The 144,179-nt window shown below is 39.0% G+C and overlaps 1 protein-coding gene and 1 pseudogene across 6 annotated transcripts; both read right to left on the bottom strand.

The window, feature by feature from the left end:
- Positions 1 to 35,043: 35,043 nt before the first annotated feature.
- On the bottom strand, positions 35,044 to 36,084 carry LOC119034553 (annexin A2-like; annotated as a pseudogene).
- Positions 36,085 to 43,404: 7,320 nt separating this feature from the next.
- Positions 43,405 to 142,612, bottom strand: SAP130 (Sin3A associated protein 130). Of its 6 annotated transcripts, none has more exons than XM_037125628.2 (21): positions 142,447 to 142,612; positions 140,738 to 140,855; positions 134,640 to 134,875; positions 133,782 to 133,940; positions 131,720 to 131,831; positions 130,415 to 130,539; positions 128,705 to 128,829; positions 113,910 to 114,057; positions 113,651 to 113,741; positions 113,336 to 113,440; positions 109,375 to 109,516; positions 106,365 to 106,486; positions 93,913 to 94,215; positions 93,077 to 93,254; positions 90,897 to 91,001; positions 71,653 to 72,011; positions 65,289 to 65,537; positions 64,981 to 65,106; positions 45,788 to 45,891; positions 44,582 to 44,695; positions 43,405 to 44,326 (listed from the first exon to the last, which is right to left on the bottom strand). In XM_037125628.2, exons 2-21 carry the CDS (start codon positions 140,847 to 140,849, stop codon positions 44,168 to 44,170), a joined length of 3,174 nt encoding a protein of 1,057 aa, XP_036981523.2. In that variant the 5' UTR covers positions 140,850 to 140,855; positions 142,447 to 142,612; the 3' UTR covers positions 43,405 to 44,167. The 6 variants fall into 6 exon arrangements, with proteins under 6 accessions (XP_036981523.2, XP_053523446.1, XP_053523448.1 ...); XM_053667471.1 differs by lacking the exon at positions 142,447 to 142,612 and adding an exon at positions 141,675 to 141,876 and having other exon boundaries at positions 93,913 to 94,209; XM_053667473.1 differs by lacking the exon at positions 142,447 to 142,612 and adding an exon at positions 141,675 to 141,876 and having other exon boundaries at positions 133,782 to 133,865.
- Positions 142,613 to 144,179: the final 1,567 nt, after the last annotated feature.

The raw sequence follows: 144,179 nt of genomic DNA, 5'->3' as shown, positions 1-144,179 counted from the left end.
AAAATGGACAAAAGACTTGAATAGATACTTGTCCTAAAAGGACATACAGATGGCCAATAGACAATGAAAATATGCTCAACATCACTAATAATCAGAAATGCAAATTAAAACCACAATGAAGTATTACCCCTCATCTGTCAGTATGACTAGCATTAATAAATCAACAAGCATTAGTTTTGGTGAGGATGTGGAGGAAAGGTAACCCTTGTACACTGTTGGTGGGAATGAAGATTAGTGCATTTACTGTGGAAAACAGTATGGAAGATCCTCAAAAATAAAAAAAATGGGACTGCCATATTACCTAGAGATTTCACTATTGACAATTTATCTGGAGAAAGCTGAAACAGTAATTTTAAAGAATCTATGCACTGCTGTGTTCATAGTAGTGTTATTTGCAATAGCCAAGATTTGGTAGTGGCCCAAGGCACATCAGTACATGAGTGGATAAAAGAGCTCTGGTACATTTACACAATGGAATAGTACTCAGATGTAAAAAGGAAGGAAGTTTCCAGCCAAGATGGAGGCATAGGTGGAAAACTGTGCCTCCTCGCACAACCAAAATTAAGAACAACAAAGATTTAGAAACAAAAACAGAACCAGAACAGACAGAAAATAGAACTGTACAGAAGTTTGACAACCATTCAACCAGACTGGTAAGAGGGGCAGAGTCGGTGGCCGGTGGAGAGGGGTTTCGGCAAGAAAAGGTGGAGGCTGCCAGACCCAGAAGTATAGGCGGCAGGAGGCTGACCATGTTCACACATTCTCGTGCAGATAAACCAGGCAAAAATGGTCAGTGAGACAGACCGTGTAATCCAGGGCCCCAGCAATGGGAAATAAAGCCTAAAAGCACCGGTTGAAAAGGTGACAGGAGAGACTCCCAGCCTCATAGGAGAGTTAGTTGGAGAGACCCACAGGGTCCTAGAACATACACAAGCCCACCCACCTGGGAACCAGCACCAGAAGGGCCCAATTTGTTTGTGGGAAGAGGCAGAGGGAACTGAAATCCGAGAGAGAGCAGAACAAGTGCCATTGTTCCCTCTCTGACCCTGCTCCCACATACAGCATCACCCCCAGTGACTGGGTCGCCCGGCCCTGGTGAACACCTAAGGCTCCTCCCCTCATACCTAACAGGTGCAACCTTACCAAAAAATTATGGCTCAAACAGAAGAACAAATCAAAGCCCCAGAGCCAATACTTTTAAGCGACCAAGAGAAAGCCAACCTATCAGATGCACAGTTCAAAACACTGGCGATCAGGATGCTCACAGAACTGGTTGATTTTGGTTGCAAATTAGATGAAAAAATGAAGGCTACACTAAGTGAAATGAAGGAAAGTGCACAGGGAACCAATAGTGATGGAAAGAAAACTGGGACTCAAATCAATGGAGTGGACCAGAAGGAAGGAAGAAACAACCAAACAGAAAAGAGTGAAGAAACAAGAATTCAAAAAAATGAGGAGAGGCTTAGGAACCTCCAGGACATCTTTAAACGTTCCAACATCTGAATTGTAGGGGTACCAGAAGGGGAAGAGGAACAGCCACAAGTGGAAAACTTATTTGAACAAATAATAAAGGAGAACTTCCCCAATCTGGCAAAGGAAATAGACTTCCAGGAAATCCAGGAAGCTCAGAGAGTCCCAAAGAAGTTGGACCAAGAAGGAACACACTAAGGCACATCATAATTATATTAGCCAAGATTAAAATGAAGGACAGAATTCTAGAAGCAGCAAGAGATAAGGGGATAAGGGGACAGTCACCTACAAAGGAGTTCCCATCAGATGGTCAGCTGCTTTCTCAAAAGAGACCTTTCAGGCAAGAAGGGGCTGGAAAGAAGTATTCCAAGTCATGAAATCCAAAGACCTACAACCAAGATTGATCTATCCAGCAAAGCTTTCATTTAGAATGGAAGGGCAGGTAAAGTGTTTCTCAGATAAGGTCAAGTTCAAGGAGTTCATCACCACCAAGCCCTTATTATATGAAATGTTATAGGGACTTATCTAAGAAAAAGAAGATAAAAAATATGAACAGTAAAAAGACAGAAATTCACAGTTATTAACAACCACACCTAAAACAAAAGCAAACTCAGCGGATAGCTAAAACAGGAGTGCAGCCACAAAAATGGAGATCACATGGAGGGTTAGCAACAGAGGAGTTGGAGGAGGAGGGGAGGGAGAAGATACAGAGAATAAGTAGCATAGACAGTGGGGAGATAATAGACAGGGGGTGGGCAAGAGTAGTGTGGGGAATGTAGAAGCTAAAGAACTTATGACACATGGACATGAACTAAAGGGGGGGGAATATGGGTGGGAGAGCATGTGCAGGGTGGAGGGGAGTGAAGGGGTGAGGGGACAACTGTAATGGCATAATCAATAAAATACATTATAAAGAAAAAGGAGGAAGTCTTACATTTTGTAACAGCATGGATAGACCCAGAGAATATTATGCGAAGTGAAATAAGCCAGTCAGAGAAAGACAAATACCATATGATTTGACTTATGTATGGAATTTAATGAACAATATAAACTAACAAAATGGAAACAGGCTCATAAATACAGAGAATAGACTGAAAGTTGTTATTTGGGAGGCAGGTTGCAGAGGGCTAGGTCAAAAGGTGAAGGGTTTAAGCAAAAAAAAAATAAAAACAATAATGAAAAACAGCCCTGGCTGGTGTGGCTCAGTGGATTGAATGCTGGCCTGAAAACGGAAGAATTACTGGTTCAATTCCCTATCAGGGAAAATGCCTGCATTGTAGGCCAGAGCCCCATTTTTGGAGATGCTAGAGGCAACTGATTGATGTTTCTCTTGCACATCAATGTCTCTCTCCCCCTTTTTCTCCCTTTGGTCCCCTCTTTAAAAAATCTTTAAAAAAACAATCTTTAAAAAAACAAAACCTTATAGACAGAGACAACAGTATGGTAATTACTAGAGGGAAAGTAAGGTGAAAAAGAGAGTTAGAGGAAGGTAATGGGGGATAAATAGTGATGCAAGAAGACTTGACTTTGTATGGTAAACACACAAAACAATATACATATGATATATTGTAGAAGTGCACACTTGACATAGCCATGGGGATGTAAAGTATAGGAAATGAAGTAGCCAACGAACCTACATGCATGACCCAAGGACATGAACAATGGTGGAGGGATTGCTTGAGGGAGTGGAGGGTGCTGGGTGGAGGAGGGAAAAGGGACAAAATTCGAGACAACTGTAATAGCATACTCAATAAAATATAATTTAAGATGTGATATTAAAAAAAGGAGTGTACACTTGAAATCTATAATTTTATTAATATCACACCAATAAATTAAATGAAAAATGTTAAGTTCTCTTATAAATATACATAAATAAATGAATAAGACGGCTACATTTACATTGTTGCTTACAAGATTCATCCATGTTTTTTCAATTTAAGGGCGAATAATATTCTATTGTATGTATAGGAATAATTATTAATGAATTATGAATGTAGTCAAGTCTGGCTTTAAAATGCTTATTTTCCAGTGAACACACATTGTTAGGATGGTCAGTGATGTGGGCTATGAAAGAATTCGCAAAGAGAAGAAAGTGTAGACAGTAAAGGTGGTTATTCCCTCTTCACAAAAGTGGAGGGGCATGATGTTTAGAGATACACCAGCATTGGATGGTGGGAGCTTTGAGCTTTTATTGGATTATAATTGTATTAAAAAAGTGTTGGGGGATTGCTGTTGTGTGGCTCCTGGGCTGTTGTGGGTGTTGTAACATAGGAGGTTTTGCATCAACTGCAGTTTCTTCCAATGTTATCTTTTGCCTGTGGCTTTGGGGACAGTTAGTCATGTTCTGCTGTTGCTTTCCAGTAATTTCCAGTCCTGAGGACATAAACTCATAAGAGTAAAATGGCAGTTATGTTTAATAAGGTCATAGGCCTCCTAGGCAAATGGTGCCACAATCACAAATGGGGCTGGCATTGTCTTTTCACACATAGTGAAGCCCCTCTGAGACCTCTTATTTTACTATTTGACTGAGGAGATGAAAAGATGGACACTGACCTAACTCTTGGTCTGAGGAGGTAAGAGGGGAAAATTCAATTAAAATACAATACCTACACTGTGGAAAATCAAAATTAAAAGTAAACTATCATGCCCTGGCTGTTGTGGCTCAGTGAATTGAATGCTGGCCTGTGAACCAAAGGGTCGCTGGTTCAATTCCCAGTCAGAGCACATGACTGGGTTGTAGGCCAGGTCCCCAGTTGGTGGCATAGGAGAGGCAACCACACACTGATGTTTCTCTCTCTTTTGCTCCCTCCCTTTCCCTCTGTCTTAAAAACAAATAAAATATTTTAAAAAGTAAACTATCAACTCAATTACCATTATGGTAAAATAAGAAATGTATATTTGATCTTTGTCCCTAGTTTCTGGTACAGATGTCCTAAAACCTTTGGGATCTCCCAAGTAATAAGATTTATAGGAACATCTTCATTATTTATAATAAGTTATTTTGTAACTGAGCAAACTGGGGCCCATGCACATAGTTCCTTGATGCATGATCCAACAATTAGTGTTGGAGCAAATAGGTTTTAATTTACAGGATTCGAATTTTGGGGGTGCTGGGAGCACTTCTGCTCAGAGGCCTGTTTTGCCACGAGACACAGCACTTTCTTGGCTCCTCACCAGGCTATAAGCCAAAACAATGCACAATAGATCCCTATATCTTTATCCTTTTTTAAGCCACCCATGCAAATTGTTCTCCATCTTCTCTGGAAGGTACATTCATGGGTTTCAAAGCTGTCATTCTCTCAAAGGCAACTGTACTATTATTCCTATACATACAATATAATATTATTCAACATTAAATTAAAAAAAATGGATAATCTTTTAAGCAATAATGTGAATGTAGCCACCTTATTTATTTATTTATTTATTTAATAAGAGAACTTAAAAATTTTTATTGAATTTATTGGAATGATATTGGCTAATAAAATTATATAGATTTCAAGTGTACATTTCTTTTCTTAATATCACATTTTTTAATGATATTTTATTGAGTTGTAAAATTGAGCCATTACAGTTGTCTCAAAGCGGCAGCTCTCTCCTTTAGGATCTGGGGTACATTGTCCTCAGCCTCCATGTAGTAGTCCAGGAAAACATGTGCTATGTTGTACTGGCTCATGGTGAGTTCTGGGAAGGCACATGTCCCAAGAAAGTAGCCTCTCCATATGTCCTTTAGAGAAGCAAAAGTCTACAGTCTCAGTATTCCCCATTCACAGTTCAGCATTCTGGGTATCTCCTATTAAACCATGCAGGTTCTCACAATTTCCATCAAATTTGCTGCCATGTTCTTCAGGCAGGTTTCCCAGTGGGTCTCCTCTTTCCTCCTCCAGCTCTTAATCCAATACTCTGTGGCACCTCCTTATACACTTCATGGAAGATGGTTGGGGGACCCTTCTATATCTTTTCAAACTGCATGGCTTCTACCCTTGTGGCTGGCACAGGCCACATGACAGAATTTTTAGAGGAGAATGTGTAGCCCCTTCCTCACTATAGGCAGCATGGCAGAATCTATTCTGGCTCACAGCTCCTTCCTCATGGCCACCTCTTCCTTCTCTCTCCTCATGGCTGACCTTTATGGCTCTTCCTGCTACAGCTCACATGGGACCTATCTCACTACAGATCTTATGGCAGACCAAATCCCCTTCTCTTTCCAACTGCCCTTATTTTAAATGCTGACCAGGAACTTCCTACATGACCTCATATCTTGCCCCTCCTAAAATAGGCACTTTTGCCAGTTGTCCCAAATTATTACCTTCATTTGGCTGCCATCTTTACTCAGGGCAAAAGTGATTCAGTGATTTAGGGGCCTCAGTTTTCCTTGGCTATGCGATGAATCTGGATACATTCTGAAAATCAGGTACACCTTTTGCCTGGCATGGTAGCATAGCTATTATCTTTCCTTTTGTTATGAAACATCTGTATGACCTCCTTCCCCCATCACCCAACCACGGGTTATGGTGACCTTGGGGATCCCTCGTCCTGTACCCCATTAAACTTTCAACCATACTTGAGTTTATGCTAATAACATGACTCATGGGGGGCCTTTAGATAACTTCAGCAAGGGGGCCTGTTGCCAGAGGAACTGACCATTTAATTAAAGTGTTGGAACTTTTAGCTCTCTTGATCTCTGGCAAGGGTAGAGGGCTAGGAATTGAATTTGATAATCAAAGGCCAATGATTTCATCAATTTTGCATATATGATGAAATCTCTATTAAAACAAAACAAAATAACTCTACCTTGGCTGGTGTGGCTCAGTGGATTGAGCACCGGCCTACAAAACAAAGAGTTACTGGTTCAATTACTACTTGGGGTACATGCTTGGGTTGTGGGCCATGTCCCTGGTTGTGGGTATTTGAGAGGCAACCAATCAACGTATCTCTTGCACAGTGATGTTTCTCTTCCTCTCTTCCCTCTGTGTAAAACTAAATAAATAAATAAAATCTTTAAAAAAAATCTCTAAACAGCAGAGCTCAGAGAGATTCCTGGTTGGTAAATACATTAAAAGACTGGAAGAATAGTTCACCTTGAGAGAGCATGAAAGCTCCTACCTTTCTCCTATACCTTGTCTTATCATCTCTTCTATTTGGCTATTTTTGAGTTGTATCCTTTATAAACATAAACATAACTAAAGTTATAAACATAACTAAAGAATTTTCCTGAGTTCTATAAGTCATTCTGACAAATTACTGAAAATGATAAAGGGGTGTGGGAACATCCAATTATAGATGGTTCATCAGAAGTATGGGTGATGCCTTGAGGACTTGCAGTTGGTGCCTGAAGTGGAGGTAGTCTTGTAAAACTGAAGCCTTATACCTGTGTGGTCTGATACTAATTTGGGTCACTTAGTAACAGAATTGAATTGAATTGAATTATTGGACAATTAGTTGGTGTCAGAGAGAATCTGAGAGTTGGTGCTCGAATGTACAATTACAGGCAGACTTCTTCTTCGGCTGCAGAAGGAGACATGTTTGGGAAAGAGGCCTGGGCAGGTCAGTCTGTTCAGTGTATTTGGTGTATATTTGGTGCTCAATACCTGAAACAGACATGAAGATTTAAAAGAAATATTTCTGAAATGCCTTCTAACATGGGGAAATCTAGGGTATTCTAGTAAATGTTATGGAACATTTACCAGAAATTTTTATTGAAAATCATTACCTATGCCCTTCTCATTCAAGTTAGTCCCACTTGACAGTTAAGGCCTGGCTTATTAATCTCATTTTGAGTTTGTACAATATAAAATCTTTGTTTTAAAAAATGCTGTTTCCTCAATTATTTGCAACCTTTTCAAAATCAGATGCAAAAGTCCTCATGTAAGCTGTAAAGAGATAAATGTGTTAGTTAGAGAGAAGGTGGATAAGTTAGGGGGGTGGCCAGGAAGAAAAACTGTTGAAAAAGAGGCAGTTTCAGCTTGATCCTGAGGGTGAAGAATGAGGGCCCTCTAAAATTTCCCACAGCCCATGGTTGGAGGCTAGGAAGTGGGGGAAGCTGATGATATGGCTTAAGATACTTGGCATAACAAAAGACAGGCTAATATTTATGCTACTGCCCCAGACACAGGGTGTCTGTGTGACTCTGAGAGCATTCAGGGACTTGTGACATAGCCAAGGAAGGTGAATGCCTTCCCTGCAATCACCTGTATCATGGGAACTCTTGCTCTGACTAAAGATGGCAGCTGAGAGAATGTAGAAGATACAGGAAGCTGGAAAATGTAGCTCATTGTTGGGGGTGTGGAGATGTGGTCACAGAGGAAGAATTGGGTCAGGATTTAAACTTCTAAGGGTGGGGAGAGAGAGAGAGGCAGGTCTTCCATGAGGGCAGAGAGTGTAGGTAATAGCTGTGCTGGTCAATAATGAAGAGAGAAGCCACATGAGAGAGTTCCAGCCATGCTACCCATAGGGAGGGCAGAGCTATGTCTGCTTCTCTGAACAGGCAGACATGAGAAAGGAGCCATGAAGGATTCACCATGAGGTATGAGAGAAAAAGCAGCAAGCAGCCATGCAGTTTGTAGTCAGGTTTTGCCATGTGGCTGGGTGTAGTAAGGAAGAGGCAGCTATGGGATCATGTGGTCTGTAGTGTAGGAAGCAGGCATGCCAATCTGTAGAAAGTAGGAACTGGAGTATGAAAGAGGAGTCCTGCTGGGAAGTCTGCCTGAAGAAGACGCCAGCAAAGCTAATGGAGTTGGGAATTGCAGGAACCTACCGAACCAAGCATGGATTAGGGGAAAATGTCTGGAATGCTGAACTCTGACCAGGGAATGCTGACTTCAGCTTCTCTGGAGGATGTGCAGAGAACCCGCTCTCTTGGGACATGTGTTTTCCTGGACTTCACTATAGGGAACCTATCCACCTGGAATGGCAAATGCAGCCCAGCCCTATCGGAAAACTGATAGGCATGAGTCAGTGGTACACAGGAAGCCAAACCCGTGGATCAGCTTTCCTGTGGGAAACCAGCCCTGCATTACACTAAGGCTGCTTTGAGGCTTGCTTGTGCTAAAACTCCCTCACCCTGAATGAAATCAGAAAATGTTTACTGCATCTCTTTAAAGTAACTTCCTAAAGTCTGTGCTAATTCTCCCAAGGATGGAGTGTAACTGGACCAATCATTCTTATCATTCCCTTGCATTTGCAACATTTTTTCCTTGTTAATTTGTAAGAAGTAATCAGTAACATCCTTTCCTTCATTATCTGTAAAAAGTAATCGCCTAAAACCTGAGCATAATGAATGAAAACATTCTTTGATGTATGCTATTAGAAAGCAATAAAAGCCTATCCAGGCAAGGGTCAAGGTGCTCTCTCTTAGAGAGTGGTCGTGCCATCCCTTTTTCTCTACAGTACTTCTGTAGTCCATGTGAATTTGTTCATCCCATCCACAACATATGGACTCCACAGGATAGAGTCTGCATCACTTCACAATGATCCAGTGTAACATGGCACATGTTTTCCTGGACTATTACTTGGAGGCTGAGAACAACATAACCAGATCCTGAAGCAGAGAGCTGCTGTGAGAAGCAGCTGGATTTCCTGGATTTCCTGGAAGTCTATTGCCTTTGCCAGAATGGGAAAGTTCTCCTTTATTGTTTGTTCAGATAAGTTTTCCACTTGTTGCTCCTCCTCTTCCCCTTCTGGTACCCCTATAATTGGGATGTTGGAATGTTTAAAGATGTCCTGGAGGTTCCTAAGCCTCTCCTCATTTTTTTGAATTCTTGTTTCTTCATTCTTTTCTATTTGGTTGTTCCTTTCTTCCTTCTGGTCCACTCCCTTGATTTGAGTCCCAGTTTCCTTTCCATTACTATTGGTTTCCTGTGCATTTCCCTTAACTTCACTTAGTTTAGCCTTCATTTGTTCCTCTAATTTGTGACTAAAATCAACCAGTTCTGTGAGCATCCTGATCACCAGTGTTTTGAACTGTGTATCTGAAAGGTTAGCTATCTCTTGGTCACTTAGAATTATTGGCTGTGGGGCTTTGAGCTGTTCTTGAGCCATAATGTTTTGGTCTGTTTGTGCCTGTTATGAATGAGGGGCGGAGCCTTAGGTATTCACCATGGTGGGGCATGGGCGGGATCAGAGAGGTGCAATGGCATTTGTTCTGCTCTCTCTTAGATTTTGGTTCCCTCTGCTGCTTCCCACAAGCTAACTGGGCCCCCCTGGTGCCAGCTCTCGGGTGTGTGGGCTTGTACACCCTCCAGGACCCTGTGGGTCTCTCCAACAAACTCTCTGTGAGCCTGGGAGCTTCTCCTGGCACCTCGACCCCAAAAGTCTTTCCAATTGATGCTTTCAGGCTCTAATTCCCATTGCTGGGACCCTATCCTGAGCTGTCTGTCTCACTGCTCGCTCCTTCACTTGGTTTATCTACACGCTATTGTGTGACTGCTGTCAGCCAGCCACTTTGTGCTCTCACTGGGTCTTCCTGTTGCCACCCCGCACCTGGGATCTGCCAACTGCCACCTGTGCTCCTGGGTTGGCCCAGCAGATTTCTTCTGCCCAACCCCGCTCCGCCACTGACTCTGCCCCTCTTACTGGTCTGGCTGAATGGTTCGTTGTTGTTGGACTTCTGTACAGTTCAATTTTCTGTGTTTTGGCTGCGTTTTTGTTACTAAAACTTTGTTGTCTTTAAACTTGGTTGTGTGAGGAGGCACAATGTTTCCACCTATGCCTCCATCTTGGCTGGAAGTTCAGATACAATTTGTATATCATAAAATTCTCCTGCATAAAATATACATATTAATGGTTTTAGCATATTTACAAAGTTTTACATTCATCAACATAATCTAATTTTAAACTGTCAAAGGTAAAAAACAAAGAATGTTTTTTTAAAAAAATATATTTTAAAGATTTTATTTATTATCTTTAGAGGGGGGAGGGAAGGAGAGGGGGGAGAGAAATATCAATGTATGGTTGCCTGTCGTGCATCCCCTGCTAGGAACTAGCCTGCAACCCAGGCATGGGCCCTGACTGGGAATTGAACTGCGATCCTGTGGTTCGCAGGCCCGAGCTCAATTCACTGAGCTACACCAGCCAAGGCAAAAAAAACAAAAAACAAAAAAACCCCACAGAGAATCTTAAAAGCAGTGAGAGAATACTAGTTACCTACAATGGTGCTCCCAAAAGATTGTCAGCTAATTTCTCAGCAGGAAGTTTTCAGGCCAAAAGTTATTGGCATACAATATTCAAAATTATGAAAAGCCCTACAGTCAAAATTATTCTACCCAGCAAAGATATCACTTAGAATAAAAGGGCAGATTAAGAGCTTCCCAGAGAAGAAAAAGCAAGAGAAACTAGCCACCAAGCCAGCATTATAAGGAATGTTAAAGGATCTTTCTAAAGAAGAAAAACAATAAAAATATGAAAAATAAAATGGTAATGAATATATACCTATCAATAATTACTATAAATGTAATGGAATTAAATGCTGCAATCAAAAGACATATGATGGAAGATGGCATCCTAGGTAAATAGAGCTTGCCCCCTCACACAGCCACATCAAAATTGCAACTAAAGTACACAACAACCATTATACAGAACCATTAGAAATTGAGCTGAATGAAAGTCCTACAACTATGGAATTAAAGAAGAAATCATATCGAAATTGGCAGGAGGGACAGAGATGCAAAATAGGCTGGTTCCACACCAAATAAAAATCAGGAGGATATCTTGGGAGGGAGGGGTTTCAACTCCACACCAGGCCCCCACTACAGGGCTCCATCGCCAGGAAGATAAGTCCTCATAACCCCAGCTCTAAAAACCAGTGGGGATTGAGGCTGTGGAAGACGGAAACTGCTAGATTCTGAGCAGTCCCCTTGAAGGGCCCACATATGTACTTAACTCAGATTCATTCCCTCTGAGCTCCAGAGTGAAGCAGCTTGAGAACCATCAGAGACATATGGGTAGGAATTGAAGTTTCTGGCATCAAGGTGAGAGTTAGGGGACTTCTTTCTCCCAGAGAGAAGTGCTGGCAGAGGCCACGGTTCCTTTTTTGAGACTTCCCCCTACAGAGCGGGCAGGAGGGCACCATACCTGAGACTCCATCGATATGGATCACAGTGTTTGCCCCAATGTGGTGATTCCCTGAGGCTCTGTCCCACCCAATCTTCAGGCTCACACACGCTTCTTCCAGTGGTTTTTTCCATACAAATGTCTTGTCTTGGCTCATTCTTCAGATTTTCTTAAATCCTCTCTAACAAGTAGCATCTGGCTTCAACAAACCACGTACTACTTTCTAAGTGGTGCCAGATCCAGCACAAGTAGCAGCTGGCTTCCATTCACAACTTGGCCATGCTTGGGCACCACCAAGGCCAGCATGAGTAGCAACCATCTGCAGATCACTGTAGCTTATGCTGGGTGGCCCCAGACAGACCACAGGTGGTCACTGATCTTAGAATGCACCTCCTGGGATCCCAGAGCCAATGAACCCAGTGGCTACCTATAAATAATGTTGCAGCACCACCACCCAACCACTTCCACAAGTGACAGACTGAAAGAGTATACTCAGCATGCACCAGAGCCTTGCTGAAGTAAGTCCTGCTCTGTGGAATGGGCTAGTGCAGAGCTGACCATCCACAGTGGTCAGAGGTTGGTGGTTAGTGGTCACAGACAGTTCTTGCAGTGTTCAGTGTGGTAAATCCCTCCCATTGACCTCCCAACAGCAATCAAGTCTCAACAACAAGAGGAGGGTGTTCACAGCCCACATGGGTGTACCTCAAGCACCCCAATTGGGTGATAGGGGAGGCTGTGCAACTGGACTTTACAGGACACCTACTACATTAGGTTGCTCTACCAAGGCAGAGAGTCATAGCAACTCCACCTAATATGTAGAAACAAACACAGGGAGGCTGCCAAAATGAGGAGACAAAAAAACAAGGCCCAAATGAACTAACAGAACAAAATTCCAGAAAAAGAACTAAACAAAATGGAGACAAGCAATCTACTAGATGCAGAATTTAAATCACTGGTTACAGGGATGCTCAATGAACTTAGGGGAAGAACAGATAAACTTAGAAAGAACTCCAACAGCATAAAAAAGAACATGGAAACTATATAAGAGAACCGGTTTGAAATAAATTAACCTAATTGAAATGAAGAACAATTTAGAAGGGAAGATAAAACACACAATCAAAACAACAAGAAGAAAAAAGAATCCCAGAAAATGAGGATGCATGTATGGAGCCTTTGGAACAACTTCAAGCATACCAACATTTACATCATGGGGGTGCCAGAAGGAGAAGAGAGCAAGAAATTAAAAATTATAAGGAACTGATGTAGCAGAAATAATTTATAAAAATATAGTAGAAGCCCTGGCTGGTGTAGCTCAGTGGATTGAGCATGGGCTGAGAACCAAAGGGTCACCAGTTTGACTACCAGTAGGGCACATGCCTGGATTGCAGGCCAGGTCCCCAGTAGCGGGCATGTGAGAGGCTACCACACACTGATATTTCTCTTCCTCTCTTTCTCCTTTTCTTCCCCTCTGTCTAAAAGTAAAGTAAATAAAGAAAAAAAAATGTCCTGGCTGGTGTAGCTCAGTGGATTTAGTGCGGGCTTGTGAACCAAAGTGTCACTGGTTTGATTCCCAGTCAGGGCACGTTCCTGGGCTGAAGACCAGGCCCTCAGTAGAGGGTATGCAAGAGGCAACCACACATTTCATTTCCCCTCTATCTCCCTCCCTTCCCCCCTCTCTAAAAATAAATGAATAAAATCTTTAAGAAATAATATAGTAGAAACAATTGTATGCTAAAGAATAAGATAACAGATGAAATGGACAAGTTCTTAGAAAGACACAAATACCAACACTTAAGAAGAAACAGAAAATCAAAAGACAAAAAATCTCCACAAAGAAAACCCCTGGCTGGTGTGGTGCAGTTGATTGCAGTGTTGTCCCATAACCAAAAGGTTGCAGGTTTGATTTCTGGTCAGAGAATATACCTAGGTTACAAGTTTGATCCCTGGTTTGGGCACAGGTGAGTGTGACCCCTCGTGCAGGTGTATATGAGAAGCAACCAATTGATGCTTCTTTCTCTCACATTGATATTTTTCTCTCATCAATGTTTCTCTCTCTCATTTCCTCTCTCTCTAAAAGTGAGGAAAAATGTCTTCGTGTGAGGATTAAAAAAGAAAAAGAAAAGGAAAAGGAAATACCAGGACCACATGGTTTCATTGGTGAATTTTAAGAAACGTTAAGAAGTTTTGAAAAACTATATGACAATAAATTGGAAAATCTGGAGGAAATTCCTAGAAATGTACAATTTTCCAAAACTGAATCAAGAAGAAACGGAAAATCTCAACAAAACAATTACAGTTAATGAAATCAAAGCAATAATAAATAAGTAAAATTTAAATTCCCACCAAACAAAAGTCCTGGACCAGGTGGCTTCACAGGTGAATTTTATCAAACATTCAAAGAAAAATGAACAACTATTCTTCTCAAGCTATTACAAATAACTTAAGAGGAGAGAAGACTCCCATGCCCATTGGATGAGGACAATATTATTCTTATGCACAAAACAGATAAAGACACTACAAAGAAAGAAAATTATAGGTCAAAATCCTTGTGAACATAGATGCAAAATTCCTTGAAATATTAGGAAACCGAATTTAGCAACACATTAAAAAATCATACACCCTGATCAAGAGGGATTTATTCTTGGAATCCAAGGTTGGGACAATATGTACAAATCAATGAAGTGATACATCACATAAACATAATAAATAAAAATGATATCAAATTGAGTTGCAGAAAAAACATTTGAAATGATAAAATCCATTTATAATAAAACTTTCAGTACAAGGGAAATAGAGGCATCATACCTTAACACAATAAAAGCCATATATGAGAAACTCAAAGCTAACATCATCCTAGATGGGGAAAAAATAAAATTGTTTCCCTCATCAGAAATGACAGAAATGCTCACTTTCACTACTGTAAGTCAACATAGTAGTAGAAGTCCTAGCAACTGCAAACCAGAAGACATAAAAGGAGTCCAAATTGGAATGGAAGAAGTAAAACTGTCATTATATGTGGGTGATGTAATATTGAATATAGGGAACCCTAATGATTCTACTAGAAAATTACTGGAACTGATAAATGAATTCAGTAAAGTAGCAGGATACAAAATACATATCCAGAAATCTGTTGCATTTATACACCAAAAATAAATTGTCAGAAAGGAAAAGCAAAAAAGAAATCTCATTTATAATTGTACCAAAACATAAAATACTTAGGAATAAATTTAACTGAAGAGGTGAAAGACCTGCAATCAGAAGATGATAAGGCACTGAAGGAAGAAATTGAGGAAGATACAAATAAATGAAAGAATATACTTGTGTTTATGGATAGGAAAAAAATAACATCATTAAAATGTCCATGATACCCAAAGCAATATAAAAATTCAATGTGATTTTCATGAAAATACCAATGGCATATTTCACAGGACTAGAACAAGGAACCCACAATTTTATTTATGTTTTAAAGTATACTTTATTGATTATGCTATTACTGTTGTCCCATTTTTTTCTCCCCTTTATTCACCTCTACCTGCACCCCCAGACACTATTATGGTCCCCCTTAGTTCATGTCCAAGGGTTGTATATATAAGTTCTTTGGCTTCTCCATTTCCTATACTATTCTTAACCTCCCCCTGTATATTTTGCACCTATGACTTATGCTTCTCATTCCTTGTACCTTTTCCCCCAGTCTCCCCTGACCATGTCCCCACCAATAATCCTCCAGGTGGTCTCCATTTCTGTGATGCTATTCCTGTTCTACTTGTTTGATTAGTTTGTTTTTATTTTTGTTTAGCTTCAGATGTTGATAGTTGTGTTTGTTGTCATTTTACTGTTCATATTTTTATCATTTTTTAAACTTTTAAATATATTTTATTGATTCTTCTATTATTTTATTGATTCTTCTATTACGATTGTCCCATTTTTCTTCTCTTTATTTCCCTCCACCCTGCAACACCCTGCCACTTGCATTCCCTCCACTTAGTTAATGTCCATGGGTCATACGTATTAGTTCTTTGACTTCTACATTTCCTATACTATTCTTAACCTCCCCCTGTCTATTTTGTACCTACCATTTATGCTTCTTATTTCCTGTACCTTTCCCCCCAAGCCTCCCCCTTTACCTCCCTGTGAATAACCCTTCATTATATCTTCATTTCTATGATTCTGTTCCTGTTCTAGTTGTTTGCTTAGTTTGTTTTTGTTTTTAGGTTCAGTTATTGGTAGTTGTGAGTTTGTTTTCATTTTACTGTTCATTTGATTGTCTTCTTTTCCTTAGATTTCATATACTATTTCCTTTATATAGATTCTTTTAACACTTCCTATAATAAGGACTTCATGATGATGAACTCCTTTAACTTATCTGGGAAGCACTTTATCTGCCTTTCCATTCTAAATAATAGCTTTGCTGGATAGAGTAATCTCAGATGTAGGTCCTTGCCTTTCATGAGTTTGAATACTTCTTTCCAGCACCATCTTGCCTGTAAGATTTCTTCTGAGAAATCAGCTGATAGTCTCATGGGAACTCCTTTGTAAGTAACTATCTCCTTTTCTCTTGCTATGTTGAAGAGTCTCTCCTTCTCTTTAATTTTGGGTAATATAATTATGGTGTGACTTGGTGTGTTTCTTCTTGGGTCCAACTTCCTCGGAACTCTCTGAGCTTCCTGGACTTCCTGGAAGTCTATTTACTTTAGGGAAGGAATTTCCCAGATTAGGAAAGTTCTCCTTCATTGTGTTTTCAAATAAGTTTTCAATTTCTTGCTGTTGTTCTTCTCTTTCTGGCACCCCTATTGGATGCCAGATTTGGATATTAGAATGTTTAAACTTGTCCTGGAGGTTCCTAAGCCCCTCATTTTTTTTTGAATTCTTGTTTCTTCATTCTGTTCTAGTTGAATGTTTATTTCTTCCTTCTGCTCCAAATCATTAATTTGAGTCCCAGTTTCCTTCCCGTCCCTATAGGTTCCCTGTGCAATTTCCTTCATTTCACTTTTCATAACCTTCACTTTTTCCTCTATTTTTTGACCATACTCAACCAATTGTGTGAGCATCCTGATTACCAGTGTTTTGAATTGTGAATCTGATAGTTTGGCTATGTTTTCATTGCTTAGTTGTATTTTTTTTCTGGAGTTTTGATCTGTTATTTCATTTAGGCCATTTTTTTCATCTTGGCTCATCTATTAAGTAGGAATGGGCAGTCTTAGGTGTTTAGTAAGGGGTTGAGCCTTAGGTATTTGCCAGGGCAGGGCAACCCACATCACTGTTGAGGCACTGCATGTGGGGAAGCTGTCAGATAGGGAATACTGTCACTTGTTCAGCTCTTGGTCTGCTTTCAGTCAGTTCCTACACTAGCCATTAGCAAATTAGGACCTTCTGGTGCTGACTTCTAGGTGGGTAGGCTTGTGTAAATTCTAGGACCTTGTGTGTCTCTCAAGGAACTCTCCTGTGATGCTGGGAGTATTTCCTGCTGCTGCAACACCCACAGAAATTTTCAGTCAAAGGTTTTTAGACTTTATTTCCCTGTGCTGGAACCCTGGATTGCTTTGTCTGTCCTGCTCTCCAGTTTTCCTTTGTTTATCTGCACGTAAATGTCCAACCACCCACTCCACCAGCTGCTGACTTGCCATGAGTACTCTCTGCCCTGGCTTCTCTTCTGTACCCCTCCTACCAGTCTGGATGAATGTTTCTTCCTTAACTTCTTGGTTGGCAGATTTCCATACAGTTAAATTTTATGGCAGTTCTGGATATTTTATTTTTTAAATGTATTATTGTCTTTCTTTTGTCTGTGCAAGAAGGCACAGTCTGTATGCCTATACCACCAGCTTAGCTGGAAGTCTAGAACCTTTCTGAAAAAAAATTATTTTTAGAAGGATGAGAGGGGAGTGTGAAAGGAAGGGAGAGAAACATTGATGTGAGAAAGAGAAATCAATCAGCTGTCTCTCAAACATGTTCCTACCAGACACCAAAACTCAACCCAGCCATCTCAACACTTGGTTGTGTGTGTGAGGTGACACGCAACCAACAGAGCCATATGCGTTAGTGCTCAAACCTTCCTTATTTTATTTGTTTTTTTTTTTTACATTTTTCTATTGCTATTCAAGTTCAGTTGTCTCCACTTAACCCCCACTACTCACTACTCCCCCCTACCCCAGCCATCTCCACCACCCACCTTGATCCTACCCCCATTTGGTTTTGTCCATGGGTCCTTTATAAATGCTCCTGAAAACCCCTCACCTTAATTCTCCCCTTTATCTCCCACATCTCCCCTCTGCTTACTGTAGGTTGTTTTTAATTTCACTGTCTCTGGTTATGTTTTGCTTGCTTGTTTGTTTTGTTGATTTGGTTCCACTTAAAGATGAGGTCATATGGTATTTGTCTTTCACCACCTGGCTTATTTCACTTACCATAATGCTCTCCAGTTCCAGCCATTCTGTCACAAAGGATAGGGGCTTGTTCTTTCTTTCTGCTGCATAGTATTCCATTGTGCAAATGTACAATAGTTTTTGATCCATATATTTACTGATGGGCAATTAGGTTGCTTCTGGCACTTGTCTACTGTAAATTGTGCTGCTATGAACATTGGGGTGCATAGTATCTTGTGGGTTGGTGTTTCAGGGCTTTTAGGATATAATCGCAGCAGTGGAATTGCTGAGTCATAAGGCCATTCTATTTTTAGTTTTCTGAGGAATTTCCATACTATTTCCTGCAGTGGTTGTAGCTGTCTGCATTCCCACCAACAGTGCACTAGGGTTCCCTTTTCTCCACATCCTTTCCCACACCTGTTGTTTGTTGGTTTGTTTTTTATGGCCATTTGACTGGTGTGAAGTGGTATATCACTGTGGGGTTAATTTGCATATCTCTGATGGCAACAGATGCTGAGCATCCTTTCTTTTTTAAAAATATATTTTATTGATTATGCTATTACAGCTATCGCATTCCATCCTTTCATTCCCCTCCACCCTGCACACCCTCTCCCACCCACATCCCCCCCTTTAGTTCATGTGCATGTCATAAGTTATTTAGCTTCTACATTTCCCATACTATTCTTGCCCTCCCCCTATTTTCTACCTACCGTCTATGCTACTTATTCTCTGTACCTTTCCCCCCTCTCCTCTGCCCACTTCCCTGTTGCTATCCCTCCACATGATCTCCATTTATGTGGTCCTGTTCCTGTTCTAGTTGTTTGCTTAGTTTGTTTTTGTTTTAGTTTGTTAATAATTGTGAATTTGCTGTCATTTTACTATACATGTTTTTTACCTTCTTTTCTTAGATAAGTCTAACACTTCATAAAATAAGAGCTTGATGATGATGAACTCCTTGAACTTGACCTTATCTGAGAAGCATTTTACCTGCCCTTCCATTCTAAACGAAAGCTTTGCTGAATAGATCAATCTTGGATGTAGGTCTTTGGATTTCATGACTTGGAATACCTCTTTCCAGCCCCTTCTTGCCTGTAAGGTCTCTTTTGAGAAATCAGCTGACAGTCTGATGGGAACTCTTTTGTAGGTGACTGTCCTCTTATCTTTTGCTGCTTCTAGGATTCTCTCCTTCATTTTAATCTTGGCTGATGTAATGATGATGTGCCTTGGTGTGTTCCTTCTTGGGTCCAACTTCTTTGAGACTCTCTGAGCTTTCTGGATTTCCTGGAAGTCTATTTTCTTTGCCAGATTGGGGAAGTTCTTCTTTATTATTTGTTCAAATAAGTTTTTCACTTGTGGCTGTTCCTCTTCCCCTTCCGGTACCCCCTATAATTTGGACGTTGGAACATTTAAAGATGTCCTGGAGGTTCCTAAGCCTCTCCTCATTTTTCTGAATTCTTGTTTCATCATCTTTTTCTGTTTAGTCATTTTTTCCTTCTTTCTGGTCCACTCCCTTGATTTGAGTCCCAATTTCCTTTCCATCACTATTGGTTCCCTGTGCATTTTCCTTCATTTCACTTAGCATAGCCTTCATTTGTTCATCTAATTTGCCACCAAATTCAACCAATTCTGTGAGCGTCCTGATAACCAGTGTTTGAACTATGCATCTGATAGGTTGTCTATCTCTTGGTTGCTTAATTGTATTATTTCTGGAGCTTTGATCTGTTCTTCCTTATTGGCAATTTTTTTTGTCTTGTGGCATCTGTTACTTAGTAAGGGGCAGAGCCTTAGGTGTTTATGGGTGAGAGTGCAACCCACATTGCTGAGTTATGATGCTGTACGTGGGGGAGGAGTCCAAGAGGAAACAATGGCATTTATTCTGCTCTCTGTGGGACCTCAGTCCCTTTTGCTGCTTCCCCCAAGGAAATTGGGCCCTTCTGGTGCCAATTCCCATGTGGGTGGGCTTGTGTACATTCTAGAACCCTGTAGGTCTCTCCAATAAACTCTCCTGTGAGGCTTTCCTTGTGCCTCAAACCCCACTGGCATTTTCAATCAGTGTTTTGAGGCTTTATTTCCCAGTGCTGGGGCCCTGGGTTGAGTGGTCTGTCCTGCTCCCCAGTTATCTGAGTGAGAATGTGGGACTGCCACCTGGTCAGCCATCTGCCTTGTGCGCAGTGCCCCACTTCTCAAATGCCACCTTCCTGGGTCTGCCCATTGCCACCCTGTGCCCAAGGTCTGCCATCCATCGCCTGTGCACCCAGGGTCCACCCGCTGCATCTTGCATGCTCAAGGTGTCTTTTGTGCCTGGTGTCACTGCTTCCTGTGCCAGAACCCCTCTCCACTGGGCTCCCGGACTCTGCCCCGCCTACAGGTCTGAATTAATGTGTCTATTTCAGCTCCTTTGCTGTCCGACTTCCACAGAGTTCAATTTTCTGTCAGTTCTGGTTGTTATTTTGTGTCTAAATTTTTGTTTTTATTTTGGTTGTGCAAGGAGGCACAGTGTGTTTACCTACTCCTCCATCTTGGCCCCTGGCAGCTCTTTAGAAACACCCAGGACCTAAAGCCTGAGCATCCTTTCACATGTCTGTGTATGTTCTCCTTGGGGAAGTGTCTCTTCATGTCTTTTGTACATTTTTTAAATTGGGTTGTCTTCCAGGAGTGGAGTCATGTGAGTTCTGTATATATTTTGAAGATCAAACCCTTGTCCAAGGTATCATTGTGAAATATGTTTTCCCATATAGTTGGTTCTCTTTTCATTTTAATGCTGTTTTCTTTAGCTGTGCAGAAGCTTTTTATTTTGATAAGATCCCATTTGTTCATTCTTTTCTTTATGTCCTGCTCTAGGGGACATATTGGGGAAAATATTGCTGTGTAGAATGTCTGAGAGTTCCTTGCCTATGTTTTCCTCTAGGACTTTTATGGTGTTATGACTTATATATGTCTTTTATCCACCTTGAATTTATTTTTGTGTATGGTGTGAGTTGGTGATTGAGTTTCATTTTTGTGCATGTAGCTGACCAGCTCTCCCAACACCATTTGTTAAAGAGGCTATTTTTGCTCCATCTTATGCTGCTGACTCCTTTGTCAAATATTAATTAAGCACAGAGACTTGGATTTATTTCTGGGTTCTCTGTTCTTTTCTATTAATTTATGTGTCTGTTCTTATACCAGTACCAGTAATACAGTTCAATATCAGGTATAGTGATCCCTCCTACTTTGTTCTTCTTTCTGAAAATTGCTGAGGTCATTCGGGGTCATTTATGGTTCCATATAAATTTCTGAAATGTTTATATATATCTGCAAAATATGCCACTGGTACTTTAATAGGGATTGCACTGAATCTATAAATTTTGGGAGGTAGTTTGGACATTTTGATGATGTTGATTCTCTCAATCCATGAACATGGTATATATTTCATTTTATTTTGGTTTTTGTTAATGTCTATCTCCAGTATTGTGTAGTTTTGAGTACAGGTATTTCACCTCCTTAGTTAGGTTTACTCCTAGGTACTTTATTTTTTTGTTGTGTGAAATGGAATTTTTTTCCTGATTTCTGTTTCTGATATTTTGTTGTTGGTGTACAAAAATGCCTTTGATTTCTGAACATTGACTTTGTATCCCACCGTTTTGCCAAATTCATTTATCAGGTCAAGTAGCTTTCTTGTGGAGTTAGTTTATAGGATTTTCTAAGTACACTATCATGTCATCTGCAAACAATATCAGTTTTGCTTCCTCCTTTCCAATTTTGAAGCCTTTATTTCTTTTTCTTGTCTGATTGCTGTGGCTATGACTTCCAATACTACGTTGAACAGAAGTGATGAAAGTGGACATTCTTGTGTTGTTCTTGATCTTGGCAGGAAAACTTAGTTTTTTTCCATTAAGTATCATGTTTGCTGAAGGTTTCTTGTATATGGCCTGTGACCTTTATTATTTGGAGTAATTCTTTACAATAATACTGGAACAATAATAATATGACAAGAAATATATGATCTCAATAACAATAATAGGAAATACATGATGTAGAGTAGTGTGATATTAGAACACAAGTGAAGTGAAAGAAGGAAAATTAAAATACAATTTGAAAGAGAGAACAAGGAAAACAAGTCAAACAATGCAATTAAACAGAAATAAAATGAATAAAACCAAACAAAAAGAGAAATAAAAAACTAATAAAATAAATGAAAATCATACAAATAAAACAATTACATGCAAGTTCTCTAGAAAAGCAAAGTAAAATTTGTCTCAGTTTCTCAATTATTGTGTTTAGCCTTGTCTTCCCTCTTTGGATCTGTCTCTAGACCTTTCAGAGCTCCAGGTCATATTGTCTTACTTGGAAAAGAAAAGAAGACAAAAAGCCTCCTGGTGACTTTAAACCCACCAAGGCAGTGCTGTTTGTCTTTCTGGATGCTGCAGGCTGAGGGGGCTGAGCTTGTTGGTTTTTTTTTTTTTTCCTTCCTATGGTTTTATGAAGATTGGGATCAGGTTTGGGCCACAATATTTACAGTTGTTCAGACTCCAGCCCAGGTCCTCTGTGTGCTGTTGGTCCCCCAGTGCCCATGTGTGCCAGGGCACTGCCTTCAATTCACCAGTTTTGCTGTCTGTGAGGTGCACTGATTAGGGGCAACTCATATACCACCTCTACCTCCCTGTTGGCCTAGGTACTGAACATTCTCAAAGTCTCTTCAGGGTAGTTCAACTCCTTCATTGAATTAAGTCTTTCTGGGGACTGCTAACTCCCTGAACCTTGCTGCTCTCCTCTGTGGGAGATGCCTTCTCCTTCCTGTTCACAGCCAGCTGTGGTGTAAGCCTACTGTGATGGTGAGGCAGCCACTGTGACAGAGTTTCTTAAACAGTGACTGAGAGTCTTTTTTATTTTAGTAAAATCCTTTTGTTTGAGCCCACCATTCTTAACAAGCGCCCGGCTTTTCACACAGCCCAACTGTCTACCAGACCAGAGACTATCCAGGTCAGGGTCCATCCCAGCCCAACTCTTCTCCCTTTTCCAGGTGTCACCTGGCTCCCCAATTTTTCTGGTAATGATCTAGCTGGTGTCCATAGCTGGTGCCTCTGTTCATCTTTATTCCCTCTAGTGGCATCAAGCATCCAGGTCCACCCTGTTGCTGCTCTGTCCTCTCTGTTTGGTAGGGTAGGAAGCTGCTGATTTGGCCCTCCAAAGATCCTTTGGACAGCACTGGGCCAGGGGTTGCAGCAGCCTTGGTACCCACACAGATCCTGGAGTCCTTTGCATCCTAATGCAATCTCCTTACCATTTATTTTTCAATGTCTTCTACAATTTTGACCTCCAAACTTTATATAAGCTGGGATTCCATTGGCTGCTCACTCTGTTCCTCAGAAGATCACCTAAGTGTTCCACCTGTGCACAGAAGGAAATGGGCTCTGCTCCCACCTATCTCACCACCATCTTTTCCAGCCTGAAATCTTCCTTTTTAATAATGCATACACTATGGCTCTCTGAATAGAAATGACAAGCAGCTTTCATCTCAAATAACCCAGCACTTGTGTGACAGTATGAGAACTTAGATGCTGGGAACATTTGATGAATGAATCCTTCCAGCCAGATAGTGTTCTTTTTGTACTCGTCATCTGGCATTTACTATCAGATTAAATCACTTTCCATCATGAGGCTCCCAAAGACTGAACAGTTTTTCAGTGATCCTTACAGAAAGACATACTTCTTAGAGAAATGCAATGTTTAAATAGAGTCCATTGGTATATACTGGATCTCTAGGGAACTCTAGGATTCCCAGTGATGACACAAGGGTTAGTATGAGGTGACTTTTTTGTTTGTGTGGTTTGACAGTAAAACTATTATAACTGCTTCCTTTTTCTGCAAAGACATGTTCCTTTGGAGTCAATTATAACACACAAAACCTGAACTTCCAGCCAAGTTGGAGGCATAGGTAGACACACTGCCTCCTTGCACAACCAAAACAAGGATAACAACCAATTTAAAAACAAAAAACAACCAGAACCGAAACAAAATTGAACTGTATGGAAGCCTGACACCCAAGGAGTTAAAGAAGAAACATTCATCCAGACTGGTAGAGACAGGCAGCCAGGTAGAGAGGACTCACAGCAAGGTGGTGGCTGGCAGGCAAGGTGGTGGCTAGAGGACTGGGCCAGGTGGAGGCTGGTGGAGTGGGCAGTGCCACATTCATGTGCAGATAAACTGGGAGAAACAACTAGTGAATGAGATAGACTGCACAACCCAGAGTTCCAGTGCGAGGAAATGAAGCCTCAAAGCTCTGACTGAAAACATCTGTGGGGGGTTGAGTCTGCAGCAGGAGAAACTCCCAGCCTCACAGGAGAGTTTGTTGGAGAGATGCACAGGGTCCTAGAAAGTACACAAATCCACCCACCTGGGATTATTGTGGGTAATGGGGAAGTGACTGAAAACTGGCAGAAAGTGGAGTAAGAGGCACTGTACCCCCTCAAACCCCTCCCCCACATACAGCATCACAAAGCAGCACCATGGGATGCCCCACCCTGGTGAACACCTGAGGCTCCACCCCTTACCATGTAAGAGGTCAAGACAAAAAAAATGGCCCAAATGATAGAATGGATCAAAGCTCCAGAACAGATACAACTAAGCAACGAAGAGAGCCAACCTATCAGATGCACAGTTCAAAACACTGGTTATCAGGATGCTCCAGGAACTCATTGGGCACTTCAACAGCATAAAAAAGATCCAGGTAGCAATGAAGGTTGCATTATGTGAAATGAAGAAAAATCTACAGGGAAGCAACACTGAGGGGAAGGAAACCAGGACTCAAATCAATGGTTTGGAGAAGAAGGAATAAAGAAACTTTGAACCAGAACAGAATGAAGAAACGAGAACTCAGAAAAATGAGGGGAGGCTTAGGAACCTCCAGGACATTTTTAAATGTTTCAACATCTGAATCATAGGGTTGTCAGAAGGAGAAGAGGAAGAGCAAGAAATGAAAGCTTATTTGAAAAAATAATGGAGAACTTCCCCAATCTGGCAAAGGATAGACTTCTAGGAAGTCCAGGAAGCTCAGAGAGTCCCAATAAAGTTGGATCCAAGGAAGAACACACCAAGGCACATCATAATTACATTACCCAAGATTAAAGATAGGAATAGAATCTTAAAAGCAGCAAGAGAAAAAGAGACAGTTACCTACAAAGGAGTTCCCATTAGACTATCAGCTGATTTCTCAAAAGAAACCTTGGGGGCAAGAAGAGGCTGGAAAAAAGCATTCAAATTTATGAAAGGCAAGGACCTACATCCAAGATTACTCTATCCAGCAAAGCAATCATTTCTAATAGAAGGGCAGATAAAGTACTTTCCCAATATGGTCAAGTTAAAGGAGTTCATAATCACACAACCCTTATTATGTGAAATGTTAAAGGGACTTATCTATGAAAAAGAAGATAAAAATATGAACACTAAAATGACAACAAATGCACAGCTATTATCAATCCAACCTAAAAAAAAACAAAAATGAATTAAGCAAACAACTAAAACAGGAAGAGAATCACAGAAATGGAGATCACATGGAGGGTTATCAGTGGGGGAGTAAGCAGGGGAGAGAAGGGGAAAAGGTACAGAGAATAAGTAGCATAAATGCTAGGTAGAAAATAGACAGGGGAGGTTAAGAATAGTATAGGAAATATAAAAGCCAAAGAACTTATATGTATAACCCATGGACATGAACTAAAGGGGGGGAATGCGGGCTTGCGAACCAGACAATCGCGGTTCGATTCCCAGTCAGGGCACATGCCTGGGTTGCAGACTAGTTCCCTGCAGGCCAATTCCCAGCAGGGGACGCATGAAAGGCAACCATACATTGATGTTTCTCTCCCTCTCTCCTTCCCTTCCCCTCTACAGATAAATAAATAAAATCTTAAAAAAAAAATAAAGGGGGGGAATGTGGGTGGGAGGGGGTGTGCAGGGTCGAGGAGAACAAAGAGGGGAAAATGGGACGACAGTAATAGCATCATCAATAAAATATATTTTAAAAAACACACAAAATCTACAAAATCATGGCGGGGGGAACATCCTAAAGTTTTGAAAAGAAGAGAAGAGAAAAGAAAAGAAAAGAAAAAAGAAAAGAAAAAGCTGAAGATGCATTCTCTTTTGGTATAATAATGATTGCCTTTACTCATGATAGTCTTCAAATTTCTTATTTGGACAATCCTCTTTGACAATGATGTGTAAATATTCAGCTTTGCTAGGTATGGCAATAGTTTTTATGTTTCACAAATACAAAATGAAAGTGCTGCAAAAAATACCTTCAAGTGACTACTTATTTTCTACTGAAATGACTATTTTGCTACTTTAGTCTAGTAAAACTGATCTATGAGATTGAACAGATATTTGGACTGCAACATTGTTAGGGGCTTGTATGCCTAATGCAAGGCTCCAAGCACTTTGAAAGAAGCCAACAGCTGTTTTCTAAACATTTGCCCATCTACTTACTCATGTTGCAATGTGCCACTGACTTCAACATATTGTAGAAAGATAAAGTTCTGGTAAGGTGGATTGAGGATGAATCTGCTCATGTTCCTGGAATCAATCTGAGAATAATGTGTATTTGCCAAAACTTGTGGAAACCTTTAGGAAATAGAACAAGGGGATAATAAAATGTCTTAAAATCTCCCAAAAATAAGGTCCTTTAAATAGGAGTAATTAAAATAAAATACACAAAATAAAATCTGAATAGACTTATGCTATGAACTGAATGTTTGTGTTCTCCCCCTCCCACCCACCCCAAATTCATATGTTGAAATTCTAACCTGTAACATAATGGCATTAGGAGGTGGGTCCTTTGGGAGGTAGTTAGATCATGAAGGCAGAACTCTCATGAATGGAATTAGTGTCTTTAAAAGAAAAGACACAAGAGAGCTTGTTTTCTCTTTCTGTTCTCCGCTATTTGAAGATACAACAAGAAGTGATGATTATCTAAACAACAGGAATTGTGGGCTCATCAGACATCAATATCCAGCACTTTGATCTTAGACTTGTCAGCCTCCAGAACTGAGAGAAATCAATGTTTGTTGTTTAAGCCACTCAGTCTATGCTATTCTGATATATTGAATAACAGCCTAAGTTAAGATAACCTATAATTGGTAAATAAATAATGAAGAATCTTATAACAAAGAAAATCACAGAACCAGATGGCTTCACTGGCGAATTCTACAAAATATTTAAAAAATCAATACCAGTTATTCTCAAACTCTTCCAAAAAAACTAAAGAAGGGGCATTTCTTCACTGACTTTATGAAGCCACCATTACTTTAATATTAAACTATACAAAGGTACTACAAGAAAAGAAACTACATGTGAAAATCCTTTCTGAATATAGATGCAAATACTTAATAGAATACTAGTAAATCACACTGAGCAATATATCAAAAGGACCATCACATGACCAAGTGGAATTTATTCCTAGAATGGAAGGATGGTTTAAAATACTAAAATTAATAAATGTAGTAAATCATATTAGTAAAAGGAGAGAATAAAACCACATGATCACCCAAATGGTACAGAAGAAGCATTTCCAAACACTAAATATAAAAACACTCAATAAACCATGACCTGTAGGGAAATTCTTTAACATGATAAAAAAAAGCATATATAAAAAATCCACAGCTAACATGATACTCAATGGTGAAAGGCTAAGCTTTTCTTGTAAGATTAGCAATAAGGCAACAATGACAGTTTTCACCTGCTATTCCACATAGTTCTGGATTTTCAAACCACAGCAATTAGGCAAGAAAAAGAAATAAAAGGCATCCAAACTGGAAAGGAAGAAGTAAAGTTATCTTTGAATACAGATGACATGATCTAATATGTAAAAATCACCAATGACTCCACAAAAAACTGTTAGAGCTAATAAATGAATTCAGCAAAACTGTAGGATTCAAAATCATTGCACAGAAATCAACTGTATTTCTGTACATTTGCAATAAACAATTCAAGGGAAATTTTTAAAAATTGCCATTTACTTCCAGTCAATATGTCAGTGTAGGTAAATGTGGTAATTGAATCCTCATAAAACCACATCAAAATTGCAGCTAAAAAAAAATTGCAGTTAAACTATAGAACACCCATCATTCAGAACCTTCTGAAATCTAGCTTAATGGAAGTCATGCAGTTAGTCATTTAAATAAGAAGCCACACTGAAACTGCAAGAAGGGTCAGAGAATTGGAATAAGCTGATCCCAAACTTACATGCAGAAGAATTTTGGGAGGAATATCTCAACTGGGGTCCCTGCTGGGGAATGAAGGGTCTCAGCCCCCATACCAGGATCCCCAGGTCATAGTTTCAGTGCTGGAAAGAAAGCCCACATAACTTCTGTGTGTGTAAGACAGCAAGGATTGAGGCTGAGGGATACGGAGGCTTCTAGTGTCCCCAAGTAGTTCTTCTAAAGGATCAGCGTGGACTTACTTGGACTTATTCTGACTTCCAACATTGAGGTGGTAGTTTGAAAGGCAACAGGGATATATGGGGATTAACTGGCCTGCCTGGCATCAGGATGAGAGCTGGGAGGCAGTTTTCTCCCAGAGAGAAATGCTGGCAGAGGCAATTTCTCCTTTTCTGAGCCCCCTTCACAGAGAACTGGCAAGTGGGTGCCACGTCTGAGTCTGCATCAACCTGATGACGCACACTGCTTGCCCTGTTTTGATGATTCTTTGAGACCTTGCACCTCCTAATATTTGGGTCCACCCAAGCCATTTCCAGTGGCTTTTCCATACAACTAGGCTCTTTTGCTTTATGCTTCAAACTGTCCTAAAATCTCTCAAACAAGCAGTGTCTGGCCTCTGTGTACCCCACACCTCTTGCTAAGTGGCCCCAGGTCCAATACTAGCAGCAGCCTACCTTGGTTCACTGTGGGGAACTACATACTGTCAAGCCCTCCTGGCCACCAGCAGGTGAGAGTAAATTGTCCTGGACACTAACTGTTGTTTCAGCAGGAAAGGGGGTGGCAATTCCCTCTAGTGGAGAATGCCTGGAGCACTCCTCCAAAATGGCTTTTATTAGGATCAGTACACACAGGGGTGTTGCAGACCACTCTGCCATGGTTCTAGGGATTGTATCTTGACCCCTTGTGGCTAAGGGCGAGGGATGACCTTTGGAATGCAAGCAGCAGGAGACAAAGCTTGTCTCTGGTAGCAAACGCTGCCTTAGTTCCTCTCCCTACCCCCAAAGCTTGGCCAGAAGTCAATGATGGGTAAGACCCTTCACAGTGGGGGGCAACCTAAGCCAGACTGGATCACTTGGGAGGCCTTCATGGAAGGACTCGGGGGGCTGCAACAAAGAGCAATGGACTCTCACCCCCCAGCTTTGACATAGCCCGAGTACCCATGTTCTCTGGGAGAAGCACTTCCTGGCTCTATTCCCCTTAATCTTGAATACCTGTTGGGGAGAGGTGCAGCTCTTTGCCTTGCTAGAGCGTGTCCTGGGGAAAAATCTGGTATCACAAAGATTTCCTGATAAACCTGTGAAATCTGCTCTACTAAGAATGCTTTCATTCATATGTTAAAGGTTCAAGCAGGAAACCCTAAAACTCTGTTCCTGACAGACTCTGAAGCTCTCAAATTTCTTTGAAATGATATCTACTGTTTGATCTTTGCCACCCTGTATTCCTGTGTATTACAACCCAATAAAAGCCCAGGAGCAGAGTGTTCAGGAACCTTTTACTGCTTGGAGAAATTGGCCGCTGCTGGCTTTTGTCTCTCCTGAGAAACTGGCCACAGCTCACTTCTCCTCCCCAAACAGATCACATCATGTACCAGCCATATTCACTAGTGTCCGTGGCACCCGGGGGAGACTTAAGAGAAAGTCGCCCCCCACCCAAGGGTATACAGCATGCATGCATAGCTCATCAATCAATACCCAAAGGCTATAGTTAATAGAAAACATATTATCTATAGATAACAATGGAAGGAACAGAGAGATCTGCCTCAGGTTAGGGTCTGTTAGACGTGCAGATGCTAGATGGTCGTTGAGGCATGTTTCATGAGATAAGGAGTTCACTCCTTATGCTTATCTGGTTTATCTCAATTGGGCTATACAAAGCAAATCAGGCTTCAAAGGGTACAATGCATTCTCTAGGCCTGATTCCCCACAGGAACTCTTGGTGTTAGTATCAGGTCGTTCCTGCCTCCTGCATTCCCAGCATTCTGGTTGAGACTTACAGGCCTTCCTCAAGGCCTTGCTCACGTGGGTCTACAGTCTCCGACGTCACACAAAGTGGTCCCCAACAGTCCACAGCTAGGTCTTTCCTAGGCAACTTCAAGCCTAGCACAAGTAGCAGCCACCTGCAGATTGCTCTGTAGCTCATGCTGCATGGCTCCATGCTGGGCACAGGTGGTGGCTGACCTTGTACCTTCCAGAAGGGTCTAAGAACCAGTGCACCCAGTGGACTTGGATTATTAATATTTTTTTGCTGTAGTAGAAAATGCTATAATTAATATTGTCTTGTTAATATTGGCTTGGATTGTTAATCCAAGTCCAGCCTCAGACACCACTGGATTGTTGGGGAACAAGAGGCATGCACTTGAAGTGCTCAGTGTGTATGAGTGGGGAGGCTGCACTACTGAGCCCTACAAGATTCCCACTAAACAAGGCCTGTCTACCAAGTCTGGGAGATGCAAAGCTCTACCTAATACATAGAAGAAGACATAAGGAAGCAGTCAAAATGCAGAGAAATAGACCAAAAAAAAAAAAGCCCCAAATGAAGAACAGGGTAAATCTCCAGGAAAAGAACTAAATAAAATGATAAAAAGGAAGCAAGCAAATGACCAAATACAGAGTTAAAAAAATGGTTGTAAGAATTCTCAAGGAACTTAGTGAGAACATCCACAGCATGCAAAAAGACACAGAAACCATAAAAAAAAGAACTAGTGAGAAATGAAGGAAACACTAACTGAAATAAATAATTTAGTGGGAATCAACAAGAGTAGATGAAGCCAAGAATCAAATCAGCAATTTGGAATACAAGAAAGCAAAACAAAAACAAAAACAAAAACAACCCCCCAACAAATAAACAAAAACCAAAAAACATACACTCAAACAGAATAGCAAAAAAGAAAAAAAAATCAAAAATATAAAGACAGTGTAAGGAATCTCTGGGACAATTTCAAGCGTACCAACATTAATGTCATGGGGTTGTTGGAAGGAGAAGAGAGAGAACAGGAAACTGAAAATCTATTTGAAAAATGCCAGAAAACTTCCCTAATCTGCTGAAGGAAATAGATGTACAAGTCCAGGATGCACAGAGAGCCTCAAAAGATATAAACCCAAAAAGGTATACTCTAAGGCATAGCATAATTAAAATTGAAATGGTTAAAGACAAAGACAGAATCTTACAAGCAGCAAGAGAATAGAAATTCTTTACCTACAGGAGGTCCCATAAGACTTCCAGCTCATTCCTAAAAAGAAATTTTGCAGGACAGAAGGGAGTGGTAAAATATATTCAAAATGATGAAAAGCAAGGACCTATAATCAAGATTACTCTACTCAGGGAAGCTATCATTTAAAATCAAAAGACAGATAAAAAGCTTCCCAGACAAGAAAAAGCTAAAGGAGTTCAACACTACCAAGCCAATATTACATGAAATGTTAAAGGTTCTTCTTTAAGAATAAACAAATATAAAGATATAAACAATAAAATGGTAATAAGTACATATCTATCAACAAGGGAATCTAAAAAAGCAAAATAAATGAACAAGCAGAAAAGAAACAGATTCATAGATGCAGAGATTTTTACAATTGCCAGATGGGAGGGATATTGGGGGGTGAGTGAAACAGGTGAATAGATTAAGCAGTACAAAGTGGTTGTTGCAGAGTAGTCATGGGGATATAAAGTACAGCATAGGGAATATAGTCAATAATATTGTGATAACGATGTATGGTGTCAGATGGGTATGAGATTTATCAGGATGATTACCTAGTAAGTTATATAATGTTTAATCACTGGAGTGTATACCTGAAACTAATGTACTATTGTACATCAACTGTAATTTAAAAATAAAAATGATTTAAAAAATAACCTGAAAAACACTTCTATTTACAATAGCATAAAAAAGAATAATATATTTGGCAATGTAAAATTGTACAGCTGCAATGGAAAATAGTTTGGTGGTTTTCTTTCTCAAAAAACTATACACAGAATTATCACAATTTAGAAAGTTTACACATACATATATATGCAAAGGAACTAAAACCAGGTAAACAGATAATTATGTGCCAATATTAATTATAGCATTTTTTACAACAGCAAAAAAAGTATTAACAATGCAAGTGCCATTTAGTTGATAAATGAACAAAATAAAATGTAATATATACATATAAGTAATTTTTTAAAAGATTTTATTTACTTTTAGAGAGAGGGGAAGGGAGGCAGAAAGAGAGAGAAACATTAATGTATGGTTTCCTCTCGCGTGCCCCTAGCTGGGAACCTTGCCTGCAACTCAGGCATGTGCTCCTACTGAAATTTGAACCCGTGACCTTTTGGTTTACAGGCCAGCACTCAATCCACTAAGCCACACCAGCCAGGGCACATAGAAGTAATTTATTCAGAGAAAAGAGGGAATGAAATTTTCATTCATGCTACAACCTGGATGAATGTGTAAAAGCTTATGCAAAGTGAAATAATCCAGACACAAAATGACAAATATTGCATGAGTCCATTTATGTGTTACTTAAAACAGGCAAATCCATAGAGACAGAAAATGTTTAGAGATTACCAGGGACTAGTTTAAGGAGAATGAAGAATTATTGCTCAATGATTATAAAAGAGTAATAAAAACATTTTGAAAATAGATAATGGCGATATTTGCATAACTTAATGTCATGGAATTGTATCCTTAAAATGGTTAAAATGGCAGATTTTGTTATATATTCACCATAATTTGAAAGATTAATAATGTAATATGTAAGAAACATTGAATTATACACTTTAAATAGGTGAATCATATTGAATATAAATTATATTTCAGTTAAACTGTTTCAAAATAAATAATAAATACTATATTTAAACAATCAATTGTATCTGTATAGTAGTAATGAGCATACAAAAAAATGAAGCTAGCCCTGGCCAGTGTGGCTCAGTTGGTTGAAGCATTGTTCCACACACAAAACAGTTAAGGGGGTTGGATTTTTCGGTAAGGGCACCTATTTAGGTTGTAAGTTTGATCCTGGGTTGGGTGTGTACGGGAGAGAGCCAAACTGTTTCTCTCTCACATCAATATTTCTCTTTCTCCTCCTTTCTCTCTCTTTAAAATCACCAAACCATTATCACATGAAATGTGAAAGGAAATTATTTAATAAAAAGATCAAAACTATTAACAATAAAATGGCAATAAATACATATCAACAATGGAATCTAAGAAACAAACTAAGCAAAGAAGAACAGAGAAAGAATCATGGATATGGACAGCATTTTGATGGTTGCCAGTAGGAGTGGGATGTGAGGGAATGGATGAAGAGATGAAGGGATTAAGAAGTACAAGTACAGAATAGCCATGGGGATATCAAGTAGAGTACAGGAAATGGAGTAGGCAAAAACACATTCATGACCCATGGACATGAACAATGGTGTGGAGATTGTCTGAGGGAGTCGGTGGAGCTGGGTGGAGGGTGGCAAAGTGGGAAAAGTTGGGACAACTCTATGTAATAGCATAATCAATAAATTATAATTAAAAAAATAAATTTAGCCCTGGCTGGTGTAGCTCAGTGGATTGAGCGCAGGCCTGTGAACCAAAGGATCAAGGTTCGATTCCCAGTCAGAGCACATGCCTGGGTTGCGGGCCAGTTCCCAGCAGGGGACACATGAGAGGCAACCATACATTGATATTTCTCTCCCTCTCTTCTTCCCTTCCCCTCTAGAGATAAATAAACTCTTAAAAATAAATAAATAAATTTAAAATGAAAGAAACTATTCCATTTACACTAGCATCAAAATAATAAAAGTTAGGAATGAGTTTAAAAAAAAAACTTTTACTCTGAATAATACAGAACACTGTTGAAAGAGATTAAATTAGCACTAAATTAATAGAAAGACAAGCTATGATCATGATCAGAATACTATAAGGTGGCAAAATGTCCCAAATATATCTATAGACTCTACCTTCAAAATTTCCAATGACTGTTTTTGCAGAAATTGACAGGCAGATCCTAAAATTTACCTGAAAATATAAGAAACCGAGAACAGCTAAAACAACCTTGAATAATAACAAAATGGAGAATTCACAATGCCCAATTTCACAGCTTCAGAGTTTCAGTAGATAAGACATTGTGGTAGTGGGCATAGGCTAGACATAGATGAGTGGAATAGAATTGAGAGTTCACAAGTTAAGCTTTCTTATACACAACTAACAAACACATGTTCAACAAATTGCCAGGGCAATTCAATGCTGAAAAAAGTCATTTCAACAAATGGTCATCGGAAAATTGACTAGTCCCATGCAAATGAGTAAAGTTGGACCTTCACCTCAGATAGAAAAATTAAATGAAAAAAGATTAAACTCCTAAGCTGGAGCTATAGTTATAGGGTACAGGGCTTGTTTTGGGGGCCATAAAAATATTTTAAAATTGAATGTGGTGATGGAGGCACAATTCTGAATTTATAAAAATCACTGAGTTGTACACTTCAAGTAGTCAAATGATATATTGTGTGAATTATATCACAATATATATCTTTTTAAAATGAGAGGTTATAACTAGTGATCCCAAACACATGGAAAGGATAATAAAGAAAAACTATAAACAATTTCATGCCCAGAAATTTAATAACTTGAATGAAATAGTCCAATTTCTTGAAAGAAAACTGCCAAAGTCACGAGATAGACAATCCAAATAGACTTATATTTACTTATTTTTTTCTAAAGTAAAAATTCAGTTTATTCATCTGTTTACAACACAGTACACAAGAGGCAAAGTGTTTCACATCATAGATTTAACTTCCAACTCCTGGGAATGTTCATTTCTTTGGATAAAAGGAGAGACTAGCTGGGAAAGCCAGGCAATGCTCAGGCAACTGAAATAAGGTGGGGTAGAAGCAACGCTAACATCACCCTCATGGAGATGAGCATGGGGGGCTATTAGTGGCAAGCAAATTTTCTAGAACTGTTAGTGGAAGCGCGGGAGAACCACTCCTGGACACTCGAGCTGTCTCAGGCCTCAGACATCCCCACCACACAGGTATAGCAGTGCTTTCTGATAGTCACCATTGGTGTCTTGCTGGATGTAAATAGTACAGGAACCTGCCGTACATCTTGAATTCAGACCTGCTTTTCAACATGTCCACCTTGCTGTACAAGATCATGATTCTCATCAAGACCTTGTCGCGTGTTCCCTTGTCCTTCATGGAGTCATACAGTCAGTCAGCAAAATACAGGGGCTTATTCTGGACGCACTGGACCAGGTTCAGGAAAGCATTTCCAGATTCCCCTTGACCTCCTTCTTGATGCTCTCCAACATGTCTTAAGGGCTGTAGCTCTTGTACCTTTCAAATACTTTCTGGAGGTGACACATGTTCCACTCGGTCATGATGCTGATCCACTTGGGAATGTAAGTTCCTTTCCTCTTCACTCCATTGTCATAGAGATCCCAGGCATTCTGGTCAATCAGTTTGTAATCAATGACAGAGCCATCTTCTGCTCTTCTACCCTTGACAAGGGCAACCATCAGCTTGCAGAAGTCACCAGATGTGTCGGAAATAATGCCCTTCTCTAGGATAGTCTTGTACATTTCCTTGTAGACTCTGTTAATTTCCTGCAGCTCCTGGTTGGTCCTTGAGCAGATGATCTTGATGAGAGAGTCCTCATCAGTCCCCAGCCCCTTCATGGAGGCCTTCAGCTAGGAAGCATCATACTGAGCATGTGTTTTCAATAGGCCCAGAATCACCATCTCCAGGTGGCCAGACAAGGCTGACTTCAGTGCTGACGGAAGTTCCTTTCTGGTCCTTCTCTGGTAAGCACAGGCAATATCCTGTCTCTTCTCATTGCTACAGGTGGTCAGAATGTTGATGATGGTGACCTCATTTACACCTTTGGTCTTCATGGCCATTTTGATGTTCAGAGCATCCTGGTTGGCATCAAAGTTGGTGTAGGCTTTGACCAACCCGTATGCATTTGCGGGTGTGGAGTGATCACCCTCCAAGCTGAGCTCGCTCAGAGTTTTGTGAACAGTAGACATTTTGAAAGCAGCTGGGCCGGGTGCTGAGAGCTGTGTGTCCCTAGAAGCAGAGCCGGCTTATTTTTAAATTGAATTGATAAACCTTCCAAAACAAAAAGTACTAGATATTTTTCACTGCTGAATTTGACCAAATATTTAAGGAAGAAATTGTGTCAATTCCCTATAATCCCTTGTAGGAAATAGAAGTAGAGAGAACCATTTCTAACTCATTCTATGAGGCCAGCATTATCCCCACACTGAAAATAAAGACAACTACAAAAAAGAAAAAATGGAGAAATATTGCTCATGAAATAAATACAACTAAATATTGGCAAACTGAATCTAACAATGGGTAAAAACAAAATAATACACCATAAACAGTGGGATTTATTCCCACTGTTCTATAACAAAAACAATCAACAAATAAATTCTACCCTATCAACAAGCTAAAGAAACTGATCATATCAGTAATGCAGAAAAAGTACAGTACAAAATCTATCATACATTCTACAATTAAAAACTCTCTTGCCCTGGCTGGTGTAGCTCAGTGGATTGAGCACTGACCTGCAGATAAAACGGTCACCAGTTTGATTCCTAGTCAGGGCACAGGCCTGGGTTGCAGACCAAGTCCCCACTAGGGGGTGTGTGAGAGGCAACCACACATTGATGTTTCTCTCGTTGTCTTTCTCCCTCCCTTCTCCTCTAAAAATAAATAAATAAAATCTTAAAAGAGACTTTTGGCAAACTAGGAACAGAGGACTTTTCAACTTCATAAAGAAAATCTTCCAAAAACCCTAATGCTAACATACTTAATGGTGAGAAACTGCACAGTTTACCCCTAATATTGGGTATAAGGCAAATATATCCCCCTGTACCATTTTTATTCAACATCTTACTGGAGGCCCGAGCTAGTACAATAATAATAAAGGGTACAATAATAAAGAAAAACAATAAAACCTGTACAGATTGGGAAAGAAGAAATAATGCTGTATTTGTTCACATATGGAATTACTGTTTATGTAGAAAGTTCCAAAGAATCAACAACAAAAAACATAGCAATATTACAGCATATAAAGCTAAGAGTTTATAATGTTGATTGCTTTCCCATATACTGCCAGTGAAAAATGAGAATTTGAATTGAAATATGTTCGGAATGTGTATGAGGAAAACTGAAAAACTCTGACGAAAGTCAAAGATGTAAGTAAATGAAAAAATAATCTATGTTCATGGATTAGAACACTGAACATTAAGATGCCAATTCTTTCCCAACTTGATCAATAGACTATGTAATGCTAGTTAAATTATTGTAAGCTAATATATATATATATTCTAAATTTATATGAAAAGACAGAAGGCCCAGAATAGCCAACACAATAGTGAAGAAAAAAGTTAGAGAATTAATACTACTAAAATTCAAGACTCACTATTTAAAACTGCAGTAATTAACACGGAGTGGTACTGAGGACTTCCGCCAAGATGAAGGCGTAGGTGGAAACACTGTATCTTCTTGCACAACCAATTTAAAGACAATAAAGTTTTAGTAACAAAAAACGCAGCCAGAAGACAGAAAATTGAACTATACGTCAGTGCGACAACAATGAACCGTTCAGCCAGACTGATAAACCAGCGAAAGAGTGAGCAGTGAGACAGACTCCGAGGGGCCCAGCGGGAGGAAGCAGCAGAGGGGACAGCCGTTGCCCCCCTTTGACCCCGCCCCCACATACAGGGTCACAACCCAGAGACCTGGGTGGCCCCGCCCTGGTGAGCACCTAAGGCTCCGCTCCTCATATGTAACAGGCATGAACAGACCAAAACATGCCTCAAGAAGAACTCAAAGCCCCAGAGCCAATAACTGGGCGACCAAGAAATAGCCAAACTTTCAGATGCACCGTTCAAAACACTGGTGATCAGGATGCTCACAGAACTGGCTGAACTTACTCACAAATTAGAAGAACAAATGAAGGCTAAACTAATTAAAATGAAGAGAAATGCACAGGAAACCAATAGTAATGGAAAGGAAACTGGGACTCAAATCAAAGGAGTGGATCAGAAAGAGGAAAAAAATGACCAAACAGAAAAGGATGAAGAAACAAGAATTCAAAAAAATGAGGAGAGGCTTAGGAACCTCCAGGACATCTTTAAACATTCCAACATCTGAATTATAGGGGTACCAGAAGGGAAAGAGAAAGAGCAAGTGGAACACTTGTTTGAACAAATAATGAAGGAGAACTTCCCAATCTGGCAAAGGAAATAGAGTTCCAGGAAGTCCAGGAAGCTCAGAGAGTCCCAAAGAAGTTGGACCCAAGAAGGAACACACCAAGGCACATCATCATTACATTAGCCAAGATTACAATGAAGGAGAGAATTCTAGAAGCAGCCAGAGATAAGGGGACTGTCACCTACAAAGGAGTTCCCATCAGACTGTCAGCGGATTTCTCAGAAGAGACCTCACAGGCAAGAAGGGGCTGGAAAGAAGTATTCCAAGTCATGAAACCCAAAGACCTACAACCAAGATTGCTCTATCCAGTAAAGTTTTCATTTAGAATAGAAGGGCAGATAAAGTGCCTCTCAGATAAGATCAAATTCAAGGAGTTCATCATCACCAAGCCCTTGTTAGATGAAATGTTAAAGGGACTTATCTAAGAAAAAGAAGATAATAAATATGAACAGTGAAAGGATAGCAAACTCAGTTATTAACAACCACACCTAAAACAAAAGCAAACTAAGAGGACAGCTAGACCAGGAGCAGAACCATAGAAATGAAGGTCATATGGAGGTTATCAACAGGGGAGTAGGAGGAGGAGAAGGAGAAGGGGGGAGAAGGTACAGAGAATAAGTAGCATAGATGGTAGGTAGAAAATAGGGGGAGGGCAAGAATAGTGGGGGAAATATAGAATCTAAAGAACTTGAGACACGTGGTCATAAACTAAAGGGGGGGAATGGTGAGGGAGGGGGTGTGCAGAGTGGAGGGGAATGAAGAGGGGAAATAAAACAACTGTAATAACATAATCAATAAAATATATTTTAAAAAAACCAGAGTGGTATTAGCAAAAGAATAGAGAAGTAGATTGACAGAAAAGAATTGAGAACCCAGAAAGAAATATAGGCCCACACAAATATAGAAAACTGACCTTTGACAAAGAAGCAAAGGCAATTTAATGGAGAAATAATAGTCTTTTCAATAAATGGTGCTAGACATCCACACACACACACACAAAAAAATCTTCACACAAACCTTACACTTTCACAAAAATTACATTAAAATGATCCATTTTATAAAAAACAAAACTATTAAAAGCTTGTAACAAAACATAGGAGAAAATGTAGGTGATCTTGGGTTTGTTAAAGTCATTAGATATAATTCAAATGCACAATCCATGAAAGAAAAAAACTGATGTTGTAGTTTATTAAAAAAAGAAAAAAATTCTGCCCTGGCTGGTGTGGCTTGGTAGATTTGAGTGTCGGCCTGCGAACCAAAGGGTCACTGGTTTGATTCCCAGTCCGGGATTGTATGGCTGGGTTGTAGGTTGGATCCCTAGGTGGGGGGCACGTGGGAGGCAACCACATGTTGATGTTTCCCTCTCTCCCTTTTCGCTCTCTAAAAAAGTAAAATAAAATCTTAAAAAAAAAACTTATGCTTTTCAGAAGGCACTAAATAAAGGGAAAGCCACAGAATGTAAGAAAATATTTACAAAACGCCCATCTGAATAAGACTGATAACCAAAATACACAAAGAATTCTCTTAAAACTGAATTGGAAAACAAACAACATAAATTAAAATATGGGCAAATATCTGAACAAATACCTCAACAAAAACAATATAAAAATAGCGCAAACATATAAAAATGCTTAACATCATGTATCATTAGGGAACTACAAATGAAATCAATGAGATACCAATACACATCTATGGAATAGATAAACTACAAAACACTGACAACATTGAACATTTGTGAGGATGTAGAGCAACAGAAATTCTCATTTAGTGCTGGTGGGAATGTAAAATGATGCAGTCACTTTTGAAGACAGTTTCTTTTTTTAAAGATTTTATTTATTTATCTTTAGAGGGGAAGGGAAGGAGAGAGGGAGAGAAATATCAATGTATGGTTGCCTTTCGTGTGTTCCCTGCTGGGAACTGGCCTGCAACCCAGGCATGTGCCCTGACTGGGAATCGAACCGCGTTTGTCTGGTTCACAGGCCCGTGCTCAATCCACTGAGCTACACCAGCCAGGGCTGAAGACAGTTTCTTTTAATCTTATGATCCAGCAATCACTTTTCTAGGTTTTTACCCAACTGATTTGAAGATTTATTTCCACATAAGAACCTGCATACAAATGTTTATAATAGCTAATATTCACAATAGTCAGTAACTGGAAGCAAGATGCCCTTTAATAGGGACATGAATAAACAAACTGTTGTATATTCTCACAACACAACACCATTGAGCAATGAAAAAAAATCAACTTATCTGAATCTCAAATTATGTTGAGCATAAAAGCCAGACACAAATAAGTATAGACAGTATAATTCCATTTATATAAGGTTCAACAACAAAGAAATCTGTAACAGATTGGTGTCTACTCTTGTAGGGGCAGAGGTATACTGACTACAAAGGGACACTGCAGTTATGGCAGTGTCATGTCTCTTTATTCAGATGTTATATATATGTCAAAGTGCATAAAATTGTATAGTTAAGGTTTGGGTGTACTTAATTTTATGTAATTATACTGCAGTAAAATAGGTTATTCAAAAGAAGTCAAAGACCCTGGTTATTTTGGATGGATGTAGTGGGTTGTGATTGGGATGGGGCAATTGCAGGACTTCTGAGGTGCCTAGTGCTGGCCTGGAAAATGTACCTGTCAAAAAGACACCTGTAGTTAATGGACTTCAATTCCTAACCAGAGCCTAGCAGCCATTGTTTTCAAAGATCCCTCACAAATGCTGCATTCCAGGGAAAAGCCAGACTGGGCTTCCAAGCTTCCTGCATTGGGCTCCTGTCCTCTAAATTGACCCTCATAAGAGAACTCCTAGATGAAATCTGACCAATAGAACTTGGGACTTTCCTGTCCAATCAAAGCGGCACAGCTATATTCTCTTATCTTCACCAATGAATTGGAGTAGCTCTATTTCTACAAATCAGGACAGTGCTATGTGGAATGATCAAGCTGTGAGATTTGTGGTCCTCATTTGTATAGGAATTGACCAACCTGGGATTTGACTGGGGGTGGAACCAGGGGAAAGCAGGCACATGTGCCACAAAATCAGAGAGGGGGAGGTGTTGGACCAAAGAATTCTGTCAGTCTAGCCTGGGGAAAAGAAGGGATTATTTGGCGGGGAGGCGGTGGTGGACCCTTTTAGAGCATGTGAAAGTTTGGGAAGTTAATTGGGCATTCTGAAAAGCACCAGTTCCATCCCACACCCCAAACTAATATAAACCCAAGGAACTCTCTTATCCACATGGTGAAGGTACTAGCTGGTGTATATGCAGGAACTTCTGGCCCTGAAAGGCACATGGCTGATGGCAGTACAGGCCACACGCACAGGTTCCAGAAGAGAACCTGAAGCTGGACAGTATCTGGGCACAAACTTAGCTGCCTGAATGACTGCTCAGAAACCGCCTGCATTTCCCAAAGGATGGTACTTTAAATGTGAGAAGGAATTCTGGACACTGCCTTTGGTTTTCGTCTGGTTGAGGACAACTGGTCTTTCATCCAGTTTTCCAGAGGGGATGGGCTTTGAGATGAGTCTGCCATTCTCCCAGATCATGCAGTATTTGAATAACCACCTCTTTCCTTTCTCACCAGACTCTGCCTCTAGAATTTGCCTATTGGTGGAGACATCAGACAAACTGCTTACTTGGGTTCTGTACCAGTTTTGCCAAACCCAGAAGGGACAGTATGGATACTGGGAAGTCCTAGAGAGTTTAGGTTTGGTTCCTAGCTGCCTGTGGCAGGCCAGCCCTGAGAGTGGGACTGCAGGGATTTCTCTATCTCAGGGAACTTCCCTGCGCTCCTGCTCAAGGTGTCAGCCACTTGAAACACTCGGCTGATGAAAGGAAATGGGTCTGGGAATGAGACAGACTCTGAGTGAGTCAAACTGTCAGTTCTCTACCTTTGCCATTTGAGCTTTGTGCCACTGGGGTCCACAGCAGACCATTTGGGCTTTTGTGCTAGTGCATGCAGTAATGGTTGGCAGAAGAAAAGGCAACTTGCTAGTGAGCACTCGTTTGAAACAATAGAATTGTGGATTCAAATTTTGTTTATATGTCCTACTTTGCCTGGGGATTTGTTGTGGTTCTATTTCTGGGTTTGTACTTCTGTGCCATCAGGGGTGGTTCCGTTTTGACTCCTCGTGGGAGCCCACTGGGCCAAATTTTCAGATTCACCCATGTATTCATTATCCAATGTCTAAGAAAGAATTTACTTTTTATTTTAAAACTACATGGCCTACATATATTTTAGCCTGAGAAAATGGCTCCTAAATGGTTCCCTAAATTACTACACCATCCTGCAATTGGAATTATTTTGCCAACGACCAGGGAAATGGGATGAAATCCCAATGTCTAGACTGAAAGACACTATTCTAGTAATTATATTACACACTGGTGCCTGGTAAACAGTACCTTTTAAAGTGGGCTCTATATTCCAATGAAACATTCTAGTGAAACAGCACATTATCCCAAGGACTTTAGCCAAGCTTTGCAGGTCTACGTGTCCTAACCAGAAGGCCAAGAGCCTCCTTTGCCTCTTTCTCCTCCAATCTTATATTAGGTGAGAGCTTAACATTCTAATTTAAGGAAGAAGACTGTCTCAGGTGAGCCAGTCTAAACAGAGCTAGTGCACTAGTCCCAAAGACCTGGTTAGAATTGGCACAGACTTTCTCTCAAATCTGTTTAAGTCAGGGCAAAGAGAAGAGTGCCAGCCCTAAGCTGGCAATTGGAAACACATGTCTAGGAAGGAGACAAATACATTCTGCAAGAATATCCAGCCAGAAGAGAGAGACATGACTGCTTGTGCCCAGAGGAAGCAAAACTGGGCTACCACTCCAGCAGATTCACAGGAAGCAACAGTAACTCTGTGAAGAAAACTCACACTCCTGGACACTTCACCTGATGACTGACTGCAGCCTTAGTTCTAAAACTTGACCATTTCTAAATCTGAAATGGGATACAATATAGTCTTGTATTTAAGCTAAACAAGAGCCACTGTGGCATCTTCAAAATATCAGCACAAGCGGATCTCTTTAGATAGAATAACAAGACTATAATAGAAGAGACTCAGCAATGTGTAAGAAACTCCAGTAGGGTCGACACTCAAGTGATGTTCAGTACAGCAATTAGTAACTTTATAAAATGATACAAACTGCTGATGTATGAAACTTCTTTGAGTCCTTTATTAACATTTGGAGATGTGTGGTACATACAATTAACAGCATCACACCAGCTACAGAAGTACAGATAACCAAGGGTGTAATTCAGAACAAGGAACTCAGAGCAATTTACGGTGTTACCTACTCTGAGCTTTCACAAAAACCCAATTTTTGATACACACAGGACAGACAATATAATAATTCCATTTTGAAATGGTTCTTAAAAATGACAATTGATAGTTCAAATCCTTTTTGAGTGTGAGATGTGCAGGTCTCTGGGTGCCATGGAACTGCTGAAAAATGCCAGCTCTGGCTTACAGGTCAGAGAGTAAGAACCGACTGGGGTGAGGGGAGAGGTTTGACTTTCAGTGTACGGAGATAACAAGTGGTCCAAGTGGACACTTTCAGTCCAGGCTCAGTCTGGGTCCTACAGGAATCCGTCAGATACAGTTTATAATCTGGAAAGCTGAAAAATGCCAGCCATCTTTTGTGTCTCTGATTCCAACTGGAAGACAGTGATGCATCAGGATGTGTTTATGACACAGTAAACTTAAGAGGGATGTGCCTAAAATTCACTGTGTCAGGTCATCTCTGATCCTTTCGGGACATTGGGTGCCATGGGTCCCTCTGCTTTCACATGTGAATTAAGGAACATTTTCTTTATTTCAATGCTCCATTTTGAAAATAACCAAAATCCTCCCTCCACTCCCACTATCATTCTTCATAAATTGTGTTTCCAAAGTCTCAATTCTTGATGGTTCTAGACTTTTTCCTTTCGCTTCAATTTTGATACCTTCTTGACAGTTCCATTCTTATTCAGAAGCTTCAGGACACGATCTTTATGATCTAAAACCTTAAGCATGGAGTCTCTGGCCTCACTGATCTGATCCATCACAAGTTTACACCTCTGCATATTCCCCTGAAACAAAAGACGTAATTGTCAATCAGTGATCTTGAGAATAATTTGACTTTTAAATAACTTCTCATCTTTAAATTGAGACCATTTTGGGGCTTTCACATAGAAAAATGTTTTAGTGTTTCTGGTAATGCAGGCTGAAGTAAACAATAGGTTTTATTAAAGATATTAGTAGATGAGAAAGGGAAAGGAAGAAGCAAGAATACAGTAAACAATTCCATAAAGTAAATGATCAGAAAGGAAAGCGCTCATTCAAACCTGTATTAGTTCATTTATTCGGTGTAGATCATCATCAGTTGCTGCTTTTTTCTTTGGGATAATCCCTTCCTGTAGGTTGGTGAGTCTTTCATAAACATCATGTTCTAGATTTGTCTGCAACACATAGTGGGGAGGCGAGCATTGTGACCTCAGAAATATGGTGTGTTTTTTTTTTTGGTCAACTTCAGGCAAATAAAGGCACCTGGAATCACCTTTCTGAATTAGTCCGAGAGCAGTTTGGGTGATGAAATCCTTTCTCTCAATGACTAAACTGATCAATAACAATTTATGTTACAATTTGCCATATGAGTAATTCAGAGTCTATCTTCAAGGATAACTTTTAAATACTGCCCTAAATTCAATTCCTCTGGAAAACAAGCCTGTAAATTTCATAGAAATGTGCTTCTCTGTTAAGTACAGAACTAGACACAGTACCATTGTTTGTTTTCTTTTTAATATACTCATAACAGTGTTCTTCAGATCACAGCTACTTCAAAGATGGAAAAAAACTTCACGAGGTTGATGTTTTGACTATTATCCCTTCACTTCATTTGTGAAGGCAAGATTCCTGCCCTAGGGTTTTGGAAATAGTTGAAAACATAACACTGACTGACACTGGACAGATGAGGTCAATACCAGTTTACTAGTCAACATACTCACAGGCCAGGGGAGGAGGACACTGCACACTCCGTGGGGCCACAGGGGCCATGATGGGGCTGTATTCAGGAACACAGTGAACAAGCAGGGGTTGTAGGAGGTAGGCTCTGCAGTGTCAAGAGGGAGAGGGACCCCGTGGTTCCCACAGGAGGATGTGACTGGCTTATCTGAATAATACTGCAAACTGGCAGAGGACTATAGCCCAATATTCAGTGAAAAGTGGGAGACATGCCTGGTCCCCATGATAAAAAGCAGAGCGGGGAGGAGGGGCTTACACTGAGGCCATCTGAGGCTCCCAGTCATGGCAACACATAGTACTGAAATTTAATTGTAGGTCTTACACCATAGGTGCTCAATATAGTTTGGTTCTGGGTACCAGAACTAAGACATATTTAGGTCATAATTTTATCTATGAAACATACAATAATTATGTTACATAGCACATATAAAAATTCTATCATGACCCATGTTCATTGCAAATGTTCCAGAATTGCTCAAAAGAAAGTGATCTTTGACTAGACAGCTCCAGCATGTGATAAGACGACCTACCAGCTGCAGCAACTGGGCGGCACAGAGGTGGACTTTCCAGCCTTGAGCACGACAGGACACTCCTTTCTGATTAGCTATTTCTTGTAACATAGCTTTCTTCTCCTCTAGAACCATAAAAAAAGTATGCTTCAGTTGTAGAAAGCTAAAATCCTTAATGTTCAAGCTGTGCAAGTGCTACTATTTTGTCAATAATTTCTTCACTTAAGTATCTTTAAATATATCCTTTGTGTTGAAGTCATTAAGAAGTCACAACATAAATAAAAGGACTCTTTTTGCCCATCCTGTAAGAATGTTTCACGAACTCACTCTGCTAGTCTAGTGAGTTCAAAAGACAGCACGTTACTATTCTAATCTCTTTAAAGAAGGAAAATGGTCTTTAGTGGGTTGCAGCCTTGCTCATGTGGGCTGGTTGCAAGGATGTGGAGAGTTGGGCCTGAACTCTTAGAAGCTCTTCAGTATTACCTAGATCTTGGAGAAATCACAAGAATCAAATTTAAATAAATTTGGGCAGTAAGATATAAATGAAATGTATCATTTGTGCTGGAAAGAGACAAACTAGGATTGAGGGGTGCTCATCAAAGGTGAGTTTAGCTATACTTGGGAATTTTTAATTACTGTGTAAGTAGGATTTAAAATATATTTACACATTACATAAATAATTAAAAATATTTTTTAAATTATTGTTTTTAATTATTTTCACTTACTTGGGTTGTTATTCATTTTATTTTATTTTTAAAGATTTTATTTATTTATCTTTAGAGGGGAAAGAAAGGAGAGAGGGAGAGAACTGGCCTGCAACCCAGGCATGTGCCCTGACTGGGAATCGAACCGTGGTTGCTTGGTTCCCAGGCCCGCGCTCAATCCACTGAGCTACACCAGCCAGGGCTAATTAAAAATATTTTAAATTAAAATTTTTTATTTTAAAAATTATTCTTAAAGAAAAAACAATCTATGTATTTGTCAAAACCCAGAGCATGTACAACACCAGCACTGAATCCTAACATAAACAATGAAATTTGGGTGGTGAGATGATGGATCAGTATAGGACTATCAGTTGTAACAAATGTACCACTACAGTGGGGACGTTGATAAGTGGTGAAGGCTCTTCATATGGGTGGGGTAGGGGATATATGAGAAATCTCTGTGCCCCTGCTCAATTCTGTTGTGCACCTAAAACTGCTCTAAGAAGTTCGTCAATTAAAAAAAAAAATCGCTATCTAACAGGCAAATATTAGCATAAAAACGATTAAACAATTTTTAAACTTTTTGAGATAATTACAGACTCACTTGCAGTTGTACAAAATAATAGAGAGATGCTGTGTAGTCTTTACCTAGTCTTCCCTAATAGTAGAGTCTTGCAAAACTAGAGTATAATACTACAACCTTGATATAGTGCACAGACCCTGTTGTTTTCACATTTTAGATATACTTGTGGATTTCACTGTAAGCATTTTAAAAACTTTTAAATTTCAAATAAAGATTCACAGTAAGTGACAAAGATAGTATGGAGATATACCTGATAGGGGACTTTTATCTAAAACACATGAAGAACTCTCAAAATTTATCTATTGATCTATCCGCAATTCAACTTTATTCGATCTTTTTTTCCCATCACCATTTATCTCCCCTATATCCTTTTCTACCTCCACCCATTATAGCCCCCATAATCATCACAATGTTGTCCATGTTCCTAAGTTATTTTTTTCTTTTTTGCTCAATCCCTCCAGAATAATTCTTAGAACTCAAAAAGACAAACCAATTAAAAATGAAGGTCAAAGATTCCAAACAGACATCTCTCCAAAAGATACATGGATGGTCAATAAATACATGAAGTCACTCAACATCTTTAGCATTAGGGAAATGCCAATGAAAACCACATTGAGAGTAATGTCAAAAGAATGGTAGTGTGAGAGATCCCCTTGGTCTCTTAGACTGAAATTTCAACAATCTGAACAGCTATAACTTAATAAAGGATTTCCTGTTCAACACACAGGCACACCTAAGAGATCCACACATTGAAGCATCTAAAGGTGGGCAAATGGGAACAAAAAGGACAGGTGAGAAGGGAGAAAGACTCAAGACTAGCAATGGAGACAGGAGCTCAAAGTAGGGCTCAGCTCAGAGAGGAGAGGAAGCTGGTTGTGGCTGGCACTTCCTTCCTAAACTTTGCAGGTTAGAAGGAACAGCGACACTTGGTGGGCATCCCTGCAGGAGTGAGCAGTGTGAGCTGTGGCTGAGCTGAAAGACCCTGGCAAGGACACAGAATGATGTACAGCCACGGTCGAGAAAGAGAAACAAGGCCATGGAGCACTGCTGCCTTGTAGACTCCCCAAACTCATCTTCTGTTGCTCTCGGTACTGGGTAGAGAAGCACACTAACTGAAGAACTGTTACTGCAGAATAATTATTTTCCCTGAATAAAGGGTGCATTCCGTGACTGATTCCTGATTAGGATGCATTGTTGGGGGACCCCTGTGGAAGTTTGAGATTGCCATTATAGAAAGGGCAAAACAAAGAAGGTAGCTGAGTTTTCCCAAACAATCCCACTTCCAAGCATCACAGCTACACTGAGGACAGTCAAGGGGTTAGCTCTGGTATTTCACAGTGCTAAAAAAATGCCCTCCTGATTCAGTGCCACCTACTGGAAAATAATAAAAGATCTCTTTGCATTGAGTGTCACTCTTAGATGCCTAGACAACGAAGGAAATCCTCAATACCATGAATAACCAAGGTAGCAAAACAGCTCAGAAGTCAATGAAAAATCTCTAGAAAACAAACCTAAAGACATGGAAATATGTGACATAAGTGACAGAGAATTCAAGAGTGCAATTCTGAAAAAAACTAAAGCAGCATGAAAATACAGGCAGTTTAATGAGCTCAGAAAACAAATCAAAGGACAAAATGAGTATTTTACCAAAGAGAGTCAAACTTAAAAAAAAATTTTTATGCATGTATATGTATGTATGTATGTATTTATAGAGGGGAAGTGAGAGAGGGAGAGAAACATCAATGTGTGGTTGCCTCTAATGCACCCCGTGCACTGGGGACTTGGTCCACAACCCAGACATGTGCCCTGACTGGGAACTGAACCAGGAACCCTTTGGTTCACAGGACAGTGCTCAATCCACTGGACCCCACCAGCCAGGGTGAGATTGAAACTTTTAAAAAAGAACAAAACACATTCTGGAGATGAAAAATTCAATAAAAGAGATCAAGAATGAACCAGTGAGCATAGAAAATAAAGCCGACTATCTGGAGGCAAGAATAAGTTATATTGAAGATAGAAATCTGGAAATACAGAAGAAAGAAAAGAGACTAGAGCATACAAAAATTAAAAAGCTCTACATGAACTATCTGACTCCGTCAGAAAGAATAAGGCATTATCAGAAGAAGAAAAAACACAGAGCCTTTTCAAATAGTTAGGGACCATCCCAAACACATAGAAAGAGTTAGATGCTTGAATCCAAGAAGCAAACAGAACAGTTACCTCAATCCAACAAGGTTATCTCCAAGGTACATTGTATTAAAATTGTCAAAAATTAATGACAAAGAAAGAATTCTCAAGGCAGCCAAGGAGAAAAAGGAAGTAACCTATAAAAGAAAGCCCATTAGGTGATCTTTAGACTTCTAAGCAGAAACTCTACAAGCCAGTAAAGAATGGAACCAAATATTCAAACTACCAAAAGGGAGAAATTACCAGCTGAGAATAATATATCCATCATAGTTATCCTTCAGATATGAAGGAGAAATAAAGACTTTTCCAGACACGAAGAAGAAAAGGGAATTTATTACTAGAAGACCTCCACTGCAGGAAGTATTTAATATTTAAGATCACAACACTATGAGTAAGATAATCAAACTTATAGCATAAACAGGGGCAATTTATGATAACAAAAACATAAAAGGTCTAAATTTACGATGGTGGATGAAGATCAGATGCACTTAAAAGATGAAAAAGTGCTGTATTTATACTTTCTTTTTCATACACTAATGGTACCATATACACAGAGCTTAAAACAGACACAAAGCTTTAAAAAAAAAAAGGGAGAAAAGAAGTATGGCATACCACTTGTACTTCTGGTCAAGATGGTGGCAGAGGCAAATACACTTTGCCTCCTTGCACAACAACATCAAAATTAAAATTAAATTATACAACGATTAATACTCAGAAATCTAGTTGAATGTAAGTCTTGATAACTAAGGAATTAAAAAAACCACATCCGTCTAGACTAGTAGGAGGGGTGCAGATATGGAATAGGCTGGTCCCACACCCATGTGTGGTACATAAAAATTTGGATATCTTGGGAGTAAGGAGTCCCAGCCCAGGGTTCCAGTGCCAGGAAGATAAGCCCCCATAACTCTGGCTGTAAAAAACAGCAGGGATTAAGTCAGTGGAAGAAACTTCTGGAGTCCTAAGTAGTTTCTCTTACAAATCCATAAACAATCTTACTCAGACTCAGTCTGTCAAGCACCAGACCAGTAGCTTGAAAGGCACCAGAGGCATACCGGGCAAGTATAAAGTACCTGGCATCAAGGCAAGAGCTGGGCGGCAGCTTTTGCCCAAAAAGAGAGGTGGGGAGATCCGAAGAGTGGACAGGCGGATGCCATGTCTAAGACCCCACTGACCTTGCTAACCCTATTCGCCCTATCCTGGAGATCCCCTCAGAATCCATCCACAAAACTTAGAGCTGTTAACAGTAGCCTTTCCATATGAATGACTGGTCTTGGCTCATGCTTCGTAACTTCCTAAATCCTTTCAAACAAGCAACAGTTGGCCTCAGTGACACCTCAGGCCCTGCACCTCTTGCTCAGTGGCCCCAGGCCCTATACTAGCAGCAGCCAGCCTAGATCACAGCTTGGCTTTGCTGCAGCCATCTCAGACTGGTCCAAAGCTCAGGTAGGGCAGCCCCAGGCAAAACAGGGGTGGGGGCTGACCTTGGCCTGCACCACCCAAAAAACCCCAGGGCCAGCACCATCCAGTAGATAGCTACAGAACATGTTGAAGTACCACCACTCTACTCCTGCACAGTTGATCCTCCACGGAAAGCAGAGGTTAGTCGGTCAGTGGTCATAGCCAACCTTTGCAAATACCTGGCCTGGGTAAATCCCTGCCATTGATCTGCCAATAGCAACCAAGGCTCAACTACAAGAGGAGGGTGTACTCAGCCCACACGAAGGGCATACCTCAAATACCCAGCTTGGGTTGATGGGGAGACTCTGCCACTGGACTCTATAGGACACCTCCTACATTAGGTCATGCTATCAAAACATGGAGTCATAGCAGTTCTGCCTAACACATAGAAACAAACACAGGGAGGCTGCCAAAATGGGGAGACAACGAAATGTGGCCCAAATGAAAGAACAGATCAAAACTCCACAAAAAGAACTAAACGAAATGGACATAAGCAATCTATCAGATGCAGAGTTCAAAACACTGGTTATAAGGATGCTCAAGGAGCTTAGTGAAGACCTCAACAGAACAAAAAAGATCCAGTTAGAAATGAAGGATACACTGATTAAAATAACAATTTGCAGGGAAACAACAGTAGGGTGAATGAAGCTGAGAATCAAATCAATGATTTGGAACAAAAGGAATAAAAAAAACAACCAATCATAAAAACAAAACAAAACAAAAACAGAATCCAAAATAAAGAGGACAGTGTGAGGAGCCTCTGGGAAAACTTGAAGTGTTTTCAACATTTACATCAGAAAGGTGCCAGAAGAAAAGAAAGCGCCAGGAACTGGTAACCTATTTGAGAAAAATAATGAAAGAAAACTTCCCTAATTTGGTGAAGGAAATAGACAGAAGTCCAGAAAGCACAGAGTCCCAAACAAGAAGGATTTAAAGAGTCCCACTCCAAAGCACATCATAATTCAAATGCCAGTTGTTAAAGATAAAGAGAGAACCTTAAAAGCAGAAACAGAGAAGTTAGTTACCCACGGGGGTGTGCCCAAAGACTCATTTCTTTTCAGAAGTGAGATAACTTCTGAAAAGAAACTTTGCAAGTTAGAAGGGACTGGCTAGGAATATTCCAAGTCATGAAGAGCAGGAACCTACAGCTGAGATTGCTCTACCGAGTAAAGATATCATTTAGAATTGAAGGTCAGAGAAAGAACTTCCCAGACAAGAAAATATTAAAGGATTTAACCATCACCAAACCATTATTATATGAAATGTTAAAGGGACTTATTTAAGAAAAAGATAAAAACTATGAACAATAAAATGGCAATAAATACATATCACTAATTGAATCTGAAAAACAAACTAAGCAAACAAGAAAAGAGAAAGAATCATGGCCGCAGAGATAATTTTGATGTATGCCAGACAGGAGAGGGGGTGGTGAAGGAGAAGGTGTGAGGAAGTGATGGGATTAAGAAGTACAAACAGATAGTTACAGAATAGCCATGAGGATATAAAAGTACAGTATAGGAAATGTACTAGTCAATGAACTTACACATATGACCTATGGACATTAACAAAGGTATGGGGATTGCCTGAGAAATGGGGTAGTGCTGGGTGGAGGGGGACAAAGGGGAAAATTGGAACAATAGTAATAGCATAATCAATAAAATATAATAAAAAAAAGAAATATGGAATACCGCCAAAGAAAAACAACAGACAGAAACACAAAGGGAAAAAAACTAATGTAGGCACAGAGCTACCGGTAAACAAAATATAAAGCTACTATTAAAAAGTCCTCACACAATAATTATCCTAAATGTAAATAGACTGAATTAACCAATAAAAAGGCACAGAGCGGCAGTTTGGATCAAATAAAACCCCACAGTATGCTGCCTTCAGGAGACACATCTAAGGTGCAAAAAGAAAGGAAGATTCAAAGAGAGATGGTGGAAAATGATTCTCTAAGTAAATGACATATACAGAAAAGCAGGAATAGCCATATCTAACAAAGTAGATTTCAAGATAACAATGGTAACAAGAGAAAATATGGACATTTTATAATGATAAAGGGGACACTACATCAAGAAGACGCAACATATTTTAATATATATACACCCAATCAGACAACACCAAAATATGTAAAGCATTTACCAACAGAACTGAAGGGAGAAACAGACAAGAACATAATCATAGTTGGGGACCTTAATACTTGAGTGACACCTCCAGATACATCATCCAAACAGAAAATCAATGAAGAAATATCAGCCTTAAATAATACTTTAGATCAAATGGACATGATGGACATTTACAGAGAACATCCAGTTATACATTCTTTTGCAGTGCACATGGAACAGTCTCAAGGGTAAACCATATGTTAAGTCACAAAACAAGCCTCAAAAACCGTATGTTAAGTCACAAAACTGGCCTCAAAAAAACTATACTAAGCATAGTCTCTGACCACAATGCTTTAAAATTAGAAATCAGCCCTGGCTGGCGTAGCTCAGTGGATTGAGTGTGGGCCTGCGAACCAGAGTATCGCAGTTCAATGCCCAGTCAGGGCACATACCTGGGTTGCAGGCCAGTTCCCAGCAGGGGACAAATGAGAGGCAACCATACATTGATATTTCTCTCCCACTCTTTCTCCTTCCCTTCCCCTCTCTCAAAAAAAAAATAAATAAATAAACAAAATATTAAAAATAAAATAAAATGAAATTAGAAATCAACTGCAAAAGGGAGTAAAGAAATCCACAAATATATGGGTATTAAACAACATACTATTAAAAAATGACTGGGTTAAAGAAAAATAAAGGTGAGATCAAAAGATATATAGAGACAAATGAGAATGATAATACAACGTATCAGAACTTCTAGGATGCAGTGAAAGCAGTAATAAGAGGGAAGTTTATAGCACTACAGGCCTATCTCAAGAAATAAGAGAAACTGCAAGTACACAACCTAACATTAAATCTTAAAGAACTAGAAAAAGAACAAAAGCAACCCAAAGTCAGCAAAAGAAAATAATAAAAATTAGAGCAGAATCAAATGAAATAGATAACAAAAAAAGACTATTCAGAAAATACAATGCAGAGCTGGTTCTTTGACCAACCCATGGCTAGACTCACTAAAAAAAAAAGACAGAGAAAAGAACTATATAAACAAAACCAGAGAAGCTGCCACAGACCTCACAGAAATACAAAGGATCATAAGAGAATACTATGAAAGACTGCATTTCACCAAATTCAATAACCTAGAAGAAACAGATAATTTCCTAGAAATATATAACTTTCCTGTACTGAATCATGAAGAAATGTAAAATCTAAATAGACTGTTCAGCAGTGAAGAAATTGAAACAGCCATCAAAAACCGTCTCCAAAGCAAAAGTCTAGGACCAGATGGCTTCACTAGTGGATTCCACTAAACGTTGAAATATTTGAAACCTATAAGAAAAGACAAAATACTAGCATTGCGACAACTTGGATGAAGCTCAAGAATATTATGTTTAGTGTAGTCAGAAAAAACACAGAGACATATGATTTCACTCATATGTGAATATAAAACTGAGGACACAGACAACAGTGTGGTGGTTACCAGAGGGAAGCGGGTAGAGAGGTTGTGGGGGGAGGTGGAGGGGGCCTAATGTGTAGTGAGAGAAGATAGTCTGCCTTTGGGTGATGAGCACAGTGTAGGTTACAGATTTGTATCATGGAAATGTGCACCTGAAACCTGTATGTTTCTTTTGACCAATGTTGCCACAATTAAAAACAAACAAAAAATCCATACTGAGGTACCACTTCCCACCCACCAGCATGCTATAATAAAAAAGTCACTAAAATATGGTGAGGATGTTGAAAAATTGGAAGCATCATGCATAGCTGATAGGAAAGGAAAATGTATTTGCTTTGGAAAGCAGTCTAGCAGTTCTCAGAATGTTACATACAGAGTTACCAAACAACCCAGAAACTCCATTCCTGGGTACATATTCAAGAGAAATGAAAACAGACAGCCACACAAAAATTTGAACAAACATTTGTAGTATAATTTTCATAATAACCAGAAAGTGGAAGCAGCTCAAATATCCACCAAATGATGAATGGATAAAACCTGGTATTCGGTAACTAGAATATTTGGAAGAAAAAGGAATAGGAAGAAAAAGGAATAAAGTATTGATACATGCTACAACACAGATGAATGTTAAAAACATGCTCAGTGAAATAAGCCAGTAACAGAATACTGCATATTATGATTCCATGCACATTAGAAAAGCTATAGAGGACTTCCACCAAGATGGAGGTGTAGGTGGAAACACTGTGCATTCTCGCACAACCAAGTTTAAAAACAACGAAGTTTTAGCAACAAAACCGCAGCCAACCCACAGAAAATTGAACTATAGGGAAGTCTGATAACAACGAACCATTCGACCAGACCAGTAAGAGGGGCGGAGTCAGCAACTGAGCACGTCTGGCAAAAAAGTTCCCCCAACCCAGGCGTGCAGCTGAAGGCGAATCCCAGGTATGGGGTAGCTACGGACCCAGTGAAGGTGCAAGGCGGCAGGCAGACCACGGTCACACATTCCCATGCAGATAAACCAGCAAAGGAGTGAGCAGTGCGACAGACCGCTCAGATCTCAGTGGCAGGAAGCAGCAGAGGGGACCGCTATTGCCCCCTTTGACCCCGCCCCCACATACAGCGTCACAATCCAGTGACTTGGGTGGCCCTGCCCTGGTGAATACCTAAGGCCCCCCTCCTCATACGTAACAGGTTCGAACAGACCAAAACATGGCTCAAGAAGAACTCAAACCCCCGAAGCCGATAACTCAAAGCGACCAAGAAATTGCCAACCTATCAGATGCACAGTTCAGAACACTGGTGATCAGGATGCTCACAGAACTGGTTGATTTTAGTCACAAATTAGAGGAACAAATGAAGGCTAAACTAAATGAAATGAAGGGAAATGCACAGGAAACCAATAGTGATGGAAAGGAAACCGGGACTCAAATCAAGGGAGTGGACCAGAAGAAAGAAAAAAAATGACCAAACAGAAAAATACGAAGAAACAAGAATTCAAAAAAATGAGGAGAGGCTTAGGAACCTCCAGGACATCTTTAAACATTCCAACATCCGAATTATAGGGGTACCAGAAGGAGAAGAGAAAGAGCAAGTGGAAAACTTATTTGAACAAATAATAAAAGAGAACTTCCCCATTCTGGCAAAGGAAATAGACTTCCAGGAAGTCCAGGAAGCTCAGAGTCCCAAAGAAGTTGGACCCAAGAAGGAACACACCAAGGCACATCATCATTACATTAGCCAAGATTAAAATGAAGGAGAGAATCCTAGAAGCAGCAAGAGATAAGGGGACTGTCACCTACAAAGGAGTTCCCATCAGACTGTCAGCGGATTTCTCAAAAGAGACCTTACAGGCAAGAAGGGGCTGGAAAGAAGTATTCCAAGTCATGAAATCCAAAGACCTACATTCAAGATTGCTCTATCCAGCAAAGCTTTCATTTAGAATGGAAGGGCAGATAAGCGCTTCTCAGATAAGATCAAATTCAAGGAGTTCATCATCACTAAGCCCTTATTATATGAAATGTTAAAGGGACTTATCTAAGAAAAAAAAGAGAAAAAATATGAACAGTGAAAGGACAGCAAACTCAGGTATTAACAACCACACCTAAAACAAAAGCGAACTAAGAGGACAGCTAGATCAGGAGCAAACCATACAAATGAAGATCACATGGAGGGTTAGCAACAGGGGAGTTGGGGAAGGAGAAGGGGGGAGAAGGTACAGAAAATAAGTAGCATAGACAGTAGGTAGAAAATAGGGGGGGAGGCAAGAATAGTATGGGAAATACAGAATCTAAAGAACCTGAGACACGTGGTCATAAACTAAAAAGGGGGAATGGTGGGGGAGGGGGGGTGCAGGGTAGAGGGGAATGAAGGGGGGAAACAGAGCAATTGTAATGGCATAATCCATAAAATATATTAAAAAATAAAAAAGAACAGAAAAAAAAGATAATCTATTGAGACAGAAAGTAGATCAGATGTTGCCTAGGGCTGAGGCATATGGAGGATAAAGATGGCAGGACTGGAGGTGATGGCTAAGAAGTATGGAGTTTCTTATTGGAATAATAAAAAATTTTAAACTAACTGCAGTGATGGATACACAACTCTGTAAATACACTAGAAATCACTAAATTATACATTTTAATATGTAAATTATCTCTCTATGAAGCTATTAAAAGCAGTAGAGAAAAATCATTTACCCCACTGATTACATCTTACATAAGCATAATATCACTGATTACATCTAACTACAGCATAATATCAAACCCAGGAAATTGCCATCGATGTAAAGTGTTAGCGTAGTTCCATGTCGTTTTATCATGTATGTAGATTTATGTGACCACTACTACCACAATCAAGATTCAGAACTAGTGCATCAACACAAAGGTCTCTATCATGCTACATAATTATGATCACACTACCCCTCCCCATCATTAACCTCTAGAATTATTTGTATAATATTGTCATTTTGAGAATGTTATATAGATTGGAATCACATGGTATGTGTCCCTTTAAGAGATTCATGGAAGCTGCTGAATGCTCAATAATTCCTTTCCTTTTAACCGTAAGTAGTATTTAATAGTGTCACAGTTCAACCATTTTCTCATTGACTATCATTTGCCTTGTTTCTAGTTTGTGGCTATTACAAAAACAGTTGCTATGAACATCTGTGTACATATTTCTCTGCGGACACAGGTTTTCATTCTTTTGGGATAAATGTTCAGGAGTGCAACTGGTGGGTCACACAAATGTCTATTTCATTTTTATGAAATTGCATTTAGTGATTATTTCCCCGAGTAACTCAGTAATATGTAAGCATGCCCTGCTAACCTACTCCCAGTGAGACTGGTGAAAATTTTTAAAATAATCATTTACAACTCTAAAAAAGCTCCTAAGGGCAAACAGCAAATGCAGAAACATCTATTCAAGCACATTTACTAAAATGTGGTAAGAACATCAAGCCTGTGGTATTTGAACAGAATGTTCCCTCTCCTTCTCCTTCCCAGCTCAGTGAATGAGGCAGAGACTCCATTTCAGAATGCTGCAAGCTGAACTTGTGTTCCCTCTCCTCCAGGTGAAGGGCTTTCTTCCTAGGAGAAGCAGGCCACCACCATTTCTCATCCTGCTCCCTGCTACCTATTGCTGAGGTTAAGTCACAGGTAAGTACAACTGAGATGTGGGGGCTCCCTTTTGTTCAACCCCCACTCATGGACAGACTGTATCTCAGGCAAGATATGCTGAGGACAATTGAGGTACCAGGGGCCCTTTTCCCAGCTTGTGAAGTGGGTAGGAGAGGCAAGCCAAGAGGATCTCAAGCTGCTTCTCTCTCTCTCTCTTTCTCCACAGAGTGCTCACCTCTTAAAAAGTAAAGTGTTACTCAGAGAGAAGGTTACTAGTATCCCCACCACCATCCTCATAACCCTTGGCTAAGGGGGGAGATTCTGCTTGGGGGGAGAAACAGTTAATAAAACAGGTAGCTTAATCTCATCCCAAAGGAATTGACTACTATTTGTAAAAGGGTGAAATTCAAACATAAAGGTGCTCCCAAGAATAGGGAGGTTGTAGTGAGCGGCAAGTGAGAAGAAATTTGTACATTAATACAAATTAACAACCTAAACTGTGAGCTGGTTAGCTTGCAGGAGAAAACAAAGAATGTAAGTCGGGAGAAGCTCTCCTGGGGGCAGAACAAATATCTAACGCTGACCTCAGAAACTATTCTAACAAAGAGCTACAAGTGGACTAGATTAGTTTGCAGACAAATTTACTTTGTGTTACAGGGCAAATTCCAGTATGTACTGTGTTATAGTAGAGCAAATGGCAAGCAATTAGTGCTGTTTAGCAGCTAGTATAATCAAGAAGAGTGAGAAGGAACCCTACCAGAGCTCTTCTTTCCCTAAGGAGCAACAGCAAAGGCTTCACTCTTGGGGGGTAGAATGGGGTGGGTGTAGTTAGACTTCATTAAAACAATCCAGCCAGTTATTATGCAAAGAAGCAAATACACAGTAACAAACTTGGGATGGAGGTACAATACTCAGAGGCGCTATAATATATATTATATAAGATGTCCAGTTTTCTACAAAAAATTATGAGTTGTGCAAAAGAAACAGGAAGTATGAGTCACACATGAGGAATAAGCAGGCAAAAGAAATTGCTTGTGAGAATGACCAGATGTCAGACTTACTAGAAAAAGCTTTCAAAGTAGCATTATAAATAAATTCACAGAATGAAAAGAAAGCATGAGTGAAGAAGTAAAAGAAGGTATGATGATCATGTTACATTAAGGAAAGAATATCAAAGAAAAAAAAAGAAGAAGAAAGAACCAAGTACAAATTCGGGAGTTGAAAAGTGCAATAACTGAAAAGTTTGAAATCCAGGAAAGGGAATCAACAGTAGATCTGAAATGGTACAAAAGAGAATTTGTAAAGTTTAAGACAGATTGATAGAGATTATGGAAGCTTAAGAACTGAGACAAAAAAAGGAGAAAAATGAATAGGGCATCAGAAATGTGACACCATTAGGAGCATCAACATACATGGAACAAGAGTACAATAAGGAAAAGAGAAAGGAAAAGGAGGAATAATCATAAAAAATGGTTGAAAACGTCTCAAGTTTATTGAAAAAACAATAACCTATCTGTACAGGAAGCTCAAGAAACTCCAAGCATGATAAGTGCAAGGATACCCATAAACAGATATATCATAGTAAAAATATTAGAAGTCAAAGTTGATAAAATCTTCAAAGTATCATTACTATTGATATTGACCTTGATCACCTACCTGAGGTGGTGTCTGTCAAGTGTCTCCACTGTAAAATCACCCCTATACCCACACTTTCACATATTACACTTTGGAAGAAAGTCTCTGTGTAGCCCATACTTAAGGATTAATATTCATGTTTCTTTGTATAATCATGTGTTTGTCATCTGTATATCCTCTTTGGGGGAATGCATCTTCATGCCTTTGTCCATTTTGTCAATGGATTATTGGTTTTATTTACTGTTAAGTATTAAGGTTTCTTAACATATATGAGTCCTTTATAAGATACAAGGTTTGCTAATATTTTCTCCCCAGTTTATGTCTTGTCTTTTCATTCTAACAGGATAATGAAAAACTTTTCACAGATAAAAAGTTTTTATGAGGCCCAATTTTACCTTTTTTCTTATATATAGTGCTTTTAGTGCCATGTCTAAGAACTGTTCACCATTCCTAGGCACAGAAAAATTTCTACCAGGTATTCTAAAAGTTTTACAGTTTACATTCAAATTTAAATCTATTATCCTTTTTGAGTTAATTTTTGTCTAAGATACGATAATTAGGTTAAGGCTCTGTGTGTGTTTGTGTTTTACTAATGAACATCTAGCACTATTTGTTAAAAAGACTCACCTTCTTCCACTGAATTAATATTGCACTTTGGTCAAAAATGCATTTAGCATATTTGTGTGGATTTGTTTTCTATTCTATTACAGTCATCTATAGGTCTATCCCTCCACAAACATGTACCATTGTTATGATTACTGTAGCTAAATCATAGGCTTTAATATTGCTAAGAATGATTTCTCTTATTTTTCATGATTTTAGCTATTCTAGCTTCTATACCTTTCCATATAGTAAAGTTTAAAGTAAGCTTTACCATGTCTACAAAAGCCTTTCTCTGATTTTGGTAGGAACTTTATCAAACCTAGTGATTAACCTAGGTAGAACTGACATGTTTATACTGAGTTTTATAATCCATGAACATTGTATGTCTCTTTTCAGTTTTTGTAAATTCATTATAAGTATCTAAAATTACAAAGGATTTTTGTGTGTGAATATTGTATCCCGTGTTTGCTGAACTCACTAGTTTGTCTTATTTCATTGAATTCCTTGAAATTTACTCTGTAGATAATAATGTCATCTGCAAATAGGGATAAGATAGTTTTATTTATTTCCAACCTGTATAACCTTTTATTTCTTTTTATTGCCTAAGGTGTGATTAGATCTTCTATGATCACTTAAAGTGGTGAAAGAGAACAGCCTTGTCTTTTTGCTAATCTCAGGTAGACAATATTCAGTCCTTTCACCATTAAGTATAGTGTTAGCTGTAGGTTTTTGTAGACTTTGTTTTTTTAAGGATTTCACTTATTTATTTTTAGACAGAGGGGAAGAGAGGGAGAAAGAGAGGGAGAGAAACATCAGTGTGTGATTGCCTCTCACACACCCTGCACTGGGGGACCTGGCCTGCAACCCAGGCTGTGCCCTGACTGGGAAGTGAACTGGCGACCCTTTGGTTCACAGGCCGGTGCTCGATCCATAGCCACACCCACCAGGGCTCTTTGTAAATGTTTTTTTTTTTTTTTTAAATCAAGTTGAGGAAATCTCTTTCCCTATTTTTTAAGTTTTTCTAATAAGAAAGTGTTGAGTTTTGTCAATTTTCCTGCATTAGTCAATATGATTTTGTAATTTCTCTTTCGTTTTTGTTGTGTTCCCCCAAAAAGATAAGTTGAAGACTTAACCCTTGGTACCTAATATGTGATGCTACTTGAAAATAGGGTCTTTGTAGATGTAATCAAGTTAAGAAGTAGTTACACTCAATTAAGGTGGGCCCTAAAACCAATGACCAATATCTTATGAGAAGGGATACACAGGGAACAACTAACTCTACGTGGATATGGAGGCAGAATTGGAGTGATGCAGTTGCAGGCCAAATGTTATCAAGGATTGCTGGCAACCTTCAGAGAGAGTGTATTATCCTGCTGGTACCTTGATTTCGGACTTCTACCCTCCACAACTATGAGAGATAAACTTCTATTATTTTAAGCTCTCCAGTTTTTGGTACTTTGTTATGGTACCCCTAGAAAACTAACATAGCTTATTAATAATTGGTGAATTAATGAATTTTCAAGTATTAAATCAGATTTGTACAGCTATAATGAATTCCACTTACCAAGGTGTAAAATTTTATTTATATATTACTGGATTCAATTTACTAACATTTTGTTCAGTATTTTTGCTTCTATATTCATGAGAAATATTGATCTGTAGTTTTCCATATTTATGCTCTCTTTGGCTTTTGTTTTTGTGTCAGGGAAAGACTTACTTCATAAAATGAATCTGAAAGAGTTCCATTCTGTACTTTGAAAGAGACTGAAGAATTTTTATGTTGATTGTTCATATAAACATTTGGTAGAACTTCCCTGTATCTTAGCCTAGAAATTTCTGTTTGGAAGCTTTTAAATTATAATTTCAACTTACCTAATGGTATAAGGACTATTCAGATTGTCTGCTTATGGAGCAGTTTTGGTATTTTATGTTTTTGAAGGAATGGTTCCATTTTATCTGAGAGACTGATTTTATAAACACAAAGGTGTTCATAGTACTTTCTTATTTTTTTAAAAGAAGATTTAGTTATTTTTAGAGAGAGGGGAAGGCAGGAAGGGAAGGAGAGAAACATTGATGTTTCTGCCAGAAAAACACTGATCTACTGCCTCTCACAAGCCCGCAATCAGGGACCTGACCTACAATCCTGGCTTGTGCCCTGACCAAGAATTGAACCTGCAGACCCCTACAGGTTTGTGGGACTACTCCCAACCCATTGAGCCACACCAGTCAGGGTGTATTTTCTTTTGCTTTTAATGGTTGCACAATATGTAATAATATACTGTTTCATTCCTGATATTCATAATTTGCCTCTTTTATCCTTTTTAAGTCTTGCTAGAGATTTAATTTTATTGATCTTTTTTCAAATAACCGACTTTTGTTTTATTGATTTTACTGTTTTCAATTTCACTGACATCTGCTATCTTTACTTCTTCCTTCCTTGTGTTTCCTTTGAGTTTATGCTGCTCTTTTTACAGCTTTGAGGCAGCACCTCTGAGTGAAATATTTCCTCTTTTCTAAAGCAAGCAATTAGTGCTAGAAATGTCTCTGCTGGCAAAAGCTTTATTTGCCTCACACATTTTTATTTTTTATTTTCATTTTGATTCAGTTTACCTATTTAAAAAAATTTCTCTTGAGACTTCCTCTTTGACCTGTTACATAGAAATGTGTAATTTCCATGGTTTAGAGGTTTTTGTTTTTGTTTTTTTTTGGTAATCTGTTACTGTTTCTAATTTGATTTCATTATGGAAAATGAAGAAACAATTCTTTTAAATCTGCTGAGGTTTGCTTTGTGATGCAAGATACTGTCTACCTTTACATGTTGTGTACATACTTGAGACAATATGCATTTTCAGCTGGTGTTCCATGTGTTGTACAGATGTTTGTTAGATGCTGGTTTGTGGTATCGAGTCCTATATTCTTGCTGATTTTGACAAGCACTTCTATAACTGCTCAGAATGGGGTGTTGAAGCTCTCACTATCACAGCATATTTGCCTATTTCTTCTTTCACCTCTATTCTTTTCACTTTGTATATTTTGAAGTTCTTGGTTTTTGTTGCCTCTACATTTTTTAACAGTAGGCAATGCCTTTCTTTATCTCTAGTAGTTTTTCTTTCCTCTGAAGTCTTATTTGATGTTAATATAGCTACTTTTTAAAATTTTTGCATTGCATATATTTTTCCATCTGTCAATCTATGTATGTCACTGTATTTGAAGTGAGTTTCTTATAGATAGAATATAGGTGGATCTTTTTTCTCTATCCACTCTGCCATTCTGTGTTTTAACTGGTATGTTTAGACTATTCACATTTAAGGTAATTAAAGAAAAATCTTCACTGGAGGACACATTCATTGATTTTAGAAAGAGAGGGGAAGGGAAAGAGGGGGAAGGAGAGGGAGGAGGAAGAGGAGGATGGGAAAGAGAGAGAGAAAGAGAGAAATATGAATCAGTTGCCTCCAGTATGCACCCTAATTGGGGATCACACCTGCAACCTAGGTCTGTGCCCTGACCAGGAACTGAACTCTAAGACCTTTTGGTGTGTGGGACAACACTCTAACCAACTGAGCCACCAGTCAAGGCTTAAGGTAATTATCTATATATAAGATTAAGTCTGCTGTGTCATTATTTGTTTTCTGTGTGTTTCCTGTGCCTCTTGATCCTACTTCTCTGTTCTTTCCTACTTGTGAATTACCAGACCAATTTTTACTACTCGATGTTTATTTACTTTTATGAGTATGATTTTAAAACTTATGCAAAGCAGTTCAACTAAATCTTACTAGTCAAGAGACTTGGTGCAAAAGTGATTAATATGTATGTATTCAAATAGAAGACTTGAGGAATCATTAATATTTTCAGCTGTCAGATTACCTTTCTTGATACAGTTATGAAGAGTAAATCCTATTAAACAATAAAAATTTTTATGTTACCAGGGAAACCTTTAACTGTTTTACTACTATGATATGGAATCCTGTGGCATTAAGAGATGTTTAGTGAGTACATATCCTGCTTCCACCACAGGCCAGCACTCTCTGATCTTCGAAATTCCTGCCCACTTTTCAAACCTAAGGGTGTACTCATGAGGAAGAAAGTCGAGAAGTGTCACCACCTCTGTACTCCCATTCTGAGACGAACTGTCAGGACCTTTACCCCTGATCCTAGAAGTCAGTACCACCTTCTGACTAATCTGGAGGTTACAAGAAAATGCTCAGAGAAGTTTCCAAATAGAATTTATATGAAGGAATGGGAAATATGACCAACTCTTTGAAAATGTATACATCTTTGTGCAATGACTGTATTTGAGATTAATGACACTTACAGTCTGCCTGTACAAATATTTAGAAGTACTACAGCCATTTTTATCACATGTGGCTTTATCAAAATGTTAAGTTCAACAACAACAAAAATATTTATTGAGGGTTTGCCTTGGACAATTCCAAGAGTTACACATATGTTAAATAAAAGCAGTCTTTTGGAAAATAAAACTTCCTGGAGCTTATGCTGTAGGCACATCTGAGCATCCTAGGATCTATTATGGATTATGTCAAATAATCTAGTACAGCTCCTTCCACAACTATTCTGAGGGCAAAAGAGGTAACTCAAGGAGCTGGTAACACATGAATTAAAAAAAAAAAAGTCATTTATTCATTAGACTGTATTTCCAATAAAGTATACACAGCTTTCTCAGGCAAAGGATAATTTTCTAAATTTTATACTCAAATGTACATTTTGCCTAAGTTAAGCACTAAGTTTTTATTACAAAAATGTAGGGTTTCTTAGCAAGGAAAAACTGTGATTCTGTCTATTCTACTGTAATCATCATATAAGTAAAAGAACAATTTCATGCACTGACACTAAATGTTTCTTGGGGAAGCTAACCTTTAACCCGGACATCACTGTATCGCTGAAAGTGGTGGTAAGCAGCTTTCCAGGGGTTCCGATAGTGACGGAGCAAAGTGATGGGAGGTCTTGGACGCACTGGGACATACCTTACACCTTCTTCATCTATTCAAAGGGAAAGAAAAAGAACATTAAATAGCTTATTACATATTTGCCACAATCCTCAAAGTACAATTCCAGTAAGTGAGCCATAAGTGAAACCTGACTACATCAACAGCTTTAGGGACTGACCCTTGACTGAAGTGAGAAAGCTTCACATGACAATAGTTAACCCAAATAATCATTACCAATATACTCCTTGGGAGGAGACTTGCGCTTCTCAGCCTTCATCAGAAGACTCTTGGTGGTGGACTTTTCATCATCAGTGCTGTTTGTCTCCATCATATCCCCTTCTTCTGTAGAAATCACATGCTGTTGCTTTCGAGGCTTTTTCCTTGGGGAAGCACCAGGTGGTAGGTCACTGGTGGGCATGGACAGGTTGTTAGCCAGCAATGCAAGAGATGGTGACATAGTGCTGGCAGCCAGTGGAGGAACGGCTGTTGTAGGGAAAAGACCACACACGTGTATGAGAACCCAAGTATAATGGAAAACTTCCCGATTTCCTGAGATTCAATGAGAATGAGGAGGTAGAAAATAGGAACATTTACGGAACTTTCCTTTGTCCCCAGCACTGTGCTAAACATTAATTGTGGTGGAGGCTGCCAACTGCTTCCTAATAACTCACTTCTACTTTCCTCAGCACGTGGGCCCACTTTTAATGGGCACATTGTCACTAAGCTCAAACACACTATTTACTAGGCTCCCTGACAGGTATGGCCATATGAAATAGAAATAGAAGGGTTTCATAGCACTTTTAAGAAGTTATCTTAAAAGAAGAAGGCATGGCTTTTGATTCCTTGTCTTCTTATTGTGATGCTGAAACTCTGAGATGTGATAGCTACAATTCTAACAGCTATCTTGAATCAAATTGTATGAGGGTTGGAGCTTGGATCCCTAATGATTTTATGGACTGCCTCTCTCAGGATTTGCTACAAGGGAGACAATAAAATCTTACATGTTCAAGCCACTATTTTTCAAGCCTTTGAGCATTAATTCCTAGAAGTTAACCTATTAAAACATATAACCTTAAGAATAATCTAAATTAGTAGGTACTATTTTATTATCCCCAATTTAAAGATGAGAAGGTAAGACACAAATCATGTAAGTCCAAAGTGGCAGAGCTAAGTGAAGACAGGCAGTCTGGCTTCAGAGCTTGTACTATGTAACTATCACAGTACACCGCCTCCAAATAAGTGGTGAAGGAAATATTCATTTGGGCTTTATGGATCATACATCTGAGAACTTAAAAATCACAATAAAAGTTCATTCAACTCTGATTTTCACTCTACCACATACTTGCATTATCCTCTTCCTCGACCCTACTTCAGCCACGCACTCCAAATACTGCCATCTCATCTAAATTTTAAGTGTTCAATTATCTAGCCAAAACCAATTATCTTTGCAAGTCACTTCTCTTAGAAACCAGTCTTTAACAACCCTTAGTCCCCACTAGGAACTATCATTATCCCTGCCTTTTTTTTTTTTTTTGCTGTCACTTATCCCTCTTCTATCATTGGGTTTTAATTCTACCATCAATTTAATTTACTTTATTCTATCACTGTCCCTTCTCTCATTTTACTGTACTCAACAAAAGCAAAAGTTAAATCCAACTCTCCAAGTATGCAACTATACAACTCATCTATGCAGCTGAATGTTGCTAGAAGATACAAAGTAACACTGACTGTCCCATACTAACATGCTCACTAAATCATACAATATTTGTTTTTCATTGACTTATTTCACTTAGTCTAATACCCTTTATCTAGGTCAGAGGTGTCAAAACTCATTTTTACCAGGGGCCACATTAGCCTTGCAGTTGCCTCCAAAGGGCCAAATGTAATTTTAAGACTCCATAAGTGTAACTATCCCATAACTGGGGGCGAGGAGCTCTACATTCGGCCCTCTGAAGGCAACCATGAGGCTGATGCGGCCCCTGTGTAAAAATAAGTTTGAGACCCCTGCTCTAGGTCCATCCATGAGTCATGTTTTTTGGCCTTTTTCTTTTTTTCTTGAGAGTGGGAAGGAAAAAAGACAGGGAGAGAAACATAGATGAGTTGCCTCTCACATGCTCCCTGACCAGGGACCAAACACGCAACCTAGGCATCTGCCGTTACTGGAAACTGAACCAGTGACCCTTTGTTCTCCAGGATGACGCCTAACCAACTTAGACATGTGGTCAGGGCATGAGTCTGTATCTTCTTTTAAAAGTATGTTTTATTGATTATGCTATTACAGTTGTCCCAATTTAATTTCTCCCCTTTCTCCCCCATCTGCCTTGCACCCCACCCTCCCACCACCATTCCCACCCCTCCTTAGTTCACATCCATGGGTTGTAGGTGTAAGTTCTTTGGATTCTCTCTTTACTACATTATTCTTAACCTTAATCTCTCCATCTATTTTATGCCTACCAATTATGCTTCTTTATTTCCCAAACCTCTCCCCCCATTCTTTCTTTATCCTCCCCATGGCTAACCCTCCACGTGATTCCCATTTCTGTGATACTGTTGATGTCCTAGTTTGCTTTTTGTTTTTTAGGTTCACTCATTGATAGTTGTGAGTTTGTTGTCATTTTATTGTTCATAGTTTTTTATCTTCTATTTCTTAGATAAGTCCCTTTTAACATTTCATATAATAAGAGCTTGGTGATGATGAATTCCTTTAACTTGACTTTATCTGGGAAGCACTCTATCTGCCCTTCCATTCTAAATGATAGCTTCGCAGGATAGAGGAATCTTGGATGCACGTCCTTGCCTTTCATGACTTCAAAAACTTCTTTCAAGACCCTTCTTGCCTGCAAGGATTCTTCTGAGAAATCAGCTGATAGTCTTATGGGAACTCTTTTGTAGGTAAACTGTCTCCTTTCCTCTTGCTGCTTTATGATTCTCTCCTCTTTAATCTTGGGTAATGTAATTATGTGTCTTGGTGTGTGCCTCACTGGGTCCAACTTCTTTGGGACTCTAAACTTCCTGGACTTCCTGGAAGTCTATTTACTTTGCCAGATTGGGAAAAATAAGTTTCCATTTCTTCCTCTTCCTTTTTCCTTCTGACATGCGTATGATTCAAGTGTTGGAATGTTTAGTGTTGTCCCAGAGGATCCTAAGCCTCTCCTCATTTTTTTGAAGCCTATCCTTATTTTTTCATCCTGTTCCGGTTGAATGTTTATTTCTTCCTTCTGCTCCAAATTGATGATTTGAGTACCAGTTTCCTTCCCATCACTGTTGGTTCTCTGAATATTTTCCTTTATTTCACTTTGGGTAGTGTTCATTTCTTATTTCATTTTTGTGACCTTGCTCAAGCAATTCTGTGAGCATCCTGATTATTAGTGTTTTGAACTCTGCATCAGACAGGTTGCCTCTCTTCTCATCATTTAAATCTTTTTCTGAAGTTTGGTCTGTTATTTCACTGGGGCCGTATTTCTTTGTCTTAGAGCACCTGTTACCTTGTAAGGGGCGGAGCCTTAGGTATTCACCAGGGCAGGGCAACCCTCTTTGCTGTGTTGTGATGCTGTCTATGGGGGAGGTGTCAGAGAGGGAACAATGTGTCTTGCTTGCTCACTCTGCTCTAGCCCTACTTTCTGGCATTTCCCTCACTTCCCAAAAGTGGACTGTGCCCTTTCAGGTGCTGATTCCCTGGTGAATGGGTTTTTTGTATATTCTAGGATTCTGTAGGACTCTCCAACAAACTCCCCTGTGAGACTGGAAACACCTTCAGCCTTCACAACCCCAGACTTTTACAGCCAGAAGTTTTGGGTCTTTAGTTTCCTTGTCAGACAGCCCCCACCTCACACACCTGCATGATCTGCCCCCTTGCTGCAGATCCTGTCCCACCAGCTGGCCATTTCCGCCCCTCCTCTCAGTCTGGATGAATGTTTCTTTACTTTGGTGGTTGGAGTTCCATGCAGTTTGACACTCTGGCAGTTCTGGCTGTTTATTGTTTTAAATTGGTTGTTGTATTTCTTTTAGTTGTGCAAGGGACTGAAGTGTTTCTACCTACACCACCATCTTGCCTAGAACTCATACAAGTCTTTCTCTTAACTGAGCTTTCAACAGCATGTGATCCAGCTGATTACTCCCTTTTCCCTGAAATATTTTTGTCCCGGTTTTCCAGGACATACTCCACATTTTATTTTTACCACTCTAGCCCTTTTACCATTCAGTCTCCTTTGCTTGATTCTGTTTCCTGTCCATCCTCAGAAAATGATCTTATTCAGGCCCATGGCTTTAAACGTAATTAATATGTATTATTAAACATAACATGAACATTAAGCATAATTAATGACAACTCTAATTTATGCCTGCAACTTCCATTTTCTATTCCCAAAGCAAGGCTCATAGATCTAACTACCTACCTGACATCTTCATCTGGAAGTCTAACAGATATCTCAAACTTACCATATCAAAAATGAATTCCTGCTATTGTCCTATAAAATGTGGTCTTCCTACAACTTTCTCTATCTCAGCTGATGGCAACTCCCTGCTTCCACTAACTAACCCCCAAATGTTGTCATGGACCTGATATGATGCTGTTCTCTCACACTCAACATCTAATATTGAAAGAAATTCTCAGTTGTACTTTAAAAATGTTACCTAAAAATCCAACCACTTCATGACCTGGCTGGTGTGGCTCAGTGGATTGAGTGCAGGCCTGCAAACCAAAGGGTTAATTCAATTGCCAGTCAAGGCATATATCTGAGTTGCAGACCAGGCCCCCAATAGGGGCCGCACAAGAGACAACCACAAACTGATGTTTCTCTTCCTCTGTTTCTCACTCCCTTCTTCCCTCAATCTAAAATTAATAATAAAATGTTTTAAAAAATAAAATAAAATAAACCCCAACCAGTTCATACCACTTCTACTGCGACTACCCTAGTTGAAGTCTTCTTGGTTCCTTGCAATTAATGCAATTAGCCTATAAGTTAGCCTCCCCAATTACATATTTGTTCCCACAGCCTTTTCTGTATATAGCAGACAGAGCAATATGTAAAAAATGAAAGTAACTCAAGTCCCTTGTCGGCTCAAAACCCTCCAACATATCCCAACAACGTGCACAAAGACCATGTTCTCACAATAGCTCATAAGCTCTCATAGTCTTGACCCTGTTTCTCTGACCTTATCTTCTACCACTCCTTATGCACTTAGCTCATCTACTTGTGCCACTGCTATTCTTTGAGCACAGCAGGCATGCTGCTGTTTTAGGGCTCTTACTCTTGGTTTGAAATGCTCTTTTCCCCTTCCAAGAACTTATTACCTGTTTAATGTTTCTACTCAAAGATAACTTTCTCAGTAGGTCTTTCCTTTAGAAGTCTTTTAAAGCTCACAGCTCCAGCCCTCACATTCCCTTATATTTTGTCCCTGGTTTATTTTACTATTCATTACCCCTGCTGGAGTGTAACCTCCCAGATGTTGGAGTTGTACCTTTTCTATGTTGTCTGTATTTTATAAATTTCTTACATTGAATGTTACTTCTGTAGTTATAAAAATCAGAATCCACAATAAATTATTTTTTAGAAACCCTCCAAAGTGACCTGCCCTTCACAAATTGGAAGTTTACAGTCAAGAAGAGGAAAGGAGTAAAGAATGTTTTTATGATTTTACTAATCACATATAAGTTTATCAAGAAGAATATTTTCAGCAACATAAATCTTACTTTATTGCATAAAAAAGTAACAGAAATTGGGAAGGAGTAAATTACAAATAACCAGTACTTAGTTATGATTGTATTTTGACATTTCTTACATGGCAATATTTTCTGAATACAAAGAAGCTATATTAAAGGATATATAAATATCCTTGGGGGAAAATTAATTTTGTTCATGCTATTGGTAAGAAATAAAATTAATTATAAAAAGAAAAGTTAACCTTTTGCATGATTTTGTAAAAATTTATTTATTTATTTATTTTTAGACAGAGGGGAAGTGAGGGTGAGAGAGAAACATCAATGTGTGGTTGTCTCTCACATGTCCCCTACTGGGTACCTGGTCCACAACTCAGGCATGTACCCTGACTGGGAATTGAACTGGCCACTCTCTGGTTTGCACGCTGCACTCAACGCACTGAGCCATACCAGCCAGGGCACAACCTTTTGCTTGATTTTGATTAAGAAAATAAAATTAATTGTAAAACCAGCAGAACAGTTTTAGTTTTCCAAAGGACCTTCCATTTATAAAAAAATAATAAAATGTAAATTTAAAATGGGAATGGAGAAGTCAGTATTTCTCAGAAGAAACAGTTTTGGCTCTCAGGAGAGTTAAGAAAGGGGAAGAAAGAACTGCCAATAAAAAGTATTTTGATCCTGACTGGGTGGCTCAGTTGGTTGGGCGTCATCTTGCAAAACAAAAGGTTGGTGGTTGGTTTTCAGGTCAGGGCACATGCCTGGTTTGTGGGTTTGATCCCTGGTAGGGATGCACACAACAGGCAACCAATTGATGTTTCTCTCTTACATTGATGTTTCTCTCCTCTTTCTCCTCCCTTCCCCTAAAAATCAATGAATGAATAAAAAGTAAATAAAATCTTGGGGAAGAAAAAAAAAAGAGTATTCTGTGAATGAACTTACCAGAAACTGGCCTCATAATGTCCACTGGTTCCACTTCTTCTTTAACTTTTATTTCAGGCACAGGAGGAACCAAAATTGAGGCGGGACTGCCACCCACACCTGCTGATGGCAGATTGGCAGCAGCGATGGTAGTGATGGGAGGAGTGATGGGAACTGCTCCAGGATTGGTTGAGAGGGCTACTGCTGGTTGTGATGGGGGACTAGCTGCAGCAATCATGGTTGGAATGGTTGGTGGAGGCTGCTGAGTGGTAGGAGGAACTGCAATGGTAGGCTGATCATTATTTTGACTGGACACAGTCTCCATGGACACAGTGACTGGAGTGGCCATGGATACGTGAATTTCTGACTTAGGTTTGGCACTGAAACACAAAAGCAAAGATAATGTAGCAAACAACATTGACTTAACCTGTAATACCTCAAAGGATGGGTATTTGTCCAATTCTTTCTGTAAAATATAGCGAAAGTAAATAAATATTTGTTGATTCTAAAAGTTGAATTTTAAAGTTTTAAAGAAAATTATAATTTTTAAAATATGCCCTCCTTGGCGCTCTCCCTCTTGGGAGCCCATCTGCTTAACTGGTTCCCCGATTCTTCCTCCTAGGTGTGTAACCTTTGCCTTCCCTCTCCTAAGTTCCCAGAGCCCTTCTTTTGCTTCTGTAGCTTGTTTCCTGAGCATACATGGCCCAGCTGGCTCACATGTATTACCTTGTAATTTTCTAAATAAACTTTCTCTTATAATAAAAAAAAAAATGCCCCCTTTGCCCCAACTCACCATGTTTTTATAAGCAGTAATAAAATTAATTTAGAAAACCAAGCATATTTTTAAAAAAATCAAAGTCACGTCATCAAAAAAACAATTAATTTTCATTATGTTTTGCATTTTCCTCCCAGAATTCCTTAATGCCTATGATGTCTTAGGTTTTTTATTGACTACAACTATAGTCATATTTCGTATGTAGTGTCTTTATACCTATTTGATGTAAAAGAAGAAACTCATGCACATGGCAAAGATACAAAAGGATACAAATTAAAAATAACTTCCCTCCACTTCCCACATCCAGCCTACTAAACCAGCGACACCACCCCTTTATTTTTCCAGTATATTTTACAAGAGATACTTCTGGAATCTAAAGTAGCTACAAATGCAATGTTTACAAATGTGTATCCTTAGCCCTGGCTGGTGTGGTTCAGTGGACTGAGTACCAGCCTGTGAACCAAAGGGCCACCGGTTCGATTCCTAGTCAGGGCCCTCGCCTGGGTTGCGGGCCAGGTCCCAAGTGGGAGCTTGTGAGGCAACCTCACATTGATATTTCTCTCCAATTCCTTCTCCCTCCCTTCTTCTCCAAAAATAAATAAGTAAAATCTTAAAAAAAAATAACTTAAAAAGACAATGCTATAAGATGAAAGTTGATGTTACCTAGAAAGAAAAAGAGATTTCCAATCTAAAATTCTCCTAGCTATTATATCATTTAAGAGTGTGGGCAGGACTTGTTTATAGAAAAATGGCATAGATATTTTTGCCTATTCCTTCTAAGTATAGTTAAAATAGTGAGTACTGATTATGAGTACTATATATAAAACAAACAAACAAGCTGGTGAAAGGTGAAGAGTAGACATACTTGGCTAGGAATCTCAGGACCCAAGGAATGACACAGAAGTAAGTTCCCTGTTTCTTTTCTGCGTTTTTATGTCCCAGAATGTGTGCTAATGAGCTGGCAAGCCAGAAATGTCAAAGGGCACTGAGAAAATAAGCCTCAACAAAAGTTTTTTCTCTCTAGCCAAGGAGCCAAGAAAGGTCATTAAGATGAAAATTTTGTAGATAATAACTATTATACTCCAGTGAAACACCACATTGCTTTTGTAACCCCATCCCCATCTCCTCTAGTTTTGGAGAATCAAGACCTTCACACTTGCCAGGCTGTAATGAGGGACTAAATCCTCTCTCCTCCATCCCACTACTAAAGAGGTATGAAAAGAGGCCAAAAAGGGAACCTGAACTTCACTCCCCAATTGGCAGTAAGAAGGCAATGTTTTCCCTTCCTCAGCTGGGTAGCTGAGTGTGGGACCACTCTCAAAAGGTATATAAATAAATTCCAGTCTCATAATACTAAAACATCCAGGTACAAACAGAAAATCACTTATCAAGAGTCAGAAAAAACACAACTTGAAGAAATGATGTAAGAATTAGCTGACCTGGACTTTAATGCAGGTATCATAAAAAAGCTGCATTAAAGTCCAGGTCAGCTAATTCTTACATCATTTCTTCAAGTTGTGTTTTTTCTGACTCAATAAACAAGTGTAAGTTCACTTAATCTTTACAACAGTGAGAAAATAGACTGAAAAAGGTAAAATACATTTTCCTTATATAAGAAGTGCCAAATACGGGCACTGTAGTGCTTTTTCTCTGTTATGAAAGGTGCTCTAAAAAAAATCAAGAAAGTAAGTCAAGAAAAACAAAGTGAATGGGCTCCAGGTGATTAGCTGAAGGGACATAGAACATGATGAAGAAAGGAATCAGCAGGAATAGTAGCTGGGCATCAAGTTCACAGCAACCAATGCAGAATGAAGTAGGTAGAAGAAAGGCTTCAAGGAGGGATCTCATTCAGGGAAAAGAGATCTGATAAGGTCTGTCTGTATTTAGAATTCCATAGGTTTGGTGGTGTTGGAGAATAAATTAGTGATTGCCAGAGAAAACCTAAGCAAACATTAGCAGTAGCCTTGTAGAACTACGTAACTTCTTTTCAATTCAACTTTTAAATTTATCTTCACAGCTTTTGGATTTATTTTTCAAATTCTCACCTGAAAATGTGTTTATATATGTGAAAGGGAAACACTGATTGGATGCCCTGACCTGCTAGTATCGAACCTGCTAACTTTTGGTGTATGGGACAATGTTCCAACTAACTGAGCCACCCTGCCAGGGCAGATCCACTTTTTAATTTTAGTTTTCTATTTAAAACACTTATCCTTTATTGCTTGTTTTGAATTAGTAATATTTTCACATTTCAAAAGATATACTAATAAGTCTCCTCCCCCCATGAGCGTATCTACCACCAGCTCCAAACAATACCACTCTATTTCCATATTTTACTGAATCTAAGTTGCCAACAATTATAGAACACACCAATATTTTGTGTACTAGTAAAGGATCCATTAGTTAATGACAATATTAACATGTTATCAATTTTAAATCATATGTTGATTTCAGAGATGCTGGTATATCTATGTTGATCTTGTATCATACTAAATTCTATATGTTTTTTTATCTTTCTTTTAAAAATGTTCTTCACTGTTTTCATTTCTATCCTCTATGTCTACATTATTTTCTTTTTTAATTTTGGCTTAATTCTGTGATGGTTTCTTCTAGATCTTGAATGAATTGTGTCAACTCATATCTCTTTATGTTTTATGATTTCCTCTTGGTAGTCTTCTCATCTTTGTGTTTTCCCTCATTGGGCTGTGCTCATTTGATTAAGGAATTTAAATTCATAGTAAAATATTCTGTTACAGATTTCATCTGATCCACGTAAACAATAAACACATTAGTACATTTCATTGCTCTTTCTGGGGAGCAAGACAGACTGTGCAACCCAGGGTTCTAGTATGGGGAAATAAAGCCTCAAAAGCTCTGACTTCAGGCAGTGGGAGAAACTCCCAGCCTCATAGGAGACTTCGTTGAAGAAACCCACAGAGTCAAAGAATGTATACAAACCCATCCAGCTTGGAATCAGAACCAGAAAAGTCCAATTTGCTTGTGGCTAACAGGGGATTTGACTGAAAGTCAGCCAAGAGCCAAGCAAGTGGTACTGTTCCCTCTCTGACCCCCCCCCCCCACCACCATTTAGCAGCACCACCTGCGCTGCCCTGCCCTGGTGAATATCCAAGGCTCTGCCTCTTACTATGTAACACGAAGGCCTAGACAAAAAAATGTAGCCCAAAATGAAAGAGCAGATAAGAGCTCTGAAAATACAACTAACTGACGAAGAGATAGCCAACCTATCAGATGCAGACTTCAAAACACTGGTAATCAGGATGCTCACAGAAATGGTTAAGTATGGTCACAAAAATAGAGGAAGAAGTGAAGGCTATGCAAAGTGAAATAAAGAAAAATGTACAGGGAACCAACAATGAAGGGAAGGAAACCAGGATTCAAATCAACGATTTGGAGCAGAAGGAAGAAATAAACATTCAACCAGAACAGAATGAAGTAAGAAGAATTCAAAAAAAATGAGGAGAGGCTTAGGAACCTCCAGGACATCTTTAAACATTCCAACATCCGAATCACAGGGGCGCCAGAAGGAGAAGTGGAAGAGCAAGAAATTGAACAATTATTTGAACAAATAATGGAGAAATTCCCTAATCTGGCAAAGAAAATAGACTTCTAGGAAGTCCAGGAATCTCAGAGAGTCCCAAAGATGTTGGACCCAAGAATACATACACCAAGGCACATCATAATTTCATTACCCAAGATTAAAGAGAAGAGAATCTTGAAAGCTGCAAGAGAAAAAGGAGACAGTTACTACCTACAATGGAGTTCCCATAAGACTATCAGCTGATTTCTCATACAAACCTTGCAAGCAAGAAGGGGCTAAAAAGAAGTATTCAAAGGGAAGGATCTATATGCAAGATTACTTTATCTGGCAAAGGCTATCATTTAGAACCAAAGAGCAAATAGAGTGCTTCCCTAATAAGGTCAAGTTAAAGGAGTTGATCATCTACAAGCCCTTGTTATATGAAATGTTAAAGGGACTTATCTAAGGAAAAGAAGATCAAAAATATAATCAGTAAAATGGCAACAAACACACGATTATCAACAATTGAACCTAAAAACAAAAACAAACTAAGCAAACAACTGGAACAGGAACAGAATCACAGAAATGGAGATCATATGGAGGGTTATCACTGGGGAAGTGGAGCAGGAGAAAGAGGGGAAAAGGTATAGGGAATAAGTAGCATAAGTGGTAAGTAAAATATAGACGGGGAGGTAAAGAATAGTACGGGAAATGGAGAAGGCAAGGATCTTGTATGTATGATCCATGGACATGAACTAAGTTAGGAGAATGCTGGTGGCAGGTGGGGTACAGGGTGGAGGAGAATGAAGGGGAGGAAAAAAATGGGACAAGTGTAATAACATAATCAATAAAATATATTTTTAAAAGAGAAGCATCTAATGCTCAAATAAAGAAAAATAGAAACCTCTGGGATAACAACATCCAATGGTCTAACATTTATATCATAGGGGTTTTAGAAAAAGATTAAAACAAAGGAGGGCAGGGGCAGAAAATATATTTGAGAAAATAATGCTATGAACTTTTGTAGTCTGGGAAAGAGAAAAGATATCCATGTTCAGTAAGCACAAAGAATTCCAAACAAGATGAACTCAAAGAGGCCCACACCAAGAAAGATGAAATTAAAATGGCAAAATTAAGGAAATAATCATAAAGGCAGCAAGAAAGAAACAACTCACATACAAAGAAAACTGCAATTTTTCAGGCCAGTGGACAGTGGCAGGAAATATTTGAAATGCTGAAAGAAGCGAACCTATAACCTAAAATATCCTACCTAGCAAGGTTATCATTCAGAACTGAAAAAGAGATGAAGTTTCCCAGACAAGAAGAAATTAAGTTCACCACCACTAAACCAGCATTACAATATATGTCAAGACTTCTTCTTCTTCTGAAAATTCTTTTTTATTTTATTTATTTATCTTTAGAGGGGAAGGGAAAGAGAGAGGAAGAGAAATATCAATGTATGGTTGCTTCTTGTGTGTCCCTTGCTGGGAACTGGCCTGCAACCCAGGCATGTGCCCTGACTGGGAATTGAACTGCGATCCTTTGCTTCACAGGCCTGTGCTCAATCCACTGAGCTACACCAGCCAGGGCTCAAGAGGTCTTCTTTATGTAGAAAAGGACATAACCAGAAATAATAAAATACAGGAAAAATTTTACTAGTAAAAGCAAATAAATATATAATAAATAAGGTTAATCCAAAAGCTAATATGCATGGTTTAAGACAAAAGTAGCAAAGTTAACTATAACTACAAGAAACATGTGACATAGAGAACAAAAAGACACAAGAGAGAGGTCAAAACATAAAGCATGGAGGGGGTAGAAAAATGTAGTAATTTTAGAATGCATTTGAAACTTAAATGCTTACCAGCTTAAAACAAATTGCTATAGATACAGGTGGATACACATGAACCTTATGTAACCTACAAAAATGAAGAGAAAGGAACCTACAAAAATGAAGAGAAAGGAACCCAGACAAAACATTATAGAAAATCAGCATATCAAAAGGAAAGAGGACTTCCACCAAGATGGAGATGTAGGTGGAGGAACAACCTTGCCTCTGTGCACAACCAAATCTAAGAACAACTATTTTTAACAACAATCACAACCAAGCCACACGGAAAATCGACAATACGGAGTCCAAAGACAACTAAATGCTCAGCTAAACCGGTAAGAGAAGCGAAACCAGCAGCGGAGCAGGTTGGCAAGAAAAATTCCCAGGTGGTGCGCGGTGCGCAAGCAGCCGAAGGCGCTGATCGCGAGCTAGCTACGGGAGCGCACAGGGAAGAGGCGCGCGGGCTGTCTGCGGTTGGTCAGTCGCGCATCTGCGTGCGGAGAAACCAGTGAGAAGGGAAGCCTGCGCGGGGCAGCAGGCTCGGAAGCACAATTCCCATCGGATAAACAAGCCCAGGGCGAGTGGTGTGACTGGACGGGCTGGGCTAGCGGAGAGGACCGCCATTGCTCCCTCTCTGACCACGCCCCCACACACAGTGTCACAAACCAGCGACCTGGGTCGCCCCGTCCTGGTAAACAACTAAGGCTTCCCTCCGCTTACTTAACAGCACGAATAGACCAAAAATGGCTCTAGGACAACTCAGAGCCCCAGAACTGATAGATCTAAGTGATGAAGAAATAGCCAGTCTTTCAGATGCACAGTTCAAAACACTGGTTATCAGGATCCTTACAGAACTGGTTGATTTTAGTCACAAATTAGAGAAACATATGGAAGCTAAACTAATTGAAATGAATGGTAATACAAAGGAAAACAATAGTAATGGAAAGAAAATTGGGACTCAAATGAAGGGAGTGGACCACAAGGAAGAAAAAAATGATCAAACAGAAAAGAATGAAGAAATAAGAATTAAGAAAAATGAGGAGAAGCTTAGGAACCTCCAGGACATCTTTAAACATTCCAACATCCGAATTATAGGGGTACCAGAAGGGGGAAAGGCACAGCCACCAGTGGAAAACTTATTTGAACAAATAATAAAGGAGAATTTCCCCAATCTGGCAAAGGAAATAGACTTCCAGGAAATCCAGGAAGCTCAGAGAGTCCCAAAGAAGTTGGACCCAAGAAGGAACACACCAAGGCACATCATCATTACATTAGCCAAGATTAAAATGAAGGAGGGAATCCTAGAAGCAGCAAGAGCTAAGGGGACAGTCACCTACAAAGGAGTTCCCATCAGACTGTCAGCAGATTTCTCAAAAGAGACCTTACAGGCAAGAAGGGGCTGCAAAGAGGTATTCCAAGTCAGGAAAACCAAAGATCTACAACCAAGATTGCTCTACCCAGCAAAGTTTTCATTTAGAATGGAAGGACAGATAAAGTGCTTCTCAGATAAGACCAAATTCAAGGAGTTCATCATCACCAAGCCCTTATTATATGAAATGTTAAAGGGACTTACCTAAGAAAAAGAAGATAAAAAAGATGAACAGTGAAAGGACAGCAAATTCACAGTTAGTAACAACCACACCTAAAACAAAAGCAAACTAAGAGGACAGCTAGATCAGGAGCAGAACCATAGAAATGAAGAGCTCATGGAGGGTTAGCAACAGGGGAGTGGGAGGAGGAGAAGGTACAGAAAATAAGTAGCATAGACAGTAGATAGAAAATAGATAGGGGGAGGGTAAGAATAGTAGGGGAAATGTAGAATCTAAAGAATTTGAGACACGTGTTCATGAACTAAAGGGGGAAATGGTGGGGGAGGGGTATGCAGGGTGGAGGGGAATGGAGGGGAGGAATAGAGCAAATGTAATGGCATAATCAATTAAAAAAAAAAGGAAAGAGAAGAACAGAAAAAAGGGACAGAGGAGAACAAAAACAATCAGAAAATGACAAATGGCAATCAGTAAATACTTTAAATGTAGATGAATGTATAAAACTATGAGACAAATCTATATGTTGTCTATAAGAGACTCACTAGATCAAAATACACAAATGGAAAGTGAAGGGATAGAAAAAGGTATTTCATACAAATAGAAATATAATCACAGTTGTGGTAGCTAGCTATACTCAGACGAAACAGATTTGAAAACAAAGAATTGAAAAGAAACAAAGAAGAATATTATATAATGATAAATGGGTCAATCGATGATATAATACTTATAAATACATCTACACTGAAAACAGATATACCAAAGAATATAAGCTAATATTAATCCATATAAGGCAGAAGTTAACAGTTGATACAGTAATAGTTGAGGAATTTAATACCTTACCACAATGCATAGATCTCTACACAGACAATCAATAAGGGAACCATGGCTTTAATGTCATATTAGAGCAGATCACATAATAAACATTTACAGAACATTTAATTCCCAAACCGCAGACACATATTTTTTTCATGTACATATGGACCATTCTGCAGGATAGACCACATAAGGCCATTAAATAAGCCTCAATAAATTCAAGATTCAAATTATATAAAGCATATTTTCTGCCCTCAATAGCATAAAACTAAAAATCAACTACAGGAAGAAAACTACAAAAAACATAACCATGTGGAGATGCAATAGCATGCTACTCAACAGCCAATGGATCAAAGAGGTAATCAAACATAAAATCTAAAAATACCTTGAAACAAATGAAGACACACACTTACAAAATTTATGGGACACAGGAAACGTAGTTGTAAGAAAGTTCATAGCTATACAAGCCTACGTGAAGAAGAAAAAATCCCACCTGAAACTAATACCGAATGCCATCTGTAATGGGAAAAAACAACAACAAAAAAATCAAATAACTTAACTTCACACCTACAGGTACTACACAAAGAAGGAAACACAAAACCCAAAGTAAGGAAGAGGAAGGAAATAGTGAAGATCAGGGTAGAAATAAATAAAATAGAAACTGGGGAGAAAAAAAAAAAAAAGAAAGATCAATGACAGCAAGAGTTGGTTCTTTGAAAGAATGAATAAAATGGATAAACCTTTAGCCAGGCTCATCAATAAAAAAGGAAGAGAACCCAAATTGAAAAAAAGAAAATCAGAAACGAAAGAGGAGAGATTACAACTGACACCATAGTAATACAAAGAACTGTTAATGAATACTATGAACAATTATATGCCAACAAACCGAACCACCTGGAAAAAATGGAAGAGTTTTCCAGAAACATACCACCTTTGAATACTCAAACAGGAAGAAACAAAATCTGAACAGACTATTAGCAATGAAGTTGAAGCAGTAATCAATATCTCCCAACAAATAAAAACTCAGGAGTAGATGGCTTCACAGGTGAAGTCTAACAATTATTTAAAGAAAAATTAGTATCAATGCTTTTCAAACTATTCCAAACAATTGAACAGGAAGGAATGTTTCCAAACTCATTCTACAGGGCCAGCCTTACCATGATGCCATAACAAGACAAAGACACTACAAAAAGAAGTACAGGCCAATATCCCTGATGAACACAGATTTAAAAATTGCCAACAAAGTACCTACAAACTAAACTTCAACAATACAGCAAAAAGATTATACCACCATGATAAAGTGGATTTATCCCAGGGATGCAGGAATGCTTTAATATTCCCAAAGCAATTAAGGTAATACATTGTGATAACAAAACCAAGGATAACAATCCTATGATCTCAAGGATTTCAAGGTACAGAAGGATCTTACCTCCAGACAATAAAGGCTATGACAAGCCCACAGCTAACATCATAGTCAATAGTGAAAAGCTGAAAGCTTTTCCTCTAAGATCAGGAACACGACAAAGATGCTTACTCTCACCACAATGTTCAATATAGCACTGGAAGACATCCAAATTGGAAAGGAAAAAGTTAAAATGTCACTATTTTCAGATAACATACTGTATAAAAAACCCTACCAAAAATATGTAGGACACACCACCAGAAATTACTAGAATTAAGAAATGAATTGAGTAAAGTAGTGGGATACATAATTAACGCACAGAAATGTCACATTTCTGTACACTAGTAATGAATGATCAGAAATTAAGAAAACTCCACTTACAACTGCATCATAAAATACCTAGGAATAAATTTAACAAAGGAGGTAAAAGATCTATATTCTGAAAGCTTTAAGATACTAAAAAAAGACATTAAACAACACCCTTGATGAAATGGACCTAACTGATATATACAGAGCTCTTCACCCCAAAGAAGCTAAATACACATTCTTTTCAAATGCACATGGGACATTCTCAAAGATAGACCACATGATAGGACACAAAAGGAGCCTCAACAAATTCAAGAATATTGAAATCATACCAAGCATTTTCTCTGACCATAAGGGACTGAAACTGGAAACCAACCCCAAAGGAAAAAACCCAAAACACCCAAAATCATGGAGACTGAATGGTATGCTATTAAAGAATGAATGGGTCAAGAATGAAATTAGGGAAGAAATCAAAAAGTTTCTGGAAACAAATGAAAATGATCTCACAACAACCCAAAACTTATGGGATACAGCCAAGGCAGTCCTGAGAGGGAAGTTTATAGCAATACAGGCCTACCTAAAGAAAACAGAAACATTTCAAACAAATGACCTTACTCTACGCCTGCAAGAACTCGAGGAACAACAACAAAAACAGCCCAAACCAAGTAGAAGGAAGGAAATAACTAAGATCAGAGCAGAACTAAATGACATAGAGATTAAAAGTACAATTCTAAAGATCAATGAATCCAGGAGTTGGTTCTTTGAAAAAATAAACAAAATAGACAAGCCTTTAAGTAGGCTCATCAAGAAAAGAAGGGAACGGACACAAATAAACACAATCAGAAATGAAAGAGGAGAGATTACAACTGATACCACAGAAATAGAGAGGATTGTAAGAAATTACTATTAAGAACTGTATGCCAAGAAATTTGAGAACCTAGGGGAAATGGACACATTTCTAGAAAAATATAATCTCCCAAAACTCAATGAAAAAGAAGTAGAACAGCTGAATAGACCAATAACAGCAAAAGAAATTGATGCAGTAATCAAAAAACTCCCATCACACAAAAGCCCTGGACCAGATGGATTCACAGGAGAATTCTACAAAGCATTTAAGGAAGAGCTAACCCCCATTCTTCACAGACTATTCCAAAAAATCCAAAAGGATGGAAAACTCCCTAACTCCTTTTATGAAGCCAGCATCATCCTAATTCCAAAACCAGATAGAGATACAACAAAGAAAGAAAACTTCAGGCCAATATCGCTGATGAACATAGACGCTAAAATCCTCAACAAAATATTAGCAAATCGCATCCAACAATATATCCAAAAGATTATACATCATGACCAAGTGGGATTCATCCCAGGGATGCAAGGATGGTTCAACATTCGCAAAACAGTAAATGTAATTCATCACATAAACAAAAGCAAAGACAAAAACCACATGATCATATCAATAGACGCAGAAAAAGCTTTCGATAAGGTACAACACCCATTTATGATAAAAACACTCAGCAAAATGGGAATAGAGGGAACATTCCTCAATATAATAAAGGCCATTTATGAGAGACCTACAGCCAATATCATACTCAATGGACAAAAACTAAAAGCTTTTCCACTAAGATCAGGAACAAGACAAGGATGTCCACTTTCACCACTTCTATTCAATATAGTATTAGAAGTTTTGGCCACAGCGATCAGGCAGGAAAAGGAAATAAAAGGCATCCGAATAGGAAAGGAGGAAACAAAATTGTCACTGTTTGCAGATGACATGATAGTGTATATGGAAAATCCTATAGACTCTACCCAAAAACTGCTCTAACTAATTAATGAATTTGGCAAAACAGCAGGATACAAAGTCAATATCCAGAAATCAAAGGCATTTTTGTATACAAACAGTGAATCAGCAGAAGCAGAAATCAAGGAAAAAATCCCATTCGATATAGCAAAAAGAAAAATAAAATATCTGGGAATAAACCTAACCAAAGAGGTAAAAGACCTGTATGCAGAAAACTACACAGCACTGAAGAAAGAAATCAGGGAAGACACAAACAAATGGAAACATATACCTTGTTCATGGATTTGAAGAATTAACATCATCAAAATGTCCATACTACCCAAAGCAATATACAGATTCAATGCAATACCTATTAAAGTACCAATGGCGTATTTCACAGACATAGAACAAACACTTCAAAAATTTATATGGAATCATAAACGAGCCCGAATAGCAGCTGCTCTTTTGAGAAAGAAGAACAAAGTAGGAGGGATCACAATAGCTGATATCAAACTGTATTACAAAGCCACTGTAATCAAAACAGCCTGGTACTGGCATAAAAACAGGCACATAGACCAATGCAACAGAACAGAGAGCCCAGAAATCAACCCAACCCTCTACAGTCAATTAATATTCGACAAAGGGGGCAGTAACATAAAATGGAGTAAAGATAGCCTCTTCAGCAAATGGTGTTGGGAGAACTGGACAGCTACGTGCAAAAAAATGAAACTTGAGCACCAACTTACACCATACACCAAAATAAATTCAAGGTGGATAAAAGACTTAAATATAAGCCGTGACACCATTAAAGTCCTAGAGGAGAACATTGGCAAGAAAATCTCAGATATTTCATGCAGCAACATTTTTACCGATATGTGCCCTAGAGCAAGGAATATAAAGGAAAGAATAAACAAATGGGATCTCATCAAAATAAAAAGCTTCTGCATGGCTAAAGAAAACAGTATTAAATTAAAAAGACAACCAACTGTATGGGAAAACATATTTGCCAATGATACCTCAGACAAAGGTTTAATCTCCAAAATATACAAAGAACTTACACGACTCCACTCTAGGAAGACACCCAACCCAATTAAAAAATGGGAAAAGGACTTGAACAGACACTTCTCCAAAGAGGACATACAGAATATCCAGAGACACATGAAGAGGTGCTCAATATCGTTAGCTATCAGAGAGATGCAAATTAAAACCACAATGAGATACCACTTTACACCAGTCAGGATGGGTATAATAGACAAAGCAACAAACAACAAATGTTGGAGAGGGTGTGGGGAAAAGGGGACCTTAGTTCACTGTTGGTGGGATTGCAGACTGGTACAACCATTATGGAAAACAGTATGGAATTTTCTCAGAAAAATAAAAATTGACCTGCCTTTTGACCCAGCAATTCCACTGCTAGGATCATACCCCAAGAATCCTAAAACATCAATTTCAAAGAACCTATGCACCACAATGTTCATAGCAGCACAATTTACAATAGCCAAGAGTTGGAAGCAACCTAGGTGCCCATCAGTAAATGAATGGATCAAAAAATTGTGGTACATATACACCATGGAATTCTATGCAGCAGAGAGAAAGAAGGAGCTACTACCTTTTGCAACAACATGGATGGAACTGGAAAGCATTATGCTGAGTGAAATAGGCCAGGCATTGAAGGACAAATACCATATGATCTCACCTTTGACAGGAAGCTAAAGAATAAAACAAACAAGCAAACAGAATAAAAACAAAGACACTGAAATAGAGAACAAGTGGGCAGTGACCAGAGGGGAGAGGGAAGGGAACTTAAGGGGAAAAAGGGGGAGGGATTTTGAGGAACAAGTATGAAAGACACAGAGATGAGGACTGGGGGGGGGGGGAATGGGAGGGAGGGGGGAGACCGGGCGGGGGGGTGGGGTGGGATGGGAGAAATAGATGAAAAAAAAAAAATGTACTTGAAAAGTAACTAAATAAAATAATATTAAAAAAATAATAATAATAATAAATAAAATTAGCTTCCAAACACCAAAAAAAAAAAAAGATACTAAAAAAAGAAACTGAAGAACACAAAAATAAATGAAAGAATATACTGGGCTCATGGATTGGAAGGATTAATATTGTGAAAATGTCCATTCTACCCAAGCAATCTACAAATTCAATGTGATCCTTATCAAAATACCAAGGATATTCTTCTCAGATCTAGAAAAAGTAATTCAAAATTTATACAGAACCACTAAAGACCACAAATAGCCAAAGTATTCCCTAGAAAGAACAAAGTTGGAAGTATGCACCATGATCTCAAACTATACTACAAAGTTATAATAGTCAAAACTTTTTATGGTACTGGCATAAAAACAGACACATAGATCACTAGAAGAGAATAGAAAAGTCCATAAATAAACTCTCATATGGACAAAGGAAGCAAGAATACATAACGGAGAGATGATAATGTCTTTGAAAAGTAGTGTTGAAAAGAACAGATAGATACCTGCAAAAAAAAGAAACTGGACTACTCTTTTACACAATATACAAAAATAAACTCAAAATGAATTAAGACTGAAATTAAGAACTGAAACCATAAAACTTCTAAAATAGATAGCAACCTCTTTGAGATCAATCTTAGTAACATCTTTTTACATAGTCCCCTTGAGCAAAGGAAACAAAAGCAAAAATAAAGAAATGGGAAAAAAAAAAGAAACGGGACTACATAAAACAAAAGCTTCTCCAGCGTGAGAAACCTTTCACAAAATGGAAGACAATCTACTGAATTGGAAAATGCAAATGATATGTGCAATATGGGGTTAACATCTAGAAACTCGTATCTCAATGACAAAAAAACAATTTGATTAAAAACTAGGCAGAGGAAATGAAGAGATATATCTTCAAGGAAGACATACAGATGTCAACAGACATATGAAAAGATGCTTAACATCAGTAATTATTAGGGAAATGCAACCAGGAGATAACATCTGACACCTGTCATAATGGCTATTATCAAAGTTAATAAATAACAAATATGGGTGAAGATGTGGAGAAATCCACTTCTGGGTATTTATTTGAAGGAAATGAAAACACAAACTTGAAAAGATATATGCACTCTGCTCCCCAGGCTTCAGGCACCACAATATCCCTTTGCTTGTGATGCAGGGAGACAATATATTCAGTAGAATGGGGTGCAAGACCTTTGTTTCTGCCTGGAAAGAGGGCTTGGACAATGAGGCATTCTGCCCTCTTGTTGCCATAATTCCTTTCCACTCAGATCAAGAGCTGGTAGGAGATGAGTTCTGATGGCATTCTGTATTGCTTTGCATTTTGGTTTGTGTCTGGTTATTCCCACTCACTCCACCCTCCTTTGGACATCTTACCCGGTCTATGAGCTCTTTTACCAGCCTATGCTGTGGAACTGCCATGGCATTTAGTTCAAAGTTGAGGGATGTTGGCCTGAAATAAAATTCACTTATTAAAAAAAAAAGTTCCTTGCAGCATTACTTTAAATAGCCAAGAAATGGAAGTAACCTAGGTATCCATTGATAGATGAATGGATAAAAAAGATGTGGTATATATATATACAATGAAATATTATTCCGAAATAAAAAAAAATCCTGCTATGTAAAACATGGACCTAAAGGGTAATACACTAAGTGAAATAAGTCAGAGAAAGACTAATACTGCATGACTTCAGTTATATGTGTCATTAAACAAAATCAAAACAAACAAACAAAACAGAGACTTACAGAAACAGGGACTTCAAGCCAAGATGGAGGCATAGGTGGACACACTGTGCCTCCTCGCACAACCAATAGAAGAACGGCAAAAAATTTAAAAACAAAAAAACCACCAGAACTGCCAGAAAATAAAACTGTATGGAAGTCCAACAACCAAGGAGTTGAAGAAGAAACACTCACCCAGACTGGGGCAGAGATGGGCAGCTGGGTAGAAAGGATGTGCAGCGAGGTGGTGGCTGGAGGACTAGGTGAGGCAGTGGCTTGCAGACTGGGTGGTCTCACATTTGCATGCAGATAAACTGGGAGGAACAACTGAAGCTCGAGATAGACCCACAACCTAGGGTCCCAGCATCAGAAATAAAGCCTCAAAACTCTGACCAAAAACACCTGTGCGGGTTGCGGCAGCAGGAAAAACTCCCAGCCTCACAGTACAGCTTGTTGCCCTTCTCCACATACAAAGTCACAACACAGCAACAAGGGTTCCCCCACCCTGGTGAACACCTACGTCTCCGGCTCTTACTACATAAGAGGCCCACCAAGCCAAAAAAAAAAAGGCCCAAGTGAAAGAACAGATGAAAACTCTGGAAAAAATACAACTAAGCAACGAAGAAATAGCCAACCAATCAGATGCAAAGTTCAAAACACTGGTAATCAGGATGCTCACAGAACTGCTTGAGCTCAGTCGAAAAATGAAGGAACAAATAAGGCTACCCAAAGTGAAATAAAGCAAAATATACAGGGAATCAACAGTGACAGGAAGGAAACCGGTACTCAAGTCAATAGCGTGGAGCAGAAGGAAGAAACATTCCACCAGGACAGAATGAAGAAAGAAAAATTTAAAAAAACGAGAAGAGGCTTAGGAATCTCTAGGTCAACATTAGATGTTTCAACATCTAAATCATACGGGTACCAGAAGGAGAAGAGAAAGAGCAAGTGGAAAACTTATTTGAACAAATAATAATAGAGAACTTCCCCAATCTGGCAAAGGAAATAGACTTCCAGAAAGTCCAGGAAGCTCAGAGTCTCCCAAAGAAGTTGGACTCAAGAAGGAACACACCAAGGCACATCATCATTACATTAGCCAAGATTAAAATGAAGGAGAGAATTCTAGAAGCAGCAAGAGATAAGGGGGACAGTCATCTACAAAGGAGTTTCCATCAGACTATCAGCTGATTTCTCAAGAGACCTTCCAGGCAAGAAGGGGCTGGAAAGAAGTATTTGAAGTCATCAAATCCAAAGACCTACATTCAAGATTGCTCTACCCAGCAAAGCTTTCATTTAGAATGGAAGGGCAGATAAAGTGTTTCCCAGATAAAGTCAAGTTAAAGGAGTTCATCATGACCACACCCTTATTATATGAAATGTTAAAGGGACTTATCTAAGAAAAAGAAGATAAAAAATATGAACAGTGGAAGGACAGCAAACTCACAGTTATTAACAACCACACCTAAAACAAAAGCAAACAAGCAAACAACTAGAACAGGAACAGAATCACAGAAATGGAGATCATATGGAGAATTATCAGCAGAGGAGTGGGAGGGGGAGAATGAGGGAAAAGGTACAGAGACTAAATAGCATAGATGGTAGGTAGAAAATAGACGGGGAGGTTAAGAATAGTATGGGAAATGTAGAAGCCAAAGTACTTATATGTACAACCCATGGACATGAACTGAAAGGGGGGAATATGGGCGGGATGGGGTTTGCAGGGTGGAGGGGAATAAAGGGGGGGAAATGCAACAAATGTAATAGCATAATCAATAAAATATATTAAAAAAAAAGAAACAACCCCCCCAAACTGATGGCTGCCAGAAAAGATGGGTAAAAAAGGTAAAGGGGTGTATAATGAATATATGGTAAGCACAGTGTAAGATATATAAACATCTAATCACTGTTGCACACCTGGAACTAATATAATATTGTATGCCAACTATACTTTAATAAAAAGTAAATGTCAGAAGTAGATCCAAACTTAGGAGTATGAGAGTCCCTCAAGGCATAAATGGGCTCTTGATTCACCTTATAAGTTACACAATGTGAAGGTTAGCTCTATTCCAACTACTCTCCGATCATTTTAAGAAAGAAAATATTTGAATTTTCAACACTTCTTATGTTCTGAATTAGAGTATACTAAGTAAATATTAATTTCACTATTTTTTCATTTCCTTATAAAACTGACAGCTGTTAATATTTTCACAAATGTTTTTGAAGTTCACATAATAATCCTGTATTCCTCCACTGAATAAGATCACTTTGCACAATTTTAGTTTCCATGTTTTTCCCCCCACATTTCTGCATTAATGTGCAGTTATGTCTCCAACTACTCCTATATTAATGTCTTGGTTCCTGCTCTTTCCTTTGTCTGATACTATAAAAGATTAGGGAACATATGGCTTACTCCTTCATGCTCTTAAACCTCTGCTGAGATAGCCTTTTTATTAGACATCATCTCCTCCATATCACTTTATTTTTATTATTTAACATATTTTTAAATATTTTATTTATTTAGTTTTAGAGAGGGGGAAGGGAGGAAAAAATAGAAGAGAAACATAAGTGTGCGGTTGCCTCTTGATAGCCCCCTACTGGGGACCTGGCCTGCAACCCAGGCATGTGCCCTGACTGGGAGTAGCACTAGTGACCTTCTGGTTCGTGGGCTGGTACTCAGTCCACTGAGCCACACCAGCTAGGGCACTTCCCCCATTACTTTTATATTCACTTTACACTGTTTTTTTCTTCACGTATTTATTAAGTCTTTTAAAAATATTTCATTGTTTATGCTATTATAGTTGTCCATTATTTTTTTTACACTCACTAGAAAGTAAGCTAAGAAGAACGGTTTGTCTGTTTTAGTCACTCTTACATATCCCCAGATTCTACAATGACACTTGGCACACGCTAGGCATTCATAATTCCTTTTTGAATAAAGTTTTATGAAGTATACCTAAATACATTAATATGGCAAGCTATTACTGACATAAGTTAAAAAAATCAGCAAGATCTTGTTTTTAAGGGTCTGTCAATCTATATATATGTGTGCATGTATGTAGAAAAAGATGTGCAAAGATACTTAACAAAACTGTTACCAATCAATGATATTCTGGGGAGTGAGACTGACAAAGAGTAGAAAAGTAATTTTCACTCTAGACTTTAAGTATTTTTACATTGCCTCATTTTTATCCAAAATAATTTCACTTTCCAAATTAAGATGATACAGAATAAAGAAAAAAAGCATGTATAACTATTGCCATAATGCCATTTATGACAGCAAAAATAACTGGGTGTTTACTACAACACAGGCTCTATTCTAAGCACTTTTCTTCAGTCATTTCATTTGAATACATAGGAATCTGATGAAATAAATGTTATACATATGCCCATTTCATAAATGAGGCAATGAGAGGCAAAGAAGTTGAAAAATGTGTGCAGGTCATGTAGATAAGAACAGCATATAAAAACTGCACATAAGCAAATTATGTGAAATTGCTCATGTTGATTAGACTCTTTCTTCCCCAATTATGTGCAGTTGGAGGCAAGAGTAGTAACATCTTTGTGCTCACCCTGCTGGCCTAGGTGACCCAGATGTACTCCGCAAAGAGCTTTCCACTCGAGGGTTAGACACTTCAGGAGGCTGAGGAGGAATGAGGGTTTTTCGAACTGCAATTCTGAAAGAGAAGGCAAACCAAAACACCCCAGCAGTCTAAGGGTATAAAAAGATAATAAGTACAAAGATACACATTTCCTAGGCATACCTACAGCAAAATAAAAGCATCGTACTATTTTTAATAATTTTAAAAAACATTATCAAAGTGATATAGGCACAATATTTTAAAAAGTCAAATAGTACTAAAAGGCTTTAAAACAAAATACAGCAGGTCCCTTCCCTACTCCTCCCCACTTCCTGCCCGTCACTCTCCAGGAAGCAACCACTGTGACTCTACTTACTTTTTCTGGCATACTTTATCACCTTTCTACTTAATATTAAAATTTAAGCCTATATTAAGGGTTTGCAATCATTAAAATGTCTATGCATTTATATTGACTTGAGCCAACTACTAGAAACCAAGTGAGAAATGTTGATCAAGGTAGGTAGTAACCAACTGTGCCATACAGTAGAGACCTCGTATGGCTCAGACTGAGAATTAACCATTAGGTTTAGCAATGTAGAAGTCATGAGTGATCTTGACATGTTTAGTTTTGGCAGAGGGGGAACAAATGTCAGACGAGAGTGGGTTTGAGAGAAAATGGCTAGAACCAGAATGTACCGTGTTATAATGCCCAATGATTAATGAATCTAGACACTGAACCTCAAGACATCTAGCATCTCAAAAAGGGTGACCAGCAGACATGTCTCCTGGTACAGTAATATACAATGGACTTATAAAGTACTCATGAGAAAAGAAAAAAAAGTGAATCTAATCAAGCCTTTAAGATTCAAGTAACAGCAGAGAGAAAACATGGAGGAGAGAACAAGTGAAACTACACTATGGGGGAAGTGGGTTTAATTGTGCTCCCTAAAAAGATATAGCTAAGTCCTAATCCCTAGCACCTGTGAATGTAAAAAAAAAAGGGGTCTTTGTAAATGCAATTAAGGTAAATCTTGAGATTATTCTAGATTTACAGTATGCCCTAAATCCAGTAACTGGTAGTTAGCAAACAGAAAGGAGAGGGAAATTTGAGACACAGACATAGAGGGAAGGTCATGTGAACACTGGAGTGAGGAGTCCACAAGTCAGGAAATGCAAAGGATTGCAAATAGCTGCCAGAAGGTAGAAGAGGAGCACGGAGTGGCTTCTCCCTAAGAGCATTCAGAAGGAACCAACCCTGCCAATACTTCAATTTCAGATTTCTAGCCACCAGAACTGTGAGAGTAAGTGTTGTTCTTAGTCACCAAATCTGTGGTAACTTGTTATAGCAGTCCTAGGAAACTAATATAGGGGAGATGCAATCAACGAAATCCAAGGAGAGAGAGAAAGAGGAAAAACTATAGGACCAAAGACCAAGTTTCTTCAACAAATAAATTTTAAGAAAAAAAAGATATGGAGGAAACCTACATATTAGAAGAACCTTAGGATACATATCCACTAATCATGTGTATATCTTATCAGAATACTAATTCAATTAAATAATACAAAACAAAATGTGTGACATTTGAGATCACTGGAAATTTGAACAGTGATTAGGTAATTGATGACATTAAGTGGATATTGTATTTTTTAGTATATGTCTCTCAACAGACACATGCTGAGATACATATGAATGAAACAATGTGTTTGGATTTGCTTCAAAATAACATGATGGAAAAGGGTGGGTAGGCATCTAGATAAAATTGAGCATGAGCTGATAAGTTGATAAGTTGAAACTGAATAAATGGGTACACAATGATATGCACAAAATTTTATTATGTTTAAACTTTTCCATAAGAAACAAAAAAGTCAAACTCTACTAAATACTCCCCAGAAGCAAAGCAAAACAAAACAAAACAAACCCTGACCTCCCACACTAATGGGATATACCACTATAAACACAGAATGACTAAACTTAAAAAGTGTGCCAGTAACAAGAGTTGGTAATGATGAATGCAATCATCCCCATAGGTAGTCAGGATTTAAGCGTATATAAGCACTTAGAAAAACTACTGGCATAATCTACTACAGTTGAACATAAGTAGTGCCTAACCCAATTAAGCAAACTATATTTAGAACCAGCGGTTTCATTTGGTACCTCTGGGTCTACTCACCCATCTGTGGCAGGTTTCTTCCGAAGTATGCTTGGCCGGGGGGATGAGCCCTGGGCTGGAGCATTGGTGCTACCACTCTGGCTGTGGGTCTGCACCACAGTTGTTGCTGCTGGAGAAGCACTGAATGGGTTGCTAATAGGGTTGGCTACAATTGTGGCTCCATCAGCCAACACCACTGCTGGAGGACAGGGTGGGGTTAGGAAAGAGCAATAAAGAGAGGGAAAGGCAAGAAACATTACTAAAATGTCTTATAAAACAAGAATTATTGTATCCATGTTGTGACTATCCAATTTCAAGAAGATAAGAAATGGGAACATAACGTTCTTTTGTTTAGAAGATAAAAGGCAAAGTAGCATTTACTTTGCTCTATAGAGCAAAGTTACCATTTTCTTTGCTCTATAATCATAATAACTAAAATGAGGTAAGATATATAAAGTACATGGTACACTTTAAGAAATCTCCCAGTTTTTGTTAAATAAAACCACTTTCAATCCTAAAAATGATTCCAACATTCCAGTTTATCTTAATTTTACAGGTTTACATAAAATCTTCCCCAAAATCTTAACTAGAATGAGAAAACTCCTATTGTAGGGTGAATTTGCTCTTTCAACTATGAGTTTTAATTTACAGAATGCTTCTCACCATGTGCAAATGGCTATAAGGCTGTGTATGTATGCACTTTTAATGAGCCTGACAGGTAAGTTCAAAGCATCTCAAGTTACAAAGCAGAAATGACAGCTTAGAGGAATTAATTACCTGAGACCACAAGCCAGTAAGTGGCAGATCCAGGATATAAACCCATTATTATCTCTTTTCTCCATACCAAGTAAAATTACCTGAAGTCTTTCCTTCAGTTGGAGGCTGCTGAGTACCCACTGATGCAGGCTGAAGTCCTTGGGCACTGATTGGGGTTGCTGAGTGAATTCCCTGTGTGCCAATTGGTGCTGGCTGTATTCCTGGGGTCCCAATGGGGGCTGGCTGTATCCCCTGTGTATTGATGGGAGCAGGCTGGATCCCTTGAATGTGTCGAGCATGAGATGCATCCACTGTCATCAACTGCATGGGGTTCAGGTGAACTGTAGAAGCCACCCCAACACCAGTCTGAGCTGTTATGGCAGAATTTGGAGCTTGAGCTGAAACTAAAAAGGATGCAAAAACTGACTACAAGAATATTAGCTTTGATTGGACACAGTTCACATAAGGAAAACACTAAAAATGAAAACAGAATTTTTCTACTAAATGAGTTCTAAATCCTAAGTTTAAAAAAAAGCACTATTTAAAACTACACATTGAGGTTCCCCCTTACTTCCTACCAATTAGATATGATCTTTTTGCAGATTACTGAAAACAGCATTAAAACAAGAAAAAAGCAATCTATGTATTAAATTCCAAATGTGAGCCAAGCAACTGTGCTAAATAATTCATATAAAACTTTTAGGATACATCCAGAGTTTCCAAGTCAAGAACATTTTGTTTTAATTTATAGAACCACTATCATAAGCACTTCTGCAATACAGTGCTTATTCTATGGATATATAGAAATTTAAAATTCTATATATCCATAAAAAGAGAGAACAAGCAACTTTCCTTTTTCCTATACAGCAAATATATCACCTATGTGCATATTAAAAACAAACTCAAAAACAACAAAATCAAAAACAAAAACAATGCCCTGACCAGTGTAGCTTAGTTGGGTGGGTTTGTCCTGCAAAGCAAAAGGTTGCCAGTTCGATTCCCAGTAAGGGCACATGTCTGGGTTATGGTTTGGTCCCCAGAAGGAGCAGGTAAGAGGAGCAACTGATCACTGTTTCTCTCTCTTTCCTCCCTTCCCCTCTCTCTAAAAACAAATAAATAAAAAAAATTTTTAAATCATGCAGGAAGCAACAACAACAAAAAAATCTCTCACTATTTGTAGAAAGAAAACACAGTAACTTTTCTTCTTAGTTATCAAAACAACCCAGAAAAAGATATCTATAGCCTCATGTTTCAAAATAACCAAGACAGGGAAACAACCTAAGTGTCTGTTGATGGACAACTGGATTAAAAAAATGTGACACACACACACACACACACACACACACACACACACACGAACATTATTCAGCCATAAAAAAAGAACATTTGTAATAGGAGAGACCTTGACAGTATCATGCTAAAGTAAATAAGTCAGACAGAGAAGACAAATACCATATGTAAAATGTAAGGAAAAAACCCAGAAACACACCAAGTTCATATAAAAGAAAACAGACTGATCATTGCCAGAGGCTAAAGGGGGTACTGGGGAGAAGTGTGGGATGAGTAAAATGTGTGAAGAGGGTCAAAAGGTACAAACTTCCAATTATAAAATAAATAAGTCATGGGGATGCAATGCATGGCATGGTGGCTGAGTTGCATATTTGAAAGTTGCTAAGACAGTTCACATTGCAAGAAATTATCAAATCATTATACTGTACAACAGAGTCTAATATGGTATATGTTGATTATACCTCAATTAAAAATATATAATGGGAAGTTCTGTAAACCATGGAGAAAGAAGATAATTTTTTATGAATGAGAAAAATATAGCGAGAAATTAGTACATGTAAATTTATAGTCACTGCTATATCCCTTGTAAAATAAATAATCCAAGAGCACTATTAGTTTCTTTCTGAAAAGTATACCTTTGTTATTTCTGTTCAAACTTTGGTTATTTGCCTGAGGCAGACCATGCAGTCTAGTCACTATTCTAAGCCTTTTCAAGGTCCATCCTTAAAAAAAACTGTATCGTCAAACTGTACTCCAGCCAAAAGTGAACCACTCTGTTCCAAGCACATATTCTACACTAAGACTTTATTCACAGACAGAAGTGTACTTTTCTGTAATCCTACCATGGCTCTGTCCTATCCTTTCTGAGATGCTTTCCAAATACTACTTCCTTTAGGAAAATCATTCCTGACTTCCAACCCTACCATCTCATGTAGAAATAACCTCTCTTACCTCAGAAGCAGCACAGCTTTGTTCAAGCCTCTCTTCAGAAATGTAGTACTTAATCTATTGTAGTATCTCTTCAGGTCTTACTTCGCTATTAGACTCTAAGCTTGTTGAAAGTAAGATCTGTTTAAGAGTAAGCTTTAAAAATAAAGCCTTGCACAAGACCTTACACACAGTAGGGTGTCAATAAATATTTCTAGCATTAATAAATGCATGAATGAATAAATGAATTAATGAAATAAGAAACATCTCTGAAATAAATAAAATTTCAAGAATAATTTATGAGGGATTACTTACAAACTAGATAATGAATATATAATTACACATTCATAAATTAACTAGTAACTAATTAACCAACATGATTCCATCTTTATAAGCAACCAGAGACCATGAACAATTGTATCATAAACTATGTATTATAGCAATCACATATTTGGCAACATAGGAGTCTATTATATACAAATTTTCCTGTTTTCCTCTTGATTTGAAAAAATCTGCTTTAAAATAATTTAAAGTGAGCCACTGAATCTGTAACACTTGAAAAGAGAACAACGTAAGCTGATTTGTAGATTTTTCCTTCAGTTGTGTCCATCCGCGTCAGAGAAAGAATATATTATGTCTCATATGCGCACAATGGTGCACATCATATGCGCACAATGGTGCACATATGGGTACTGAAAGAAATAAAGTGTTGTTGTTTGCACTATTCATTTTTGTGTTAGTATCTATCAGGGCTATTAGAATAATAATGTAGAAATATAGAAACTTCTAATAGTGCTAGTAAAATGAATTTTTACAATAAATATTTATATAAAATGATAATGCTAACTCAAGAGACATGTTTTCAGTTGGCAAGTATTCAAAGAAATAAATATTGGTCACAAGTTACCTTTTGCAGAAAGGCAAAATGACTGCATTGTTATAGAAAGCCAAGGAAGTAGATGAAGAAATGATGGTAAGTGCAGCCACCGATAAAAAGACTTAAGTATTTTCAGCAATAAGCATAATATTTCTGGCAACAATCAAACATTTTTATCTCTATAAGATTGTTAGAGAAACCTCATCGGTCACGGAGGAACCAGACGGTAGGGAGACAGCAGCAGTACAGTAGTCTCTGGGATGGAGCAGGGAGAAACAGCCGGTGCAGGGTAGGGGAACCAGCGCCCAGTGGTGAGAGCCCAGCAGCGCTTGGGACAGCCTTCAGCGCCCAGACGGCTCCCTCCCTGGGATTTTTGGGCCGGGGACCTGCCAAGTGGCCCAAACAGAGGGGAGCAGAGGTGATTTCAGTCTGTGCATAGCTCGGAGGTACAGCGCCTGGTGGGAACTGTGTCTGGGAGAGTGCCTAACGGCGCCTGGGACAGCGTTCAGCGCCCGGACGGCTCCCTCCCTGGGATTTTTCTGCCAGGCAGGCCGAGTGGCCCAGGCAAAAAGGTGTGGAAGAAACTTCAGCCTGCGCGCAATTTGGGGAACTAGTCGCTCCACACACAGTGTGTCTGGGCAAGTGCCTGAGGGCACCTAGGCCAATGTTCAGTGCCTGGAAAGCTCCCTCCCTAGGATTTTTGGGCCCGGACCTGCCAAGAGACCCAACCAGAGGGGAGCAGAGGAGATTTCAGCCTGCACACAGTTCTGGGTCCAACGCCCTGCATGGTGCTGCTCCATCCCTAGGTTTTTTTTTTTGGCAGAGGTTGGCCAGGGGACCCAGACAAACACAGGAGCAGAAGAGATACACACCACGCAACGTGCCGCGACATGCGCACAGAGTTTCTAGGTCAGCGCCCAGTCCTCAGATCGGCTCCCGGTTTCCAGTGCACCCTCCTCAGAGTATCTGGAAGCCCCTGGCGCTGAGGGGTACTGGGGAAACAGCTGAGACCCTCAACCCCCTCCCTTTCTGGCCAAGCAAGGTGGGGGGCCAGGAGAGACTCTTTTGATAGCGCTGCAGAGAGGGTGCGGAGGACAAAGGGCCCCAACCAAGGACTCTGTGGTTGCCAGCCCAGGAGAACTCAGAGGTGCAGCCTGGGGCTCTGAATCCAGTAGACACGGCAGCCTGGTCTGCTTCACACCCAGCTTGGCAGCGAGCCCAGGACTGGGCAGAGGGCCTGGGGCTTCCCAACTGAACGGGGGCAGGTCTGTGCTCAATCCTGAGGGAACTAGGCAACTAAGCTGGTGCAGGTGCCTGCAAACACAGCAAACCAGCCTATGGCGGTAACCCCTGGGAGGGGAGCGCTGTGAGGAAGTCCTAGTTCCCAATTGTAGGGAGCTGGGGAGAGGTGCCAAGTGTCTGGATCCTGAGAGGGGCTGGCTGAAAAAATCACAACAATCAACCCTCAGCCAACTGCAACCAGAAAAGCCGGATCGGCTAGTTTGAAGCCAACAAGTGACATTTCCTTTTTTGTTGTTTTTGGGGGTTTCTTTTTGTTTGTGTGTTTTTTTGTTTTTTGGGGTTTTTTATTTTTGTTTGTTTGTTTTTTACTTTATTTTATTTTTATTCTTTCTTTTTTTTTTTTACCTTTCTTCCTTCTCCATTCCTTTTCTTTATCTTTTGGCTTTTTAAAAGTAATCTGTTATTTCTTTTAAAATTTATTACTGATTCATCTTTCCATACTTTGGTCCTCTTTACTCAAATTTTCTGTTTTATTTCTTTTTCTTTTCTTCCTAAACTTACTGTTCTTTCTTCCATTCCCCTACCATTTTTTTCTTTCTCCTTTTATTTCTTTCCTTGTCATTTCTTTCTTTTATCCACAAGAGACAAAATCAACTTGAAAATATGAAAAGACCAGAGCTGGACCCATAGAAGAGGCCTCCCAATAGTAGAGTCAGAGAGACAAATTGCACATTGTTGTAGGAGAGAAGCCAAAAGTTGCTGCATATTTGAGTAGGTGGAAGCAGAGAACAACAGGGTAACCAAAAGAGGCTGCACCACTGAAATTCACAGGCATTCCACCACAAAAGTTGACACCATAAACCCAGGGTGTCAAAACATTAATCTAAGAAGCTGAGGCTAACAAGAAGAGTCTCACAAACAATGGGAAGACAAAGAAACAATCCCCAAATGAAAGGAAAGGAGGAATCCTCAGAAAGAATGTTAGATGAAATAGAGGCAAGTCAACTATCAGATACTGAATTCAAAGCACTGGTTATCAGGAAGTTCAAAGAGCTCACAATCAGCTACCAGAAACTACAGGGGAGCTACAATGATCTCACTGTGAACTATATCAACATGAAAAAGGAAATGGAAATTATTAGCAAGGGCCAAGAGGAAATAAAGAATACAATTTCTGAATTAAAAAACACAGTGGACAGCATTAAAAATAGGGTAGATGAAACAGAAGATCGGATTAGTGAATTAGAGGACAAAGTAGAAAGCATCTCACAGAAAGAACAGGAAAGGGAAAAGAGGCTCAGAAAGAATGAAGAGAGATTAAGAGAAATGCAAGACAATATGAAACGTAATAATATCCGAATAATAGGAATACCAGAAGGAGAAGAAGAAGAACAAGGGATAGAAAACATATTTGAAAGAATAATGGGAGAAAATTTCCCTAATTTGATAAGAGAAAAAGTCACACAAATCCAGGAATCACACAGAGTCCCATTCAAGAGGAACCCAAGGAGGCCCACTTCAAGACACATCATCATTAAAATGGCAAAATTCCAAGACAAAGAGAGAATCTTAAAGGCAGCAAGGGAGAAAAAACAAGTAACATACAAGGGAGTCCCAATAAGATTAGCCACTGACTTCTCAATGGAAACACTCCAAGCAAGAAGAGAATGGCAAGAAATATTCCAAGTAATGAGAAACAGAGGCCTACAACCGAGGCTACTTAACTCAGCAAGGCTCTCAATCAAGATAGAAGGCCAAATAAAGAGCTTCCAAGACAAAAGAAGTCTAAAAGAATTTGCTGCCACCAAGCCAACTCTACAAGAAATACTAAAAGGTCTGCTTTAAGGAAAGGAAGGAAAAGAGACAGACAGAGAGGAACACAGGTACAAAAATGGCAATGAATAAGTACCTATCAATAATAACCTTAAATGTAAATGGATTAAATGCTCCAATCAAAAGACACAGAAAAGCGTCATGGATAAGAAAGTATGACCCACACATATGCTGCCTACAAGACACCCACCTCAGGACAAAAGACCATCACAGACTAAAAGTGAAAGGCTGGAAACAAATTTTCCAAGCAAATGGACAAGAAAAAAAAGCTGGGGTAGCAATTCTCATATCAGATAAAATAGACTTCAAAAAAAGAGCCATAAAGAGTGACCCAGAAGGTCACTTCATAATACTCAAGGGAAGAATCCACCAAGAAGACATTAACATCATAAATAGATATGCACCCAACATAGGAGCACCAAAATATATAAAGAAAATCTTAGAGGAATTCAAGAAAGATATTGACAGCAACACAATTATAGTGGGGGATTTTAACACCCCACTATCAAAAATGGACAGATCTTCCAAACAAAATATCAACAAAGACATTGCGGCATTAAACAACACCCTTGATGAAATGGACCTAACTGATATATACAGAGCTCTTCACCCCAAAGAAGCTAAATACACTTTCTTTTCAAATGCACATGGAACATTCTCAAAGACAGACCACATGATAGGACACAAAAGGAGCCTCAACAAATTTAAGAATATTGAAATCATACCAAGCATTTTCTCTGACCACAAGGGACTGAAACTGGAAACCAACCCCAAAGGAAAAAACCCAAAACACCCAAAATCATGGAGACTGAATGGTATGCTATTAAACAATGAATGGGTCAAGAATGAAATTAGGGAAGAAATCAAAAAGTTTCTGGAAACAAATGAAAATGATCTCACAACAACCCAAAACTTATGGGACACAGCCAAGGCAGTCCTGAGAGGGAAGTTTATAGCAATACAGGCCTACCTAAAGAAAACAGAAACATTTCAAACAAATGACCTTACTCTACGCCTCCAAGAACTTGAGGATCAATAACAAAAACAGCCCAAACCAAGTAGAAGGAAGGAAATAACTAAGACCAGAGCAGAACTAAATGACATAGAGACTAAAAGTACAATTCTAAGGATCAATGAATCCAGGAGTTGGTTCTCTGAAAAGATAATCAAAATAGAGAAGCCTTTAAGTAGGCTCATCAAGAAAAGAAGGGAACGGACACACATAAACACAATCAGAAATGAAAGAGGAGAGATTACAACTGATACCACAGAAATAGAGAGGATTGTAAGAAATTACTATGAAGAACTGTATGCCAAGAAATTTGAGAACCTAGGGGAAATGGACACATTTCTAGAAAAATATAATCTCCCAAAACTCAATGAAAAAGAAGTAGAACAGCTGAATAGACCAATAACAGCAAAAGAAATTGAAGCAGTAATCAAAAAACTCCCATCACACAAAAGCCCCGGACCAGATGGGTTCACAGGAGAATTCTACAAAGCATTTAAGGAAGAGCTAACCCCCATTCTTCACAGACTATTCCAAAAAATCCAAAAGGATAGAAAACTCCCAAACTCCTTTTCTGAAGCCAGCATCATCCTAATTCCAAAACCAGATAGAGACACAACAAAGAAAGAAAACTTCAGGCCAATATCGCTGATGAACACAGACGCTAAAATCCTCAACAAAATATTGGCAAATCGCATCCAACAATATATCCAAAAGATTATACACCATGACCAAGTGGGATTCATCCCAGGGATGCAAGGATGGTTCAACATTCGCAAAACAGTAAATGTACTTCATCACATAAACAAAAGCAAAGACAAAAACCACATGATCATATCAGTAGATGCGGAAAAAGCTTTCGATAAGGTACAACACCCATTTATGATAAAAACACTCAGCAAAGTGGGAATAGAGGGAGCATTCCTCAATATAATAAAGGCCATATATGAGAGACCTACATCCAATATCATACTCAATGGGAAAAAACTAAAAGCTTTTCCATTAAAATCAGGAACAAGACAAGGATGTCCACTTTCACCACTTCTATTCAATATAGTATTAGAAGTTTTGGCCACAGCGATCAGGCAGGAAAAGGAAATAAAAGGCATCCAAATAGGAAAGGAGGAAACAAAACTGTCACTGTTTGCAGATGACATGATAGTGTACATGGAAAATCCTATAGACTCTACCCAAAAACTGCTCAAACTAATTAATGAATTTGGCAAAGCAGCAGGATACAAAGTCAATATCCAGAAATCAAGGCATTTTTGTATACTAACAATGAATCAGCAGAAGCAGTAATCAAGGAAAAAATCCCATTTGATATAGCAAAAAGAAAAATAAAATATCTGGGAATAAACCTAACCAAGCAGGTAAAAGACCTGTATGCAGAAAACTACACAGCCCTGAAGAAAGAAATCAGGGAAGACACAAACAAATGGAAACATATACCTTGTTCATGGATTGGAAGAATTAACATCATCAAAATGTCCATACCACCCAAAGCAATATACACATTCAATGCAATACCTATTAAAGTACCAATGGTGTATTTCACAGACATAGAACAAACACTTCAGAAATTTATATGGAACCATAAACAACCCCGAATAGCAGCTGCTCTTTTGAGAAAGAAGAACAAAGTAGGAGGGATCACAATAGCTGATATCAAACTGTACTACAAAGCCACTGTAATCAAAACAGCCTGGTACTGGCATAAAAACAGGCACATAGACCAATGCAACAGAACAGAGAGCCCAGAAATCAACCCAACTCTCTATAGTCAATTAATATTTGACAAAGGGGGTAGTAACATAAAATGGAGTAAAGATAGCCTCTTCAGCAAATGGTGTTGGGAGAACTGGACAGCTACGTGCAAAAAAATGAAACTTGAGCACCAACTTACACCATACACCAAAATAAATTCAAGGTGGATAAAAGACTTAAATATAAGCCGTGACACCATTAAAGTCCCAGAGGAGAACATTGGCGAGAAAATCTCAGATATTTCACGCAGCAACATTTTTACCAATATGTCCACTAGAGCAAGGAATATAAAGGAAAGAATAAACAAATGGGATCTCATCAAAATTAAAAGCTTCTGCAGGGCTAAAGAAAACAGTATTAAATTAAAAAGACAACCAACTGTATGGGAAAACATATTTGCCAATGATACCTCAGACAAAGGTTTAATCTCCAAAATATACAAAGAACTTACACGACTCCACTCTGGGAAGACATCTAACCCTATTAAAAAATGGGAAAAGGACTTGAACAGACACTTCTCTAAAGAGGACATACAGAATATCCAGAGACACATGAAGAGGTGCTCAATATCATTAGCTATCAGAGAGATGCAAATTAAAACCACAATGAGATACCACTTTACACCAGTCAGGATGGCTATCATAAACAAAGCAACAAACAACAAATGTTGGAGAGGTTGTGGGGAAAAGGGGACCTTAGTTCACTGTTGGTGGGATTGCAGACTGGTACAACCATTATGGAAAACAGTATGGAATTTTCTCAGAAAAATAAAAATCGACCTGCCTTTTGACCCAGCAATTCCACTGCTAGGATTATATCCCAAGAATCCTAAAACATCAATTTCAAAGAACCTATGCACCACAATGTTCATAGTAGCACAATTTACAATAGCCAAGAGTTGGAAGCAACCTAGGTGCCCATCAGTAAACGAATGGATCAAAAAACTGTGTGGTACATATACACAATGGAATTCTATGCAGCAGAGAGAAAGAAGGAGCTACTACCCTTTGCAACAACATGGATGGAACTGGAAAGCATTATGCTGAGTGAAATAGGTCAGGCATTGAAAGACAAATACCATATGATCTCACCTTTGACAGGAAGCTAAAGAATAAAACAAACAAGCAAACAGAATAAAAACAAAGACACTGAAATAGAGAACAAGTGAGCAGTGACCAGAGGGGAGAGGGAAGGGAATTTAAGGGGAAAAAGGGGGAGGGATTTTGAGAAACAAGTATGGAAGACACAGGGATGAGGACTGGGGGAGGGGAAATTGGAGGGAGGGGGGAGACAGGGCGGGGGGTGGGATGGGAGAAATAGATAAAAAAATGTAGTTGAAAAGTAACTAAATAAAATTTATTATAAAAAAAGACTGTTAATAAAAAATACAGTTATGAATTTCCTTTGAAATTGTATAGCAAAACATGACAGAATATTCACAACGATTCACCTATTTTTCCACATTAGATATAAAAATTAAAATAAAACTTGCAGAAAGTTTTGCAAAATGAAAAAATCCCCAAACAAGCCAACATACAAAAAAACAACAACAAAAAAAACACAAAAAGGAGAAATGAAGGTACCTGGTTGGTTTGTTTTTTTTTAAGATTTTATTTATTTATCTTTAGAGGGAGAGAGGAGAGGAGAGAGATATCAATGTATGGTTGCCTCTCGTGAGTCCCCTGCTGGAAACTGGCCTGCAACCCAGGCATGTGCCCTGACTGGGAATCGAACTTGTTTGGTTCGACTGGTTCGCAGGCCTGTGCTCAATCCACTGAACCATACCAGCCAGGGCTGTTTTTATTTTTTATTTTTTTATTTTTAAAAATTTTTTACTTGATTATGCTGTTACAGTTGTTCTATTCCCCCCTTCATTCCCCTCCACCCTACCCCCCCATCCCCACCATTACCCCCCTTTAGTTTATGACCATGTGTCTCAAGTCCTTTAGATTCTATATTTCCCATGCTATTCTTGCCCCCCCCTTCTATTTTCTATCTACTGTCTATGCTACTTATTTTCTATACCTTCTCCCCTCTTCTCCTCCTCCCACTCCCGTGTTGCTAACCCTCCTTGAGATCTTCATTTCTATGTTTCCACTCCTGATCTAGCTGTCCTTTTAGTTTGCTTTTGTTTTAGGTGTGGTTGTTAATAACTGTGAGTTTGCTGTCCTTTCACTGTTCATGTTTTTTTTTTATCTTCTTTTTCTTAGGTAAGTCCCTTTAACATTTCATATAATAAGGGCTTGGTGATGATGAACTCCTTGAATTTGGTCTTATCTGAGAAGCACTTTATCTGTCCTTCCATTCTAAATGAAAGTTTTGCTGGATAGAGCAATCTTGGTTTTAGGTCTTTGGATTTCATGACTTGGAATAGCTCTTTCCAGCAGCCAGGGCTATTTTTAAAGCTATTTAAATACAGTGTTTCGAAGTTCGAGCCCAATACTCCAATGGAAATATAAGTCATATGAGCAATTTTAGATTTTTCTGCAGCCACATTAATAAAGTAAAAAGAAACGGTCAAACTAATTTTAATGTATTTTATTTAATCCAGTGTATCTAAAATATTAGCATTTCAAACTATAACCACTATAAAATTTTTTATTAAGAGAGTTTATATTCTGTTTCTATACCATATCTTCAAAATTTAGGGTATATTTTGTTCTTAAAAACACACTTCAATTCAGATGTTAAATTTTTATTAAAAATATTTGATTTACAAAATATTTTGGTTCCATGCAATCTACCTTTCAAAAGAATAGTTTCATAAACAAATTTGAAGTTTCTCCAATTTTAATTAAGCAAAAACTTATTTCTTCATTTGTGCCAGGTCCCCTTCAAATGCTCAATGGCCACATGAGGCCCTGGCTGCATCTTCACTTGCAGGGCAGAAGGGCAATGTCCACAAGCTAGTCCAGGGGGTCAAACTCATTTTCACTGGGGGCCACGTCAGCTTCACAGTTGCCTTCAAAGAGCCGAATGTAATTTCAACTCCTTAACAGTTAAGGAGTAGTTACATTTACACAGTCCTAAAATTATGTTGACCCTTTGATGGCAACCACAAGGCTGATGTGGCCCCCAGTGAAAATTTCAGGAGTTTGACACTCCTGAGATAGATAATCTGGCTTTTTTACATCTAAAGTGAGCTGAGGGTCCCTTAGGGAAAATGTTACACAAACAGTCTAGTTTAAGAATTGTTTTGTTTTTCTGGGTTATCAAAAAGAATACTATTTATAAGGAAGAATGTTGAATATTTAGCATAAATGGACTAATATTAAAAATACAACAGCTATCCCACAAAACAATAGAAGCTCTGTAAGAGCACAGCTTTATTCGTTTTAACTTGTACTATAATTTTAAGGTATAACAAAAATTGTTAACATAATTATCCTCAGGGAGGGACAAGTGATACAAGTATGAACAATAATAATAATAATAAAAATAACCTTTTTATACAAAACAAAGAAATAGTGATTTAAAACCTTAAAGCTTCAGATTTTGGGCTTATCTGAATTTGAACACAGAATTTAAATCCATCCTAGACAACTGATTGACTTCTATCTCAATTTTAACTAAAATGTTAAAAGTCATCTTAACAGTGGAGTTCATACCTGGATACTGTCGAATGGTGGACACAGAGCTGGTGATTGGGGTGTACGTGTGTGCAGTCAGTGGGTACGCAGAAGGTGGATATGTTGGTAAAAAGTACTGGAACTGAACAGGAACAGATGGTCTACAGATGAAACACAAATAATAATGAGCCAAAATGACCTATTTTCTTCTTTACCTTCAAATGATGCTATCCCCCAGATCCTCTTCATACTCTTAACTGCCATACCAACATTTCCCATGGTCTCAAACAATTAGATAAAAGGAAACAAATTTACAGAGTAACACTTTAAATAAATGAATACTAATAAATACTAATTATACTAATAAATGCAAAACATATGGAATAATAATTAGCAAAACTGACTTAAAAAACCTCAGTAATTGAAGGATCTTCCCTGCTCAATTACACTTGAAAGACTCTAAGCTTAGATTGTTTATACTGACAAATTTTATCAAACATATGTAAAACTGATAATCCCAAACTTATACAAACTGATTCAGAGACCAGAAAAAGAAGAAAAGTGACCTAAGTTATTTTTTGAGCTTAATATAGCCTTGATATCAAAACTCAATAGGGAGAGTATGAGAAAAGATTATAAACAAATTTCATTGATACCAAATTTCTAAATAAAACTGAATTAAGTACTATGTAAAATCAAGTATATCAGGATCAAATATGGTTTATCACAGAAAGATAGGAATGATTCAACATCAGAATTTCTATTAATGGTTCAGATCATATTAAAAATTATTAAAGAACAATCATTTGAAACTTTGAAAAGATTTATAAAAAAACTTAATAGTGTTCATACTTATTTATGATATAAATGTCTAAGAAAACAGGAAGAGAAACAAACTTTGTATCACAAACTGCAAACAGTATCTATAAAAATTTATAATGAAATTTCAGAAGAATTCCCATTCAGGTCAGGAACAAGACAAGGACCCTCATTATCACAGTTATATTCCACATTACATTAGAAGCTCTATCCAACAAGAAAAACATAGGTATACAAAATGGAAATGAAAAAACTCTTTTGTCTCTCAAAAAAACCATCCTATTTGTAGATGAAATAAACATCTACATGGGAAATCTGGAAGAATTTACAAACTTTTAGAGCTATTAGTCATGTTCGGCAAAAATGTTGGACACACACTATATTAAAACGTACATATATTCTTATACATCATAATAATCAAACAAGATCATTTAAAAATGACCCAATCTTAAGAAGACTTCATGTGCACTGTACCATGTCCTGACTGTGGGAAGAAGGGAAATGCAAATATGGAATTGGGGAGGTAATGGGGTTGAACTAGAGGTATAAGGGTGTACTAAAGAGTTTTTTAAATGTTACGTACCAGATTTTTCGGACTATAAGAAGCACCCCCCAAATTTGGGAGGAAAAGGGGTGTACCTTATAGCCCGAATGTAGTTTACCTGGCTTGCTGTGGGGTAGGGGGCAGTGGCAGTGGAGCATGTTATTAAATATTTGACTACATTTTTTGCTTCAATTTTTTTCCCCTATTTTCCTCCGCTAAAATCTAGGTGCATCTTATGGTCTGGAGTGTCTTATAGTCCTAAAAATACAGTACTTCTTACCTCTGTTTCCTCAAAGAGCCTAGAAGAAATGACGATCCAGTAACAATTAACACAGTTAATTGTCTATATCTTAGTTTCTAAATGATGAAAAGGAATCAGGGCTCTTTAGAGAAATGGCAGATTCCAGAAATCAGACAGATAAAATTCAGGAGTTGGCAATTTTGTGGTGGTGGGAAGTGCTAGAATGACCAGGACATGGCAAGAGTTTAGGAACTAGCCAGAAGGCGCTCCCAAAGACCAACCCAGAAACAGTTTGAGCATAAAAACAAGATGACACTAATAAATTTTAGTAATGAATAAAACCAAATCCATAAGCCTATACACAATAAATAAATGGGGATAAAATTTCTTTTTTAAAAATATTTTATTTATTTATTTTTAGAGAGAGGGGAAGGGAAGGAGAAAGAGTGGGAGAGAAACATTAATGTGTGGTTGCCTCTCATGTGTCCCCTGCTGGGGCCTGGCCTGCAAACCAGGCATGTGCCCCGACTGGGAATCGAACTAGCAACCCTTTGCTTCACAGGCAAATCCACTGAGCTACACCAGCCAGGGCTTTTTTTTTTTTGGGGGGGGGGAGGATAAAATTTCTTTACATCAAAATGCCAACTGATAAATGTGAAAGAAATGATAAATAGAAAAAGTCACTATGTTGCAACTATCCAATTGCAATCTTCAATTGATTCGGTGAAGAATCATCAACAAACTACTGTGTGAAAGTTTATTGGGGAACAGGATATTTGTAACCTCAAAGTATTTCCACACAAATTATTTATTTACAAAGAAGATACTCCTTTACAGAAGAAAAGTCTGGCAAGCATCATCTTCATTGATTAATGCTGACATAATTAACAATGGGACAAAAACATAGCATGAGCTCTATGATGTATTAAGTGAGAATGTATCACTCAAGTGGTATTCAGTCAAAAAATACAACTTCAATATCACTATGATAAAACAATCTGACAAGTCCAAATTGAAGAATATTCTACAGATCTGGTCTATCTGTATTCATAAAAAAAGGTCAAATTGTGAAAGAAATAAAAAAAATCATTTCAGGGATAATAGTATTGTGGTTAAGAAAGAGATGTCTTTGTTCTTCAGAGTGAAAATGGAAGGATAAAAATTAGGGATAAAGGGTCATAATGCTGTTAACTTTCATACTCTCAAAATAAACAAACAAATACACAAAATAAAACAATGCATACTAAGAGAACATCAAAAAAGGGAGGATGGCTGAGTAAATATGGACACTGTTCATAAAACTAAGAAAATAATTATTTTCAGGGGGAAATTTTGTAAGTAAGAATAAGTAAATATATGCTATATTTGTGGGACATTTTGTTTTATTGAAAATTCAAAACAATTAATGACACAATGAGACAATATAACAGGCAATTCTCTCCTACCTGTTGTCACTGCGAGTTTCCATGGCCACAGGATTTGGAGAGGCCCGATGCCCTGAGATGGGAATCAGGCTGCTCCTCTCTGTGGGGTAGTCAGGTTGGATCCTAGGGGAAGTGTGTGTGATCTGCTGAGGCACCACCTTAGCTACAAAAGTAAACCAATTACATTACTGCTTACATGCTTCTATCGGCAAGCCACAGCATTCTTGGCCAGCAATAATGTTAAGAATGCAAATCATAAGAAAGCCTGGATTTTTAGTTTTAATCAAAATAAAAAATGAAAGATGAGTACATAATGTTACACTAATTGTTTCAGTCTAATAATCCACTAATATATACAACCTGTTATTTGTTAATGCAGGGTTCAACATTAATACTTTAACAAAAATGTCACCAACCACACCTGTTTCTTCTTACCTGAATTCTTTGAGCCTGCCCCTTAAAAAATTTTTTTTAATTAAATAATTTCAACAAAAATATAAATACAGAAATGACAAAGACCTTAGATTCTACTCTGTAAGTAATTGGGTCCTTAACTACTAATAACATGTTACTAAGTGTTGAGTATTCCATTTAAATTTCGAAGTCTCAGTTTCCTCACATATGAAGCCTTCTCTAGAAAAATGACTTAATTTGAATATCCTTGTAATTTTATCTAACACTTTATAGCAAAATCAAAATAAATAGTTTTCAAATTTAATATAACATTCAAAATTTGCTTACCTCTACAATTTGTAATCCATTTTTTTTTAGGTGGTATAGCTGAACTTTGTTTACAGTTCCTATAAACCTATCTGTTAACTCTCTCTATACCTGGGAATTTACACAGAAAAGCTGGGACTTCAGAGATACAGAGGGACCCAGTTTCCATGTGTGTAAAGACCCAAGTTACTGCAGTGGCAGGCACATAACAAACAGACACTAGGATGATGCCACCACATTACCCAAAGTGCTATGCACGAAAAACCAAAAATAAGAAGCACAAACCCACCACGAAGCCTAGCTATTTCCTTAGGGAGGAAGCTAGAGAAGTCTGTGCCGGATGATGGTTGAGATGCCCTATTTGACCACTGATGATGGCATCTATTAACTAACAGAGTTTTCCATCAGTAGTAGTAGGTAGAGCATTGAGTGGAAAGAAACTAAACCTTATTTTTCACTGTGCCCATTAAAGGCAACTGAAAATAATACTGGCAATAGGAATGCAATGATCATTTGGCAGGGTAACTAACCAGTGGTTGGTGACTGTAAACAAACCCCACAATTTACCTTTACTTTTTTTCTAATTAAAAAAGCCATATTCTCAATTATTAAAAATAAATCTTAACAAAAAATATAATGCAGAAATCACAAGTTGGCCATAATGCTGTCTCCAAAGATAATCTCATTTTCTGGATGCTGTGACTGCTTTTTATAGTTCGAAGACCATCATCATGTGTGGGTCACAGCAAAAAGAAAATCAGGATGGTATTCTATTGGAAGCCAAGTATCCATTAGAAGAGAAAACTCTATGTTCATCATTAATCAGTCTTTTTTTCCCTGACCCAATACATTCTTATTAGTAACAATGGCTGAATCCAATATTTAATCTCACCTGGAAAAAGCAAGTGTCACCTGGAAAAACCCACTTAGGTGATTTTAATATATCTCCTATACCCAAAGTTGAAGATCAGTGCTGCAGGGTTAATGCCAAGTCTCCCTCCTCAATTGAGGTACTTGTCTACAGGTATCCTATTATGATGTAATAAAAGAGTAGGATACTATAAAAGAGGAAAACAAAACTAGAGCATAAACCTGATGGAACTTAGATGAAACTAATCACATTAAGTGGCAGATGTTAAATCTGTTTGGACATTTTTATCAAATGATTTTCATATCTAGAATTCAGTAAATGGTTAAAATTCAAAGATAAATGAGCTGGGGAGATAGAGAATACAGTAACTTAGGACAAGTAAAAAGTTGGTGGTTCTAGGCAAAATGAATGAACAGAGTTCAGTCTCCTGGTACTTTCAGTGAGTTGACTTCCACAGTGTGATCTCTTAAGAAGATACACTGACATTAACAAGAACTAATCTCAAAACAGTTTTTCACAGAGAGGCAAAACCAGAGAGCCCCTATAGGGTACACTGCCCCCTCTTAAATGTTCTGATTTTCTTCATAGCTATAGATTCCCTAATGAGAGTCTAGAACGTAAGAATTAAAAGAGTGGACTTGGCTCTGTTGTCATAGCACTGACAATAACCGATGACAATGCTAAGGATAGCCAGAAATTGGTCTGACATGACAACATGGAATAATCAATGAAAAAGAACATTTCAATGAGAGTAGTACAACAAAAATGCACTACTGCTCAAACCACACACAGACATAACAAATTTCTTTTTACGGGAGTAAAATTAACTTCCTAGGCATATGAGAGATGCTTGGTGCCAAGCTGTAGTGAGCAGTAACATGCAAAAGACCCAGTAGCAGTGTCCTCTCCACTAAAAGCTTTTTGTGGGGCTGAGTACCAATTTAAAGGCTGGTATAACGCAGTTATCTAAAAGAGGAGTAAAAGTTTCCTGGGACCAACCATTATTGTGCAAATTGTCCTCAAAGTTCAGTAAGAGGGCTATTAAGGTGCAGTCTATCTCACAGGTAAGGAAGGCAAGTAAGAAGAGACCGCCCCAGGGCTAGAACACAGCAGGTAGGGAATCTGTGCCTGGTCACCAGATTCTGATAATTCAGTATGTACTATGTCATCTGACAAAAAGCAGTCTGTACTTCTAAAAAGTACAATATATTAAAAATATGGCAGCTATCTCAGATCTTTGGGAGTGAAGAACAGTAAGATGACATGCTCATCATTACAGAACCAAGGCAAAGGTAAAAACTAAAATTCATGGCTGGTAGATTAAACAGAGCAGTCTCATGGGCTGTGGTCTCTGCCCTGGAAGATGTGAAATAGCTGCTATAGCAGACCTCGGTAACCTGTGGTCTGTGAGACAAATCCTGCCTAATATCTGTTTCTGTGAGCTAATAAGCACTGTGACACATAAAATTATATGATATTCAAATTTTGATGTCCTTAAAATCTTAATGAAACGTAGGCATGCCGATTTGTTTACATATTATCCACTGGTGAGTAGTTGTGGCACAGACTTACGAAGTCTGAAAAACCTAAAACATTTACTATCTGGTCCTGTGGTAAGTTTGCCAATACTTGTGCTCCTGATGACTAAAGTTTGGCTACTAGAAACCTTTCAAAAATTATTTACTGACTGACTAATTTTTAGAGGGGTGGTGGGGGGAGAGAGAGACAGACAGAAAAACACTAATTTCTTGTTCCACTTATTTATGCATTCATCAGTTGCTTCTTGTATGTGTCCTGACTGGGAATCAATCCACAACCTTGGTAGTATTGGGATGATGCTCTAAACAACCAAGCTACCCGTCCAGGGCCAAAGATTTTTTATACACATATTTAAAGGGGGAATAAACAAATTTTAGAAGTTTTGAAGTATCTTGAGGCAGGACTCAGATGAAAAGCTAGGTAATCAACTTAAGATTTAGCTATCTTCCCACTTTTATATCACCCGATGATTTTTCCTAAACAATCTGTCTGTATACAAATTCTCTTCATTCCATTATCTCTGCTTCTTTCTTTTCTTGTTGTTCTTGTGTAACTGAATGAGTAAAGTTAATTTACTTCTTTAAAAAGGTACACATAAAAGTAAAGATTGATGAATGAGGAAGTTAAATGTAGACTTAAAAGTTTACTTTAAGCTCTTTAAGATTACTTTCCTGTCTTCTCCTACCTTCAATGGCAAATATGTATGACAAATAATATTAAAAGATAAGTTCACTTTTACTTTGCAAATTAACAACAATAAAAAAATAAATATTATCCATCTATAAGAAAAGCTGGTCAGAGGAGCTGAAAAATTCCTTTTAAGCTTCTATCTGAAGGGTATACAATACTTACCAACTGGGATGTTTGAGGTGGTCACAGCAGTAGCATGGGATGAATGTGAGGGCATCGTCATAGTAACGATTGTACTTGTGGGAGCTTGTGTGTGTGACACAGTTCCTAAAATGGGAGGGAAAAAGAAAATTCAACAATGGCTGCTCTGGACACACTACAGGTTGTCAAAATCCTGATAAAAGCTGTTGGGAAAAGTTAACAGAATTTTCATAGCCTATTCTTTCTCTCTGACTGAAGCTGAGAAATAAAAAATTAACCTACCATTTACGCTTCATTTTCCCATGACAGAAAGAGTGAGAACGGTGGCTGACTTACCAGCTGTGGTTGCAGAAGAAATGGTGTTTGTTGCCAAAATAGGTGCTACTGTTGCTGCAGCCACTGGTGTGCCAGTACTGAAGATAGTTTTCTGTGGCAGAAAAACCCAGAACACAGTTATAAACAGGAACAGTTCCCATTCAATCCACTTAAAAGCAATCACTGCCACCAACATGGTCAGGTTCTTAGCATGTTCTACATAATTGTGGTTTCAACCCACAGAAGAACCATACAGATAGTTCTTCCCCTCTGGTTATACCTGAGCCATGGTATGAAGCTGCTGTTTTGGCGTCCCTAACCCAGGGTGAGAAGGCAGTGTGATTCTTGTTGTTACATCCCGTGATTGAGCAGGACGCTGAATACTAATTGCTGCAGATGGTGGATGCTGGATAGATAATGTCGGTCGACTGAAAAAATAGAAAAGACATGATTTATAATCTGTCTCCAAACACAAGGCAGGCATCAAGGCCACTTACCACCTTGTACTTGATCTGACTCATATAGCTGTATTTTTTTTTCAGAGTTCTGTGAGGTCTGCTGGTGAACCAGTGAAGTAAATGGCTCATCTAGTTTCTCTTTTGAGGAGACTTCCGCCAAGATGGAGGCATAAATGGAAACACTGTGCCTTCTCACACAACCAAGTTTAAAGACAACAAAGTTTTAGTAAAAAAATATGCAGCCAAAACACATAAAATTGACCTATATGGAAGTCTGACAACAACGAACCTTTCAGCCAGACCGGTAAGAGGTGGCAAAGCCAGCAGCGAAGTGGGGTTGGGCAGGAAAGATCCACCAAACCAACTCAGGTGCACAACCCAGTCACGTGACCCAGGAGCACAGGCAGCCGTGGGCGGATCCCAGGTGTGGAGTAGCGACAGGCCGACCCACTGAGGACACAAGGTGGCAGGCTGACTGCGGTCACACATTTGTGCGCAGATAAACCAGCAAAGGAGCAAGCAGTGAGACAGACCATGTAAGCCCCGGTGGCAAGAAGCAGCAGAGGGGACCACCACTGCCCCCCTTTGACCCCGCCCCCACATACAACATCACAAACCAGCGACCTGGGTGGCCCCGAACTGGTGAACACCTAAGGCTCCTCTCCTCATACGTAACAACCACAAACAGACCAAAACATAGCTCAAGAAGAACTCAAAGCCCCAGAGCCAATAACTCTAAGCGACCAAGAAATAGCCAAACTTTCAGATGCACAATTCAAAACACTGGTGATGAGGATGCTCACAGAACTGGTTGATTTTAGTCTCAAATTAGAGGAACACATGAAGACTAAACTAATTGAAATGAAGCAAATTGCACAGGGAACCAATAGTGATGGAAAGAAAACTGGGACTCAAATCAATGGAATAGACCAGAAGGAAGAAAGAAACACACAAACAGAAGAATGAAGAAACAAGAACTCAGAAAAATGAGGAGAGGTTTAGGGACCTCCAGAACATCTTTAAAAGATGCAACATCCCAATTATAGGGGTATCAGAAGGGGAAGAGGAAGAGCAACAAGTAGAAAACTTAGTTGAACAAATAATAAAGGAGAACTTCCCCAATCAGGAGAACGTCCCCAATCTGGCCAAGGAAATAGACCCCCAGGAAGTCCAGGAAGCTCAGAGAGTCCCAAAGAAGGGGAATCCAAAGAAGAACACACGAAGGCATATCATAATTACATTACCCAAGATTAAAATGAAGGAGAGAATCCTAGAAGCAGCAAGAGATAAGGGGACAGTCACCTACAAAGCAGTTCCCATCAGACTGTCAGCTGATTTCTCAAAAGAAACCTTACAGACAAAAAGGGGCTGGAAAGAAATATTCCAAGTCATGAAATCCAAAGACCTACTCCAAGATTGCTCTATCCAGCAAAGCTTTCATTTAGAATGGAAGGGCAGATAAAGTGTTTCTCAGATAAGGACAAGTTCAAGGAGTTTAACACCAAGCCCTTATTATTTGAAATGTTAAAGGAACTTATCTAAGAAAAAGATAAAAAATATGAACAGTGTAAGGACAGCAAATGACAGTTATTAACAACCATACCTAAAACAAAAGCAAACTAAGAGGACAACTAGATGAGGAACAGAACCATAGAAATGAAGATCACATGGAGGGTTAGCAACAGGGGAGTGGGAGGAGGAGAAGAGGGGAGAAGGTACAGAGAATAAGTAGCATAGCCAGAAGGTAGAAAACAGACAGGGGGGAGGGCAAGAATAATATGGGGAATGTAGAAGCTAAAGAACTGGTGACACATGGACATGAACTAAAGGGGGGGAATGGGAGGGAGGGGGTGTGCAGGGTGGAGGGGAATGAAGCGGGGGAATGGGACAACTGTAATGGCATCTTCAAAAATATATTAAAAAAACTATTACTCATAGCACAAAATTATCTGGAACAACTACTTAAGTTAACTACTTACTGTTAAGCTGTCTTCTTTCATAAATATTAATAAAAACATGACAGGAATATAACTTTAAAAAACCCCTACAAGCTATAAAAAAAATCTGTAAAGCTGACTGTGTAAAGAAATAAGCAAACCTCCTACATAGCAAATTATACAAAGTATAATCTTCTGAATATACTAAGAACTCGTAGAAATCAAAAATAGCAGCCTAATAAAAAATAGCCAGAAAAATACAAATAGTTTGCTAAAAAGAAAACGCAAATGGTCCCTTGACAAAGAAAAGATACTCACTCTCACTCATAGGAAGAGGAACGCAATTTAAAATACTCTGAGATATCATCATTCACCTATTACCTTGGCAAAAATACCTTCCCCAAGTTGACATCATTCTCTGCTATTCAGTCTCTAAGGAAATAGGCAATTTTAAACATTCTGGAGGGAGTATAAATTGGTATAAACCTCAGTGAAGGCAATTAGACAGTAGATACTGTCTGATCACTGAGAATTCATCCTATAGATATTCTTGCACACATGCATAATGACCTACGTAAATGTGTAAGATTATTCACTGCAATATTATTTATGATAGTAAAGTACTGGAAAGAACCATAAATCCATTTACACAATAGATCATTATTGTTTCAAGTAAAAGAACACTAAAATTATGTACTAAAATGAAAAGCTTTTGATATATGCTGTTATATGAAGAAAGTAAAGAGGAATATAGAAATTAAACATTCTTTTGTGTGAAAAGAGAAAAGTAAGAATTGCATTTGCATTTGGCTGTATTTAAGAAGCACTGGAAGGATATCTAAAAAAAACTATTACCATTCAGACTTCCAGTCAAGATGGCGGTATACGTAGATATGGATCACCTCGCCGCACAACCACATCAAAATTACAACTAAAACATAGAAAGATCATCACTCAGGAACGTCAGAAATCAGGTTGAATGGAAATCTACATCTGTCCAGACTGGTAAGGAGGGGTGTACACACAGAAGGGGCTGGTCTCTCACCTACATATGGTAGATAAAATTTTGGATATTTGGAAGGGATATCTCAGGAGCGAGGCATCCATCCCAACCCAATACCAGGCCCCCAGGTCCAGGGTTACAGTGCCAGGAAAAAACTCCCCACAACTTCGGGCTGCAAAAACCAGTGGGGACTGAGTCAGTGGAAGAGACTGCTGGAACCCCAAGCAGTTCCTCTTAATAATCCACACACAATGTTACTTAGAGTCACTCCTTCTGAGCTCCAGGACAGAGACAGCAACTTGAAAGGCACCAGCGGCATAGTGGGTGAATATTAAGTGTCTGGCATCTAGTCAAGCAGAGGCCATTATCCCTTTTCTAAACCCTCCCCACAGAGCTAGCAAGCTGGGACCACATCTCAAACTCCATTAACCTGGTAAAATGGCTAACACCATTTTACCCACCTTGGAGATCCCCAGAGACTCTACCCTACCCATCTCATGGGACCACCTAAGCTGCTTCTCCATATCAATGGCTGATCTTAGCTCATGCTTCACAACTCCTAGATCCTATCAAACAAGCAATTGTTGGCTTCAGTGAACCGCAGGTACAGCACTAGGAACAACTAACCTAGATTCTCAGCCTGGCTTCACCTGGGAATCTCCAAGCCCAATACAAGTAGCAGCTATCTGAGATTGCTTTATAGCTCAGGCACGGTGGCCACCAGCAAAACATAGGTGGTGGCTGACCTTGGCCTGTACCACCCATGAAACCCCAAGGCCAGCGCCACCCAGGGGACAGCTACAGACCACATCAGAGCACCATCACCCTGCCCCTGCACAAATGATGCCCCCTGGAGAACGGAAGTTGATGCTAATTGGTCACAGCCAATCCTGCAGCTGACTGGCCTGGATAAATCCATCCCATTGATCTGCCAACAGCAACCAAGGCTCAGCTACAAAAGCAGGCTGTACTCAGCCCACACGAACGGCACGCCTCAAGTACACAGCTTGGGTGACAGGGAAGTCTGTGCCACTGGACGCTATAGGGTACCTGCTACATTAGTCCACACTACCAAGATACAGAGTCAAAGCACCTCTACCTAATACATACACACAAACACAGGGAGGCTTCCAAAATGAAGAGACAAAGAAACATGGCCCAGAGGAAAGAACTTATTAAGACCACAAAAAGAGCTAAACAAAATGGAGATAAGCAATCTATCAGATACAGAGTTCAAAACACTATTATAAGGATACTCAAAGAACTTAGTGAAGACCTCAACATAATAAAAAAGATCCACTCAGAAATGAAGGATAGGACTTCCGCCAAGATGGAGGTATAGGTGGATGTGCCGTGCCTTCTCACACAACCAAGTTTAGGGACAACTAAATATTAGCATCAGAAAACACAACCAGAACACGAAAAATTGAACTTTTCGGAGGTCCCTTAACAACAAATTCTTCGGCCCGACCGGTAAGGGGCGAAACCGGGGTCTCGTGAGGGGTTGCACAGGAGGACTCCGGTTGGACGGACCCGGGCGCGGAATCCAGACACGCGAATCCAGACGCACGGGTTCCAAACGCAGGATTGCACCTAGTGAGCGACCGAGCAACCCACCGGGTGAGCGACTGCAGAGGAGACAGTGGGGAGGCGGTGCTGCGTGTTGACTGCGGTCGCCTATCTGCGCGCGAGCGGACAGGCGAGGGAGTGGGCGGTTAGACCGGCCGCGACGGGTGGAGGGCGCCACCATTTCCCCACTCTGACCACGCCTCCACATACAGCGTCACAACCCAGCGACTTGGGAGTCCAAGGCGCCGCTTCTCCCACTTAAAGGGCCAGAACAGACCAAAAATGTCGCAGGAAGACCTCAAAGCCCCAGAGATAAATCTAAGCGACGAAGAAATAGCAAAACTCTCAGACGCACAGTTTAAAACACTGGTCATCAGGTTCCTCACAGATCTGGTTGATTATAGTCACAAATTAGAGAAACATATGAAGGCTAAACTAATGGAAATGAATGGAATTCCACAGGAAACCCATAGCGATGAAAAGGAAACTGGGACTCAAATCAATGGAGTGGACCAGAAGAAAGCAAATAATGGCCAAACAGAAAAGAGTCAAGAAGCAAGAATTCAAAGAAATGAGGAGAGTCTTAGGAACCTCCAGGACATCTTTAAACGCCCCAATATCCGAATTATAGGGGCACCAGAAGGGGGAAAGGCACAGCCACCAGTGGAAAACTTATTTGAACAAATAATAAAAGAAAATTTCCCCAATCTGGCAAAGGAAATAGACTTCCAAGAAATCCAAGAAGCCCAGAGAGTACCAAAAAAGTTGGACTCAAGAAGAAACACACCAAGGCACATCATAATTACATTGGCCAAAATTAAAATGAAGGAGAGAATCCTAGAAGCAGCAAGAGCTAAGGGGACAATCACCTACAAAGGAGTCCCCATCAGACTGTCAGCAGATTTCTCAAAAGACACCTTACAGGCAAGAAGGGGCTGGAAAGAAATATTCCAAGTCATGAAATCTAAAGACCTACAACCAAGATTGCTCTATCCAGCAAAACTTTCATTTAGAATGGAAGGACAGATAAGGTGCTTCGCAGATAAGATCAAATTCAAGGAGTTCATCATCACCAAGCCCTTATTATATGAAATGTTAAAGGGACTTATCTAAGAAAAAGAAGTTAAAGAAACATGAACAGTGAAAGAACAACAAGCTCACAGTTATTAACAACCATACCTAAAATGAAAGCAAACTAAAAGGACAGCTAGATCAGGAGTGGAAACATAGAAATGAAGATCTCAAGGAGGGTTAGCAACAGGGGAGTGGGAGGAGGAGATGGGGGGAGAAGGTACAGAAAATAAGTAGCATAGACAGTAGATAGAAAATAGATGGGGGGGCAAGAATAGCATGGGAAATATAGAACCTAAAGGACTTGAGACACATGGACATAAACTAAAGGGGGGTAATGGTGGGGAGGGAGGGCAGGGTGGAGGGGAATGAAGGGGGGAATAGAACAACTGTAACAGCATAATCAATTTTAAAAAATAAATTAAAAAAAAAAAAAGAAATGAAGGATACACTAATTAAAATAAAGAACAATTCACAGGGAAACAACAGTAAAGTAGATGAAGCGAAGAATCAAATCAATGATTTTGAACATAGGTAGGCAAAAAACAACCAATCAGAACAAGAAGAAAAAAGAATCCAAAAAATGAGGAAAGTATAAGAACCTTCTGGGACAACATCAAGAAGTCCAACATTTGTGTCATAAGGGTGCTAGAAGGAGAAGAGAAAGAGCAAGAATTTGGAAATCTATTAGAAAAAATAATGAAAGAAAACCTACCTAATTTAGTGAAGGAAATAGACATACAAGTCCATGAAGCACAGAGTCCCAAACTAGATGGATGCAAAGAGGCCCACTCCAAGACACATCATAATTAAAATGCCAAATGTTTAAGATAAAAATTTGAGAATCTTAAAAGCAGCAAGAGAAAAAGATGTTAGTTACCTACGAGGGAGTTCCCGTAGACTATTAGCTAATTTCTCAAAAGAAACTTTATAGGCCGAAGGAACTTGCAAGAAATATTCAAAGCCATGAAAAGCAGGGACCAAGGTTGGCCATGATTGCTCTACCCAACAAAAATATCATTTAAAAATACAAGGGGAGATAAAGGGCTTCCCAGACAAGGAAAAACTAAAGGAGTTCATCATTACCAAACCATTATTATTTTAAATGTTAAAGGGACTTATTTAAGAAAAAGAAGATGATCAAAACTATGAACAATATAATTGCAGAAAAATATAAATCGCCAATTGAATCTAAAAAACAAACTATGCAAACAAAAAGAACAGAGACAGAATCATGGATACAGAGGGCATTTTGATGGCTGCCAGATGGAAGGAGGCTGTGGAGGAATGAGTGAAGAAGCAAGGGGATTAGAATCACAAATAGGTAATTACAGAATAGCCACGGGGATGTAAAATACAGTATAAGAAATGGAGTAGCCAAAGAACTTATACACATGACCCATGGACATGAACAATGGTGTGCCGACTGCCTGAGGAAGTGGGGGTTGCTGGGTGCAGACTAATGGGGGAAAAAATCAGGATGACAGTAACAGAATAATCAATAGAATGTTTTTTAAAAAACCTATTTCCAGGTTGCCTTAAAAAGGGAAAGGAGCATAGACTTCTCATAGATGGGGGACAGAGAAGAGTGATACTCCTTACTGTATACCTTTTTATGCTTTTATATTTGGAACCGTGTGAATATAAAGTAGGTATAAGAAACTGTGATCAATTGAGTTGTAAAGGTAAAAATGTGACCAAGACTTCGTGTGTCCAAACTAAGCAATGGTTTTCAACAATAAAGATTCCTTCTCAAAATGCTATAAAATCAGACCATGAGCTATCAGTGAATAAAATTTACAATGGCTGGCTTTCTCCCTGCACAACTAAATGGCATATATCATTCGAGTTCATAGGAAAGCAGAACACTGGACACCGATACAACTGTGGAACTTGAAGCTCACTGAGTTAGACAGCGTATTATTGCTGACTGGATGCTTAATAGTTGACGACATAGGGCACTAAGCACAGTGTCAAAAAGGCCAGGCCCTCCCTGTATTTGAAATTAAAACACTAAGAGAGATGCATATATACGTAAATCAAATACTGACAAATTTTAGGATAAATAAACCTAATTATGGAAACAGTTTTGAACAAAGAACAATGCCAGTATTATCACCTGGGAAGGAGGGAGGGAGGGAGGGAGGGAGGGAGGGAAGGAAGGAAGGAAGGAAGGAAGGAAGGGCACTCCTTAATTCGAACTTCAACACATTTATATTTTAAGAGGTACAGTTCATACAAAAACATACCCCAAAGGAGTATTTATACATGGTGGGACAAAAGTAGGTTTACAGTTGTGAGTATGCAATTGTGAGTAGGTAATTCTGTAATTACCTATTTGGGATTAGAATCACAAAATAGAGTTTTTATGATTCTATTCTTGTATAGAAGAGTTTATTCTTGTATTATTATTTACTAATTATTGTGTTATTTCCATATGAACAACTATAAACCTACATTTGCCCTATCCTGTATTAAGTATTTAGATATTTTTAAGTGTTTTTCAAAACACAGACTATAGTTGTCTTGGATTTTCATTTACTCTAATAAAAAAAGTTATTGCCCTGACTGGTGTGGGTCAATTGGTTGAGCATCGTCCTGTAAAGCAAAAGGTCACAAGTTCAACTCCTAGTCAGGGCACATGCCTGGGTTGCAAGTTTGGTCCCTAATCCAGGCACATATGAGAGGATACTTATAACTGTTCAGTGAATGTTTATCTCTCACACAGATGTTTTTCTTCCTTGCTTTCTCCCTGCTTCCTCCCCCTCTCTAAAATAAGTATGTAAATAAATAAAATCTTTAAAAAATCTATTTATAGGGTTGAGCAAAAGTAGGTTTACAGTTGTGACTATGCAAATAATTAACACTTATTCATTACTGTATTATTTATTTCTATTATTTCCATACTCACAACTGTAAACCTGCCCACCTCATACATATAATGCACATTACATGCCAGGTATGTTTTAAGTGCTTTTCATATAGTATATCATTACTCTTCATAATGATCTCTGAAGTAGGTAATATTATTGCCATTTTTTAGGTGAGAAAATTGAGCCATTTACTCTTTGACCTAGCACTACCACTTCCACAAATATACCTTCAAGGTACACCATCATAAACATATAATGGTCATCTACAGAATATATTAAGAGAAAAATGCAAGGTAAGAAACTGTATATATAAATATAACATGCTGTAACAAAGGGATGGAAAAAGGAAAATGTATGTGTTTATCTGTGTGTATACTTATTCTTAGGAAAAGAAACAGAGTACAAATAAGAGAATAATAAAATGGCAGCCTAACTAGAGCAGACGGTAACTTGGAAAGGAACAGGGGTACTTGTGAATCCATCTTTACATTAGCTTTAATTTTTAAGCAAAATCAGTATTTTCAATGTTTAAATAGTTCAAAAAGCAAATACTAAAATTAAAAATAAATTTAAACAAATAATCCTAACAATAAAATTGCAATAAACATTGACTGGAAACATAACAAAGAATTAACAGGTTAATTTATTTTTATAAGATTTAATTTATTTCTTTTTAGACAGAGGGAAAGAGGTAGAGAGGGGGAGAGAAACATCGATTGGCTGCTTCTCTCATGCTCCTAACCAAGGACCAGGCCTGCAACCCAGGCATGTGTTCTGACTGGTCATCAAACCAGTAACCTTTCACTTTGCCCAACCCATGCCCACTGAACTGTGCTGGTCAGGGCTTAACAGGTTACTTTAGCAAGCGAAGGACAGGAACATGGGTAATTGGTATCTGTGAGATGGAGATGAGAGTGACACTCCTCACCGTATATATTTTTCAAGTTACATTTTGGAAACGTGAATATAAATTAGGAAAAAGATGTTATGTCACATTTCACAGGGAAAAGAATCACTTCAAGTGACTTTTGAACACATTCTCCCTCTACTTACTGGAATCTAGTCTGAGAACAAAAGGAATGTAAAGAAATATTTTTTTCTTCCTTTTTTCAAAAAGATTTCATTTATTTATTTTAGAGAGTGGAGTCTGGGGGGGAGAGAGAGAAAGAGAGAGAGAAACATCAGTGTGTAGCCACCTCTTGCGTACCCACAATGGGGACCTGGCCCACAACCCAGGAATGTGCTCTGACTGGGAATCAAACCTGCAACTCGGATTCCCAGGCTGGTGCTCAATCCAATGAGTCACACCACCCAGGGTCAAATCTTTTTTGGGAAAAAAATTTTTTTTTATTTTTAGAGAGAGGGGTAGGGAGGGTGAAAGAGAAGGAGAAACATCGATGTGTGGTTGCCTCTTACACACCCCCAACCAGGAACCTGGTCTGCAACCCAGGCATGTGCCCTGACTGGGAATCAAACCAGCAACCTTTTGGTTCACAGGCTGGCATTCAACCCACTGAGCCATACCAGCCAGGGCAGAATGTGAACAAATCTTAAACTTTACTCAGTAGTCTTGCTGCTAGTAGTAATCTAGAGAAATTGAGGGGTTAGATTTATGCCAGGTGGACTTGGGACTCTGCATTCTTACTGTTAAACTCCTTTTTAAAAATATTCTGGGTGATAAAAACCCAAGTAGTTATATATTAATATCTTTAGGAAACAAGGTTTTCAATGTAAGAGAAAAGATACACAAATAGAAAACCTAAGAAAGCAAGAAGAAAACTGTAATGTTACCTGACTGTCTTATATTGACTACCTCTGTCCACAGAAACAGCCCGAAGGCTGAGACACCTCAGAAGCAACATGTACCCTTAGTACCCAAGACTTGGGTTCCAAATATTATTCCTGCTACATGAACTAAGAATCCCTGGAGAAATGGCTGATTAAGTTTAGGGAAGTAGGAAAAGTAAAAAAAGAGCCTGATTCATTCTGTACTAAAAACACGAAAGTACTCAAAGACTATCAGGAGTTAGCAAAAGGACCTGAGCCAGTTTGATGGGGTCCTCACTAGCCAAATTTGGAGCAACTGTGAGAAAAAGAAAGGGATTTTAAACAAATCAAACGTCTTTAGTCCCTAGTGGAAACTCAACCCAAGTATACTGTCTTAATCATGATCCTATTTCTCATTAATCATTTGTTTTTAATTGACTCAAAGGGATACAGACTGACTTTAGAAGCTGGGCATATACATAAAATAAGGGATTAATTTACTACAAGTGGACTGTGACCACCTCCAGTGTTCAGCCAGGTTATTGTTTGACCTCTCTGGAGTGACAAGAAGGCGGAGACTACCAGTTTGATATTTTTTCCCTCTCCTTTTAGAGAATGGTAACAAGGAAAAAAAGTAAGAATGCATCCTCCATCTTTGGCAAAACTCAACCCACACAATAGATAGACTGCCAAAGGTAGTAATAACTAAATGACACAGGAGGCAATGGAGAGAGAAGATTTCTGTAGCTATAATTTAAGGGGTAAAATCCGGTTAAGTATAATTCTCCAAAGTAAGGAGCATACTCTGACATAGGAGACTAAAATCGTGTTATGACAGTGGCTGCTGGCCGTGAAACAGGACCCAGACTGATTCCAAGACCCAAGATGCAATGCATGACTGCTTCCATGACATGAAAACACAAAATAACAATGTAAGAGTTCACTGGGAGTTATGACAATAATAGAAGACAAAATAAATGCACAGAGATCAAAAGAGAAACAAAAGAAGTGAGCTCAGCTGTTTCAGGAGTGAAGGCAAACCTAAAAGGAGAACTTAAGAAACAATGCTAAAAACTCAATAGGGGCCAGAGAAAATTGTGAAAAAAAAAGTAAGCAGAAAGGGGAAAAACAGTTTAAAAGGATTAAATAAGCAAGTCATGAAAAAAGAGCCAACAAACACATAATTGGATGCCCCTGCAAATGGAATAAACACATAAATATAAAATTCAAGCAAACTTTTAATAAATATAGTTATACTGCACATTAAAAAGGCACACCGTGTTACAGAACAAAACTTTACATACTGGTCACTACAACACACATCCTAGCAACGCTGCTGAAATTCAATGATAAAGAATCTTAGGCCAAGGTACAAAAATATCAAGATCCTTCTAAGGGGTTTAAAAAATAAATCAGACCTCAGATGAACCTCAGACTTCTGTACAGCATTATCTAGTGCTAGAAGGCAGAGAAAAAATTACCTACAAAGTACTCAAGGAAAGAATACAGAAACCAAATTCTTTATCAGCCAAACTACTGCTTAAGTATAAGATATCTGGGACATGGTTTTAAGCATGTGAAAACTGAAAATATTACTCCTGTCAGCCCCTATTAAAGAAAGTCATAGAGAATTTCATTCCACTAAGTAATAAGGGAAAAAAAATCAAAGAACTGGCAGAAAGAATTCAATCTATTTAACAGAAACTTCCAGTTAAAAGTTTTTTTGAATTTCCCTTCTTTTTCTATGCCTTGAGTCAATTTAAATATCATTGGTTTATCTGGTCTTTGGGAATTTGACAGAATTCAATAAAATATTCTGGGTTTTCTGGAAGATGGCACTTGGAAATTTTTTTCTGCTGAAAATTTCTTCTACAGAAAATGGACTGTTTAAATGTTCTAACTCCAGAATTCAAAGGGAGTTAGATATCAGGAATTTATCATAGTTACATAAGTAGGAAAAATCATCTGATCATTAGGGCTTTTGTCTGTTTAATTCACTGACATATTTCTAGTGTCTAGAGCATTCACTGGCACAGAAGTATAGACATATTTGCTGTATGAGCGAATGCTGAAACTACTTCTGACAAAATTTAAATGTCCATTTTAGTTTTAAAACTCAATATTATATTGGAAAAGATAGATACTCCAATAGCAATATGGTTAAAAAAACCAATTTAACCCTGCTTTTCATTGTGTACACACTCATACCTTTTGAATTTCATCATACCATCTGAATCTACTAACTTTTTAAAGATAATTTAAAGTTAAAATGATAACACACGGTCTATTTTATGTTTGGAAGTTATGTCTCCTTGTATATCAGACAATATATCAATTACCAAAAAGTAAAGTATCCTCATTTTATTGAAGAGGGGACTAAGAATCAGGGAAGTTGAGAAACTTGCTTAATGCCACACAGCTAGTAAATAATAGAGCTAATGGTTAAAGGTAAGTCCTAGGTACTATTCTACATTTAAATGTTATTTTCTTCAGAGTTTCGTTCTAGGCCCTCTCTTGATGCTATTCGTCTCCCCTGGAACTAGATACCTCAGGCCACCTGCCAATGACCTCCAAACCCATGGTCTCTTTTAACCACCTGTTCACCACAGCCATTTGAGAGTTCCAGAGAAACTCGGTATCCAGAAACACTACCTTCTTTCTAAAATACTCTTTCTTTCCTTTCTGTCCTTTCAATGTACTTGGTCCAGTAAGGAAGAAATCAAAGTGGCATCTCGGATATCCTCCCTCTTCTACTCTGCCCTGCCTCCAACTGGTGATCAAGTCTTGTGGAGGGTCTCTGGTTTCTGATGGCTCTATTCCCCATATCTACTGATCCTTCTTTTATTTAATGAATCTCTTCTTGTTTCTACTGCCAAATGTTTGGCATCCGCAGAATCAAGAAAGACCACCAGAAAACTGTGTGCTCCTGGAAAGACTCATTATCCCACTACCTTCCCCAACCACAATTTCACAGCCTCACCTCCACTACAGCTTGGGGATCATGAAGACATATACCACCATGTCTTCATCCATAATAGTGTCATTCATAAGCATCATCAGAGACCATCCCTCAGCAACCAGACTTTATCCCTGGTTTTAGAAAAAACTCTTAATTATACCATCTTCCCATTTCAAACACCCGAACCTTCTACTGTACCCACTGGATTTACAATTCATCAATCCCCTGTATCCTCAACATATTTTCTGAATATATCCTTACCTTCATGTCCTAATGAATTTTAGTTCTCCTAAGAACACTGCTTCTCCTACTGGGCGCCCTTTTCTTCCTCATACATCTCTTCCCCATCTATGTTGTTTTCCTAAATTATCTCCTCCAGAATTCTTCCTGGAACTGCAGACTCATATATTAGCCTATCTCAACTTGGGTACCTGAAAGTCAGAAAAAGCTTAAAATACCCAGAATCAAAGTCTGGACTTCCACTGTTCTACATCTCAAGTTAATGCAACTCCACCTTCCTAGCTGGCACAGCCCAACTCATGATACCATAATCCTGACTCCTTTCTTTCTCCTATAGTATCTGCATGCAATTCTTCCAAAATCCCCAACTATCTTCAAAATTCTATTCAGAATCTAACCATGTCTTTCCACCTCCAACAACTGGCTCTCCTGGACTTTTGCCACGCCCTTCTGAACACTTTCTGTTTCTAACTCTGTCTCTCTATAGCCTATTCTACCCAGCAACCAGGATTATCAAACTAAATCTTCAGATCACTGCACAGCCGTGCTCAAACTCTACCAAGGCTCCCACTGTACCCCAGCGAAGACAAATTCCTGAGTGTGGTCCATAAAGCCTCATATGATCTGGGGACCCCGAAACCTCCTAAAATAATCTCCTGCTGCTCCTTTTATGTGCCAAATATTGTCCCGTCTCAGGCTGTTTGCACTTACTATTATTCTCACTGTGGAATACTCTTATCTCAGATAACCATATGGCTCACTTAATCACATCTTCCAATATTGGAATATATGTATTCTTATCAACAAAGCCCTCCCTGATCACCTTAATACAAAAAAAAAATGTAAGTCCCTTGGCACTGCCTACCCTGCCATTCCAAATCCCACTCATCCTACCTGATTTTTCCCCCAAAATGCTTTTCCATCATTTAAAAGAGTGTGTGTCTGTGTATATGTGTATGTATGTGTGTGTTTTCCATATACACACATATATATTTCCTGTATGTCACCAGACCTTGAAAATAGAAACTCTGAGGCAGAAATGTTTGCTTTTTCCTCAGTATCTAGAATACCACATAGTGCTCTTAAAAAAGAACTCAGTAAGTATTGTTGAGTTAAATGAAGGAATAAAGGAAGGAAAGAAAAAAGGAAAAGATGGGAGGATGGCAGGATGGCTCCCTCATCAAACCCCCAAACATACCTAAGTGTTGAATCAGTGGCATGTGCTGCTGTTGTAGTGATGACTGGAGACTGAGCTCTGGTGGCTGAGACAGTCGCTACCACAGCAGGAGGAATGGTGTTAGAGGTGGTCACAGGTGGACGAGACTACCAAGAGAAGAGAAAAAAATATTTCATTTAAAACAAAAAGCAAAATAGAGTAAGCCAATCACTAGAAGTAAAATTTGAAAATTTGGGTCTTTGGAGAAGTATGTTAATGTCCAAATGATAATAAATTCTTGCCATTCTTAGTAAGGAATTCTCTTTTTTTGGATACGTTGTTTTAAAAACGAGAGTAAGAATTACTAAAAAAAATCTAATTTTGGATGAATAACACACAGGTCCCTTCTTTCCAAATATAACTGAATGCAAAATTGTATTCTACTGTTAGTACAAACTGGGATCTACCCATTCAGATTTAGAATTCCCACAGATAGGCTGCTGGTCCTGGTGAAGATATTTTATATTACCACACAACCAGTGTTTTAGACAGAGGGCCTACTCAGCCACTGCTACAGGTGTTAACTCTCAGGCCACCTAGGTCAGCATACTAAAGGCAAACACATGCTAATAGTATTCTTTGCTAACAGAAGACTAAGAGTGCCTGGGATGGTTTTCAGATGGAAATATTTCCCTTACCACTATAACTGTAAATCTTCACCTGACAAATGAATTTCACACTGGGGTTCACCTGCTTGTACACTGTCAATTCTTCTATTCATCTGAGTTCTTAGTAGTTCCTCTTTTCTGACCTTGTTACATGTGTTAAATCTGCAAACTCTGCCCATTCTTGATCTCTTTGTTTTTCACTTTTCAACCTCTTAAACCTATTGTGTCTACTGTTACAACTTATCTCACTCCAGGACTTTTGCACTATTTTCCCCACTACTGAGGCTCCTTGTCTTGGGGGGCCTAATCAGTTTCCAAATGTGTCGTGTTAGCCAGTAGGTGCTTTTGTTTTGTTTTATTTGGAAAGCTCTAGCTTGAACATGTACTACCCACTGTGCTAATCAGTACTTTCCTTTACTTAAACTCAGCTGTTTCATACATACATTTGGTCCCCAAAGGTATCTGCATTTCTACCTCCTACATGTAATTCAGCTCTTTCTCTGATCATACATTATTGCATTCAAAAACTTATTAGCTCTTTGCAATATACAAAATCAAGTTTACACTCCATATCTTAAGAGTTTTGAATTTATAGACACCATAATATCATTGAGTAATAACATTATACTTCAGTAGTACTGAGGCCAGAAATTTACCTGAAACAAAGTTGAAAGGCATGGACTGTCTTCCTCAAAGTATATATATGTGCATAAAATATTTAGGGGTTTATAAACCACTATCCAAATTAGAACCCCTCAGTTCAAACTAGCTTTTACTAAACACTATATATAACCATCACTGTCTCCCTTGCCACTGTTCAAAGTATTGGTCCCCTCACTACCTCTTCACTTTCTCTGAATCCCCATTACCATGCTCATCTTAACAAAAAGCCTTCCCTTACTACCTCTTCTAAATTCCTAGAGTGGATCACATGACACTGTATACAGTTCAACCTTCTCAACATCATACCAACCAGACTGAAAGTCACTTGAAGTCACAGGACTCTCACAGTGCCTATCAGAATGAATGACTAAGTAGGTACTTCGTCCTTACTGGCTGACTGCCCAGTAAATGCTAGACGTACCTGGATTGGCTGGTGAATAATGTGCTGGACTGCTGGCTGAGCTGTAGCAGCATTTGGCAACTGGGAAGTCGGTCTCAGGACTGTGGTTACTTTAGAACTAGACATCACAGCAGCAGCAGCTGCACCTGGAAAAATAATTTTTTCATTAGTACACTCAAAATTTAAATAGTTCTCATTACATTCCCTAGAAAAATGATCAGAATTTCTAAAACTCAATGTCAGTATTCAGTGGAAGTGTTTTTTGTGTATCTCCTAATTTCATCACATAGACTATTAAGAAAACGTGCACTGAAGGGTTGAGACTTATTAAGTTTATTTAGTCTGTACTGCTTCTTCAAAAATATCCAATAAAACTAGCTGTTTATATTTTTGTAACTGTAAGTATGTATCAGTGAAGCACACGATGAACAGCCCAGTGTGGTGTCGCTGTTCTGGTTCAGGCCGAGGCTCCAGCAGTTTAACTTCCAAACAGACAGTGAGAGCTCACTTGAACCACCACTGCCTCCATTTGTGCAAATGTCAACATTGTGAAAAAGGCAAAAGATGTCTCAGTATATATAAAAAATGGTTTTCCTCTCACACAAACCTCTTCTGTCCGTGAACCTCACTGTGAGACCAAGTAAACCTGGTTTTGTATTTGCTAATCTGATTTTATAAGTGATGATTTTATACTCTCCACTAGAAGGTAACAATTTTTGACCAAGTACTTGAGAAAACTTGTTAAACTTAATACCTCACAGCCTATTAGAACTTAGTTGTAAGAAAAAACTTATCTTACTGCTATGTGAGTGAAAACATTTTGAGTAGCTGTTAACACTTAACTTTAAACATATTGAGTATTAATAGCTGCAGCTTATTTATTAAAAATGAAGACAGCTCTGGGTGGTGTTAGGGGGTAAAGAGATCAAGCAAAACAGAGAAAGAACTCATGGATATGGACAACAGTGTGATAATTGGGGGGTGGAGGGGGAAATAGGTGGAGGTAAGAGGGTACAGGGAGATAAATGGTAATGGAAAAAAGTACAATAAAAAAATTTTTTTAGATGAAGACCATGTTTAGGCTATCATAGCCTTGAGGAGTTCCTCATTAAAAAAGGAAAACTTTTAGACACACTAGAACTTTGAACTGCTTTCAGTTTACACACATACATGTGAACTTGTTGTACAGTGCTAAAAATGTACAGTGTTCTTATTTCTGCTGTCCTTCAACTTTAATAAGTAGATTCTGGATATATTTTGTATAACTCTATCTTCTGCCAAATGTATATTGCATCTCAAGAGTTTGACAAAATGTGTAGTCTTTACCTCGAGGTAAATGAGAAGCTCCAATGTGAAGAGGAGGCCCAGGAGCACTGCTGCGGATAATAGACATCTGTACATTTGTAGTCATGATATGATGCAGGTTACTGGGATGGCCCTGCAACAAACAGGATGCAATATTGTCTTTTGTGCTTAGTCTTAGCCACCAGTGCTTAGATGCTACTTCTAGAAGTCAGCTGCCTCCAAATGTGGGTCGGGTTGTTTCTTTCAGATGAATAACCCAAGGGAAAGGACATTTAGCCTTTCTTACACAGCATAATACATGATGATCTGTGCCAGCAAGCATATGGGAAGTGACTGACGACATATCAACTAGCTAGATGCTAGATCCCTGTAACATGGCACAACTGACTATCCACTTTCAGGTACTGTCATCTTCAATATTAGTCTACCTGTTCTCTATCTTGGCCAAAAGCTTACTTTTTTTCCTATTCTCACTATTTCCTTTGCATGCCACTGCAGTCTTCCATTACTTTTTTTTTCCCCTCCCTCTCATCCAAGGATTTTTTTTTTAAGGAGGAAGGGAGGGACACATCAGTGTGAGAGGGAAACATTGATTGGTTACCTCCTGTGCCAGTCCCAATCAGCAACTGAACCCATAACCCAGGCATGAATGCAGATTGGGAATCAAACCCACAACCTTTCAGTTTACAGGATGATGCTCCAACCAGAATTTTGAACCTATAACCAAGCCCAACTGGACTCAAACTTTAAGGACATGGACTTTCTTACCCAGATTTCTATCTCACACAGAGGATAGTTCCTCATACACAGCAGACCCTCAATACCTACTGGCTAAATGACAAAGACCACTGAGCATATTGGTTTTACTTCCTGTCCTCTCTCAAATTTACTGTCTTACCCTTGCATATATAAATGATAAGAATGGTGATTTAATTTATTTAGTATGTAAGAGGGGTCAGGTCAAACTGCTGAGAGAGAAGGCAGGGAGCAGGGAGAAAACCCCAAGGCAAAATTGAAGGTTAGAATAGGCTTGCTCTCCCTATGAAGGGAGGGGCTGCTGGAGAAGGGAGCTTGTACTGAACATGTGTGACAGGAGACTTTGCCCCCCTGCTAAACATGGCGGCCAGAAGAGGAGCAAAGCCAAACAGGGCCAACACTAGCCCTCATTGATTGGAAAGCTGGACACTCCCATTGGCTTTTTGAATACAGAAGATTCTGAAAGAAGACTTATTTTTTTAATTTTTTAATAAAGATTTTATTTATTTATTTTTAGAGAGAGGGGAAGAGAAGGAGAAAGAGAGGGAGAGAAGTATCAATGTGTGGTTGCCTCTCCAGGTGTGCCTCCCACTGGACACCTGGCCTGCAACCTAGGCATGATCCCTGAATGGGAATCAAACCAGTGACCCTTTGGTTTGCAGCCTGCACTCAATCCACTCAGCTACACCAGCAAGGGCTCTGATAGGAGATTTTTAAATAGAGCACACCAGGAAGGAAAAAGTTGGTTGGTTTGTCTTTCCTCTCTCCCACTGGTGGGAGGGCATATCAATGGTTGCCAGTGTGGGTCTGTGAGGGGAGGCACAGATTCCAAAAGATTTCTGGAACTAGACAGTGACTGGAGACCAGCTAAGCCACCTACATTTGTGATACTTTGGGGTGGGAAAAGAGGTTCTTGTTGCAACCTGAACTGAGCTGGCAGAGACCTTCATGGTAAGAGTTGGCATTGTGAACAGATTTTTGTTCTTGTGTTACTTTCAGTTCTTGAACTTATGTAGTAGTTATAACAAATATTTAAATCACTATTTTTGATGTCATACTTTTTCTTTCCCCTTTTATTACCCAAATATTTTAGGAAGAATCTTGCCATTATTTCAAATTATACGATTGGTAAATAAAAGATTCCTTTCTTTTTCACCCAACTTTGTCTTTGGAGATTTGCCTGCTAGGTGGTGAGTGGTAGGATCTGCCCCCACTAGATGGGTTGGGTAACAAGTACAGTGCCTAATGTACTGCTGGCATTCAATAAATAACAACAGTTTAGCAACTCAGTTTGAAAATCAGCAAATTGAGAGAGAAAAAAAAAAACCTGTTGTCCACTGATTGTTGCCACAGGAATGGCTGAAGCTTGAGGGATGCTACTCTCCATGGTAACGGTAACCTGCCCTGGAACCTTGGGGGAAAGTGACAAGGTAGAAGGTGGAGCAGGAGCAATGGGACGGCTAGGCATGGTGGGCTTCGGAGGCGGCTGCAAACAGAAAACCACATGAAACATAGCAATAGCTTTTCACCAGTGATGCATTTTATTCTGAAGTTAAAAGTACGCAAACCAACCCAGGAGAGTGCCAGGAAAGATGTCAGAAGCCTTATTTGTTTCATCCCTCATCACCACAGCTTTTCCGTTGAAGTATCAGCACAGATGAAAAATGCAAAACAAGTCCAAGTCACCTACTCAAAGCCACACAAACAGTAACAACTAGAACTAAGAATAAAGCTCAGATCTGTATGCCTCACAAGCAACATTCTTCTATATAATGCTGCCTCTCCAAAATTTGGGCAGAAGTAAAAAAATCTCCCAATAACTGAAATATAACCACAGGTAATACACAAGGCAATAATCGAAAATACCCCAAATCAGTAAACCGTTAAAATAAAACCTTGGAGAAGAGTACCATCCCAAGATAAAAACTGAGTCAGCAGGCTCATTACTTTATCAATGCTAAATGGCTATTAGAAAAGACCCTGTGATTACCAACTGCCCAGCAGCATAAGACTAGGCACTGCAGAATGGCAGACCTCTGAATTACAGAGAAGAGCTTGAACTGACAGATCAAAACAAAAGAAACTAGGATACTAGGATACAGCCTAAGACTTTGTGAAAATTGTCAGAAATATTACAGCCAGTCTTTAGCTGTAGTTCAATGTGAATTTTAAACCTCTCCATTACCTTCATAAGTCCCTCCGAAAATGAGAGTGGCACTGCAGGTGTCAGATGTGCTGGTGAGGCTGTCACGGCAACAGGGGTGCCCGATGCAACAGCATGGTGTGTAGACAACATCTGCACCTGTGGATAAGGCCTTACAACAACAGGCTCTTGCTTCTCTTCACGAGACTGGAGGGAGCTGCTGGAACCAATGTGCTCCCTGGCAGTAACTTCAACATCCCGACTAGGTTCATCATTGACTAGTGAAGACATTAAGGGTAAAAGAGCATGTCATATCCTTCCAATATTAATTAACAACACATACAAGAGTAGCATTTGCAGCTAAGTTACAGAGTAACTTAGCTGACCATTTCCTTGCGAGATTTTCTTAACAGAGAATTTAGGCATTAGATTCCCCTGATGGATATCAAATCCAAGAGTCACACCTGTGAAATGCAGAATCCGTTTTAGATACTGCAGCTTTCCCTTTCCTTTAAATAAAGGACCTGACAACTATCTAAAATGAACTCAAATTGAAAGTGAAATACAAGATATAAGACAATTTCATTTGAAATATATATTTAAAAGGTTATAAAAAAACTAACATTAAAAAGATAATCTAAATATAGTTCTTAAGTCTAAGAACATATTTTTTAAAACAAATTTTAGTCCAAATCCTTATTGGGTGAACAAGGCAATTACTATCATTATTAAAAAGCACACACCCTTTGAGGTTCAACAATTCCACTTCTATGGGTGTATACCATAGATAAATAGCATATGTGTAAAATGACTTATGTACAAGGTTTTTGTTTCAACATTTTTATACCAGTAAAAAAACTGAAAGAACCTACATGTCCATCAACAGAAGAGCATTATACATTATGGTATATTCCCACAATAGACTACCATGCAAGTACAAAAATAAAACAAGAAAATCTTTTAGGTATTCTTATTGAAAAATTTGTAACATATATTATGAAAAATACAAGTTAAAAAAAGCAAGATAGATAACAGCAAAAAAGTAAATAACATATACATATACGTACTTATATTTGTATATGGATAATATATCTCCAAAAGTATCCTGCTTGCCTGAGGGAAAGAAAGTGAAAGACTGGGAGACAGGGATGAGAGAGAGACTTCTCACTATATATTCTTTTCATAGCTTATTTAAAAATTAAGGCCCTTGCTAGTATGGCTCAGTGGATGGAGTGCCAGCCTGTGAACCAAAGGGTCGCCGGTTTGATTCCCAGTCAGGGCACATGACTGGGTTGCTGGCCAGGCCCCCAGTAGGGAACACATGAGAGGCAATCACACACTGATGTTTCTCTCCTCTCTTTATCCTTCCCTTCCCCTCGCTCTAAAAATAAATAAAATCTTTAAACAAATTCATTTTCATTACTAGTAAACAGAATTCACTTTTGTATATTAAACCATTATCCTGCAACCATTACTAATTTCATTTATTATAACAGCTTTTTATAAACATTCTTCAGGATGTTCTACACACATGAACATGTTGTTTATGAATAAAAAGTTTTACATCTGTTTTTCCATTATCAATTCATTTTTAGCCATTCCCCAAACAGATTTTCCCCTAATTATAATTTTAACGGAAATGAAGATTTCATAACTTTCCCCCAAATCTATTTGTTCAGGAAGATTTTGATTTTTGACAATTTCATTAAGTTATTGTATAATGCAGTGCCCTAGCCAGGCACTGTTGTTTGGAGTGTCATCCCATACACCAAAATGATTACAGGTTCAATTCCTGGCCAGGGCACATACCTAGATTGCAGGTTCAATTTCTATTTGGGGTGCAAGTAAGAAGCAACCAATCGATATTTCTCTCTCAGACTGATGTTTCTTTCTCTTTCTCTGTTTCTCTCTCAGACTGATGTTTCTTTCTCTTTCTCTCTCTCTCTCTCTCCCCCCTTTCATTTATCCCCTTCCTCTCTCAAATCAATAAACAGGTTCTTTCTGCACACACCCAGGCACAGCAGAGGGAGCTACAAGCTATGGGTCACTAATAACTCCAAAAAGGTTGCCCACCAGCAGTCACAGGCAGCATTTGACATAAGTCTGCTCCAGAGATTTTGCCAATCCACATAATACAAACAAATACAAAACGGTAGCCAAAATGGGAAAACAAAGAAACAGCCCCCAAATAAAAGAATAAGAGAATTCTCTGGAAGTAGAACAAAATGAAATAGAGGCAAGCGATTTATGAGATACACAGTTTAGAGTAATGATTATGAGGCTACTTGACAGCATGAAAAAGACATAGGAACAAGAAAAAAAGGACCAGACAGAAATAAAGAATATAATATCTGAAATAAATAATACACTGGATGTAATTAAGAATAGTTAGATAATGCAGAGGAATGAATCAGCAATTTGGAGACAAAGTTAAAAAAAACCCAAGCAGAGCATCAAAAAGAAAAAAAGAATTTTAAAAAATGAGGAGTTTAAGAAACATTTGGGACAACATAAAGGATAACAACATCTGCATCATGGAAATACCAGAGGGGAAGAGTGAGCAAGGGATCAAGAACCTATCTGAAGAAATAATGACCGAAAACTTCCCTAACTTGGCGAAGGAAAAAGACACACAAGTCCAGGAAGTGCAGAGTGTCTCAAAGAGGCCCACACCAAGATACATCATAATTAAAATGGCAAAGTTTGCTCTAGCTGGTATAGCTCAGTGGATTGAGAGTGGGCCTGTGAACCAGAAGCACGTGGTTTGATTCCCAGTCAGGGCACATGCCTGGGTTGCAGGCCAGTTCCCAGCAGGGGACGCACAAGAGGCAACCATACAATGATATTTCTCTCCATCTCTCCTTCCCTTCCCCTCTATAGATAAATAAATAAAACCTTTTAAAAAATGGAAAAGTTTAAAGATAAGGAGAGAATTTTAAAAGTCACAAGAGAGAAAAGTTAGTTATCTACAAAGTAGCTCTCATCAGACTGTCTTTGATTTATTAGGAGACACATTTCAGGATAGAAGGGATTATATATGAAGGTGATGAAAAGCAAAGACCTACAACCAAGGCTGCTTTACCCAGCAAGTCTAACATTTAAAATTGAAGAAGTAAAGAGCATCTCAGACAAAAAAAAACCTGAAGGAGTTTGTTACCACCACAGTATTGCAACAAATGTTAAAGAACTTGCTTTAAGAAGGAAATAGTTAAAAATAAAATGATAATAAATATGTATCTATCAATAATCACTTTAAATGTAAAGGCTTAAATGTGCCATCAAAAGACCTAGAAGGTAGTTGAATAAATAAGAAAACAAGACCCATATATATCCTGTCTCTACAAGACCCACCTCAGAACAAAAAATACACACAGACTAAAAAGGGATGGATAAAGATAGTTCATGCAAATGGAAAAGGAAAAAAAGCTGGGGTAGCAATACTTGTATCTGACAAAATATACTTCAAAATCAAAGTTATATTAAGAGACAAAAGAAAAAATAAACTGGGGGAATGGGACTACATCAAACTAAAGTTTTTGCACTGCAAAGGAAACCAACAAAATAAGAAGACAACCTGCTGAATAGGGTAATATAATCATTAATAAGTGGTTAATATGCAAAATTTATAAAGAACTTATAACTCAACTTAAAACTCAACATCAAAAATACAAACAATCCTATGAAAAAATGAGCAAAGGATCTGAATAGACACTTATCCAAAGAGGACATCTGAACATACAGGTGGCCAATAGGTATATGAAAAGATGCTCAACATCAATGAAAATTAATACCACAATGGGATACTGCCTCACACCAGTCAGAATGGCTATCATCAGTAAACCAACAAATAACAAATGCTGGCAAGGATGCAGTAAAAGGGGAACCCTTGTGCATTGTTGGTGAGAATGGAGATTGGTGCAGCCATTGTGGAATGCAGTATGGAGGTACTTCAAAAAATAGTAAATGGAACATCCTTATGACTCAGCAATTCCACTTCTGGGAAGTATTCAAAGAAACCCAAAACACTAATTTAAAAGTACATATGCACCCATATATTTGCTGCAGTGCTATTTATCATGGCCAAGATATCGAAGTAATCCAACTGTCCAATGAGTAGATGAGTGGATAAAACTATGGGACATTTGCACAATGGAACACAACTCAGCCATAAAATAAAGATGAAAATTTTACCCTTTGCAACAGCATGGATGGATGTGGAGAACACTATGAGAAATGAAATAAGCCAGTTAGCGAAAGACAAATATCATATGATTTCACTCATATGTGGAGTCTATGAATACACTGAACTAACAAATAGAAACAGACTCATAGAGTAGGTGGAGAGCTCTGGGCAGGGCGGTGCAGGGATAAGTGGTACAGGGATTGAGCAAAAAGGAAAAAGGACTTATGGACAACAGTATAGTGACTGTGGAGGGGTGGAGTGTATAAGGGGGATAAATGCTAAGGGAAGAAATATAATAAAAATAACAAAAAACTTTCTCCAAAATAATAAATAAAATCAATAAACATATCCTCTGTGGGGATTTAAAAAAAATCATATAATGTACTATGTCCCATTAAGCTGCTCTTGAGACCATTTATTATTTCCTTCCAGACATCTGGAGTTCTCAGTTTATTTTTTACCATAAAAGAGTCCTGAAATAGAGAGTTGTTGTAATCTTTACTTCTCAACTCAGATCATGTATTTGAAGTCCTGATATGCTCAAGCTCCTAAACTACTTCTTCTGATAAGAGCAATAGAAAGTATTGTTTACAGGGGCTTTTTAAAAAAAATAGTAACTGAGGAGAAACACTGTATCAGAAGTGTAATTATAGACAATTTTGGTCTTAGTTAATGATTTTCTTCTCAACAAAATTTGAGGGCAATTATTGCGACCACCTTTAAAATAAGCAATATAATTCCTTATAAAGAGGAGATGTTCAAAAATATTCTTCTTAGCTATGCTCTTTTTAAATTATTCTGTTGTGAATTTATACCAAGGCAAAATAGTGTCAAAATTATTTTAGGAGTAATGTACTTTTAAGTGGCTTTACAAGAACATGTTGACCACTACTTTGTGCCCTGCGCTACAGCAAGTATAAAACATACAAAGTGTGTAAGACAGACATGATCCTGGCTTTCATTCTACGATGTCCTACCCTTGATTGTGGATGATGAGTGTCAGTAAAGGCTTCGTAGAGAAGTGACTTCTGACTCAAAACCTCAAGAATAACAGGAATTACCCAGATGATTGAGTGTGGAAAAGTAGAAGGAAGATTGTGGCAAAAGGAATGGAATGTATATATAAATTCTCAAGGTCAAGAGAGGTGAGTACTTTTCATCATGGCTTCAGAAATTATGAGTAGCTATTATTATGCAGGAGGCATAGAGTAGCTTAAAGTTATTTCAAGACTAAACATAACTGAAATACATTTATAACAAAAACTGAGTTGGCAGAAGGGAAGAAAAGCAATGGAAAATGAGGCTGCAACATTAGAAAAAGGGTCACAGCTCACAAGCAAGAGACAAACAGAGGGTAATTAATGATGATGCCTGAGTTCCTGGTTTGGGCAATGAGTATACAGTGTTACCATTTACCATGATAATGAATATAGCAATATGATAGTAAAGAAAGAAAAGAGAGCACTTTTTTCCACTTTGCAGTGTTTTGTTTTTGTTTTTGGATATGTAGAGAGAATGAAACCATTCAGAGTTCTTCCGACTTCATCGTTAATCCAACTGGATTCTTTGTTGTGAGGAACTCTCCTGCATATTGTAGGTAGGACGTTTAGCAGCTTCCCTGGTCTCTAAAGCAAGTGCTATGCCTTACACACCATTGGGCTCTTATTAACATATCTCTGAACCTTAACTAAATGAGAAGACATTAATACATTAAAAAAATAATTCTCGTAGGCATGCTTTACTTTAACTTTCATTTACACTTGTCATCATTTCATGTGAATGAAATTATTAAAACAGGAAAAGAGTGTTCTTTAAACTTAAACAAAAATTATAATATATCCTTTCTTTAAATTTGATAACCTAGTATTTATTAAAATCCCAGAAGGAATTTGCTAATTAGAAAACTGGCAATATTCTTAAATAAGGAAGCAACACAGAAGAATATCACAGATCTCACCTGCAGCTGCTGGGTTTATCAATCCTGCAGAACCACTGTTTGCAATCTGTGAAGTAGCCTGGCTTAGCCCAGTGGAAGGAGTTCCTAACCGAGGAAACTGTTGAGAATTCATTTCCACCTGCAATGCATATAATCATAGAGTTATTACTGGATTCTGAGATTAGAATCTATAATGGAAAATTAAAGCATCTTTAGTACTTCTATTTTTCCTCAGAAACAAAAAGCAGTATCATGTATTTAAATTACTGGTGATCAATATTCAGTGCACAAATGATCTCAATTTTGTAGTTTCTGGAAGTACGTAAGTTCAATTAACAGTAAAAATCGTTTATTTGGTGTTGGGGGATACTGACCCTCCATAACTACTGGTGGGTTGCCACACCAGAAGTCAACATTGAATCCTGTACAACAGCTAGAATACATGAACACAATAAGTACATACTTGTATAAAACTTTATGAAAAATTTTCAAATCTCTTTGAAAAGCTTAACCCTCACTCCAGGGTGAAGAGCCCTGTCATCAGTATGTCTTAGGAGGAATCAGAAGAGAGATGTCCTGTGCTAAGAATCAGAAACCTTACATTAAAAATCCAAAAGGAATTCTCAAATCCTTTTTTTCTGCACAGGTCTCCATTATGGATTCCCTTCCCCTCCTTTCAGAGCCCCACTGAGCCAAAGGGACCCGAGACCTTCACCGCTTTCTCTTAAATAGACCCCTACTTTCCCCTCTAAGCACAGCCCCATTCGTGTCCACAGCGTGGACCCCACGCTGAACCCCCACGTGAACCCCACCCCACAGCGTGTAGGTCCCCCCCCCCCCCCCCCCCGCCAACTAAGATCGGAAAATAGGTTTCCAGTCACCTCGGGTCTGAGAGTACGTCTGGGGGCGGGGAAGGGGCGTTCTTGGGAGCCGCAGAACAAACTGTGGGCCTCCTTACCTGCCGCCAACGCCCGCCGTTCCCCTCTCGCCCGGCTGGAGGTGCCACGGCGGGCGCATCTCGGTGGCGGCGGGGGATTCCGGAAGTACAGGACCAGAGTCGGAGAGCGACTCAGTTCATCCTTTCGCCAGCTCACCTGGGTACCCCTAGACCCTGCTGGGTACGAACCTGCCTCTACTTCCCCCACCCGCCCATTAGCCCCTCGACGGGCGCATCGCTGCATCACTCGAAGACTAGCCCCAATCCGCCTCAACCTGCGCGCCCTGATCCCGCCCCACCCTCCTGCTGACTGCCAGCCAAACATGCGCGAACCTCACCGTGACAGTTCCAACCCTCTCGGGATGGAGCCAATAGCAGTGAAAGAGTAACGTTCCAAGAGGATGGGCGGAGAACCAGCAGGCTCCGCCTCCGTCGGGGTCTAAAAGATGCGGGTGCAGGGCCCGGATGTGGAGAGTCACTTTAAACTGCTTACAGAACCAAACTCTCTCGTCTGCCTGCCTCCCGCCCGGGCCGCTCCGCTTCCCCACGAAGGCCTACACTTTATTGAATCAACCTAGCGTCTCTCCCTTCCTTGCTGCAGGACACCTGGCCGCTGCCGCCAGCCCAAATGCCGTCCCCAGCTCGCCAAGGAGCCTGTATCTGAGGCGCGGAAGATGTGGCACAGCCGGTCCTTCCCTGGGTACACACAGCGGGAGGGTCCTAGCAGCCCGACTCCACCGCCCCGCCCCCCTGGTCTCCTCCCCTCCACTCCCTGGGTCTGTCCCGCCATTACCTGGGCGCTGCACCGAATGGCACTCGCGCCGCTTCGAGCTCGTTTCCGTGCGCTCTCAGCCTGTGAGGCCAACGTTCTCGGACACGGACCCCTGCTGCTGCCGCTGCCGCCACCACCACCCGGCTGCGACCACTGTGCTCTGGACTCAGCCCAGCGCCGCGGCTTCCGCCGCCGTAACGAGCCCCTCCTCTATTGGCTGGGGCAAACCCCGCCCTCCTCCGGAAAGCCAGTCACCGCCAGTGTAAGGAGGAGAGCGGATGGGTCGGTCCCTCGGAGCCGCGGAGGTCCGCAGGAAATGTAGTCCCGGACGCTTGGAGGCAGGCTTGGGCGGGGCTTTCTGGCGAGTCCGCGAGGCGTCTTCCGCTGTGCTGTTGAGACGCAGCTCTCTTTTACCCTCGCGCTGTAAAAAGACTGGGTCACGCCCCTTTGCTTCAGCTAAACTTTCATTTTAGCTGAAAGCTAAAGCTTTCATTTTCCCGATGGAAGTACGGCGCGGAAATAGGGTAATGGAGACCTGCTGTACCAGGCGAAGAGGTCGTACAGGTGAAAGATTTCCCGACGAGGCTTCTTGCTTCCCCGCGCTGCAAGTGGGACTTGATATCGTCACCGAAGGGCGCAGAAGGCAAAGCCCGAGCCTTGTGGGAGGACCGGGGCGTCGATCTGGGGAAACTGCCGAGTTTGCGAGCCCCAGAACCGAGCACCCCCGGTTAAAGCAGGCCAGCTCTGAGACGGGTTCCTGGCACTGGATTTGGGCCCTGTGGACCTGCTCAATTTTTCCAGATTACAAAAAAGCGAACGGGGATGTTGTTGTTTTGTTGAGAAAGTAGGTAAGGAGTGGAAGGTCAGAATTTATACACTTGTAGAAGTCTTACCCAAAGCTGCTGGAGCAAAATTTGGGTTTGATAATAAACATATGTATCCTGCCCCCCTCCTCACACCCCTCCCGGGTGGTAATTTAGGCCTGGAGATTTGTGAGTAGTTAAGAAATAAACAGGGCTCAAATCTCTCCTTCATATGATAGAAAGCTGTGTAAGAACTACTTGCTAGGATGAGTATTAAATACCCTTTTCTCAAGACTTTTTCCTTTCTCACTTCCTTGTCAAATCCTCTAAAAGTACTGCTGTAATATACTTCAGCCTTCTGCCTCCTCTAGGCAGTCTCCACACTTGATGGATTCTGCTCTTGCCATAGAAATTTGCTGGTGACTTACACAACTTCCCCCAGTGGTCCTTCATTTGTTCTCATCTTGTCTAGCTTATTGATAAGTCCTCCTTCAAACGTTCTTCCCTTGGCATCTATAACCACCTTCTTTCCTGGTTATACTAATCAATCTCCACTATACCCCCTGCTTCACAAATATTGTATAGCACTTGCTGAGGCTCCAACCCTCTTTTAATGCTATACTATCTTCCTAAACTGGTTAAATGTACTCTCAGTTTTAATTATTATTCTTGAAAGAATCAATTTTATCTGCATGGTAGCTAGCTCTCTTGGAGTGGTACACCTGCAGTTCTACCTACTATCATACTAGTCAACATAGATGCCTTACAAGCCCCTGAAATTTAACATTTTGAACATCTTTATTGATTTGCCTAATCTCTATTCCATCTGGTTTTTGAGTTTGGCTAATATCATCACCATCCTCTCTGCTTTTAGTTTTTCAAAAATACATATTTTATTGGTTATACTATTATAGTTGTCCCAGCTTTTCCTTGTGCTTGGACCTGTACCTC

This window comes from Artibeus jamaicensis, unplaced genomic scaffold, assembly GCF_021234435.1.
Source record: "Artibeus jamaicensis isolate MK-2021 breed Jamaican fruit bat unplaced genomic scaffold, CSHL_Jam_final contig_469, whole genome shotgun sequence".
NCBI classification, from domain to species: domain Eukaryota; kingdom Metazoa; phylum Chordata; class Mammalia; order Chiroptera; family Phyllostomidae; genus Artibeus; species Artibeus jamaicensis.
The sequence above is the reverse complement of the archived record's forward strand: the minus strand, read 5'-3'. Positions and strand labels throughout refer to the sequence as shown.

Coding starts and splice junctions, on each gene's coding strand:
- SAP130 (XM_037125628.2), bottom strand. CDS start 140,849: ATGAATTCTCAACAGTTTCCTCGGTTAGGAACTCCTTCCACTGGGCTA. Junction 130,540..131,719: donor AGCTTCTCATTTACCTCGAG/GTAAAGACTACA, acceptor TTATTTTTCCAG/GTGCAGCTGCTGCTGCTGTG. Junction 65,107..65,288: donor TCCTCCCAAGGAGTATATTG/GTAATGATTATT, acceptor CCCTTTGAATAG/ATGAAGAAGGTGTAAGGTAT.